The sequence below is a fragment of the Petromyzon marinus genome, unplaced genomic scaffold (genome assembly GCF_048934315.1).
Source record: "Petromyzon marinus isolate PM22_M1 ecotype Great Lakes invasive population unplaced genomic scaffold, UKy_Petmar_22M1.pri1.0 PM_Scaffold_149, whole genome shotgun sequence".
Taxonomy (NCBI): domain Eukaryota; kingdom Metazoa; phylum Chordata; class Hyperoartia; order Petromyzontiformes; family Petromyzontidae; genus Petromyzon; species Petromyzon marinus.
The window spans coordinates 9,047-152,899 of record NW_027423112.1 but is presented as its reverse complement, the minus strand read 5'-3'; the positions used below and the strand labels follow the sequence as shown (position 1 = coordinate 152,899).

General features: G+C 49.6%; 7 protein-coding genes and 1 long non-coding RNA gene across 14 annotated transcripts in view; 7 read left to right on the top strand and 1 right to left on the bottom strand.

The window, feature by feature from the left end:
• Positions 1 to 9,490, top strand: part of LOC116953266 (ADAMTS-like protein 2) — a 96,897-nt gene extending 87,407 nt beyond the window's left edge. Inside the window, exon 19 of the mRNA XM_076063550.1 lies at positions 1 to 9,490. This exon is cut by the window's left edge and continues 903 nt beyond it. The gene's annotated coding sequence lies outside the window, so the exon portion shown is untranslated.
• Positions 9,491 to 14,394: 4,904 nt separating this feature from the next.
• Positions 14,395 to 35,869, top strand: LOC142922722 (dual adapter for phosphotyrosine and 3-phosphotyrosine and 3-phosphoinositide-like). Its single transcript, XM_076063552.1, has 9 exons — positions 14,395 to 15,492; positions 21,330 to 21,449; positions 22,418 to 22,551; positions 23,783 to 23,907; positions 24,601 to 24,648; positions 26,090 to 26,152; positions 27,194 to 27,279; positions 27,935 to 28,022; positions 31,749 to 35,869. The coding sequence occupies exons 1-9, from the start codon at positions 15,461 to 15,463 to the stop codon at positions 31,797 to 31,799; spliced, it is 747 nt and encodes a 248-aa protein (XP_075919667.1). The 5' UTR covers positions 14,395 to 15,460; the 3' UTR covers positions 31,800 to 35,869.
• A 3,140-nt stretch (positions 35,870 to 39,009) lies between these two features.
• On the top strand, positions 39,010 to 69,443 carry LOC142922720 (chloride intracellular channel protein 5-like). 2 transcript variants are annotated; one of them, XM_076063549.1, is made up of 6 exons: positions 39,010 to 39,452; positions 49,020 to 49,129; positions 50,374 to 50,499; positions 64,765 to 64,871; positions 66,489 to 66,676; positions 67,393 to 69,443. In XM_076063549.1, the coding sequence occupies exons 1-6, from the start codon at positions 39,411 to 39,413 to the stop codon at positions 67,552 to 67,554; spliced, it is 735 nt and encodes a 244-aa protein (XP_075919664.1). In that variant the 5' UTR covers positions 39,010 to 39,410; the 3' UTR covers positions 67,555 to 69,443. The 2 variants fall into 2 exon arrangements, with proteins under 2 accessions (XP_075919664.1, XP_075919663.1); XM_076063548.1 differs by lacking the exon at positions 39,010 to 39,452 and adding an exon at positions 47,063 to 47,208.
• On the bottom strand, positions 50,962 to 57,925 carry LOC142922721 (uncharacterized). The gene is made up of 3 exons (XR_012940258.1): positions 55,178 to 57,925; positions 53,056 to 53,184; positions 50,962 to 51,187 (listed from the first exon to the last, which is right to left on the bottom strand). It is a non-coding gene; the product is annotated as an uncharacterized LOC142922721 (long non-coding RNA).
• A 3,561-nt stretch (positions 69,444 to 73,004) lies between the features above and the next one.
• On the top strand, positions 73,005 to 83,900 carry LOC116953162 (diablo IAP-binding mitochondrial protein). 2 transcript variants are annotated; one of them, XM_032973075.2, is made up of 6 exons: positions 73,005 to 73,144; positions 75,605 to 75,728; positions 77,914 to 78,045; positions 79,111 to 79,221; positions 80,139 to 80,235; positions 82,373 to 83,900. In XM_032973075.2, exons 1-6 carry the CDS (start codon positions 73,089 to 73,091, stop codon positions 82,624 to 82,626), a joined length of 774 nt encoding a protein of 257 aa, XP_032828966.1. In that variant the 5' UTR covers positions 73,005 to 73,088; the 3' UTR covers positions 82,627 to 83,900. The 2 variants fall into 2 exon arrangements, with proteins under 2 accessions (XP_032828966.1, XP_032828968.1); XM_032973077.2 differs by lacking the exon at positions 77,914 to 78,045.
• Positions 83,901 to 86,642: 2,742 nt separating this feature from the next.
• LOC142905330 (N(4)-(beta-N-acetylglucosaminyl)-L-asparaginase-like) lies at positions 86,643 to 101,913 on the top strand. The gene is made up of 9 exons (XM_076063551.1): positions 86,643 to 86,843; positions 90,927 to 91,080; positions 92,693 to 92,805; positions 94,533 to 94,645; positions 95,979 to 96,084; positions 97,137 to 97,212; positions 97,922 to 98,029; positions 98,962 to 99,095; positions 99,745 to 101,913. Exons 1-9 carry the CDS (start codon positions 86,696 to 86,698, stop codon positions 99,843 to 99,845), a joined length of 1,053 nt encoding a protein of 350 aa, XP_075919666.1. The 5' UTR covers positions 86,643 to 86,695; the 3' UTR covers positions 99,846 to 101,913.
• Positions 101,914 to 102,066: 153 nt separating this feature from the next.
• Positions 102,067 to 118,951, top strand: LOC116953160 (E3 ubiquitin-protein ligase NRDP1). Of its 5 annotated transcripts, none has more exons than XM_032973071.2 (6): positions 102,067 to 102,918; positions 106,418 to 106,536; positions 110,627 to 110,898; positions 112,682 to 112,817; positions 113,832 to 113,935; positions 114,797 to 118,951. In XM_032973071.2, exons 2-6 carry the CDS (start codon positions 106,447 to 106,449, stop codon positions 115,146 to 115,148), a joined length of 954 nt encoding a protein of 317 aa, XP_032828962.1. In that variant the 5' UTR covers positions 102,067 to 102,918; positions 106,418 to 106,446; the 3' UTR covers positions 115,149 to 118,951. The 5 variants fall into 5 exon arrangements, with proteins under 5 accessions (XP_032828962.1, XP_032828960.1, XP_032828961.1 ...); XM_032973069.2 differs by having other exon boundaries at positions 102,067 to 103,003; XM_032973070.2 differs by having other exon boundaries at positions 102,067 to 103,256.
• A 3,878-nt stretch (positions 118,952 to 122,829) lies between these two features.
• On the top strand, positions 122,830 to 133,891 carry LOC116953096 (eukaryotic translation elongation factor 1 epsilon-1). The gene is made up of 4 exons (XM_032972940.2): positions 122,830 to 122,978; positions 126,274 to 126,468; positions 128,645 to 128,740; positions 131,197 to 133,891. Exons 1-4 carry the CDS (start codon positions 122,892 to 122,894, stop codon positions 131,326 to 131,328), a joined length of 510 nt encoding a protein of 169 aa, XP_032828831.1. The 5' UTR covers positions 122,830 to 122,891; the 3' UTR covers positions 131,329 to 133,891.
• The last annotated feature ends 9,962 nt before the right edge of the window (positions 133,892 to 143,853 follow it).

Here is a 143,853-nt window from a genome sequence, read left to right as displayed (position 1 = left end):
ATTGATACAACATTGAACCCCATAGGTGAATGAGTACATTGGTGGTGCTAATATAATTGTGGTCTTTCGACTTGAGTGGTGAATTCCACATTACTCTAGCAAGGGCCGGTATTTCAGAGGTAACAAACCACTCGTGGCTAACCAACGATAGTACAAATACCGCGCATTTACCACTTGCACGAATAGCCACAGAGCGGTTGTGGTGAGCACAACACCTCAGCGACCGGCATTCGATTCCCGGCCACGGCTAACATCAGTGGCGAGCAATTTTAAAACTGGTCCTGGGTCAACCCCTTCAAACAACGCGCATTGACCAGCGTGGGGAAGTATGGTCAAACAACTCCCATGGCCGTTACAGGCATGGGGGTGAGGCCTGCATCCGGCAGTGGATCGACTAAGGGCCGGACATTATATTGATTGTTTTGTACAGATAATTACACACACACACGCGGTGATGATGGTGATGGCTCCAGTTTCTGCCCTGCAACAGAGAAGGTGGATCTTAATGGGCATTCTCTTGGATAAATATTATTATAGCACGTTGACATATATTCTGCTAAACACATCATTTAAAAACCATCGTTTGATATTCTACATATGAACGTGATTTATTTACGTCAAAATTAGTCGTTGGCCATGCTATACGTACATTTGAAAAATGTAAACTGGTTGATGTGAGAATTACGCATAGCCTCACACAGACCTGAGTTTGTGATTTCATTGCGTTCTCAAGAGTAGCGAATTGATGTCTCAGCCCACTCACCAGTCACATAGAGACTCATAGACAAGCATAGAGACTCATAGACTCGCATAGAGACTCATAGCCTCACATAGAGATCCATAGACTCACATAGAGACCCATAGACTCACGTAGAGACCCATAGCCTCACATAGAGACACATAGCCTCACATAGAGACCCATAGGCTCACATAGAGACCCATTGATTCAAATAGAGACCCATAAACTCGAATACAGACCCATAGACTTACATGGAGACCCATAGCCTAACATAGACCTGACTTTGCGATTAAACCGAGTTCTCGAGCGTAGCGAGTTGATGCGAAGGGATTTGCAGCGTGTGGAAAGGTCGCGGCTGGTGCTTTTAGAACGCTGTCACGTGAAGACAAGAGTCACCTCGTGAAACGTGTTCACGGGATTCTCGGGGCAGAACTGTGTCACGGTGAAACCGTTATCTTTTTCCGGTGGCGTTTTCACGAAATCACGAGGCCCCAACGACGCCGTTGCTCGTCACATTGCTCGGCCAACGCCATCAAATTTTAGCGTGATGTCTGGGCTCGAATGACAACTGATGGGCGGTGCTTGTCTCCCGCCCAAGGCTCCTGTGTCCGTGGGTGACCATTCCACATTTCTACGAGGCTACGATTAGGACAGCCGCTGCCAGCTTCTCCACAAAGTGATGCGCGGGTTTTTATCGACCCGTTTGAAAAATATTGACATCGGTCGTCCTATGCAAAGGGTCGATTTCTGCCGCGGGAATGAGGACTTTCCACCACGGGGTTAAGGCTGATCATTGGATACGAACGTTGTTCCTCATCTGAGCAAGGAACTTTGGCTTTTGAATTCTGAAACCTACACTAACATTTTAGGATGAATATTTGGAGGGGAGAAAGCGACGAGGTGATAAAGACACGTTGCAAAATTGTGACTTCCCGCTGCCGTTGAAAAGGGTTCAGGGCATTGTATTGCTTCAAATTTGTGTTTCTGTCAGAGTTGCATAATCGACACTTGCTAACTTTTTCAGTGAATAACAAAAAAATTGGGAAAGTTTTTTTTTTACAAAAATACACAAGTGGATTTGAGGAGACATTTCGACATTGGACAACTTTTGATATCGAGGCGTCTCCGTGCCGCGTGCACCAAAGAGATCGGCGCCTTTTGAGTTTGCGGGCGAGATGCCGGGAGAAGGCAGTGGAAAAACCAGGACCTGTCAGCCTGCGATCTGCATGGCCGAACAAGAGTCGTGAAAATAATGTGGTAGTCCCATGTCCATACCTGTCAACCCCTTATCAGTGCCCTACCTTATTACAGACCAACTCAGAGCTTATTGGTCACCCCGTACCCTTATAAATCTCGACGTTCATCCTGCAAAGTCCCATCACCAGCGAGAAACACAAATAGACGATATTATTTTTGCCCGTATTGAGACGGCTGCACGCCGTATGGACCGAGAAACTCAATCTCCCTGCACAAGAATACGGGTGGGTAAACCGTGATGGCTTGACAGGTATGCATGGTTTATTTTGTCGCACCAAGCTGTCTATATCGGATGCATGTGCATGTCAAATCACGAAGGAAGGCGCTGCTGTGATTTCACAGACGCAGTCTGCAGCAGTTTCACAATTGGGTGGGTGTCGGGGCAAGGCAATGCTCCTGCTGCTGCTCCGTGTAAATTCTTTTCAGAATTCGGCGAATTTGGACAATGACGCCGGTGCGCCGGTGGCCTCCGATTTGCGTTGTTGAACGACGCCACGGAGCCTTCAGCGTGCCCCGTGAAGCAGGAAGCGGCGTGACGGGAAGGTGTTCACGTCGCTGGGGCCGTGACACCCTAAACAAAACACGAGTATAGAATTATTTTCCGATTTAAAGCTTTCGTAACTGCAAGGATTCATCTTCTTTGGTTCTTTCGGTAAAGTCACGTAGAATGAGAATAAAAAAATAAATTGATAAAATAAAATAACACAATAATATTCTCACGACGTTTCGGCCACAACACAAGCGGCCTTCATCAGGTGAAGTGACGAGACTGTCTGGTAGGACAGCGCTGGAGTGAAAAAGCCACGCTCAGATCACGACCTTTAAGCCTGAGTCTCGTCCCTTCACCTGATGAAGGCCGCTTGTGTTGTGGCCGAAACGTCGTGAGAATATTATCGTGTTATTTTATTTTATCAATTTATTATTTTATTCTCATTCTACGTGACTTTACCGAAAGAACTATAGAATTATTTTCCTTTCTGTGCACATCGACGGAAGAACGAAAAAAAAGTTCCCTTTTTTTTTCTCCCTCTCTCCCTCTCTCCCTCTCGCTGAAGCCCTTGGGAAGTTGGAAGGTATCGTCCGGAGCAAGCATCGTCGTGCTCGTTTATGCTCGACAGCAGGTGCTGTGAAACTGAATAATGATGCACTGTAGGCAGATGTGTGCTGCATTGGTCGACCCTACGGGAGTGCCCACAATTCCAGGTGCAATAACCGAAGCCCCCCCTCCCCGCTTATCCACTGCTCTCAGATAATGGTTTACATTGGGGGGGGTTAAACAGCGGCGCCATTCGTGCAAAGTGCCAGATCAGAGTGTTTTGTCGCGCCGAGGGCTGCGCCAGGAATCCACAGGCGAGCGGCAAACAATTGCCCGAGCTCTGCCGTCCTACATTGGGATATTTGGCCAGCCTCCATTCACGAGCGTTTTGAAAGATGCCTCGGTTTCCGTGACCAGTGGGTGAGCATGCCAATATCGATGGCAGTGCTGGGTCCACGTGGCATGACCACAGGCTCAGAGTCCTCTAACGTCCCTGTGGTTTCAGAAAGTGCCCCCCCCCCCCCAGCAGCTCACGGGAAAAAATCGTAAATGTTGTCACCGATTCAAAATGGTCCAGTTTCATACTCAGCTCATGGGTGGGGCTACCGGAGTAGTGGGAGGGGCTACCTGACTCGTGGGAGGGGCTACCTGGGTAGTGGGAGGGGGCTACCAAAGTAGTGGGAGTGGTTACCGAAGTCGTGGGAGGGGCGACCTGGGTAGTGGGAGCGGCTATCGGCGGAGTCGGAGGGGCTACCCGGGTCGTATAAAGAGCTACCCGAGTAGAGGGCGGAGCTTCACGAGTAGAGGGCGGAGCTTCACGAGTAGTGGGTGGGGTTAGCATCGTGGTTGTGGGGGCATCATAGGCGAGGGAGTGAGTGGGGGTGAACGTGAGAGAGACCATTCGCCCTGTGGGAGGAGATGGTGCTTGAGTGGCCAGAAATATTGTAACTTTAGATCGCTACCCAGCAGAATTGTGCCTCCATCAATCAGTACATCACTGGAGCACAGTAGGCAAGGAGGAGAGAGCATGGGTCACGTGTGGCTCTGCCCCGCTAAAACAACGGTCGTGAAAATGTCAAGGGATACACAAACAGGATTTCCTTCACCAAGTAAAATTACGTATCCGTCCATCAGCCTTACGGGGCCTCCCGAACCGATATTTCTCAGCAGAATTTGCTTGCGCGGGCATTCAACGAGCTCATGCCATGCTGACTGATGAGAATAAGAAAGTCGATCCAGTCGAGGGTTTAGGCTGCTTCAACAAAACGTGGGTAGAAGAGAAATGCCCCATGGAGACTGAAATGTGCCTTGATTCATTGAGGTGGTGACACAGACCTTTGCGTAAGTACTTTGCATGAGAAATCGCTCGGAATCCACCACACCGACACGTAACTAAATGCTGTAACGCCCCCCCCCCTCCCCAGCCTTGTAACAAACTTTTCTTTGTAAATGAAAAAAAGGTGACTTGCACGCACTCCTCCACACTGCGGTGCCAATATTCTCAATTGAATCAAATATTTGTAAGATGGGAGGGGGGTAGGTGGGTTTTGGGGGGACAAAAGGGTACAAACAAAACTCCCAGGCCTCGCACAAGAGAGGGCCTCGCGAGAGCCCCAGGTGTGGTTGCGTCGTGAATTAATCAATGAGAGGGCCTTGGATGGGCACTGCACAGGCGTTGCTTGACCTCTGCTGTGCTGAACGCCTGGCTTCTGTGAATTGTGGGATTCCTTAGGATAGATCAATTTAAGTTAATGGCAGAATAGTGAATTTCAATGTATATTACATTATGAGCCATTAACAGTGTTGTAAGTTGTAACAAATATATAAATATATTTACGTGTTTGTTTTCCTTTCGTGCGTTCTTTTACCACAACGCAGTCAACGTAGGGCGTGCAATTAATTCAATGCAACAATGGTGACGGTTCAAAAGAAATGTGTTCATCTTATATCTCTCGGTGACGTTCGTCCAATTGCATTAATGAATCCGATGCCACGTGTTATAGCTGGGGAAAATATCTCACTGCTATGCGCATTGGTGCAGCGTGGAAGCTAATAACGCAGCAGCAATTTCAACGCGGTTACCCCCGTCGAGAACCACAACTCGACAGCAGCCGTGAACTATTGCACACACAATATTGGTGCTATAAGTGGCAACAATACATGGCAACGTATTGCTCCATACAAACTTGATTTTAATATACAACTTGAATCTGATATCTTGAAATTCAACACTTTGCTTATAAGGGACAACCCAAAACATGTATGTGTTTCTGTGACGGGGAAAAGCTAATGACGTTCGATATCACGGTATCCTGCTTGTGGTTTGAATGGAGGACGATCTGCGACGGTTTCGAGACAGAGCCGTTTACAAAGTGTTCAGGCGGGTTCCAGATCGCTTGTGAAATCGTGCAACGTAAATCATCGCCTCTGCAGCTGCTTTGTCCACATCTTGAGCGAGTAGTTGCGCAAAAACAGGGTGTGGCTGGGCGTGGCTAATGTGTCTGGCCAGGACCCTTGGGAACATCGCCTTTACCCTCTCCTGGTGACCTTCATCCCCCCCCCCCACTCCACCCATCGGGATTATAAGAGCCAATCATAGTTAGCAAATGTGCCCCACGGTGATGAAAAGCGCCGCTGCAAATCGCTTGATAGATCGATGCTTGAAAGGAGTCTCTACTGTGAGCAGCACCAGCTTGTGCAACTGCGTGCAACCGGTTGCGGGGGCATCCACATGCAAGCGAATCGGTTGCCTGCGCCTTATTTGCGCAGCTGATTTTTTTTGCTCAGTTGCGGACCCGGCTTTCACAGAGATCCACATTGCACTACCCACCGTGACGTTTTGTTCCATCGCTCAAGACGTTCTACTTGAAGGTGCATGAAAAGCAGAGACGCTTTGAACGTTTTTGGATTTCGTTAAGCACCAACTTTGTAAATGTGTTCAAAACACTGCGGTGTCGTTGTTTTGGTGGTGCCTCCGATATTTCCCACGGTAAAATATTGTTTTTTTTTACCGCGGTGATATCACGAACTAAAATGTTGCGATACCCACAAATCCAGCGATTGCATTCCTCAACAGTAAATTTGTTCTCACCGACAACACTTGGTTCGGCCAGGTGACCTAGGCACGTCTCTGCAACACATTGTGTCATTGTATTTGGGTTGTCCTTTTAACTAATCGATGCGCCGGCATGCATTGGGGTTGTGGGCAACTGCATTCTTCAATACAAACCGTGTCCTCGTTTCAATAAATTGCCTCGCGTCCGCAACTGGTGCAGTTTAAACAAGCGGCTTGCGGCAAGCGAGCAACCGGTATAAATGTCGCTGACAATTTGCCGTATGGCTTTGACAGGCCTGCAATGGTTGTGACTTACGGTCCAATCGGAATTCAAGCCATAGCATGAATGCTTGGGTGAACACGCAAATATTTAATTTCACGTTCACCGATTCAAACACATTTCCCGATTTATAGGTTAGATTTGTTAACTGCTGGTGCTGACGATGTTTTTTTTTTCTGTCGATGGAACTGTCTTGACAAATGTACAGACCAATCAGATTTTTTTTCACACACAGTGGAAACATGCTTACAAGCTGTAAACTTGAACTAGAAACTGCATACTTTTAAGAACTGTGTCACGTGTGAATTTTTAAAATGTGTTGAAGCTATGCGAGCCCACTCTGGGTTGCCGGATGGAAATGTCATGCACAAAACAAGATTTCTGTTTTTCCGAACACCTCTTTTTTCCACTGCACAACCGATCCGTGCCGGGGCGGTGCCGAGCCAGTGCCGAGCCAGCCCGGTGCGGCTTCAGGGGGAGCGCCCCGGTTGTTTTTCCACCGCAGAACCCGAGCTGCGCGGCTGACATCGCAAGTTCGTTGAGCCTGACGTCGGCATCAGCACGTTCATGTGTACCGACTCTGGTGCAGCGTAAAGATGAAAATGATTATAACCCCAAGGCCGTGGACCTGTCTGGCCGACAGCCTCATTCCGGTGTCTTGTGAGGCGAGAGTTTCACACCGTGAGGGTTCCACGCCCGCTCGGCTCGGCTGTGCCAGTGGAAGAAGGGGGTCATTTCGCATTTCTGCGCCGTTTTAAAAAAAAAAAGTGCCATCAGCAGTGCAATACAATCCATCGCAACCGGTTTAAACAGAAAGCTAAACGGGTTGGCACTTGAACGATGCCTGGATCACAAAACTGGGCCGAAATGTAGCCTGTACCCATGTCGTTTGAAAACCCTGATTCTGACTGTTGACGAAAATTCCCAAAGCGAAGGCTCCAGCATCCTGTGCAGTTCGATCTGAATGTTGGCATCTATTCGCGTGCAAAACAAACAAAAAACCACATCGCTACAAAGTCAACATATCAGAGGCGGCGGACACAACTTGGCAACGGAGGTAGGCGCAGCCACGCGTCGTCCCCAGCGTGGCCTTGCGGGTTGGGCCGCTTCAGCTCGTCACGTGAGCCACGTGCTGAGCACTGCTCAGCACGTGACTCAGCCCACCAGGTTACACTTGGAGGATGTGTCATGAGGTTTTTATTTTTATTTGTTACGCTTCCCGATGGATAATGTTTGTGCAATGTGGATACCATGTTTGTGTAGAGTATACCATTTTTTTTTATTACAAAATGTTACGGGGAAAAAAATATTTGTGCTGTATCAAGAGATTTAGATGAAAAATATTAAAATATACCAACTCGGTTGCCTATGCTAACAATCATATGTAAGGTTTATGACAGTATTTGCTGATGTCATAGCATCTGTTCCAATGTAGTTTTAAATCAAAAGGAAATGTCTTATATTCACCAAGGGCTGTTTATTGTAGCCAAGAACACAGCAACACGTGCAGAGTAAAGTCCGGAGTGAGCCCCGATTTGCTGCATCAGATTCCCTATAACCTCATCCTCAGCCTTCTTGAACCTTCCTAACTGATCCTGTCCCCTGAGCCAATTATACCCTGCATCTGCAAACGGGTTAAACTAAACTATAAACTATTGTTATTTGACCAGTTAAGACCCACTGAGCTGTGTAGCTCTTTGTCAGAAGCGACCTGACCACGAATAACAGCGAAATTAAGTGGCTTATCATGCAGAAATGTATAGCGGCCAAATGCTCTAAATGCGTGACGTTGATTTTAAATGTGGTAGGAAAAACCGGAAGACCCAGATACAAATCCTCGCGAGAGAGTGGGAGACACGCAAACTCCAAATATACAGCAGCAGCAGCAGGCGTCTAGCGTCAGGGTCGACATTGAACGCACGACCTCCTGCTCGCCAGGCGAGGTAGTCAACATCTCGCCACTATGGCTCTCTCAACAAATAAAATGTAACAGGGGCTGAATAGTGATCAAGGAAGCTTGAGTGGAGGTGCATGCTGGGAATTATACCGAGACAGGAAGAGGAACGATACATGGATTCGATAGCACACACACGCGCGTATTCGAGACATCAAATTGGCTGTTGAGAATTGTACATTGACGAGGGCAGGACACATCGCTCAGAAGGAACGATGGACAGTGGTCAACACAATGATGGAATGGCAGCCAAAGGAGGGAGAACACATGTGCCACTGCTGTATGGATTGTCGCATTGCGTGACCGTGAAAGATAGTGACGAGTTTGGGGAGGCCTTAACCCAGCAACGGATTCATCAGAACTGATTATAAAGGGTTATTGATAATCCGGATATGGTGGCACACGACAGAACCAGGTCTCCAGAGGCAAAGGGGTGGTGGATCACATAGAGATTTGTGAAGCTCACTTTTCTACCAGGTAACCATAAGACAAAAAGTGGGGTTCATGAACCTATTTGAGTTGATCTTTTGAGTGTGGCTAGCCCGAGTGCGTGGATATCACTCTGCACGAAGCGGAAGGCAGGATCTCAGTAATCTCCCTCGTCGCCACTTCAAGTCACGCGAGCCCTTTTTTTCGGACCCGTGTGCATAACCTTCAGCAGTGCACATTTAACCCGAATGATGCTTGGAAAGCCGGATGGAGTTCACAGGAAGTCGCAAACACAACTCGTGGCAGACCCGACGATGCAGAAGATCCCTGGCTTCGATTTTCCATTAAGCTCATGGGCCACAACCCTCAACCGCATTCACTACACAAACCATGGCAGCGGCATCAGATGCAGATACTCGACGACGACGATGGTGGTGGTGGTGATGGTGGTGGTGATGGTGGTGTTGATGGTGGTGATGGTGGTGCACAAAATATGAAACTCTCCGGCTGGGTGTGCGGATACATTGGTCACCCAGAACAGACAATGGAACGTATAACACCGACTCAATGCCCGATTCACAAATAGAAAGGAGTCATCCTCACAGCGATACTCCGCTACTTCCCGACATAATTATCTGACTGAACCTCCTCAATGTAAAATTGTCTACCGGCTGAGTTGCTCTTAAAATTAGCTCTTAGTTCTGTGTGGTTTTACTTGGGAAATAAACTTATGATTATAATCATTGTTGCTCTCAAGCAAGTCGATGATGAAAGCAGAGATCTATGATTCGCACTGAGACCCATAGACTCACGCTGAGATCCATACATTCACACTGAGACCCATAGACTTGCACAGAAATATATAGATTCAGATACAGAGCCACAGAGACCCATAGACCCAGAGATCACAGCGATACACTCCGCTATTCCTGACACAATTCTCTGGCTTCAACCACCTGGATGTAACATTATAGTTGCTGCTCAACATCAACATCGGCTCTATGAAGAGAGCAAACACTTCCTATAAAGGAAAAACCGTGCCAATTGTCCCAACCCAAATGTCTCTACCGCTAAGGAGTATTTAGAGTGATTTATCCTTCGATGTTTTATATGTTGTGAGTAAGATTTATCTGGTATTAGGGGCTGGGGGTGGGGGGGATGCACTTACTCGTTTAAAGTCATGCGTCATTTCAAAAGACGCGGCTTCCCTACCAGTGCGAGCTCGCGGGTAACGCGATGGAACTCGCTGGCTCACCTGCTCCCTTTGGAGTATCGTGCAAAACAACTGCACCCCCGTCCAAAAAAAAAATCGAATTCCTACAAACTCGAGAAAGTTTCTCAGGCTTACATTCATCTTGCTTTCATTTGGACACGAACCGCTTTGGGATGTTTTTTTGTTGCCACGTTCCTATTTCAAGGAGCGTCTTGTGTGTAGCGACCACGCACACTATGTCAGGTTCCAACATCGTTCCAATTGGACTTTTCCATCTCGCTCGACTCTGCCCAAGCAACTTCTGCTCAGCCCGACAGAGGAGGCTGCCACGGGCGTCTTGTGTGGGCTCCGTTTGGACACTGAATGTCTAAACCGAGTCCGAATTTGCTTGTGTTGAACCAATACAAACAGTCTTGATTTGAAGCTTTCGTGACTGCAGGAATCCATACTCTCTGGTTCTTTCGTTAAAGTCACGTAGATAGAAAAAATAATAAAAAGAAAACACGACGTTTCGGTCGCAACACAAGGGTCCGTCTTCAGGTCTGAAAATGATCTGCTGTTGTGGCTTTATATAGGCACGGGAGGGGGGAGGAGTTTTGTCGAGTCGTGGCTGTAGGAGTTCACGGGAGCTCGAATTAGTAATCGGACAACAAGACACACGGGTGGATGAGTGAAAATCACAGCAGTTAAAATTTGGCGCGGTTTATCACATCCTTCCAATGATTACTCAATCTGAATCCATCTTCTCGATTAAAGTTGTGTCTGTGTTTGTATATCTGGATGGCTTCATGAACAAATCTCTAATGGTGGCCCGGGGGTTTGCAGAGCAGCTTGGTCTCGGAGAAAGCAATGTCACGTGTTGTCAATGTCACGTGTGCCCACAGGGTTGAAACAATGATCCGCCACCGCCAAGGAGTTGGTTCTGCCGTGTTTCAAATCCGCTTTGTGTTCGCGAACCTGGTCTGAGACACGTCGCTTCGTTTCACCAATGTAACTGCTGCCACAGACACAACTCAGCTTAAAGACACCAGGACATTGCATGTCCGGAATCGCATCCTTCACCGATGGGATCAAATCACGGATTTTGTGTACTTTACTGAACCGAAAATCTTGTTCAAGATTTTGGCAATCCATTTGGTAACCCTGCTATGTATGGTACGGTAATGGTTTTTATTGGGTCCTCAGATGGTTCTCTACCCATGGTTGGGGATGCAGCTTTGCGGATTGTTCAGTCAGAATATCCATTCCTCCTGAGAGCCTGACATACGTGTTCAAGCTCACTGGCTAGGTGGTGCTGGTCGGAGATGCAACGGGCCCTATGGTTTAGTGTTTTGATGAGGGAATTATTTTAGGCTGGATGGTGGTGGGAGTCAGGGTTTAGATAGGAATCCGTGTGGGTGGCTTTCCTATAGACAGTGTCCCAACGAGCCATCAGGTCTCTTCTCGATCAAAACATCCAGGAATGGTAGCTTGCCATCATTTTCCACATCCATGGTGAATTTTATAGATGGGTGTATGGAATTGATGTGGTTGAGAAATTGGTATAGTGCCATCCGGCCATGTGGCCAGATGACGAACGTGTCATCTACATATCTCTTCCACAAGGAAGGATGTCGGGTGGATGTCTGGATGGCGTCTGTCTCAAATTTCTCCATGAAAATGTTCGCTACCACTGGTGATAGGGGAGAGCTCATTGGGGTACCTTCATTCTGTTTGTAGAAAGTACCATTCCAGGTGAAGTAAGTGTTGGTAAGTGTTGGTAAGGCAGTGCCTTAGGCAGTGCCTTACCAACGAAGGTACATCAGGATCCAATCCCTGTTGGACTAGGTCTTCAATGATTGCAAAAATATCAGGTACGGGTACCTTGGTGAAGTGGGAGACGACATCGAAACTGATAAGCAAATCCTCCGGGGATAGTGATATGTCCTTGATTAGTGAAACCAAGTGGGCCAAATTAAGTACAGCCGAGGCGGTCTTGCCCGTGAAGGGAAGCAGAGTCTCAGACAGAAATCGTGCGAGTCTGTAAGTGGGTGAGTTCATGGTGGATAGGATAGGACGGAGTGGAGTGTCCTCTTTATGGATTTTTGGAAGGCCGTAAAATCTGGGTGGTCTAGCAGCTGAAGGTTTTAGAGAGAGCTGTTTGGTGCGTTCGATTAGGGAAGTCGAATTGGTGAATGTAGGCCAGAAGATAGAGTGGATTAATTATAAGAGTTGCAGATTGCACTTGACTGATTAAAAGTACATTCAAAAACGTTTTCTGATGGCCAGTTTTAAAATTGGCATGTGACTCTTTGACTATAATTTGAATGGTTAATTAATAGAACCGCTTGGGGTGGAGACTTGTACAATATGTGAAAGATGATAAAAGGCCATCACAACAGAATAATAATAGTGCAGAGACATTTGAGGTCAGATGCCAACGGTGCAGCTGCTGGCGGGATCTGGCTGAAGGAAAAGCCAGCGATGGTGGTGGTGGCATCGCAGTGGCTGGGATTCATCAATGCGATGTAGCAGAGCGGCAAATGGGGCTGGCGAGCAGCGTACAACGGCAGACACGAGACTGGAACTCTCCTGGACATGTACCACAAACGAGAATCGCTCGCAGTTCATCGATTTCGATAGTCGGGGAGGGGGGGGGGGTTCTTTGATAACTGTCGCAAGTTAACAGGCAAACACACAACTTGAGCGGACGTTATTTGTACGCGTTTACTTTGCGTGAGAGGCAGGGGAAAGATTTAACAAACGCAACAAAAATCCCATTGCGGTTGTCACGGCTTGTGGTTGAATTTCCACTCGTCTGCCGCTTCCCTTTTTGAGCGGCACGTGTCTCGTGAAGCGAGGCGCGCATTGGTGTCAGTCGTCAGCTACCGTGCCCTTTCAAACATGGGAAGCTCAACATTGCCCTGACGTGTGAATGTTTTTGGCTTCCGCAATACATTTCAACACTATAAGCCGCTTCGCTTCGCTTCTGAAAACGAGCTACACAGCTCAGTTGGGTGAAGTAAGAAAACAAAGCGAGTTTCTTTTCAACTTGTTTCGCACCGCATGTAGCCAACCGCGCTAATCGGATGTGTGAATGTGGGCGCATACGGCGTGCGGGGAGCGGTGGTGTAGCAATGAGCGCTACGCTGCGCTAAGAACGCCGTGCACTGAGTTCGATTCCCGCTCACGGCCAACACCAGTGACGATTATCTGAACCGGTCCTGGGCCTCTCTTAGGTCGACTCAGCCTCAAATGAGTACCTGGTGCGGCGTGTCATCATCGCCACTGGGGAGACAAAGGCGGCCGGGCGTGGTGTTGGCCACCCACCCCCTCGTGTGCCGTTCTGGTCTTCATAGGTGCCGCTCACTAACAGCACTTGCCCCGACAGTCTGTTAAGGCTACACGGGGGATCTTTGTCTTTGCATCGGGTTTGGGAAGCTGCGTTACAAACATGCAAAGATAAAGTTCCCCCGTATAGCCTTGACTTTCTGGAGCGTCTTATAATCGAGAAAATACGATTTAATACACTTATTATAATTACCAACCACAGGCCGTGGACAGTCACGTTGGAGTACAGGAGGCAGGAAGACCAACAAACTCCACTCAAAACATTGGGAATGAACACCGCGGCCTGAAAAACAAAACACGAATATGCGACTGTTATTGTCAAATGTGTTGAGGTTTGTGTCATTACTTGTGCACCACTACCCACGCACGAGCACACATCGGCCGGACATCTGTTTACAAAGAGGAACTTTCATCGCTTATGGGGTTCCTCGCCATATCAATAAATATTCTGATTCTGACACCACCAGTTTGTTGGGACGTTGCAATGCAGAACAACGCCTGGGTACAAATGCGTGGGGATGCTGGCAGGGCCCGTTGCAACGCGAATGTGTGTACTGCATGTTGAGCTTCTTTCGCACCGTACGTAGCCAACCACTGTCCTTCCTCTTGCCTGCCATAAGTGTCTCACACAGCACACGGACACGTGTACAGCGAGCACTCGGCCTGATGTGCATAATGCACAAAAATGCCACCGACAGCTCCTGAAAAACTGCTGCTACCGCATTGCATTATTCCCATGCCTTAGAATCGCCACCAAACACGGTCTGGAGCTGCTAACGTGACCCACTCAGTGACAGGCAGCAGTGCGGCAGAGATAGGCAACGGTGAATCGGCTTCATCCTAAACACGGCTCACCCGTAAATATTGCGTCCCCCTCTCTCTCTAGACAATGCCCTGCCCATTGCCCTGCCCTCTCTAGACAATGCCCTGCCCATTGCCCTGCCCTCTCTAGACAATGCCCTGCCCATTGCCCTGCCCTCTCTAGACAGTGCCCTGCCCATTGCCCTGCCCTCTCTAGACAATGCCCTGCCCATTGCCCTGCCCTCTATAGACAATGCCCTGCCCACTACCCTGCCCTCTCCGCCATGAGGGAGGCAGGCTGAGGGCGTGCTGGGCGCAGTTCTGATCACGTGGACAAAACAAGGAAGCGACTCGAAACCGCGGTGTCAGAGTCGAGTCCACACACGCGCAGAGTACTCACAGAGAGCAGTACTCGCAGAGAGGAGTACTCACAGAGGGCAGTACTCACAGAGAGCAGTACTCACAGAGAGGAGTACTCGCAGAGAGGAGTACTCACAGAGGGCAGTACTCACAGAGAGCAGTACTCGCAGAGAGGAGTACTCACAGAGGGCAGTACTCACAGAGAGCAGTACTCACAGAGAGGAGCACTCACAGAGAGGAGTACTCACAGAGAGGAGTACTCACAGAGGGCAGTACTCGCAGAGAGCAGTACCCACAGAGAGGAGTACTCACAGAGAGGAGTACTCACAGAGAGCAGTACTCACAGAGGGCAGTACTCACTGAGGGCAGTACTCACAGAGAGGAGTACTCACAGAGAGCAGTACTCACAGAGAGAAGTACTCACAGAGGGCAGTACTCACATAGAGGATTACTCACAGAGAGGAGTACTCACAGAGAGCAGTACTCACAGAGAGGAGTACTCACATAGAGGAGTACTCACAGAGAGCAGTACTCACAGAGGGCAGTACTCACAGAGAGGAGTACTCACATAGAGCAGTACTCACAGAGGGCAGTACTCACAGAGAGGAGCACTCACAGAGAGGAGCACTCACAGAGAGGAGCACTCACAGAGAGCAGTACTCACAGAGAGCAGTACTCACAGAGAGGAGTACTCACAGAGGGCAGTACTCACAGAGAGGAGTACTCACAGAGAGGAGCACTCACAGAGAGGAGTACTCACAGAGAGGAGTACTCACAGAGGGCAGTACTCACAGAGAGGAGTACTCACATAGAAGAGTACTCACAGAGAGGAGTACTCACAGAGAGGAGTACTCACAGAGAGGAGTACTCACAGAGTCCACATTGAGCCGTGGGGCCGTAGGGAGCTCGCTCAGAGAAGGCAGTCAGTCAGTCGGGCGTGGTGGTCGTGGTGGTGGTTCATGGTTTGATCCCGGGGCTGTTAGCCCTGGTTCGGCTGGTTCCCGTCATGGAGGACGAATCTGGACTCCAGGAGATCTCGTGAGTTCACGACACACACACACGTGTTCATTTGTCACTACAGTCACACACACGTGTTCATCTGTCACTACAGTCACACACGTGTTCATCTGGCACTACAGTCACACACGTGTTCATCTGTCACTACAGTCACACACGCACGTGTTCATCTGTCACTACAGTCACACACACACGTGTTCATCTGGCACTACAGTCACACACGTGTTCATCTGTCACTACAGTCACACACACACGTGTTCATCTGTCACTACAGTCACACACACACGTGTTCATCTGTCACTACAGTCACACACACGTGTTCATCTGTCACTACAGTCACACACACGTGTTCATCTGTCACTACAGTCACACACACGTGTTCATCTGTCTCTACAGTCACACACACGTGTTCATCTGTCACTACAGTCACACACACACGTGTTCATCTGTCACTACAGTCACACACGTGTTCATCTGTCACTACAGTCACACACACACACGTGTTCATCTGTCACTACAGTCACACACGTGTTCATCTGTCACTACAGTCACACACACGTGTTCATCTGTCACTACAGTCACACACACACGTGTTCATCTGTCACTACAGTCACACACACGTGTTCATCTGTCACTACAGTCACACACACACGTGTTCATCTGTCACTACAACCACACACACACGTGTTCATCTGTCACTACAACCACACACACAAACGTGTTCATCTGTCATTACAGTCACACACACACGTGTTCATCTGTCACTACAGTCACACACACACGTGTTCATCTGTCACTACAGTCACACACACGTGTTCATCTGTCACTACAGTCACACACACACGTGTTCATCTGTCACTACAGTCACACACACGTGTTCATCTGTCACTACAGTCACACACACGTGTTCATCTGTCACTACAGTCACACACGTGTTCATCTGTCACTACAGTCACACACGTGTTCATCTGTCACTACAGTCACACACACACGTGTTCATCTGTCACTACAGTCACACACACACGTGTTCATCTGTCACTACAGTCACACACACACGTGTTCATCTGTCACTACAGTCACACACGTGTTCATCTGTCACTACAGTCACACACACACACGTGTTCATCTGTCACTACAGTCACACACGTGTTCATCTGTCACTACAGTCACACACACGTGTTCATCTGTCACTACAGTCACACACACACGTGTTCATCTGTCACTACAGTCACACACACACGTGTTCATCTGTCACTACAGTCACACACACACACGTGTTCATCTGTCACTACAACCACACACACACACGTGTTCATCTGTCACTACAACCACACACACAAACGTGTTCATCTGTCATTACAGTCACACACACACGTGTTCATCTGTCACTACAGTCACACACACACACGTGTTCATCTGTCACTACAGTCACACACACGTGTTCATCTGTCACTACAGTCACACACACGTGTTCATCTGTCACTACAGTCACACACACACGTGTTCATCTGTCACTACAACCACACACGTGTTCATCTGTCACTACAGTCACACACACACGTGTTCACCTGTCTCTACAGTCACACACGTCACGTGTTCACCTGTCACTATAGTCACACACGTCACGTGTTCACCTGTCACTATAGTCACACACGTCACGTGTTCACCTGTCACTACAACCACACGTCACGTGTTCACCAGTCTCTACAGTCACACACACACGTGTTCATCTGTCTCTACAGTCACACACGTCACGTGTTCACCTGTCACTATAGTCACACACGTCACGTGTTCACCTGTCACTACAACCACACGTCACGTGTTCACCAGTCTCTACAGTCACACACACACGTGTTCATCTGTCACTACAGTCACACACACGTCACGTGTTCACCTGTCTCTATAGTCACACACGTCACGTGTTCACCTGTCACTACAACCACACGTCACGTGTTCACCAGTCACTACAGTCACACACACGTCACGTGTTCACCAGTCTCTACAGTCACACACGTCACGTGTTCACCAGTCTCTACAGTCACACACACGTCACGTGTTCACCTGTCACTACAGTCACACACGTCACGTGTCCATCTGTCACTACAGTCACACACGTCACGTGTTCACCTGTGGACCTGTATTTGACAACCGCTCTGTTGAACGTGAACGCTGTCGGCCTTGACGAGGCGGGAGCGGGCCAAGCGGATCGGCGCGTGAGTTGTTGGGGCCGGTGGGTTGTTGGGACTGGGTGGGTTGTTGGGGCCGGGTGGGTTGTTGGGGCCGGTGGGTTGTTGGGACCGGGTGGGTTGTTGGGGCCGGGGGGGGGTTGTTGGGGCCGGGTGAGGTGTTGGGGCCGGGTGGGTTGTTGGGGCCGGGTGGGTTGTTGGGGCCGGGTGGGTTGTTGGGGCCGAGGGGGGGGTTGTTGGGGCCGGGCGAGGTGTTGGGGCCGGGTGGGTTGTTGGGGCCGGGTGGGTTGTTGGGGCCGAGTGGGTTGTTGGGGCCGGGTGGGTTGTTGGGGCCGGGTGGGTTGTTGGGACCGGGTGGGTTGTTGGGGCCGGGGGGGGGTTGTTGGGGCCGGGTGAGGTGTTGGGGCCGGGTGGGTTGTTGGGGCCGGGTGGGTTGTTGGGGCCGGGTGGGTGACCATCGTGTTGGTAAAACACCGTGGGGTTGTCCCTGAGGGACCCCTCCCCGCTATGGTTTGTGAGGGGTTCGCTGTATCAACAAAATGGTCCATAATCGAGGTTGTTGGGTTAGATCGTGTAAATATATAAATGTGTCGTTGAACCCCCCACCACCCGACACAGCCAGCTTGTAAGGGTTGTCACGTAAACAGAACGCGCCAATTCGTCACTAGTACAGCACACCGTTTGTGTGTTGGAGAGCCAAGCCACAACATTTACAATCTGAATACGACGTTTCGCCAGAATTTAGCGACACATTTACGCGATCTCACCCGCAAAACCTCTACGATGGATGTTATAAGCAGCTTGGCTGAGCTATCATTTGTGGCCAGGTTGCTTATAGCTCAGTGGGTCTTACCTGGCAACAATTACACAAGCGTTTGGTGGGACAACGTTCTATCCCTCACAGAGGGGACAGATGATTTTAGTCCACACTTTGCTGTCCTGCCGCCTTCCCCTGGGCGAGCCGTTCATTCGCGAGCGGTAATGACAGTCGGACAGAGGCGGGTTTTTATTTTTAGTTTGGGAAATTTTGGGGAAGTCGAGAGACGCCGTTGATGTGAGTGGGCAGTCAACGTTGTGAGGGCAGGAAGCCTCCGCTGGAGACTTCTCCCTGTCAGAGGAGGCGGCGGTAGGCGGTTGATGGCAGTTCCTTCCTACCAGATCGTCACGGTAGCTAGGAGATGTTAACTACCTCGCCTGGTGTGCAGGAGGTCGTGGGTTCGATCTTGACTCTGACGCCTGCTGTGTATTTGGAGTTTTGCGGTGTCTCTCCGGGTCCCCCGGTTTTCCCTCCATATTTAGAATCATCATCACGCGTTTAGAAGTATGTGGCTGTTATAAATGTCCACGTGATAAGCCACTTCGTTGAGCTATCATTTGTGATGGCCAGGGCCCTTCTGAAAAATAGCTACATAACTCGGTGGACCTTGCAGGTGACATAAAGACAAATACTTTCCTCTTCTTTGGTTCTTTCGGTAAAGTCACGTAGAATGAGAATAAAATAATAAATTGATAAAATAAAATAACACAATAATATTCTCACGACGTTTTGGCCACAACACAAGCGGCCTTCATCAGGTGAAGGGACGAGACTGTCTGGTAGGACAGCGCTGGAGTGAAAGAGCCACGTTCAGATCACGACCTTTAAGCTGTGTGAGAGGAACAAAGCGCCTTGACAAAGGAATTAGCATATAATTTAGCATTGAAATGGCTGAATGATTAGCTTGTGACTGGTCACAGAAATAGCTATGTTAAAAGTTAAAGCATACACATCCGCAGAGGCACCCCTTGTTATTTCTATTTCTGTGACCAGTCACAAGCTAATCATTCAGCCATTTCAATGCTAAATTATATGCTAATTCCTTTGTCAAGGCGCTTTGTTCCTCTCACACAGCTTAAAGGCCGTGATCTGAACGTGGCTCTTTCACTCCAGCGCTGTCCTACCAGACAGTCTCGTCCCTTCACCTGATGAAGGCCGCTTGTGTCGTGGCCGAAACGTCGTGAGAATATTATTGTGTTGTTTTATTTTATCAATTTATTATTTTATTCTCATTCTACGTGACTTTACCGAAAGAACCAAAGAAGATGAATCATTGCAGTCACGAAAGCTTTAAATCGAAAAATACTTGCCTGGTGAAATAAAGACAAATACTTGCCTAGTGAAATAAATACAAATACTTTCCTGGTGAAATGAAGACAAATACTTGCCTGGTGAAATAAAGACAAATACTTGCCTGGTGAAATAAAGATAAATACTTGCCTGGTGAAATAAAGACAAATACAGAAATAGATAATCTTTGTTTTTTTCGGTAGAGTCACATAGGTAAAAAAATCTAATAAGATAAATGAAAACAACTAAATAAAATCACGACGTTTCGGGCGCAACACAAGCGTCCTTCTTCAGGCGGGACAGCGTAGCGAGAACACAACATCAGGTGATGAAGGAAGCCTCCGAAACGTCGTGATTTTTTTTTACCCACGTGACTTCACCTAAAGAACCAAAGTATAAATCCTCGCAGTCACGAAAGCTTCAAGTCTGGAATATAGAAGTAGAATTTGAAAGTGTTACTTGACTCTTAGTCAGGACAAGGCTCTGCAGTCCTGCATTGCAGCCGACCCTGCGCTCAGTCTCGCGGGCGGGTTTCACGATTGTTATCGGCCCTGTTTTACGAACACGATTTCTGGCTGGCATTTCCTCATTTGTGAGAGTGTCACATTTTAGCAAGCAGTTTGTAACACGAGTGTGCGTCCATCAATTTCGCACGGAGTGTTATTACCTATTGCTTGTTGAAATTTCGCCATAGCGATGTGTAAATTCCAGTCTCCAACTCTTATTACCCACTCAATCTCGAGCCTCTTTATTTACATGCCATGAAGAAGGGTCAGTGCAGGAAACGTCGCCCAAAATACCATTTCTTTCCTTTAAAGGCCTAAGTTTTAAGGACGAATGGGTCAAGTTGTTTGTGCTTGTGAGAGATGGCAATGCCTTCCGGAGACCTTAATCCATCAGTGGATAGATCGTGGCTGCTGCTGCTGCTGCTGCTGAAAATAACAACAATGATAATCATGGCAATGTCTACCGCGCCGTAACATGGCAAGCCGTGACAACGCCGCTGAACAAACGCGCAGCGACATGAAATGCGAGTCCACTGCCCTGAGAATGAGAAGCAGTCACTTGTGGCTGCTGACGAGCTGAGTGGCTTTGGGCGCGTTTTGAACGCTGACAGAGACTCGGCGGCTCTGGCGAGCGGTGGCAAGGACAGTTCCAGGCGGATGAACCTGTCACAGGGCAGCTGACTGAACTTCGTTCTGCTCTTCAGAACGATGACGATGTGCCGTGTGATGTCCAAGTGCTGTGTGCGTGTGTGTTTCGCCGTGTGTATCGCGCTGCACGAGGAACACGGCGACCTGAGTTCGATTCCCACTCGCGTCCAACACCAGTGACGATTATCTGAACCGGTCCTGGGCCTCCCCTAGGTCGACTTGGTCATAAAAGCAGTACCTGGTGCTGTGAGTAAAACAGCAGCTTTGGGCAGACAAAAGCGGGCGTGGTGCAAGCCACCTACCCCTTGTTTTCCATACCGGCTTCCATAGGTGCTCGCCAACAGCGCTTGCCCCAACAGTCTGTTAAAACGCTTTGTGGGTGGCGTTTTGTGCGTGCGGTGTGCGGCGCAGCTGGTACCACGGGGAGCTGAGCAGGCACCAAGCGGAAGCTCTGCTCATGTACAACGGGGCGCTGGGCAGCTACCTCCTGCGCAAGAGCCGCGAGTCGGGGCAGCTCGCCGTGTCCGTCAAGTGAGTAGTGACGACCACTCGCGCTCCGTGCCAGCCAGCCCGAGTGAGTCTCACACTCTGTGCCAGCCAGCCCGAGTGAGTCTCACACTCTGTGCCAGCCAGCCCGAGTGAGTCTCACACTCTGTGCCAGCCAGCCAGAGTGAGTCTCACACTCTGTGCCAGCCAGCCCGAGTGAGTCTCACACTCTGTGCCAGCCAGCCCGAGTGAGTCTCACACTCTGTGCCAGCCAGCCCGAGTGAGTCTCACACTCTGTGCCAGCCAGCCCGAGTGAGTCTCACGCTCTGTGCCAGCCAGCCCGAGTGAGTCTCACACTCTGTGCCAGCCAGCCCGAGTGAGTCTCACACTCTGTGCCAGCCAGCCCGAGTGAGTCTCACACTCTGTGCCAGCCAGCCCGAGTGTGTCTCACACTCTGTGCCTGCCAGCCCGAGTGAGTCTCACACTCTGTGCCAGCCAGCCCGAGTGAGTCTCACACTCTGTGCAGCCAGCCCGAGTGAGTCTCACACTCTGTGCCAGCCAGCCCGAGTGAGTCTCACACTCTGTGTCAGCCAGCCCGAGTGAGTCTCACACTCTGTGCCAGCCAGCCCGAGTGAGTCTCACACCCTGTGCCAGCCAGCCCGAGTGAGTCTCGCGCTCCGTGCGAGCGATCCCGAGTGAGTCTCACACTCCGTGCCAGCCAGCCCGAGTGAGTCTCACACTCTGTGCCAGCCAGCCCGAGTGAGTCTCACGCTCCGTGCGAGCGATCCCGAGTGAGTCTCACACTCTGTGCCAGCCAGCCCGAGTGAGTCTCACACTCTGTGTCAGCCAGCCCGAGTGAGTCTCACACTCTGTGCCAGCCAGCCCGAGTGAGTCTCACGCTCCGTGCGAGCGATCCCGAGTGAGTCTCACACTCTGTGCCAGCCAGCCCGAGTGAGTCTCACACTCTGTGCCAGCCAACCCGAGTGAGTCTCGCGCTCCGTGCGAGCGAGCAGGTGCCAGGACTCCGTGAAGCACTTCCTGGTGAAGTGCAGCGAGGGGAAGATCAAATTCGGCTTCAGCGAGTTCCAGTCCCTGCCGGAGCTCCTGGCGCACTTCTCCCAGAAGCCGCTCGTGGGCAGCGAGACCGGTGGGTGATGGCGATGGTGTCCGTGGTGGCGCCGTCGCTTCGTGCCGCCGACCCACCACCATCACCGCTACCGCGCGGCGTTCGGCTTGGGCTGTTGGCCGTGCGGCTGATTCATCGCCGAGCCGTTCACTCGTGCAGGGGCTCGATCGCTCGCTCGCTCCTCTTCTCCGCCACGACGCCAGCTGTTTTGTTTTGATAGTTTAACGCGTCGTAACGCTTTCGCGACCAATATTATTGGCGATAAAGGTTTTCTGTTGGGTTTAGATCGCTTAAATATGAACGCGTCGTTATCCCCACCACAGCCCAACACAGCCAATTAATAAGGTTTGTCACGTCAACAAAACCTGACAATTAGTTAGTATTCTTAGCTCTTTCGGTAAAGTCACGTTGAAGGGAAACAATAAAATAATAAAATATATATGAAACAATAAAAATTCTCACGACGTTTCGACCATAACACAAACGGTCATCATCAGGTGTGGAAACCAACTTGACTTTACCGAAAGAGCTAAGAATATGAATTACTGCAGTCACGAAAGCTTTAAATCAAAATTAGTTAGTACTTCAGCACACCGGAGTGTTGGAGAGTAAACCCCCAACATTTACAATTGGAGTACTGTGAAGTTCTCCTGGTGATTACAACCAGCTTCATCAGGCAATTTGCCAGAATTGTGTGAAGAAGTCTTCCTGCATCTCAAAACCTCCCCACACGCTGGCCAGCGCGTCAGAGAATCGCTCACAAGGAGTGCTCAACTGAGATGCGCGTGGCTGTGTCTCCATTATACATTTTTATCTCGCGGATTTCTCCATGATAAATAGAGACGCTGATTCTGTGTCACGCGCCCTTCCAAATGAACCGACACTGCAAGTTGCCGGCGATGAGACGACTCGTCGCAGGCCGTGCTTGTGGCGTCGTGGTGAGACGTCGACTCGAACGGCCGTGCCAAATTTTGACTGCTTGAGTACCACCGGCGCGTGGCGGCGGACAGCAATTCACGGCTTTGGATGTGGACGTTTCGCTTGCAGCTAGAGCCGGCATCGTCAGGCGGTTAGTCAGACGTCTCAAAATGCCCCTCCGGTTTGTTGGCCTTTAAGTAGGTTGTGTGATGGCGATGATTGTGAGTCCACACGAGAGCAGTAAGTGACATGAAGCGTTGCATAAATGTGGATTGTTATCATGACGACGATGAGTTTTGAGGTTGGCTGTGCGGGGGAACGGCCGTGCCGGCAGGGACACTGGTGTTGCTGCACCTGCCGTACCCACGCCAGGTGTCGGAGCCGCAGACGTACGAGTCGGTGCGCATCCACACGGCGCTGCACGGCGAGCCCGAGGTCCTGGAGCCGCACGCCGATTCGGTGAGCGTGTGACAGCCGGGAGGAGGGTTTGTTTATCTGTTAAGACAAAGGTCCTCCGTGTGGCCTGAGACGGACCCTTAAGGCTGTACCGGCCAACGTGTGGGTGGCCAGCACCACGCCCGGCTGCCTTTGTCACCACGGTGCTAATGTTGTTTACACACCGCATCAGGTACTCATTTCAGGCTGAGTCGACGTAGGGGAGGCCCATGACCGGTTCAGTTAATCGTCACTGGTGTTGCCCGTGAGCAGCAATCGAACCTCGGTCACTGGGTTGATAGCGCAGCTCACTAACCGCTACACGACCGTACGATGAGCCATAATTTGGCTCCTTGAGCCTCGTACGTATGCATGTTGAGTTTCTTTTGCGCCGTACGTAGCCAACCGTGCTAATTGGAGGAGCCTCATATGTTAATAGTGAAATCCTAAAATTCCCAAGGCACTGTTAAGCTGGCCCTTATCACCTCTGGTATTATCACAAAAGCATATTAAGTTAGCGTCCATCTGGCTGTCTAAGCCCCGGGCATTAATATATATGAAAAAAGTCTGTCTCTCCTGGTCTTTTAAATTAATATTTTTTTTGTTGGGTGAGTTTATTTGTTTGTTTTATTCAGAGTGTCGGCCTGGATAATTCTAGATTTAAAGCTTGGATAATGTTTGGTTTACGATGTCCTCACATCACCCCCCCCCTCGCAGTTGGCAACGAAGGAAGGCTTCCTTACCAAGCAAGGCTTCATCATCAAGGTAATGCCGCAAGGCCCCGCTGGATGGCCTTGTAATTATAGGAGCCATCATTATTATAGCAAACAAAACAAAAACTCATCACGTGCGGCAATAACACCGTGTGGCTTTAAAATTATAAATATGTAAGAGACGACGGTTCGAGCAATGGTCCTTCATAGGACGTTAACCCCATGCCGATGACGTACGTGTACATGCACGTGTATGCGATGACGTACGTGTGCATGTGCGTGTATGTGATGACGTACGTGTGCATGTGCGTGTACGTGATGACGTACGTGTACATGTGCGTGTACGTGATGACGTACATGTGCGTGTACGTGATGACGTACGTGTCCATGTGCGTGTACATGATGACGTACGTGTACATGTGTGTGTACATGATGACGTACGTGTCCATGTGCGTGTACGTGATGACGTACGTGTACATGTGCGTGTACGTGATGACGTACGTGTCCATGTGCGTGTACGCGATGACGTACGTGTACATGTCTGTGTACGTGATGACGTACGTGTACATGTCTGTGTACTTGATGACGTACGTGTCCATGTGCGCATACATGATGACATACGTGTACATGTGTGTGTACGTGTGCGTCAAAGTTAAAATAATGTTATAAACGTTATCGGTACCGAGGCTCCCACAAGGCCGTGCGGGAGGGCGTGCGGCACAATTTGGCGCCAGCTATCGTACAGTGCGGTCGTGTTGCTACAGTTATCTGCGGTGAGCGCACAACGTCTTTAAAAACAACGTCGTTACTAAGCCTCTCTAAATACAATCTCGCACACTCTCTCACACTCACTCACACACAGACTGTATAGGGGGAGAATGTACAATCGAACCCAGGACCTTCTTGCTGTGAGGCTCACCGGCATTTCCTCCGCGCTGCCACCCCTACTGCCCACGGTGTGGCTCCAGTTTTGTCGGCTAGCCGTCAGCCTCTTTGGCTACGCCATCGAACAAAGGCGGTGGTCACCGCATCATCGCGCGCTTTCAGATGCGCTTCTGCGGCCGTCTGGAAAGCTCTTGCCACCGATATTAGGAAGTCACTGGAGCTGTACACTTTAATGTCATCTAAATTGAAAGATCTTTTCTTTAGAGCCGCTTTTTGTGTTTAGTTTTGTTGTCCTTCCCCCGCACCTCTGATTATCGCAGTTGGCTACGTACGGTGTGAAAGAAGCTCAGCATACGTACATGGTCTTCTTACAGTGCACGTAGCCCATCGCGGAGCGAGTGACTAGCCCATTACGAAGAGAACTAGGAGAAATATCCCATCTCAAATTTAATAATAATACCAATGAATAGGTCAGTAACCACCAGAGCGGGTATTGTGATGGCATCGCCCGGTGAGATGATACGGCCTGCGTTTATTTTTGGCGAAAGATGCAACGTTTCCGTAGTGAGTCATTTGCTTTGTTTCTGCTTTTTGTGCACGAGCTGCAGAACTGGAAGCTGCGATGGTTCACGGTGTTCAGGCACGAGATGAAGTACTACAGGGAGCCCAAGGTGAGGCGGTACAAGCCGCCAAAGCCAGTCCCTTCACCGAGCTTTTGCGCTGTCACTCTCTCTTCACTCCCTTTCCTGGCTTTGCTCCATTCCCCTCTCTCTTCCTCCCTGTATCTCCCCGTCTGTCTCTCTCCCCCTCTCTCAATCGCTCCCACCCTTCCCCCTTCCACTCTCTCTCTTCCTTCCCCGTCCCTCTGGACCTCGGGCACATTTGCTGTGCCGCGTTTATCCCGGCAAGCCAGGGTACGGGCACTTCCCACGAGCAGGCGAGGTAGTTAGCATCTCATAGCTACCACGGTGTCCCTCTCTGACCACACGGCCACAGTCGGGTCTGAGTGGGAAACTGCAGGGCCCGGGGGAATCTATGAACAGGACTCCGCCCGTTCAATCTTCACGGGATAGAGTGTTGCCCCCTCGCACGTGTGCGTGTTCTCTGGGTACTCCGGTTTCCTCCCACACGTAGACACACGAGTTGACCAAGAGCACCTCAACGTACAGAGGACCGCAGAGCTTGGGCAATTGTTTTCCCTGGTGTCACGGTTGGCTGCCTTCCTGCCTGTCTGTGGTTACTCGCGCCTCTTGAGTAATTCTCTGCCTGTGTTCAAGAGTGAGCGAATACTGCCCAGCGTACAAGCTAAAATAATGTATTATTTATACTTGGGAAGCCGTGCAGGGCTGAGCCTGGGTAGTGGTTGGATGGGCAGCCACCATGCGTCACCGGTTGTCATAGGCAACTGTGGAGCTTACATTGTGGGCAGAAGAGGGGCCAGTGTAGCAAAATCCATTGTTGTACCGTACTATGACATTATTGAACACTAATATCTTGAGAAACACGTTACGTGTTTAGTTTGTTACACCGTTCGTCCGATTAGCACGGTTGGCTACGCACGGTGCGAAAGAAGTTGAACGACCTGAATTGACCAGCGTGGTGAAGTATGGTCACATGACCCCCCGCCACACACCCACACAGTTTTGTTGGAGGCCCTCTGGGGTCCGCCGCGCGTGTGGGCTGTGTGACGCGTTTCCCTCGCGCCCTCGCAGGACGCTGAAGCGATCAAGACGCTGGATCTCACGAAGTGCAGCGCAGTGCAGTACGACTACACGCAGGACAGGACCAACGTGTTCTGGTGGGTACCGGTGAGCGCCTGCCGGTGAGCACGTGCCGGTGAGCACGTGCCGGTGAGCACGTACCGGTGAGCGCGTGCCGGTGAGCACGTACCGGTGAGCGCCTGCCGGTGAGCACGTGCCGGTGAGCACGTGCCGGTGAGCACGTGCCGGTGAGCGCGCACGACGCGCCACATTCTCGGCGACTCGAGTTCGGTCCTCACTCACGAGCAACATCGGTGGAGAATATCTGAACCGGTCCCGGGCCTCCTTTAAGTCAACTCAGCCTTAAGCGAGTACCTGGTGCGATGTGTAAACATCCCCGCTCAGGAGGCAAAGGCGGCCGGCCGTGGTTGTTGGCCACATCCCACCACCTCGTGTGCCGTGCCGGACTTGACGCCTCGCCGCCGTGCCGGAGAGCCCGGGGGGGGAGTGCCGTCAGAGGGGAACGTCGTTGAGCTGACGTTTGTGGCGGGGTCGTTTCTGAGAAAGAGCGACATGGCTCAGTGAGGCTTACGTGGCCAACTAAACATTGTTTACTTTAGTTCCATCCCAGGGCGAAGGAGGGGGCGAACTTTGAACTTTGCATTCGTTGAGTGGGGGGGGGGGAGTTGGGGGGGGGGGAAGGGGGGGGACCGACGGTGTCCTCGTGTAACCGTGGCGTCGTCCCCGTCCCAGCCTCGTGTTTCCCGAGAGGACCTACTTCATGTACGCCGACTCGCCACGGGAGACGGACGAGTGGGTGAGGCTGCTGCGCTGGAAGCTGGTGAGGCGCGGACGCGCTCGCTCGCTCGCCGCTTACCGCTCACCACTCGCTCACCGCTTACCGCTCACCGCTCGCTCGCTCGCCACTCGCTCGCCGCTCACCACTCACCACTCGCTCACTCGCTCGCCGCTTACCGCTCACCACTCACTCGCCGCTCACCACTCGCTCGCTCGCTCACCGCTTGCCGCTCACTGCTCGCCGCTCACCACTCGCTCACTCGCTCACCGCTTACCGCTCACCACTCACTCGCCGCTTACCACTCACCACTCACCGCTCACCACTCGCTCGCTCGCTCGCCACCTTACCGCTCACCACTCGCTCGCTCGCCACTCGCTCGCCGCTCGCCGCTCACCACTCACCACTCACCACTCACTCGCCGCTTACCGCTCACCGCTCGCTCGCTCGCTCGCCGCTCACCACTCGCTCGCCGCTTACCGCTCGCCGCTCACCACTCGCTCACTCGCTCACCGCTTACCGCTCACCACTCACCACTCGCTCACTCGCTCACCGCTTACCGCTCACCACTCACCGCTCACCACTCGCTTACCGCTCACCACTCACCGCTCACCACTTGCGCGCGTCGCTCGTTCCGTGCCCCAGCGTCAGCCTGCTCAGTCGGGACAGATGGAGACTGATCGTGTGTATGTATGTTGAACTTAATCATCAGAATATTAATAGTGGACGAATCTGATGAGCTTTAGAGTTATTTTTCACAGATGTCCAGTCGGGGCACGGGGTCAGAAGGTGACAACAAACGATACAACAACAACAACAACACGACGGGAGTGCAAAGTGTAGGAAAGAGAAACGACTCACTTAAAAATACACAAATAAAACTTAACACATTTTTTATCAACCAGGTGAGGCCCACTGAGGAGCTATTAACTTATTTTTCCGAAGTGACAAGACACACAAATGATAGCTGAACAAAGTGGCTTATCAAGTGGAAATGTAATTTTCTTGCAGTGGTTTTCACACCTGATGATGATTGCTGTGGTTTTCACACCTGATGATGACCGTTTGTGTTATGGTTGAAACGTCGTGAGAATTTGTATTGTTTTATATATTTTATTATTTGATTGTTTCCCTTCAATGTGACTTTACCGAAAGAGCTAAGAATATGCATTTCTCTCTTTAGTTATTTTCAAACCATCTTTCCCACTTCTTCTTAACGTGGTTAACTATGTTCCGCCTTGCCATGCGTAGCGTCCTGATAACAATTGTTTAAGGGCGCTTTCTAAATGTGTATGATTATTAATGTAAATGCATGTTTATAAATGAAAGAATAGCCGCTGAGGCTCAGCCGGCCAGCAGAGGGCCAGGGAGGGGGTTGGCTGAGGACTGGGGGAGGGGGAATTGGCGAGAAAGAACAGAGACAGGGGAGAGTGTGAGAGAGGCAAAGTGACTACGTACGTATGTCGAACTTCTTTCGCACCGTGCGTAGCCAACCGTGCTAATCGTAGGAACGGTGTAACGAACTAAACACGTAATGTGTTTCATATTCTTGGTTCTTTCGGTAAAGTCACGTAGAAGGGAAATAATAAAATAATAATATATATATAAAACAATAAAATTCTCACGACGTTTCGACTGCAACACAAGCAATCATCATCAGGTGTGAAAACCACAGCAATCATCATCAGGTGTGAAAACCACAGCAAGAAAATGTTGTGTATTTTATTGTTTCCCTGCAGTCAAGAAAGCTTTAAATCAAAACGTAACGTGTTTCTCAAGATATTAGTGTTCAATAATGTCATAGTACGGTACAACAATGGGTTTAGCTACACTGGCCCCTCTGCTGCCCACAATGTAAGCTCCACAGTTGCCTATGACAAACGGTGATGCATGGCGGCTGCCCATCCAACCACTACCCAGGCCCAACCCTGCACGGCTTCCCAATTATAACTAATACACAGGTGCGGGGGAAGGACAACAAACTAAACACAAAAAAAACACTTCTAAAGAAATGAGTTTTCAGCCTTGATGATTTCAGAGTGCATCGCTCCGGCGGCCTCCTAAAATCGGAATGAGGAGCGTTCCAGACGGCCGCGATTCCGGCCACACACGTGCACTCAGCCACTCGCCGGAGCTCCCGTGGCGAGCAGCGCTCTCGTTACGCTCCCGGCCGCGTCCACGTCACGGGATCGTGCGGCAGCAGTAACATTAATAATAATAGTAGTAGCAGTCGTAGTGGCGCTCCCGTCGGAGTGCCCCAGCGGAGCTTCGAAGGCTCTCGGTGTCCCCGCGAAGGGAGCGGCCGCGCTCACAGCGTGGGACGTGCAGCCGGCTGCCGCGCCGTCTCCGGACGTGGCAGCTGCGCTGGTGCTCCGAGGCGTTTCTCCCTTTCATAGAACTTGGCGGATTTTCCGTAATAGCTCGGAGAGAGAAAAAAAAATCGGACAAAAGGGGACGTGGTTCCCCGCACCGCCGATTCGCACGGTTGGTTACGTAGTTCAACATACACATGCAGGGTGCTTCAAAAAACAATGTTAACACTTATATGGGGCTATCGTTTTTTATGGAAAATGAACTGATAAAATACACTGTAACGTGATGACAAATGTGACGTGAATAGCTTAAAAAAGTCAAAGAGTCTCCACTCGTTCGCCATCGTTGTCAACACGTGCCTGGAATCTTCACCAGGTGATCTCCAGAGCACAGGAGACACGTTTCTCATGGTACTGTGGCAAATTCTCCAAAGTCTTAACATTTTTTTGAAGCACGGCCCTGTATCATCAATGAAAACATTACCTAAGGTACGATTTAATCTACCAGTTGTGCACCTTGTGGCCATAAAATGGCCTTGTGCTAGAGAACACGGACCGTGGAGAATGCAAACGTGATGAGAACCTGACATTCACATTCAGCAAGTGGAGGTTGAAAGCTAAAGGTGCAGCCCTGCAATGTCTTGCTTGCACCGCTCCTGGCGGAAGGAATCCCACGAGAGGGAGCTCTAGAAGGCCCCTTTGGACGTGTTTTGGCCTACTCTTCCATGCTGACCATCCTTCTGATCGACTGCGGTGAACCCATTCATAAACTAAACATTCATAAACGGAACATTTTATTTGACCAGGTAAGGCCCACTGAGCTATGTAGCTCAGAAGCGAGCTTGGCCATCACCAATGACAGCTCGTGGAAGTGGTGGCTTATCACGTGGACATTTGTTGTGGCCAAATAAATGCGTAGCGAAAAACCGGAGGACCCGGAGAAAAATCAACGTGACCACGGGGAGAGACACCGCAAACTCCACAATATACAGCAGCGCAGGTGTCAGGGTCGGGATCGAACCCACGACCTCCTGTATACCGGGCGAGGTAGTTAACATCTCCTGCATACCGTGATGATGATGAGAGAGAGAGACACCCAATCTCTACAATATACAGCAGCAGGCGTCAGGGTCGGGATCGAACCCACGACTTCCTGTATACCGAGCGAGGTAGTTAACATCTCCTAGCCACCACGGTGCCTTAATACTCCTGGGTGGACAGAGGCAGCGGTGGTTGTTGAGGAGGTGGGGATTCCAGAAACCCGCCCCATTGTTTCCACTTCCGCACCGGGGCGATGGCATCGATCCGGTGACAATCTCCGGATTGCAGGTCCAGTGCGCTCAACACTTCACGCGGCCGACGGGGACTTCTCATCATCGGCGAGGAAACGATGACTCGCCCCTTTTGCTCGGAATGCTTCATGGCGTCTCGCTCCTGTGCGTATTTTTTTTTGTTGCAGAGCCACATCAACCAGGATGGATGCAAGACGAGATTCCTGCTGGCGAGCTAGCGCAGGGTGCGACGGCGCGCATCGTTCGCGGGGCGTGAGCCACCCGCACGCACGCACGCACGCACGCGTACACATCTATGCGTCTGTACGTGCGTAGAAACGACAATACGCGAAAGTGTGCTCACTGGATGATGAGAGCACACTTAAAAAACGAGAACGTGTGTGCATATTCTTTGGGACTTTCGGTAAAGTCACGTAGATAGGTTCAAAGAAAATAACAAAAACTACGACGCTTGGGTCGCTACACAAGCACTGCTCCTTGAATGGCATCGATAATTAATCTCACTTTGCTTTTGTATTTACAACCTTTGTGAGTCCACCGTTGGATAAAGGCTTCGGCGTGCCATGTCGGTCACGTGTTGAACTTTCGCACACCGCGCATAGCCACCTGTACGGGTCACGAGGGTTGTTTGACCGTACTTCTGCATTCCACTCAGTACGGATTGGTGAACAAGGGCAAGGTGTTATACTAAATTATACTTTTTTTTTACCAGGTAAGGCCCACTGACCTATATCGCTCTGTTTCAGAAGCGACCTGGCCACAAACGATGGCTCAGTGAAGCGGCTTGTCACGTTTGAAATGCATTGCCGCCGCATACTCTAAACGCGTGATGTTGATTCTCAATGTGGAGGGAGAAACCAGAGGACCCGGAGGAAATGTCACGTGGCCACGGGCAGAGAGAGACGTGCAGACTCCACAGATACAGCGGCAGGCGTCAGGGTCGGGATCGAACCCACGACCAAGGAGTGTTCCAGTTATCACTTCCTGCCGACGGGAAATTCACTCGGGTCGCTGGGCTCAAGAGTGGATTGTTGTAGTAATAATAACAATAATACGGCAAACATAATGACGGTAGCGTAAGTCAGCATTGCATTGCCAGGGGGTGCCGTTCATTTGTCCGTGCATGCCTTGCCCGTGTTTATATGTACGTGTGTACGTTGAACTTCTTTCGCACGGTACGTAGCCACCCATGCTAATCGAAGGTGCGGGGGAGGGACAACAAACTAAACACAAAAAGCAGTTCCTAAATAAAAGCGTTTTCAATCTAGATTACTTCAAAGTGCATGGTCGCTCCAGTGGCTTCCTAATATTGGAAGGAAGAGCGTTCCAGACGACCAAAGAAGCGCGTCTGAAAATGCGCGATGGAGTGACCGTCAAATATTCTGTCAGTCCGTCTGTGAACACTTTTTAACGACAAATACAAACTCCTAAACCCGGTCGTTATTAAGCTCGCCACACGGTGTGACACAGGGGGCTCACCGGTGGTTGTGGCTGTGGATCGGATCACCACCGGTGTCCGGGGCTCTTGGCGCGAATGCGCCAGCCACCGTGTCAACGCTCGACCGCACGGGAGCGTTATCCGCCGGTATTCCAAGACGAGCTCTACTCTTGTGCGCGTGAGCTTCTTCCGCGCCGTACGTAGCCGACCACGCCAGCCCCAGGCGGGTGCGCTTGGCCACCATTCTGACCGCGACCGCGGCTGTCAAAACCACGCCGGGGAAGTCCGTCCGTCGCGGCGATTTGCAACGGCGCTCGGCTCGTTTACTGCCGGCAGTGGCTCGGAGAGTCCGCGACGCGTCTCCTGCGGAGCGCTCTGCTGCAACTGCTGGCCCACGGGCCCGCAGCTCGAGCACGGTTGGCCACGTGCGGTGCCAAACAAGCTCCGACGCTCGTGCGTTGCCGATCGCCCTGCCGCACGGCGGTAGAAAGGAAGAGGCGTTCGCTGGGTTTTAATTTTAAGGTTTGAGGCCTGCGCACAGGGGCACTTTGTAGAGCGGTTGTGTATTCTTGGTTCTTTCGGTAAAGTCACGCAGAAGGGAAACAGTAAAATAATAAAAATATAAAACAATTTGAATATGAATCCCTGCAGTCACGAAAGCTTGAAATCAAAAGAGCGGTTGTATGTTCACCACGTACAGTGAATGCTGCCCGCAACTCGTCCCGCCCAATGGAATGACAAGGACGTTGTAAAATTCGCTTCTGTGTAATGCTGACCGTTTGTCGAGTTGGATTTCCTTTGCACAGTTTTCGTATTATTACATCCCTTGACTTCCTGCCCTTTATTCTGACTTCCTGGACCTTTCGCTTGAAGACGCTTGGCGCAGTTTCAAGCGAAATCGTCATCGTATTTCACCGCTTCTCATTCTGCTTCTGAGAATTGTTCCTCACCTTTTACCGGCAACTGAGCCGAAAACAATAATAATAATAATTTGTGAGCTCTTTTGACAATGTTTTATTTGGTTGGCTGCGTCGGCAGGTGGTGGAGGGTGTTTACGACACAAATCGTTAAATTGCCGAACCCAAAACAATTATTATTACGAACTGTTTGGTCTCACTCAAATTATCTCATTAACCCCCAATTCCTGCCTTCCTTTGTTCTACATCAAACAGATGACCAGGGCCCACTGAGGTTGCGAGATTCAAGGGAGACCCAGGTTTACTCGCCAAATTCAGCAATGAAGGTTACATTTCGAGTATTACAGAGATCGTCAAAAAAAACACATTTAATGTGCGCATTCACAGCCCGTTTGTGAGGGTTCTCCCCCCCCCACCCACCTCACACCTGGAGGGGATGAGACTGAGGATTGGAAGATAGATGATGTCACACGTCAGAGATTATAATTAGTTGCGAGGGAGAAGAGTGAAGGATGTGGAGGATGAGAGGGTGTGGTGAGGGCACCGCTGTCCCAAGCTGACCGCGCTGCGTTTCCGCTACCTTGAATGAAAAAAAAAGCCCAATCATTTATTTGCTCGAGTGGTTTAGAGCCCTAATCCAGTGCTGGAAATTCCACATTTGTATGGCGGGGACAAGTTTAGCCTCATGAAGGCAACGACTAGGATTTGAACTCTGGGCCTTTGAGCCACTGTGTGGACATAGAGTGGGGGGTTGGGGGGGGTATGGACTAGTGGTCTACTGGACATCTGTGAAAACGAGCTTTAAAGCTCATCATCAATAAATGTTCTGATTCTGATAAGGCTGAGAGATGTTGTACACCCAGCGCACGACGACAGTTGACTTCCTCAGAAAGGTGCCGTTCATTTCATCTGCCTCGGAACGATGATGGGCCGAGTTGGACCCGCGAGCGGGATTTGACCTCGTGACCTTTGCGACCACGGCCGCTCGCTCTGTCGCCATGGTGCGGACGGCGCGCGGCGCGGGTGACGTTAAAAAGTGCACGGTTCGATATTTATGCGTTTTATCTTTAAGAGATCGCGTTCAGTTTTGCGGTGTGCGTTTGAATTGCAGTGTTCAGAATGTGAGATTTTTTTTAATAAGCTATACCCATTGCGCATGTTTTTAGTTTTGCCGCCATGGGAAAAAAAATCTCCCGCGCTACTCCAATTAAATAAGCTGTAAGCCCCGGGCGTTCTACACATTTGAAGAAAGTGAGTCGTGTACAATATAAGAATGTGATGCTCAGCTGTATGTACGTTGAACGTCTCTCGCAGCGTGTGCAGCCGTATCGCACCAGTCGGAGGTGCCGGGGCAAGGAAACACAACCATTGTATGCGACGCGGTGAGAAAATTAGTGCGTGTCGGAGGAGAGGTCACGTGACCCTCGGTGTCCACCAAGGTGCCTCCGGTGAGAGTTGTCCCGCTGAGCCACGGCGTGCCGTGGACGCTTCGTTCCTGCATAACAACAAAGTACCATCTTGACGGACTGAAGCTTTTCGTTTGAAAGATATTTATTGGCAAACTGCCTCGGGTGCAGTATTTTTTTTTTAAGGCCGCGTTTTGTGTACGGCGACGCCAGTTTTTTTTATCGCGGTGGCTCTAAGTAATTGGGTTGCAGTTAAAGTGGAAGGCTCGGAGTCGCGAGTGATTTTATGGCGGAAGAAATCACTTTTGACTTTTTGATAAGGAAATAGCTCAACATCCCAATGCAGGACCGACCTGCAAAAAGAGTTCTGAGACTCGTTGGGGCTTTCCGGAATAAATTGCATTATTGTTTCGATTGAAAGCTTTCGTGACTGCAATGATTCATCTTCTTTGGTTCTTTCGGTAAAGTCACGTAGAATGAGAATAAAATAATAAATTGATAAAATAAAATAACACAATAATATTCTCACGACGTTTCGGCCACAACACAAGCAGCCTTCATCAGGTGAAGGGACGAGACTGTCTGGTAGGACAGCGCTGGAGTGAAAGAGCCACGTTCAGATCACGACCTTTAAGCTGTGTGAGAGGAAACAAAGCGCCTTGACAAAGGAATTAGCATATAATTTAGCATTGAAATGGCTGAGTGATTAGCTTGTGACTGGTCACAGAAATAGCTATGTTAAAAGTTGTCAAGGGGTGCCTCTGCGGATGTGTATGCTTTAACTTTTAACAAAGCTATTTCTGTGACCAGTCACAAGCTAATCACTCAGCCATTTCAATGCTAAATTATATGCTAATTCCTTTGCCAAGGCACTTTGTTTCCTCTCACACAGCTTAAAGGTCGTGATCTGAACGTGGCTCTTTCACTCCAGCGCTGTCCTACCAGACAGTCTCGTCCCTTCACCTGATGAAGGCCGCTTGTGTTGTGGCCGAAACGTCGTGAGAATATTATTGTGTTATTTTATTTTATCAATTTATTATTTTATTCTCATTCTACGTGACTTTACCGAAAGAACCAAAGAAGATGCATTATTGTTATTTAAAGCTTTCGTGACTGCAGTGATTCATATTCTTGGTTCTTTCGGTAAAGTCACGTTGAAGGGAAACAATAAAATAATAAAAAATATATAAAAAATAAAATTCTCACGACGTTTCGACTGCAACACAAGCAGTCATCATCACACACCTGATGATGACTGCTTGTGTTGCAGTCGAAACGTCGTGAGAATTTTATTGTTATATATATTATTATTTTATTGTTTCCCTTCAACGTGACTTTACCGAAAGAACCAATAATATGCATTATTATTGTTATTTAAAGCTATTGTTAATTAAACCTTTTGTGTTATTTCGTGTTGAATTGAGCAGTGAGGCAGTGGTCATCTTGTGTTTAACAGTGCTGAGCTGGTGGTGGAAATTCCACGTTCCTATGGTGGGACGAGTCTTTCGGTAGGAAGACCACTATTGACTTCCCCACAAAGTGGTGTCCAATGTATCGACCCCTCTGGGATGATGATGATGATGGTATTTGTACAGTGTTCTGTAAAAATTGCAGCAAAGCTGAACTCGTGCAGACGATAGCATTGCCGGCTGTGTGTTACCTACATGCTGAACATTTGTTAAACAATTGCTAAATAATAAAATGTGTTCATTTAATGCATGTAAGTTGAACTTTTTTCGCACCGTACGTAGCCAATTGCGCGAATCGGAGGTTCTGGGGGAAAGGAGAACAAACTAAACACAACAACAAGAAGCAGTTCTGACTGACACCCAGCACTCAACAATCATTTCGTATCGTACGAAGCAATCAGCTAAATATTTAAATTACAATTTAACAACGCATCATCGTGCAGCAGATTGTGGCAGGCCGAGGTTCACCGGCTGTGAGAGACGAAATGTTGTCGTTGAGTTTTTTTGGTTTGTGTAAAAAAAAAACCGCGAGAGGACTCAGGAAGCACGGCAATGACCCTTGACAACCAAGGTCACGGGTTCACCACGGCCCGTACAGCGGGGGACATTCGCAATGCGAACGCCGGTGACACCTCTTCAACTGGACCCCTGCCCCGAGCGGTGCACGAATCACGCTCCAAGTGTCAGTACCGCGGGTGACACCTCGTGAGGCCAGGATGAGTCTCGTTATTTCCCAGAGTCACCTGGGGCATGTGGCTGCCTGTTGGGATGAGTCCCAATCGGAGCGGCCCTCCTCCTCTTGTGATTGACGTCAGGGAGTGGGTGGGGGGGAGTCTCAGACGTCCACTGCGAGTGAAGCGGACAGGGCGTCGTGTGATCGTGGTTGTCAACACCGCTCGTGTTAACCAGGGCGGCCGCTGGAATTCAAACCGTGGACTTTATGCAACGAGCGGCGAACGCGCGGCCGCTACGATTCAGAGGGGGTGCCACTTTCCCCCGATGAGACATCGTCAGTGTGAGGACCGCCACACCATGTGAAACCATTGGGGGTTTTACAGCAGCACGACGGCGATTATGATGATGATGATGGGGAGGTGTCCTCACTCGCTGTGTATCGTCGGGGGCCGCGCTAAAGGCCCCCTGGGGCCGCGAGGGGGCCCACGGGCCTTGCCGTGAAGGACGCTGCGCTCGAGAGACGTCCACTTAGGCCGCACAGCGGAGCCCCTCGTTGCGGCCTCCTTTGTCTCACCAGTGTGAGGCCAGTGAACGCCGACGGGCGAACACAGCAGAGGAACGCCAGCGACCCAGGGGACGCCAGAAGGCCGGCAGATGGCAGTGCAGCGACGAGGATTGCGGAAGCCGAGTCCCCGAAATGTTTCTGGGGGTGCTGCGTCTTCGCAAGCGTGGCGGGGTTCTCCGTGCGCCCTGCCGTCACACCACAACAGACTCCCACAGGGAGGCGCTGGCCACAACATCCCCAACAATGGAGGACCCTCTTCAAAGGTTGCGTCTTGAGACTCGGGAGTGGCGTTGCTGGGTAAATCACTGGCTCTGCGATGAGGGTGGGTGGATCGTTATGAGATTCTGAGACGCACGACTTTTTTTTGTGTTCAGTTTGTTGTGCTTCCCTCCGCAGCACCGGTTGGATACGTACGGTGCGAAAGAAGTTCAACATACACGCACATGCAGCAGCGAGGTGTCCCCAGGAGGCAGTACAGCAAGTATGTCCGGACTCGTCCCAGTGTTATCCCCTCTTACGCACACACGGGCGCGCGCGCTGTGCACCCGCCAATGGAATTGGCCGGACATCCCTACGCGCCACGTGCTCTCGACTTGCTTCCACTTCTTCAGCGAACTGAATTCCCAGCACGTGGCGCGAAACGTCGGACAACATGCCGAACGACCACGCGACAACGCAGAAACACCATATCGAAGTGCTGTGCAATCCTGAGCCTCAGTCTTAACGTAAATATTTTTTTAAAATAAAATCCAGGTTTTTCTCAAACCATGAATGAGGCAGGTTGATCATGGCGGGGTGGGGGGGGTGGTGAAGTTTGACCATACTTCACCACGTTGGTCAGTACGGGTTGGTGAATAAGGAGGAGGGGGGCAGACCCAGTCACAAACATGTCACTCGACGTTAGCCGTGGCCAAGAATCTAACTGGGGCGTCGCGGGTTCGTCGCACAGCCGCGCCACCACTCGGCACCGTGCGAGACACTTGGACGAAGCCCGCGAAGGGGCTACGGGATGCTGGAGGTGTGCACGGGGAGACATCTCGGCTCACCTCGCAGGCGGCATTCGCAGCAGCGGCAGCAGTGGACGCATCGGGAGAAGCAGCAGAATCAACATCAGTAGGAGTGGCAGCAGCAGGAGAAGGAGCCGCAGCGGTAGGAGGAGCAGAAGCGAGAACGGCACCAACAACAAAAAGAGGAAGTAAGCCCCTGGAGGAGGGGCAGTGTGAGGAGACGCAGCGGCAGAAGCAGCAGCAGGGAGACGGGAATAACGGAGTCATCAGCAGCAGCAGGGAGACGGGAATAACGGAGTCATCAGCAGCAGCAGCAGCAGCAGGAAGAGAAGCAGGAGCAGCAGCAGCGGAGATGTCTCGGGAGCGAGCCCCTGTGATCGAGCTCTTCGTGAAGGTGAGACGACAAGTCGTGGATGATGATGATGATGAGACGTCGTGGACGATGAGACGTGTGGATGATGAGACGTGTGGATGATGATGAGACAAGTCGTGGATGATGATGAGACGTGTAGATGATGAGACGTCGTGGATGATGAGACGTGTGGATAATGATGATGAGACAAGTCGTGGATGATGATGAGACAAGTCGAGACACGTGCGTCCGCGAAGTCTGCAGGGAACCCCCGGCTGGGATGGGGGTGGGTTGGTCCCCATACGGGCTAATAATCTGGGGTCCGCAGGGTCCCAGGGGGTCCGCAGGATCCCAGGGGGCGCGCGATGAAACGGCAGCCACACCGCGTAGGTCCACCATGCCCACACACTCCGTGCCCCCACACACTGTGGTTGTCAATGTGTGGGACGTGAACCTGTCATGTTGGAGTGTGGGGATGCCACGTGTAGTTGTGGAGTCCACGTGCAGAGGCGTGGTTCGTGTGGTGGTGGAGTCCACGTGCAGCGGTGAGGTTCGTGTGGTGGTGAACTCCACGTGCAGCGGTGAGGTTCGTGTGGTGGTGAACTCCACGTGCAGCGGTGAGGTTCGTGTGGTGGTGAAGTCCACGTGCAGCGGTGAGGTTCGTGTGGTGGAGGAGTCCACGTGCAGCGGTGTGGTTCGTGTGGTGGTGAAGTCCACGTGCAGCGGTGTGGTTCGTGTGGTCGTGGAGTCCACGTGCAGCGGTGTGGTTCGTGTGGTGGTGGTGGAGTCCACGTGCACCGGTGAGGTTCGTGTGGTGGAGTCCATGTGCAGCGGCGTGGTTCGTGTGGTGGTGAAGTCCACGTGCAGCGGTGTGGTTCGTGTGGTGGTGATGTCCACGTGCAGCGGTGTGGTTCGTGTGGTGAAGTCCACGTGCAGCGGTGAGGTTCGTGTGGTGAAGTCCACGTGCAGCGGTGAGGTTCGTGTGGTGGTGGTGGAGTCCACGTGCAGCGGTGTGGTTCGTGTGGTGAAGTCCACGTGCAGCGGTGAGGTTCGTGTGGTGAAGTCCACGTGCAGCGGTGAGGTTCGTGTGGTGGTGGTGGAGTCCACGTGCAGCGGTGGGAGCGGGGTGGTTCGCGCATTCGCGTCCCTAGTTCGAATCCTGGCTCGGGACCCCATCCGTTGTGTGACTAGCGGCACAGTTCAATAGACTGTATGTCGACGTGTGTTGGGTCTCGTCTACGTCTGCTCGGCCTAAAACGACTACGCGGGTGATGCGGTGCGTGAACATCAGCACTGGGGAGACAAAGGCGGCCGGGAGTGGCGCTAGGCCACACAACACCCAGGTCGTGTGCCCTTCCGACCTTAATATGTGCTCGCTAACAGCACAAGCCCCAACCATGTGGTCTACGATGGTTGTAGTGTATCGTGGTCACATAGGTGTGTACAACACCATCAGTGACGGTTATCCGAACCGGTCCTGGGCCTCCCCTAGGTCGGCTCAGCCTCAAATGAGTACCTGGTGCAATCTGTAAACATCGCCACTGGGGAGACAAAGGCGGCCGGGCGTGGTGTTGGCCACCCACCCCCTCGTGTGCCGTGCCGGCCTTCATAGATGCTGCTCACGAACAGCACTTGCCCCAACAGTCTGTTAAGGCTACACGGGGGATCTTTGTCCCTTATTACATTATGTTTTAGAAAGTCCGTATATATATTAATGCATGCTATTGATTTTCCAAACGCTTTCAACTCGTTTAAACATCGTGTCGCCGATTAGGCATATAAATACTTGTGCATTCTGGTGAAATTGTAACCTAAGGGAGGGTCCGTTTCCTGGCTTCCTAACGCACTCTGAGATAAAATCAGCAGCAACTTCCTGCTGCAATAAGAGCAACAGTTGCACGAGCTGTAGCAGCAGCTGCTGCGATTGCAACAACAGCAGCCGTAGGACTAGCAGCAGCAGGAACAGTAGCGATTGTAGCAGCAATAGCAGCAACAAGTGTAGCGATTGTAGCAGCAATAGCAGCAGCAAGTGTAGCGATTGTAGCAGCAATAGCAGCAGCAAGTGTAGCGATTGTAGCAGCAATAGCAGCAGCAAGTGTAGCGATTGTAGCAGCAATAGCAGCAGCAAGTGTAGCGATTGTAGCAGCAATAGCAGCAGCAAGTGTAGCGATTGTAGCAGCAATAGCAGCAGCAAGTGTAGCGATTGTAGCAGCAATAGCAGCAGCAAGTGTAGCGATTGTAGCAGCAATAGCAGCAGCAAGTGTAGCGATTGTAGCAGCAATAGCAGCAGCAAGTGTAGCGATTGTAGCAGCAATAGCAACAGCAAGTGTAGCGATTGTAGCAGCAATAGCAGCAGCAAGTGTAGCGATTGTAGCAGCAATAGCAGCAGCAAGTGTAGCGATTGTAGCAGCAATAGCAGCAGCAAGTGTAGCGATTGTAGCAGCAATAGCAGCAGCAAGTGTAGCGATTGTAGCAGCAATAGCAGCAGCAAGTGTAGCGATTGTAGCAGCAATAGCAGCAGCAAGTGTAGCGATTGTAGCAGCAATAGCAGCAGCAAGTGTAGCGATTGTAGCAGCAATAGCAGCAGCAAGTGTAGCGATTGTAGCAGCAATAGCAGCAGCAAGTGTAGCGATTGTAGCAGCAATAGCAGCAGCAAGTGTAGCGATTGTAGCAGCAATAGCAGCAGCAAGTGTAGCGATTGTAGCAGCAATAGCAGCAGCAAGTGTAGCGATTGTAGCAGCAATAGCAGCAGCAAGTGTAGCGATTGTAGCAGCAATAGCAGCAGCAAGTGTAGCGATTGTAGCAGCAATAGCAGCAGCAAGTGTAGCGATTGTAGCAGCAATAGCAGCAGCAAGTGTAGCGATTGTAGCAGCAATAGCAGCAGCAAGTGTAGCGATTGTAGCAGCAATAGCAGCAGCAAGTGTAGCGATTGTAGCAGCAATAGCAGCAGCAAGTGTAGCGATTGTAGCAGCAATAGCAGCAGCAAGTGTAGCGATTGTAGCAGCAATAGCAGCAGCAAGTGTAGCGATTGTAGCAGCAATAGCAGCAGCAAGTGTAGCGATTGTAGCAGCAATAGCAGCAGCAAGTGTAGCGATTGTAGCAGCAATAGCAGCAGCAAGTGTAGCGATTGTAGCAGCAATAGCAGCAGCAAGTGTAGCGATTGTAGCAGCAATAGCAGCAGCAAGTGTAGCGATTGTAGCAGCAATAGCAGCAGCAAGTGTAGCGATTGTAGCAGCAATAGCAGCAGCAAGTGTAGCGATTGTAGCAGCAATAGCAGCAGCAAGTGTAGCGATTGTAGCAGCAATAGCAGCAGCAAGTGTAGCGATTGTAGTAGCAATAGCAGTGGCAATAGCAGCAGCAGCAAGTGTAGCGATTGTAGTAGCAATAGCAGCAGCAAGTGTAGCGATTGTAGCAGCAATAGCAGCAGCAAGTGTAGCGATTGTAGCAACAATAGCAGCAGCAAGTGTAGCGATTGTAGCAGCAATAGCAGCAGCAAGTGTAGCGATTGTAGTAGAAATAGCAGTGGCAATAGCAGCAGCAGCAAGTGTAGCGATTGTAGTAGCAATAGCAGTAGCAGCAATAGCAGCAGCAGCAAGTGTAGCGATTGTAGCAGCAATAGCAGTAGCAGCAATAGCAGCAGCAAGTGTAGCGATTGTAGTAGCAATAGCAGTGGCAATAGCAGCAGCAGCAAGTGTAGCGATTGTAGTAGCAATAGCAGTGGCAATAGCAGCAGCAGCAAGTGTAGCGATTGTAGTAGCAATAGCAGTAGCAGCAATAGCAGCAGCAAGTGTAGCGATTGTAGCAGCAATAGCAGTGGAAATAGCAGCAGCAGCAAGTGTAGCGATTGTAGTAGCAATAGCAGTAGCAGCAATAGCAGCAGCAGCAAGTGTAGCGATTGTAGCAGCAATAGCAACAGCAGTAGCAGCAATATCAGAGGCAATAGCAGCAGCAAGTGTAGCGATTGTAGTAGCAATAGCAGTGGCAATAGCAGCAGCAGCAAGTGTAGCGATTGTAGCAGCAATAGCAAAAGCAGCAGCAATAGTAGCAATAGCAGTAGCAGCAATAGCAGAGGCAATAGCAGCAGCAAGTGTAGCGATTGTAGCAGCAATAGCAGCAGCAAGTGTAGCGATTGTAGCAGCAATAGCAAAAGCAGCAGCAATAGTAGCAATAGCAGTAGCAGCAATAGCAGAGGCAATAGCAGCAGCAAGTGTAGCGATTGTAGCAGCAATAGCAGCAGCAAGTGTAGCGATTGTAGCAGCAATAGCAGCAGCAGCAAGTGTAGCGATTGTAGTAGCAATAGCAGTGGCAATAGCAGCAGCAGCAAGTGTAGCGATTGTAGTAACAATAGCAAAAGCAGCAGCAGCAAGTGTAGCGATTGTAGTAGCAATAGCAGTGGCAATAGCAGCAGCAGCAAGTGTAGCGATTGTAGCAGCAATAGCAGTGGCAATAGCAGCAGCAGCAAGTGTAGCGATTGTAGTAGCAATAGCAGTAGCAGCAATAGCAGCAGCAGCAAGTGTAGCGATTGTAGCAGCAATAGCAACAGCAGTAGCAGCAATATCAGAGGCAATAGCAGCAGCAAGTGTAGCGATTGTAGCAGCAATAGCAGTGGCAATAGCAGCAGCAGCAAGTGTAGCGATTGTAGCAGCAATAGCAAAAGCAGCAGCAATAGTAGCAATAGCAGTAGCAGCAATAGCAGAGGCATGAGTAGCAGCCATAGCAGCAGTAACAAGAGCAGCAAGAGCAACAGCAGCCACCCATAGCAGTCGCAGCAGCAGCAGGCAATGGTAAAACCAATAGCTCATATTCTTTGGGTCTTTCGGTAAAGTCACGTAGATAGGTTCAAAGAAAATAACAAAAACAATATCCACGTGGCTTTACCGAAAGACCCAAACAATATGAATTCCTGCAGTCACGACGAAAGCTTTCAGTCAAGATTTAGAATCAGTAGCATCAAGCGCAGCAGCAGCAGCAGTTTTAGCGGCATCAGCGACATCATCAGCGCACAGAGAAGCCGTGCCACGTTTTGAGTAAGCAGGCAGGCGGCGTCTGCCCCGCAAATCCACCTCTCGGCAGACTGAAATTCCCTTCAAGTAGTCCCGACAGAACGCCACATGGGCCGCGCGTGCCCTCGGGAGGAGTCGCCGCTTCCAGCAGCATTGTGTGAGCACAATCAAAGCCCGTCGTTCTGCTCCAAGCTTCAACCAACCAAGTCTCAAGACATTTTAAAAGCTTTAATTGCAACGAACTTTAGTTAGTCGCGTCCACCCGACTCTCTCGTCAGCAGCGACGGCGTTGGGGGTCACGGCAACGAGCCCAGAGGCTGCCCCGATGTGAAGGCGCCTTCGCTGTGGAGTCGCGTTGCTCGAAGGGACTCGCCGAAGATTTTAAACAAACGAACAGCGGCCACGTCTATCAAAGTGGTTTGCCCAGACGTGCGGACACAAATGATCGCTTTAGAAACCTATGTTGTGCATAAACAATCGGAATGTTTTTTTAGACTTGGGGAGGGGGAATCCGATGAGCTATGAAGCTCTTGTTTTACAGACGCGTCCAGCACGGGCACGGAGTCAGCAAAGTTACAACAGCAACAACAACGGCGACGATAGGAATGGAAATTGGAGACAATGGTAAGCAAGTCCTAAACATGAATTGTAGCTTCGTCATTTAATAAGTCCGATGTCGCAAGCTTAGGCAAGGCAGCAAAAACAACAGAGGTGTTTTATCCTGACAGCGCTCCATTCCGTTGATTAAATAAAGTGCAGTACACACGACGGCCAAGGGCAAAAAGCATTGCGTGTGCCAAGGGGTTTCTCCCGGGCTTCAGCAGGGTCCTGTACCACAATGGTTGGCCAAATTTTGTTTTAATGAGACTTTTGTGTGGTGTTGGTGTGAAAATAAAAAGAGCTTTACAGCTCATCGGATTCCCCCAGTACAAATAAATATTCCGACTGTGTGTGCGAGTAAGTCCCCGAGTCGCACACTGGAGGAGACGGCACGTGTACCCTCACAGGTGCGCCTCCACCCACTGCTGCATGCGGCCTCCCCAGGCACGTGTGGGTCCTGCGGGATATTTGGCCAAACTTCCACCACGCTCGGCCAGCGCAGATTTTTGTGAAGTGGGCAGAGGGCGGTGATAAAAAAAAAACTGGTTCGGAAGCTACTCGCCACCGATGTTCGCCGTGTTCACGGATGACCTCCTCGCCCTCACCGCCAAATGAATGAAACGCGACGAAAGGTCGCCGCGCTGGTAACACACACGAACCGCTCGCCACAATTGAACCACAACACCTCGCTGCTGATCTCGTCAAGGGGCATAAAGCATCATCACGCGAACTCCCCCGGTGGTCCTCCTCGCAGCGGCTGCGGCGGCTGCGCCATCGACCAAAGACGGCCACTGCATCGACCGCTTTCGGATGCGCTTGTGCGGCCGTCTGGAACGCTCTTCTGATATTAGGAAGCCACTGGAGCTAGGCACTTTTAATCTCGATTGAAATCCCATTTCTATGGAACTGATTTTTGTGTTCAGTTTGTTGTCCTTCCCCCACACCTCCGATTAACACGGCTTGCTACGTACGTTGAGAAAGAAGTTCTACATTCATACATACGTATAGGCTGCTGCGTGGGAGATGCGGCGGGGAGCACAGGGCAGTGCATAACATCCATTGTTGTACTGTACATCTATACTCGAGGGTCGACACCTGCCCAGTTTACATTCGGACCGATGCCAATCTGTGTTCGAGATCTGATACTGATATTGCCTTGTTGAACTTCATGACAACAGCGTACTGCACACTTTTTTCACGATAGACCCAGTGCTGACCGAGAGATGTGGTCTGGGTTTGGTCTGCAGCGGGAAAAGGTGGCAGCTCTAAAATTATATGCACCCCACGTTCACCAACCCACACTACTGGTGAGCGTGGTGAAGTATGGTCAAATACATGCCCCCCCTCCCGACCAAACAGCTCTACATGGAGCGTGGGTCGAGTCGTGTGGAACTGGTGAGCGTGCTCGAGTCGAAATCTTGAGCTCAAATCCCGGCCACGAGTCGACTCAGCTCCCCCACGGCTGAGAATTATTCATGAGAGCTCCACCGTGAGATGTTAATTGTGTTTAATCTACGGACAGACTCACCTCCACCATAGGAATGGGGAATTTCCACCACTGGCTCAGGGCTGTAAAGTGGGAGATGAGTCCCAACCCCCGCACTCACTTGCACAAGAAACTAATTTTACCTTTTGACCTTTGCCATGCGCGACTTTGTATTGAGGCACGTGCTGCGATTGCCACATGTCTTGGTTTCTCACCTGGTACAGTCTGGGAATTGGCATCCGTGTTCAGACGGCAGGAATTTATTTATACCATGATCTGGTACCGGTATTGTGCCGTAAAACAACACAGCACCTCTAATTAGCGCGTTTGGCTTTGTATGGTGCAAAAGAAGTTTAACACACATAGTAGTGCCGAAAGAGAAATATGTCTGTGTTTGGTCTATCGTGGAAAAGGTGGAAACCCTACTCACTCATTCACTCACTACCTCACCCACTCAATCACCGATTCATTGGTCGGGTTACTCAGTAACTCACATCCACTCGCTCGCTCACTTACCCACCCACTCACTCGGCATTTCACTCATCACTTGGGCGGCCACCTGGTCGGGAATTGGCACCTGTATTCAGGTGCCAGTAAATGATTTGTACCCGAGATCTGGTGTTGGACTTAATAATACTCTGCTGCACGGTCTTGATAAGACATGTCTGGGTTGGATCCGCAGTGGAAACCGTGGCACGTGCCCTGCCCAGTGAGTACGAGGGCGGAATGCGTTATGCGTGGGTGACTGTGGATCTGCTCGCGCTGGGGATTAAATGAAAACAAATGGCGTCATTGTCGTGTTTACTTTGGTAAAATCGCAGTGTTTGTCCAGACAGTGACTACCCCTCCATCGCAGCGGAATCTCGAACGTTCTAATTAAAAAAAAGGAATGCCAATCATTATGAGACTTTGTCATAAAACGGGGTTTGTCGCCGTTGGCTAACATAGAGGGGCTAACAACTACAAAAACAACCACAACAACTAAGTGGCAGTGATGTCACTTAGTGGCACTCGGTTAACATCTTGTCTGTCCTCGTACTCCACGACCTGAGCAGTGAGCGGAGTTGGTGGACGAGTTGCCGGGGCCCTAAGAGCAGCAGAGAGGCACAACATCGCCTCCAATTAGCACGGCTGGCTGCGTACGGTGCGAAAGAAGTTCAGCATACATACAGAGACTCCTCTACTTACCAACGTTCGACTTACGACCTTTCAGAGATACGAATCGTAAGTTCAACCGCCATGCAATAGATGGTGGTGGTGGCATCTACATCTGCAGGACACGAAGAACCAGTGAAATCTACATCTACAGGCGATTATTCAACTTTTAAAGGCATTTCCCGTGTTTAATGTACACGCCATACAACACGTCTGTAATCGACAGGAGTAAAGTTGGACTTACGAACAAATGATCCTCATGGTGGTAGCCCAGGGTACCAAATAATACAAAATGGCCGAGGCAATTAAATATTTTATTTCTGGGACACTTTTTTTCCCCAGGGGTGTACTTCACTCCGCGACTGGGGTACCAATCAATTCGAAATCGGTGCCACACTCCGCGATGTCGAACCGCAGCGAGGAAGACGATTGCGCCGAAACCCCGAACGCTCGTACGCACCATGGTAGTGCATCGTAGCGTACAGCTCGTCGAAGATGAGTCGATTGTTGCATCGCCGACCATCAACAGACTAACAGTGACTGCATCACGGACATTGTGCGAGAGTCGGGGTACTATGGTACCCCGGGGTACCGCCATAAGGTTCAAATCGACTTACGAACGGACCTCTGGAACCTAACTCATTCGTAAGTCGAGGAGTCCCTGTACGTACATCAGCAGGAGCTAGGAGGAGGCTACGTGAGAGTCGGAGGGGCTGCCCGCTCACCACGTGTCCCTGTTGAGCCTCCCAGAACTATCGTAGCTTTGTCCGGCGGCCGCTGCCACGGTGGTGTCACGGTGGTGTCACGGCGAGCGGCACGCTGCGCTTGCGAGGTCGCCGGTTCGACCTCCCGGTGCGGCAGTGGAAACAACGGCGCGAGTTTCTCGAGTGCTCGCCCTGTCTCTGTCCACCCATGGGTGCGGCACAGTTAGTCCATGGGGTCAAGTGGAGGTGCTCCCTTCTCTTGCGAGACATCTAGCCAGTGTGGAAGAGCAGGCCAAATACACCCTGGAGGGAACTCTCTGCGGCTCTCTCCAATGAAGACCCTTTCATTCGCAGTGGCGTCAGAAAGAAATTGCAGGGGCTGCGCCTTAATGTGGTCGGTGTAGTGGGATGCGACTCCGGGGTGGTGTGTGTATTCACAGGGGAGCGGATATTTGAACTGGTCATAGCCCTCCCTTAGGTCGACTCAGCCTCAAATGGCTACCTGGTGCAGTGTGTAAACATCAGCGCTGGGGAGACGGAGGCGGGCAGGTGTGGCGTGCGCCCTTCCAACCTTCTTAAGGTGCCGCTACTCGCCAAAGGCACTTGTCCCACCAGTCTGTTAAAAGCTATACGGGGGGTCTTTGTCTGTGTGCGTTCTCAGGCCGGCACCGACGGGGAACGCATCGGGAACTGCCCCTTCTCGCAGCGCCTCTTCATGCTGCTGTGCCTCAAGAAAGCCGAGTTCAAGATCGTCCTCGTCGATCCACGCAGGTACATTCATTCATTGCTCGTTCATTATTCATTCATTGTTAATTCAATGGGGGGCCGCAGTTGCGAGAAGTTACCTCCCTCGCCTGGTGCGCAGGAGGTCGTGGGTTCAATCCCGACCGTGACTTCTGCTGTGTATTTGGAGTTCGTGAGCTCTCTCTCTCTCCGTGGTCGCGTGGATTATTGTTCTCCGGCTTCCTCCGGTTAATTACCCTCCACATTTAGAAACATGCGATTGAGATTATTTGGCTGCTCCTGTAGATTCCCATATGGTGATAGAAGCCACTTCGATGAGCTATAAATGTGTGGCCAGCTGATAGCTCGGTGGGCTTCATCTGGTGAAACCATTTCAGTTGATCACTTTCATGATGTGCACAATTGAACTAAAAATGGGCATTGAGAGGCGCCAGAGAATTCGTCAAAGAGGGAGGTAGACGTCTGCAGACGCCCACAGGAGAACGTCGCTGATGCGCGACGCAGCGAGAGACGAGGGAGTGAATTGTGGATGAGCGGAGCTCCGACACGGAAGCCGCAGTAATACGACTCCATTACTGACCGCGGTGGTGCATTGTGGGCAATTATTTATTGAATTAGCAGATGGAAGCCTGTTTCATTTTGCAGACAAAATCTCACGGAGTTTTAGTTCATCGCTCTGTGGGCCTTCTGAACCATCGCAGTGCGGAATGTTCATTCGTTGAAAAAGTGTCCTAACATTCGCTGGACGGGTTCACGGTGTTCGGGGAGGGCTATTGCCCATGACGTCAGGCAACTGAGCAGGATCAGTGACCCAGGCCTGGCTCTGCTGATGAGACTCGGAACATCGAAACGGCTCCGGAGATTACTTGGATCAAAACGATGCCGCTGCGAAATGCACTCCCAGAAGGCCGCGTGGCTGATAGGACGCGTCACACGCGTGGCCAAAGGAGGCGGACGTCGCAGAGTTACCTCTGAGATCCCTTCAAATGACCTCCACTCCACACATTCGGGAGCAGCATCTTCCCACCCACCCTGCCACTGGAAGCAATGTTTTTTGCGTACAATTCAAGCGAGTTACTTTCATTCTCAGAGCTGCCACTCGCTTGCTTAAACGACCATGGGCCAATGAAATAAACCTTCAGGTGGCGAGACACATCCCCGTCTCACGTTGGTTCTAAGTCACTCAAGCGCACGCCAAAGTCTCCGCGCACGATGTCATCGCGCTGCGTTAACGTCGCTGCGTTGCACTGCCGCTGTCCGTGTTGTGCCAGGAAGCCGGCCAGTCTCGCAAAACTCGCTCCAGGCACCCAGCCCCCCTTTCTCACCTACAACGGGGGAGTCAAGACTGACACCATCAAGATCGAGGAGTTTCTCGAGGATGTGCTGTGTCCTCCAAGGTGAGAGGTCCCCATGCATACACAATTATCCATACATTGTCAACATCATCATCATCATCGTCATCCATACGTTATTATCCATTCATTGCCACCACCATCGTCATCACTGTGATCCATACAACACTATCCAATCATCACATCAATGTTACACTGCTGGTGGAGGCTTTCCCTGCTCTGTCCGCTGCTTCTCGCAAGAGGATGATACAAGGCGATGCTTTGATGATGCAAGGTGATGCTGAGTGTTGTCTATATACAAATATCTATGGGATGTTGCCGTGGCGTAGCGGTTGGCACAATGGACTTGCAATCCAGCGGGCGACGTTTCTATCCCTGGCCATGGCTAACATGTATGTAGAACTTGTTTGTATGTTGAACTTCTTTCTCACCGTACGTAGCCAAACGTGCTAACCAGAGGTGCAGGGAAGGACAAAAAAATAAACACAAAAAGGAGTTCTCAAGAAATGAGTTTTCAATCTAAATTTAAAAGTTCATAGCTCCAGTAGCTTCCTAATACAGTACTGGAAGCGCATCTGAAAGCGCCGGGCGATGCAGTGACCACCGCCTCTGTGCGATGGCAGCAGCCAAGAGCTGCTGCTGCTGCTGTAAGGATGACCCCTGGAGGAGTTCGTGATGATGGTTTGTGCTCCTTGACGAGATCAGCGAGGTGTCGTGGTTCATTTGTGGCGAGCTGTGTGGGGTGGTGGCGGGTTTAACGACACATTTATATATTTATGCAATCTAACCCAAAGAAAACCTGTATTATGGATGACATTGGTACCGAAAGCCAACATGTTAAACCAGTAGGTAATGAGTTCGTCTGACTGTCCACGGTTGTGGTTTTAATGCATTTTCATCGACAACCAGAGGAGGCTCACTTAACGGACTGGCTTGGCACTGCCGTTTATTACCCCACATTGATTTCCTCCCTCTAAGGGTGTATGTTCTTCGCCCGTGGCATGCGCTTGTTTTACGATATTAATAATTGATTGTTGGCAAAAGCCACGTGCTGTTGTTACTTCGTGGAGACCTTGGCCAAAGTTCAGCCGGTGGGCAAGGTTATGTTGTTTTAGCGGAATGGCACGTAACTAAACTATCAAACTATTTTTTATTTTACCAGGTAAGGCCCCACTGAGCTTACACAGCTCTTTTTGTAGAAGCGACCTGGCCACAAATTATAGCTCAACGAAGATGCTTATCACGTGGACATTCATGGCAGCCAAACAATCTAAGCACACGTTTCTAAATGTGGAGGGAAAACCCAGAAGACCCGGAGAGAGAGAGAGACATGCAAACTCCAAATATACAGCAGGTGCCAGGGTCGGGATGGAATCCACAACCTCCTGTACACCAGGCGAGGGAGTTAACATCTCCTAGCCACCGTGATGATGATGAGACAGAGAGACACACAAACTCCAAATATACAGCAGGTGCCAGGGTCGGGATGGAATCCACAACCTCCTGTACACCAGGCGAGGTAGTTAACATCTCTTAGCCACCGTGGCGCCGCATGGCAGGGGCGCAGCAGAGGCAGATCTCAGAACTTGACAAGGTGGGGGGGGGGGGGGGCAGGCGGCACCCAAGATTTTAAGATTCTTACGAAAGAAACTTTTGAGATATTTTCTCTTCTGTCAATAAATATTAATTTCAGGGGTCTCAAGGGAGGGGGGGGCGGGGCGGTGAAATTGCCCCGCTGGCGCCCCCTCCTCCCTCCCCCCATTCGATCTGCCACTGGGAGCAAGGCTGCACGCATGGTTACTATTATTAATACAAAACACTCACCGCGTTGGTGTTACAAGGAAAAACACAATCATAAGCGACGTTTCGGTGGCAATGGCCCTCTCTTCGTAGCACATAAACGTAAATATTATTTTACTTGATTCTGAATTATATCGCAGCCATGACCATTACACGTGAAGCGTTCACTTGCGTGTGCCACGGTCTATCCACAGCTGGATGAAAGACCTTCCCAAAGCAGTCTTAAGGAATGAGCTTTCAACCTCGACGATGATTTAAAAGTGCATAGCTTCCTGTGGCTTTCTCATATTGGAAGCAAGAGCGTTCCAGACGGCCGCATAAGCGCATCTGGAACCGCGGAACCGAGTTTGCAGACTGGGGCGGCACCGTGGGCATCCTGGGCTTGGATCTGGGCAGCCTCTCGCTAGTGAGACGGAATTCGCGCATTGACGCCCTCAGCCGGCGCTGACTGAGCAAACAAAAGCCCGAACACTCACGCAGCCGAACACTCACGCAGCCATGAGCGTTAAAAATACCGGGTCCATTTCCGTGCGGCAAACATCGAGACCGTAGCCTCACGTAGCCTCGTATCGCACGGTCGGCGACATACGGTGGCTACGTACGGTGCGAAAGAAGTTCAACATACATGTGATGCGACGCTGGCCTAATATGCACGCACGTTGAACTTCTTCCGCACCGTACGTAGCCTAATCCGTGAAGAGATAACCCGGGTAGGAAGGGACACTTTGGCCGTGTCATGATCGGAGAGCACAAGTAGAGAGAGGGAGGGAGGGAAGGAGATTCCGTGGGTGAACACCGCACCGGAGCAAGGGGCTCGCGGTTAAACCCCCGGTGGCTCAGCAGGCCCAGAGGCTGCGAGGATGCATCTGCTCCACCGCGGCCGGCTCCGATGGCAGGAAGTTCGTGTTGTCCCCCAGAGTCCGGGCCCCCCTACGGAACACCGGGAAGTGGGTAGTTTTTTACGCGGGTGGAACAACAATGGTTCAGGCACACGTGTTGCCCACACTCCACTCGCAGGGCCATCCGCGGACGTTTCGGGCAGAAACGACAGTCGAGGGACGTGTCCGGTGATAGAACGCATCCTAATGTCGCCCAACGATGCATCACGGTGACACTTCACCGTCCAAGAAACAGATAAATCTGTGTGTGTGTGTGGATGTGCTTACGCATCATTTTTATTCAATAAGGGTCAGGAGGGGTGGCGCTGCGGTTAGCACACTACACTATAAAATCCAGCCACCTGAGTTCGATTCCCAGGCGTGGATAACCATGGTGAGTGACATCTCAGCGGCGTGAGCCCCACGCCCCCCACTGCCCCAATCCTCACTGAGCAGCGTGGTCAAGTATGGTTCATACAACACAAACAACCGACGTGGCATAACAACAATGACGACGATGATGATGATGATGACGTCAAATTTCACCACGGCACCGCACGGCATTCGCTCGCTGACGAAGAGAAAGCGAGAGGACGACTCAGATGAGGCAGCGGCAGCAGCAGCCAAACGCTGCTAGGAGCTGGCGCCAATTTCCTTCCAAGCTCTGCGGTCCTCTATGTGAACGTTTTGGCGGTACGCCGGTGGTCCGCGGTAGAAATGTATTTTATTTTCCGCAATAATCAATTATTTTCTCGCGATTCGCAAGCCCGGTCAGAAAATATTGCGGGGTGTTTTTTTGGCGCCGTCCAAATCGGTTCTCGTGATGACGAATGTTTATACGAGCGGCTGACACGAAGCTTCACAATCTGTTGCCGTATAGCAGCACCCAGCCCGATGGCGATTGGCTGCTCCGTGCTCCAAAGGCAGATTTGACTCCTCGTGCCCTAGACTCGGTCGGGACGGTTCCTCCATTCGTTTCCGGAATAATTTCTGGACGGACGGTGGCATCAAAAGAGGACGACTCGTGGTGCCACCGTACGTTCGAATGGGAAAGCAGCTGCTGAATCGAAGGCAACTTCTGATGGAGCGTCTGCAGCTCACTGCAACAGCGACGTTGTTTTATGAGGACCGGTGTATCATGCTGTACTGGTGTACCACCAATGCGTCCATGTATTGAGGTTTTATCGGGCAATTAATGAGTGTTTACTCGTGGGAGGAAAGTGGAGCACCTGGAGAAAACCCCATTGCGGTGCGAGGGCGCAACGCTCTATCCCGCCAAATGGCAAGGGTGGAGTGAACATTTTCGGTACCGCCTTCTCCCGGCGAGTCAGGACACGGGCTCCTCCTCAACGCCCACGGGAAGGGAGTTTCACAGCCCATCTGTGTGCGATCCGCCAACCCTGGCTGGTGGTGGTGGTGGCGGCGGTGGTGGTGGCGGTGATGGTGATGGTGGTGGCGGTGGTGGTGGTAGCAGTGGTGGCGGTGGTGGTGGTGGTGGTGGTGGCGGTGGTGGTGGTGGCGGTGGTGGCGGTGGTGGCGGCGGTGGTGGCGGTGGTGGTGGCGGTGGTGGCGGTGGTGGTGGTGGCGGCGGTGGCGGCGGCGGTGGTGGTGGCGGTGGTGGTGGCGGTGGTGGCGGTGGTGGTGGCGGTGGTGGTGGTGGCGGTGGTGGTGGTGGCGGTGGTGGCGGTGGTGGCGATGGTGGTGGCGGCGGTGGTGGTGGTGGCGGTGGTGGTGGTGGTGGTGGCCGTGGTGGTGGCTACGCTAATGTCGCGGCCTGTAATCCCGGCTGCTGCGGAGGCAGCAGCGAGGGCTTGATGGATCGCGCACAGATGGGCCTCGAAACTGCCTGCCCGTCGCTGCATGTTGAGGAGGAGCCGTCACCCTGACACCCGAGGAATGGGGTACAGCGACGTGTGGACTAATTTCCGTCCATTCCATCTGCATGGGACAGAAGTGTTGCTGCCTCGCACCTTTGGGTTTTCTCTGGGTACCCTTGGTTTGCACGCACACGTTGTGAACACTCTCACTGGATGGAAACGTGGTACCTGTTGGACTCCGTTTGCACCGCACGTAGCCAACCGTGATAATCGGAGGCGCGGGGGAAAATCATCTCCACGCCGCCTATGTGTGCGGCGGATGACGCAACGGTGTGCGACGCAGTTGCGTACGTGGCGCTACTCGATTAGCGCAAACAACGTGGAACAATCCGCCGGGAAGACAGACGTACTCAGTGTGCGCAGGTTGCTGTGGCTCACGGCTCAGAAGCACGGCTAACAATGGGCGAGGTGCGGAGAGAGATGCACGGAGAGACGCGCGCCGTGAGTTGCATCGAGGGACAGGGCGAGGGAACACGCTCGGGTTCGTGGCATCATCGAAACAAATCAGAACAGCAAGTGGCCCCGGGGCACGACGTGCTGCTAGGGGTCCGGTTTATGGATGACCTAGAATAGTAATGGAGAGGTAGCCAAGGGGTGGCACGCGTCTGGGAGCATGTCGGGAGACGGAGCGGTCAAATCAGTTCTTGTGCAGGTACTAGATCGATCTTGGTGTCGCAGGACCGCGTGAGAAGGCGACGATTTGGGGGAGGCCTTCATCCAGCAGTGGATAGGTCATGTCTGGATGTTGAACTTCTTTTGCACCGTACGTAGCCAACCGTGCTAACCGGAGTTGCGGGACAACAAACTAAAGACAAAAAGGCGTTCTCAAGCTATGAGATTGTCAAGCTCTAGTGGCTTGCTAATATCGAAAGGAGGAGCGTTCCAAGCAGACAAGCAGCTCACAGGCTTGCCTGCGTGCGGGCGGTCAGAGGAATGGGTTAACCCCGCAGCAGCAGCAGCAGCAGTCGCTGCTGCGGCGGCGGCGGTCAGGAATTGCGTCTGTGCTTTAGCACTTCCCCTTTCGTGCAACGACAGTGGGACGTGGCGTGTTGGCGATGTCGCCCGTGGCTTCCCGGGATGCTGAGCGCTAGCGCGAATGAGGCTCGCGCGACAAATCTCGGTGGGCAAGTCGATGCGATGGGTTCCACGGTCTGGGACTCGCGGTCACAGCCGCACCTCAGCTTAAACTAATTTTTGTTTTACCAGGTAAGCCCCACTGAGCTCTATAGCTCATTTTCAGAAGTGGCCTGGCCACAAATGATAGCTCAACTAGGAGTGGCTTATCATCATCGCGTGGATGTTCACGGCAGCCAAATACTCTAAACGCGTGGTGACGTTGATTCTAAATGTGGAGGGGAAACACGTAGCACCCGGAGCGAGACACGCAAACTGCAAATATACAGCAGCAGGCGTCAGGGTCGGGATCGAACCCACGACCTCCTGCGAACCAGGCGAGGGAGTAAACATCTCCTATCCACCGTGGCGCGTTATGCCAGCCGCACAGAGACCCAGGAACTGCTGCTGCTGCTGCTCCGTTGTGTGATAATGCCTCTTTACAAATGTTTTATGGTCCTTGACGAGATCAGCAAGGTATTGTGGACCATTTGTGGCAAGTGCTTTGTGTGGCAATGAGTGCAATTGGAAGCCAATGCAGCTCGGCGAGCATTGAACGTACACGGGTCAGAACTATGCGGTACCGGTCACGACACGTGCCAGAGAATGTTGCACCACAGGGCTGGGCCGAGCTCAGATCTCGCTCGTAGCTGCGAATCGAACCGGGAGTCCGGCGGCGCATGCCAACAATGTGGCTATTAAAACAAAACACGCGCTGTAAAAATACAGCAATCACTCCCGTTGCTGCGACGGTCGGCTCGCCTTCCTGTCTGCGATGAAATATCTCACGTGAACTGAGTGCGGTGCCAGCCACTGCCGTTTCCCGACAGTGCTCCTCAGGCACGGACTCCCTCGCCCGCTGGCCCAGCAGCAGAGGGCCCCCCTCGCTTCGTTCGACCTCCCGTGAAGGAGAGCGGACGACACCTCAAACGAGTCGGCGCAGCACGGGGCGATGGCGCGGCCACCCGCTTCACGAGCCGAAGTCGAGAGATGTGACCTCCAAAGTGGTGCCGCGGTGGCTAGAAGATGTTAACTACCTCGCCTGGTGTACAGGAGGTCTGTGTCTCTCATCATCATCACGGTGGCTAGGAGATGTTAACTACCTCGCCTGGTGTACAGGAGGTCTGTGTCTCTCTCTCATCATCATCACGGTGGCTAGGAGATGTTAACTACCTCGCCTGGTGTACAGGAGGTCTGTGTCTCTCTCTCATCATCATCACGGTGGCTAGGAGATGTTAACTACCTCGCCTGGTACACAGGAGGTCTGTGTCTCTCTCTCATCATCATCACGGTGGCTAGGAGATGTTAACTACCTCGCCTGGTGAACAGGAGGTCTGTGTCTCTCTCTCATCATCATCACGGTGGCTAGGAGATGTTAACTACCTCGCCTGGTACACAGGAGGTCTGTGTCTCTCTCATCATCATCACGGTGGCTAGGAGATGTTAACTACCTCGCCTGGTGTACAGGAGGTCTGTGTCTCTCATCATCATCACGGTGGATAGGAGATGTTAACTACCTCGCCTGGTACACAGGAGGTCTGTGTCTCTCTCTCATCATCATCACGGTGGCTAGGATATGTTAACTACCTCGCCTGGTACACAGGAAGTCTGTCTCTCTCTCTCATCATCATCACGGTGACGAGGAGATGTTGACTACCTCGCCTGGTGTACAGGAGGTCTGTGTCTCTCTCTCATCATCATCACGGTGGCTAGATGTTAACTACCTCGCCTGGTGAACAGGAGGTCTGTGTCTCTCTCTCATCATCATCACGGTGGCTAGGAGATGTTAACTACCTCGCATGGTACACAGGAGGTCTGTGTCTCTCTCATCATCATCACGGTGGCTAGGAGATGTTAACTACCTCGCCTGGTGTACAGGAGGTCTGTGTCTCTCTCTCATCATCATCACGGTGGATAGGAGATGTTAACTACCTCGCCTGGTGTACAGGAGGTCTGTCTCTCTCATCATCATCACAGTGGCTAGGAGATGTTAACTACCTCGCTTGGTGTACAGGAGGTCGTGGGCTCGATCCCGACCCTGATGCCTGCTGTATATTTCAGAGTTTGCGTGTCAACGTCACGCCTTTAGAGTATTGACTGCTGTACATTTCCACGTGATAAGCCACTTCGTTGAGCTATCATTTGTGGCCAGGTCGCTTCTGAAAAAAAAGCTCAGTGGGCTTTGCTTTCTAAAATTGTTTTTATTTTAATGGAAGGGCCGTTCTATGTGAACTCGAGAGAGGCCCCCCTAAGACCATTTGGCCGCCTCTTATACGCAGGCCAGACGTCTTGGACGAGGTGGGAGCGCTCGCTCTTCACCCCACCACACGCGGACCTGCCACTGAACTAACAGTGGCGCATCCCACGTGCATCCATACTGCCGGGTGGACAGAGGCCACGTGGGGATTTGAGAATCTTGCAGCGCCGCCGTTTCGCCCCCCGCCGCGGCGGGAGATGGGGCCGGCGATCTCTCTCGGACCGCCGGTCCGGCGTGCCACTGACCGCTCGTGACACCGCTATTGTGGCAGCCTCCCGATTCCAATAGAGGCCACGACAAGCTTACTCTTCCCGCTTTGTGTAAATATTTACTATGCAGTCGTTTACCCTACCTTGTAGCGTGGCTGTAAATCCGGCGACTCGTATAACATCAGCCCCAACATCGTCAAGTTTCGGAGAGGATTCACACTGGGCCAGAACATGCCCAAATGATATCCTCAGAACGCCCGTGTGTCTTTTTTTTCTGCAGCCTAAGACTCCCCCCGTATAGCCTTAAGAGACTTTTGGGGCAAGTGCTGTTAAGCGAGCACGTGTGAAGGCCGGCATGGCACAGAAGGGGTGGGTGGACAGCAGCACGCCTTTGTCTCCCCAGTGGTGATGTTTATGCACCGCACCGGTTATTCATTTCAGGACCGTTCCTGATATCACCAATGTTGACTGTGAGTGGGTATCCAACTCAGGTCGCCGGGGTTCGTAGGGCTGTGCGCTAACCGCTGCACTGCTGCTCCCCGTAATAAATAAACACACACACGCGCGTACAACAACGAGAGGAAGTTCAAGTTTCCTTTCTAAAGTTTTGATTGTTTCGAGTTTTGATTCGTGGAAACATTTCCCAAAATCCCAGCTCACCCGCCGCGTGTCACGAATGGCCGACGTAAATGAGAACGTTCACCAGTCCGTGGGAATGGTGGTCACGTGAGAATGGTGGTCACGTGGGAATGGTGGTCACGTGGGAATGGTGGTCACGTGGGAATGGTGGTCCCGTGGGAATGGTGGTCCCGTGGGAATGGTGGTCACGTGGGAATGGTGGTCCCGTGCGAATGGTGGTCCCGTGGGAATGGTGGTCACGTGCGAATGGTGGTCTCGTGGGAATGGTGGTCACGTGGGATTGATGGTCACGTGGGATTGATGGTCACGTGGGATTGATGGTCACGTGAGAATGGTGGTCTCGTGGGAATGGTGGTCACGTGGGAATGGTGGTCTCGTGCGAATGGTGGTCCTGTGGGATTGATGGTCACGTGGGATTGATGGTCACGTGGGATTGATGGTCACGTGGGATTGGTGGTCACGTGAGAATGGTGGTCTCGTGGGAATGGTGGTCCCGTGGGAATGGTGGTCCCGTGCGAATGGTGGTCTCGTGCGAATGGTGGTCACGTGGGATTGACGGTCACGTGGGATTGATGGTCACGTGGGATTGGTGGTCACGTGGGATTGATGGTCACGTGAGAATGGTGGTCTCGTGGGAATGGTGGTCACGTGGGAATGGTGGTCTCGTGGGAATGGTGGTCCTGTGGGAATGGTGGTCCTGTGGGAATGGTGGTCACGTGGGATTGGTGGTCTCGTGGGAATGGTGGTCTCGTGGGAATGGTGGTCCTGTGGGAATGGTGGTCACGTGGGATTGGTGGTCTCGTGGGAATGGTGGTCCTGTGGGAATGGTGGTCCTGTGGGAATGGTGGTCTCGTGGGAATGGTGGTCACGTGGGATTGGTGGTCTCGTGGGAATGGTGGTCCTGTGGGAATGGTGGTCCTGTGGGAATGGTGGTCCCGTGGGAATGGTGGTCCTGTGGGAATGGTGGTCCTGTGGGAATGGTGGTCTCGTGGGAATGGTGGTCTCGTGGGAATGGTGGTCCTGTGGGAATGGTGGTCCCGTGGGAATGGTGGTCCCGTGGGAATGGTGGTCCTGTGGGAATGGTGGTCCTGTGGGAATGGTGGTCCTGTGGGAATGGTGGTCCTGTGGGAATGGTGGTCCTGTGGAATGGTGGTCTCGGGCGTTGCTGAAGCAAGCCGGGGAGAATGCGCAAGGCAAGGAAGCCGTCTCGCCGTATCTCCATGGCCACCCACGATGTCCGTGAGGAGATTCTCGGAACTCAGGAAGACAATTCCTGGACGAGTTCCATCTGTGTGGGAGGACCTGCGCTTGGTCGCGGGCAGGGGATCAGCGGTTGATGGTGAGGGAGCAGTGAGTGGTGAGGTGGTGTGAGGGAGGTGTGGGTGAGGGAGAGGTGAGGGAGGGCGGGAGGGAGAGGTGGGGTGAGGGGTGAGGTGATAGAGGGGTTCGGTGAGGTGGGGTGAGGGAGGGGTTTGATGAGAGTGAGGGGTAGGGTGAGGGAGGAAGAGGCGAGGGATGGGTGGGGTGAGGGAGAGATGGGGTGATGGGGTGAGGGAGAGATGGGGTGATGGAGGGAGGGAGAGAGGGGTGGGGTGAGGGAGGGGTTGGGTGAGGGTGGGTGAGGGAGGGGTGTGGTGAGGAAGGGAGGGGTAGGGTGAGGGAGAGGTGAGGGATAGGTGAGGGCGCAATTAGAGCGATTGCCCTGACACTTGGGACCCCCCTAGATTCATATCCATGGGACCCCCTCGTGGTCGATGACGTCTCGTGGTAGATGATGACCTCTCGTGGTAAATGATAACCTCTCGTGGTAGATGACCTCTCGTGGTAGATGATGACATCACGTGGTAGATGACCTCTCGTGGTAGATGATGACCTCTCGTGGTAGATGATGACCTCTCGTGGTAGATGACCTCTCGTGGTAGATGACATCACGTGGTAGATGATGGCCTCTCGTGGTAGATGACCGCTCGTGGTAGATGATGACCTCTCGTGGTAGATGACTTCTCGTGGTAGATGACCGCTTGTGGTAGATGACCGCTCGTGGTAGATGATGACCTCTCGTGGTAGATGACCGCTCGTGGTAGATGATGACCTCTCGTGGTAGATGATGACCTCTCGTGGTAGATGACCTCTCGTGGTAGATGATGACCTCTCGTGGTAAATGATAACCTCTCGTGGTAGATGACCGCTTGTGGTAGATGACCTCTCATGGTAGATGATGACCTTTCGTGGTAGATGACCTCTCGTGGTAGATGATGACCTCTCGTGGTAGATGACCTCTCGTGGTAGATGACATCACGTGGTAGATGATGGCCTCTCGTGGTAGATGACCGCTCGTGGTAGATGATGACCTCTCGTGGCAGATGATGACTTCTCGTGGTAGATGACCGCTTGTGGTAGATGATGACCTCTCGTGGTAGATGACCTCTAGTGATAGATGACCTCTCGTGGTAGATGATGACATCACGTGGTAGATGACCTCTCGTGGTAGATGATGACGTCTCGTGGTAGATGACCTCTCGTGGTAGATGACATCACGTGGTAGATGATGACCTCTCGTGGTAGATGACATCTCGTGGTAGATGATGACCTCTCGTGGTAGATGACCTCTCGTGGTAGATGATGACCTCTCGTTGAAGATGATGACCTCTTGTGGTAGATGACCTCTCGTGGTATATAACATCGCGTGGTAGATGATGACCTCTCGTGGTAGATGATGACCTCTCGTGGTAGATGACCTCTCGTGGTAGATGATGACCTCTCGTGGTAGATGACCTCTCGTGGTAGATGATGACCTCTCGTGGTAGATGACCTCTCGTGGTAGATGATGACCTCTCGTGGTAGATGACCGCTCGTGGTAGATGATGACCTCTCGGGTAGATGATGACCTCTCGGGTAGATGATCTCTCGTGGTAGATAACATCTCGTGATAGATGATGACCTCTCGTGGTAGATGATGACCTCTCGTGGTAGATGACCTCTCGTGGTAGATGATGACCTCTTGTGGTAGATGACCTCTCGTGGTAGATGACCTCTCGTGGTAGATGATGACCTCTCGTGGTAGATGACCTCTCGTGGTAGATGACCTCTCGTGGTAGATGACATCACGTGGTAGATGACCTCTCGTGCACCGCAAGGCGACTCGGCACCTGATCTGCCAATGGCCGCTCGTTGCCCGGCTTGGCCTGCGACGTTTGACAGGCCTGCTGCAGGCGTTATGGGCGGTGTTGCTCACGAGGCCCACAGGTAAATACAAACACACAGGCTGCGTTCAGCACATGTCTGCACGCCAGCTGTGTGTTTTCTACTGCAGCTAATGGCTCGTGAAGGAGTTGCATATTCCCCCCCATCCTCCCTAAATAAATGTTTTCATGGAGCAGTGAATAAGAGGAAACGTCGTAAACATCTGAATTGAGTGGGGTAGACATTTTAGTAGCGACATTTTGTATGTACGTGGCCATGACTAACATGTATGTATCGATGTTGAACTTCATGTATGTATGTTGAACTTCTTTCGCACCGTATGTAGCAAACTGTGATAATTATCAGAGGTGCGGATTAGTAGAGAGAGATAATTAGTCGGGAGAGATAATTGGAGGGAGTGATGATTACAATGCTCATAATATTCACTTTTTATGCACATTTTAACCAACGTTGAGTATATATGTTTTTATTATATTCTTAGTTTTTTCGGTAAAGTCACGTTGAAGAGAAACAACAAAATAACAAAATATATATAAAACAATAAAAAAATTCTCACGACGTTTCGACCATAACTCAAACGGTCATCATCAGGTGTGTCGGTTTGCATAAATTTATTTTGAAAACGGCATATTTATTTATATATATATAAATAACGTTTGCGTCACGCGCAACGATTGGCTGTTTGCCAGGACTAGTCCATCTATTTTTTGAAAAGAGGAGGGGGGAGACGAAATTTGTTTTTATGTATGCTGTCTGAAAGCCACTGTAAGCGTGAACAATCAATCAAGAACTGAAATGATTTATCAAATCTTTCCAATGATTGCTAAGATAGAATCCATCTTCTCGGTTGAAATTGTCTCTGTGTTTGTATATGTGGATAGCCTCATGAACGAATCTCTCATGGAAGCCAGATGGCTTACAAAGAACCTCTGTCTTGGAAAAGTCAATGGCATGTGAGCCTACTGAATTAGAACAATGATCTGCTACGGCCGAGGTGTTGGTCCTACCGTGTTTAAGGTCTGCTTTATGTTCACGAATGCGGTCCGAGATATGGCGTTTGGTTTCTCCAATGTAACTACTACCACAGAGGCAACTTAGTTTGTAGACACCAGGGTATTGTATGTCCGGAATCACATCTTTTACAGACGGAACCAGATGTGATTCCGGACATACAATACCCTGGTGTCTACAAACTAAGTTGCCTCTGTGGTAGTAGTTACATTGGAGAAACCAAACGCCATATCTCGGACCGCATTCGTGAACATAAAGCAGACCTTAAACACGGTAGGACCAACACCTCGGCCGTAGCAGATCATTGTTCTAATTCAGTAGGCTCACATGCCATTGACTTTTCCAAGACAGAGGTTCTTTGTAAGCCATCTGGCTTCCATGAGAGATTCGTTCATGAGGCTATCCACATATACAAACACAGAGACAATTTCAACCGAGAAGATGGATTCTATCTTAGCAATCATTGGAAAGATTTGATAAATCATTTCAGTTCTTGATTGATTGTTCACGCTTACAGTGGCTTTCAGACAGCATACATAAAAACATTTCGTCTCCCCCCTCCTCTTTTCAAAAAATAGATGGACTAGTCCTGGCAAACAGCCAATCGTTGCGCGTGACGCAAACGTTATTTATATATATATAAATAAATATGCCGTTTTCAAAATAAATTTATGCAAACCGACACACCTGATGATGACCGTTTGAGTTATGGTCGAAACGTCGTGAGAATTTTTTTATTGTTTTATATATATTTTGTTATTTTGTTGTTTCTCTTCAACGTGACTTTACCGAAAAAACTAAGAATATGAATTACTGCAGTCACGAAAGCTTTAAATCAAAATATATATGTTTTGTTTTAGGTTATGCAGGGAAACCAGAATAACCCAGAGAGGACGGATGTAAAACAGTGGGGGTGTGGGGGGTGTATTTATCCCGGTGAGCTATGAAGCTCTTTTTACACAGATGCCCAGTAGGGACAGGTTATGGCTGTGGTTATGGATGGATGTTGAACTTCTTTCGCACCGCACGTAGCTAACCGTGCTAATTGGAGGTTGGGGTTTGAGTTGTTGCTTGGTTTGGTTTGCTATCTGATTGGGTGGTTAGTTGGGTGGTTGGTTCAGTGATTGGGTGGTTGGCTGGGTGATGGCTGAGAAATCGATTGGTTTATTTGATCGGCTGAGTGATTGAGCGGGTTGGCTGGGTGGTTGGTTGGCTGAGTGATTGAGTGAATAGTTACATGATTTGGGTAGCTGACTGAGTGACTGAGTTGCTGGCTGTTTTGTGGGTTGTAGACTAATGTAAGTTTCGCTCGTGTGCTGTAGGTACCCCAAGCTGGCGGCCAACAACCCCGAGTCAAACACAGCTGGGAGCGATGTCTTTGCCAAGTTTTCTGCGTTCATCAAGAACACGAGCAGTGCCAACAATGACAGTGCGTGGAACTCTGTCCACGTGTCTCTGTGTCTCTCTGTCCCTGTGTCCACATGTATGTGTCTCCCTGTCCCTGTGTACACGTGTCTCTGTGTCTCTCTTTCCCTGTGTACACGTGTCTCTGTGTCTCCCTGTCCCTGTGTCCACGTGTCTGTGTCTCTCTGTCCCTGTGTCCACGTGTCTCTGTGTCTCCCTGTCCCTGTGTTCACGTGTCTGTGTCTCCCTGTCCCTGTGTCCACGTGTCTGTGTCTCTCTGTCCCTGTGTCCACGTGTCTCTGTGTCTCCCTGTCCCTGTGTCCACGTGTCTGTGTCTCCCTGTCCCTGTGTCCACGTGTCTGTGTCTCTCTGCCCCTGTGTCCACGTGTCTCTGTGTCTCCCTGTCCCTGTGTCCACGTGTCTGTGTCTCTCTGTCCCTGTGTCCACGTGTCTCTGTGTCTCCCTGTCCCTGTGTCCACGTGTCTGTGTCTCCCTGTCCCTGTGTCCACGTGTCTGTGTCTCTCTGTCCCTGTGTCCACGTGTCTCTGTGTCTCCCTGTCCCTGTGTCCACGTGTCTGTGTCTCCCTGTCCCTGTGTCCACGTGTCTGTGTCTCCCTGTCCCTGTGTCCACGTGTCTGTGTCTCCCTGTCCCTGTGTACACGTGTCTCTGTGTCTCCCTGTCCCTGTGTCCACGTGTCTGTGTCTCCCTGTCCCTGTGTACACGTGTCTCTGTGTGTCCCTGTGTCCACGTGTCTGTGTCTCCCTGTTCCTGTGTCCACGTGTCTCTGTGTCTCCCTGTCCCTGTATCCACGTGTCTGTGTCTCCCTGTCCCTGTGTACACGTGTCTCTGTGTCTCCCTGTCCCTGTGTCCACGTGTCTGTGTCTCTGTGTCTCCCTGTTACCGTGTCTCTGTTGCATAATGCACAATGGCTGTGTGCTTTGTGGACATTTACGTGATGTTTTTACTCATTGCTATCCCGCCTGCACTGTTATTCTTTTATGATGCTGGGGTTTTCTCATCATTTACAAACTTGAATAACCAAGGGGATATCAATGGAGTGTTTGGCATGGGGCATGGGTGGTGGTGGTGGTAAAACACTCAAGGGGAGGAATGTAACATTGAACATATACAGAGGTGGCCCACCAAATATATCACAACACCCAGCCCCCAACCCCATCAAATGTAACCCGGCGCTGTGTGTGTATGTACATGTGTGTGTGTGTACGTGTGTGTGTGTGCACGTGTGTGTGCACGTGTGTGCACGTGTGTGTGTTAAGGCTAGACGGGGGATCTTTGTGTGTGTGGAGAGCGGTGGTGCAGCGGTTAGCTCTACGCTGCGCGACGAACTTGGCCACCCGGGTTCAATTCCCGCTCACGGCCAAAACCAGTAACCAGTATCTGAACCGTCCCTGGGCCTCCCCTAGGTCGACTCAGCCTCAAAATGAGTGCCTGGTGCGGTGTGTAAACATCGGCACTGTGGAGAGACAAAGGCGGTCGGGCGTGGCGCTGGCCACCCACACCCCCTCGTGCGCCGTTGCCGGCCTTCATAGGTGCTGCCCGCTAACCGCACTTGCCCTCGCAGTCCGGTGGAGGCTATACGGGAGAAACCTTTGTCTTTTTTTTTCTTGTTTGGCTTTGCAGCGCTCGAGAAGGCGCTGCTGAAGGCGCTGGGCCGCCTGGACGACTTCCTCGTGACTCCGCTGCCGGACGAGGAGGCGGTGGAGGGCGAGGACGGAACGCCCCGCACGAGCTCCACCCGCAGCTTCCTGGACGGAGAGCGGCTCACACTCGCCGACTGTAACCTGCTGCCCAAGCTGCACACCATGCAGGTGGGGCGACACGGACACGCGGCTCGCTCGCACGCGGAAGGTCCCCTCCCCGGAGCCCTCAACAGATCGTACATCAGTCAATTTCTACCCCCTCTCTTACACTGACAAGACTAGTGGTTGGAGTGGGACTGTTTTTGCTGTTGTTTTACTGCCTTCTTCAAGCTCGGGAATTGATGTACGACTGCTATTTCAACTTAATGGGCACCATGGTGGCGTGATGTTATCGTCCTCGCCCGGTATGCAGGAGGTCGGGGGTTTGATCCCGGCCCTGACGACTGCTGTGTATCAGTACTTTCAATGTCCTCCCCGTGGTCGTGTGGATTATTTATCCACGTCCTCCGGTTTTTCCCCCCACACTTAGAAACGTGGACCTAGATTATTGAGATAATTTTGCTTCTATTAATGTCCACATGATAAGACACTTTGTTGAGCTATCATTTGTGGCCAGGTCACTTCTGAAAAAGAAGTCAATAGCTCAGCGAGCTTCACCTGATGCAATAAAAATAGTTGAGTTTTATTTGTATGCTTTTTGGTGATTTTTTTTAACCTTTCCTATACTTTCCACTCCCGTCGTGTTGTATTGTTTGTTCCTGTAACGTTCTGACCCCGTGCCCCTACTGGACATCTGTAAAAAAAAGAGCTTTATAGCTCATCAGATTCCTCCACTATATAAAAACTAAAAAAATATTATTCGTATTGTCTCCGTGCTCGTGCAGGTCGTTCTGAGGAAGTTCAAGGGAATGGAAATCCCCGCGCAGTTCACGGGGATTGCGCGGTACCTCAAGCACGCGTGCGCGCAGCCAGAGTTCACCGACACGTGCCCGGCCGACGGCGAAATCGAGGCGGCCTACACCTCCGTGGCCCGGCCCCTCGCATAGACGCGGCGCGGCACGGCGCCACACGGCACGGCACGGCGCCGCACGGCACAGCACGGCGCCACACGGCACGGCACGGCGCAGCACGGCACAGCACGGCGCCACACGGCACGGCACGGCGCCGCACGGCACGGCGCCACACGGCACGGCACGGCGCCACATGGCACGGCACGGCACGGCGCAGCACGGCGGGTGTAACGGCCACTCCCCCTCACTCCTAACGCGTTGCAGCATCAGCTCTGTCCCTGGTTTTCCACCGGTGACCATTCCAGACATGTCTCTCGCTCAGCACTAGGCCTATTCACATTTGTGCAGCGTACTGTAATAGCCATCAACGCGATGTACGTACGGATGTAGAACTTCTTTCGCGCCGTACGTAGCCAACCGCGCTAATCGGAGGTGCGGGGTAGGACAGTAACATATCGGCCACGAAGGCATTGTCGGACATTGAGTCGTCGCACGTTCCACGGCTCAACGTCAACCAACGTTGGGCCAACGTTTGCATCTGCCTGACTGCCATACTCGTTTCTTTGTAACTGCCATACTTGTCAATCTCCGTTTAAACTAAACTATAAACTAATTTGTATTTTACCAGGTAAGGCCCACTGAGCTGTATAGCTCATTTTCAGAAGTGACCTGGCCACAAATGATAGCTCAACTAGGAGTGGCTTAGCATGTGGAAATTTATAGCAGCCAAATACTCTAAAAGCGCGTCGATTCTAAATGTGGAGGGAAACACTGGAGGACCTGGAGAAAAATCCACGCGACCACGGGGAGAGACAGAGACACGCAAACTCCAAATATACAGCATGCATTAGGGTTGAGATCGAACCCACGACCTCCTGTACACCAGGCGAGGTAGTTAACATCTCCTAGCCACCGTGATGAGAGAAAGACATGCAAACTCCAAATATACAGCAGGCATCAGGGTTGAGATCGAACCCACGACCTCCTGTACACGAGGCGAGGTAGTTAACATCTCCTAGCCACCGTGATGATGAGAGAAAGACATGCAAACTCCAAATATACAGCAGGCATCAGGGTTGAGATCGAACCCACGACCTCCTGTACACCAGGCGAGGTAGTTAACATCTCGCGATGGTGACGCCCACTTGAGTGTCTTCACGGGAGCCTGCTACGTGGGGAGCACGCGCCCCAAAGTCAATTTAAAGTTTGTTTTCTCACGAGCAGAGAGTCACATGAGTGTCGTGGCAGTCGGATGCAACGCAGCCGAGGTGCGAGTCGACAAGTTAAGAGGCTGAAAAATAAGAAAATGTTTTACCCCTTTCTGGCAATTAAACAGAAGTTGTGTTAAGATGTTCAAAGGCCAAACATTGAGCAAGGACTCAAGTACTCACCACACACATCAACCAAACGCGGTACTTGTAGCGAACATGCAAACAAACATGCTCTGATGATAATAATAATATGTGGCATAGTCTTTGAAACCGTTTGGCCTACACTATAAACAGCAGCTTCTTCGTGGCCTTGTCTCACCGGTGTCAGAGCAGAGAACAACGCCAACATGTGAACGGATAAGAGCCGTGTGGTTTTTGTTTGCGCTCGTTACGATGTCCCTTCAATACACACATTTAATCCACGCTGGCACCTGCGCCAATAATCACAATTCCGATTGACAGAGCTGTCCGTTGTGTATGTTGAACTTCTTTCGCACCATACGTACGCCGACCGTGCTGAAGCTACATCGTTAGCGTGTTATGAAGGAGGGCCACGTTGCCCAGAAACGTTGCTTTGTTACACATTCTTCCTTTGAAGGCGACACACAGCGTTACTTGCTGATCCGCCCAGACTGGACATCTGTGAAAAAGAGCTTCACAGCTCATCGGATTCCTCCTCCCCAAGTCTAAATAAAACATTCCGATTCAGTGCCATTGTTGTTGTTGAAGAGCGTGTTGAGTTGTTGAAGAGCGTGTTGAGTTGTTTATTGTGAGCTGATGCTTGCGCACCGCTGCCACCGCAGCTTCTCCTTTCACATGGATTCAGAGCGGCAGGTTAAAGATGTAAGGATCTTTGCGAGGACATCTGTCTCCGCTCGGGATAGGCCCTCAACATGTCGCTGGCAAGGACGAACCGAGGGGTCCGATGGGTCGGCTCGTTTGGCCCTGAGGAGGACCTTTCTTGCCAGGCTTGTGGTTTCTGCATGGCGACGTTACGCTTGGTTTCCTTAGCGATGTCGTCCGTTACGAAATTCGTCGTTGAACTTTGTTTGCCGCAACCGTGTGGGGACGCGAGAAGGCTGACAGCACCCCACCCCATCGCAACAGCCGCAACAGCGTCACCAGCTGTCGTGTCGCAAGTGTAGTGTAACAGCGCCGGCTGGTGGACAGTAGCGGCAGCTGTGGTGGACAGAGAGCGCACACGCCGGTGAGGGCGCGCACGGGGTGTGGGCAGAGCGGAGGAACTGGGGCAAGGGTCACGGAGGACCCCGTCTGGAGGCCCCTGGAACTTGCTGGAGGGTTCGAGAAGGGAGGCGCGGTCAGGGCGGGGCCAGGCCGCGCTGGGAGCATAAAAGGAGCCGAGAGCGGGGGGCTCGAGGCTGCCGGTGCTGGGCGTGGACTCGTCTCGTCGTCGCTAAACGTCCCCGCTAGATATTGAGCTACGAAGCAGAGTCGTTAGCTATCTCAGTCAGCGCCGTCAGTGCTAGACATCCGGTGTTGTGTACAGGCTGGGCTGAGCTACTGTGGAGAGTGTGTGGACGAGACCGTGAATGGTGGTAAATAAAGAAGGTGCCTCCTACAAACCTTGTCTCCGAATCATTGACACTACACATTTATTGAACATTGTGGCAATCTTTTAAAAGGGGGCCCTTTTCTCACAGTTGGGGCGGGGGGGTTAGGTGGGAAAAGATTTTACGTTCGAGGCAAGTGGCTTACGGGTGGCAATGAGCAATATTGATTCGGGGGGTTATTTCTGATATCGTAAAAAAGGATTTTTTTTACAAAAGCCATTGTATATCCATGCTGATGCGCTGGGTGAGTGCAATGCTGCACGATATAGGCAACCACAGATGTTGGAAACTGAAAAGTCAAGTTGTACCATCTAACGTTATGGATATGCGCCTATGCCAAGGATTGTAACAGGCTGCTGACCGAGGCTTGGATCTCAATGTTGGTGTCTAAGCACATTTAGAAAATGTATTGCCATGTGTGTGAGTGTGTACGTATGTATACGTGTGTGTTGTGTTTGGGGACCGTTGGCGCAGTGGTTAGTGCGCTGCGCTACGGACCCGGCCACCCGAATTCGATTCCTGCTCACGATCAATAACAGTGACAGCGAATATTTTAATAGTCCTGGGTCTCCCGTAGGTCGACTCTGCCTTAAATGAGTACCTACTGCGGTGTGTAAACATCGGCGCTCAGGAGACAAAGGCGGCCGGGCGTGGTGCTGGCCACCCAACCCCATCGTGTGCCGTGCCGGCCTTCATAGGTGCTCGCTAACAGCACTTGCCCCAACAGTCTATAAGGCTATACGGGGGATCTTTGTCCTTGAACACGTATGTGTTTGTGGTGGTGCAGTGGTTCGTGCACTGTTCAACTGAGCAAATAAATTTTTGTCGTGTGATGTGTTTACCTTTGCTATAGTTTGCACTGCTATCGTGATATTCTGTTGTTGTAACGTTATGACCCCCTCCCCTACTGGACATCTGTGCAGAGTAGATTTATAAACGATGGGGCCACGCTTCGTTCTGTTTTTCTTAACTAAATTTTATTTTACCAGGTAAGGGGCCGTCCATAAATGACGTCAGGCACATGGGGGGCGGGGGGGTCAGATATTTGTGACGATGTGTGACGAGGGGGGGGGGGTTGAGAAATGTGACGTCACATCAAAACGCGCAACTTTAAATAAATATAGACAACACGATCTACTGAATTAAATAGACTTTTTAATAAAAGTTTTCTCCTACAACATCAGAGTGCGGTGCCACATTAAATACGCGCGAGTTTAAAGCGATTTTAAGCATTTTTTATATTTGGGGGGGGGGGGCAGAGCTTTGTGACGTCATATTTGAGGGGGGGTCTGCCTTTTTGTGACGCCGTCTGACGAAGGGGGGGGGGGGGTCAAGAATCGTCCAAAATCGCGTGACGTCATTTATGGACGACCCCGAAGGCCAACTGAGCTATGCAGCTTCTTCTTCAGAAGTGACCTGGCCACAGACGCGAGAAGCGGCTTATCACGTGGAAAGTGACAGCTGCCAAAGACTCTAAACGCGCGATCTTGGTTCTAAATGTGGAGGGATAAACGGATGACCCGGAGGAAAATCCACGCGACCACGGGCAGAGCGAGAGACACCGAAAAACTCCGAATACACAGCAGCAGGCGTTAGGATCGGGATCGAACCTATTACTTCCTGCACACCAGCGGCGCCCCATTACGCCTATGCCAGCCTCGGTAACCGGCCCTGCCTCATTACTCACACATCCTTTGCCACGCTTGGCCGAATCATATATACAACCTATCTTTAGGCGTTGAAAACATGTTAAACATATATATATTTTATTTTTTTACCATCACGAATATGCTTTGATAATACAATAAACCTGCCAGTCAGTCATAGGCAGAGGAAGAGAGGACAAGGCTTAAGCCTGGACAGGGGGACACAGTGGACATCACGGACAGGGGGGAGGAGCGAGATCTAAAGACTGCGGGCAGCAGAAGACAAGAAGGCGCACGACGGCGAGCTCCCCCTGAGCGAAAGTCTGGGAGCTTCCACAGAAAGCCTTGGTGGCTGTAGCAGGAGAGTGCGTGGAGGGGAGTGGAGTGAGATGAGAGGGGAGAGGTAGGAGAGTGGGTGGAGGGGAGTGGAGTGAGATGAGAGGTAGGAGAGTGAGTGGAGGGGAGTGAGATGAGAGATGAGAGGGAGAGTGGGTGGAGGGGAGTAGAGTGAGATGAGAGGGGAGAGGTAGGAGAGTGGGTGGAGGGGAGTGGAGTGAGATGAGAGGGGAGAGGTAGGAGAGTGGGTGGAGGGGAGTGGAGTGAGATGAGAGGTAGGAGAGTGCGTGGAGGGGAGTGGAGTGAGATGAGAGGGGAGAGGCAGGAGAGAGCGTGGAAGGGAGTGGGCAGGTACAGCACTTGTCGTAGTTATAAAAAAAAGAGAGAGCGAGAGAGTGAGCGAGAGAGAGCGAAATGGAGTAGGAAGAGAGGGGGGGCAGAGAGGGGGGCAGAGAGAGAGGAGGGGCAGAGAGGGGGTAGAGAGAGAGGGAAGGGGTAAGGAGAGCAGAAAAAATAACAAAAAATATTTTGTTGGGTCTTTCATTTAAAAGGGGGGGGGTTTACATAAAGCAAAAACATAAACAAAAACAAAAAAAAACCGAAATGATGAACGGAGCAAAGTGCCGACCACACCGAGCATGAGAGAGGCAGGGGAGTGCGTGGAGAGGCGTGGAGATGACGTCATCCTCTTCTCGGCGGGACTCGTGACGTCAGGCCGCGAGTTGCAAAAGGCGTGACGTCATGGTCGTTTGAACCGAGACGCGTCGCTGCGTCACGTTGTGCGCGACGCCGTCACTGTGCTCGGCATGGCCTCCACACGAGGCCGCGAGGTGGCGACCGCTGCTCTACGACTGCTCCGTTGGTTCGTGTGGGGAGGAGGAGGAGGGGATCACCTCATCATCACCTCGCCATCAGCAGCTACAACCTCGTCGTCATTACACACACACACGCCAGCACCGGTTACGCCTCGCCAACAATACCGCATGAACAACACAGAGGTCATCCTCAGCGGCGACAAAGCCTCTCGTACACCGTCAGGGAAAGTGCTGTTAGCGAGCACATATGAAGGCCGGCACGGGGCTGTGTGCGGCCAGCACCACGCCCGACCGCCTTTGTCTCCCCAGTGGCGATGTTTTCATCGCGCTGGGGGGTATTGATTTTGAGGCTTAGTCGACCTAGGGGAGGGCCTAGGATCGGTTGAGATAAGAGCGTCACATTGATGTTGGCCGTGGACGGGATTCGAACTCGGGTCGCCGGGTTCGCAGTGCAGTTCGCTGACCGCTAACTCTACCACCGATGGCCACATCGCCTCCTCATTGTACGCTCGCTCGCTACACTTCAGCAGCAGTAAACGACACCACAGAGGTCACCCGCGCCGTTATCGGCAGCAATGGTCACTCCACTCGCCACCGATGTTCGCCTCGCTAACTTAATACGTTATCCACACGTCAATTGTACATTTGCAAGTCCTCCGCGCGTTGAGCTGTACACACACTGTCTCATCGTCATCGTATACAAATATCGTTACTGTACGTTGAACTTTTTTCACACCATACGTAGCCAACCGTGCTCGTCGGAGGTTAACTTCATTCCACCCACGCCGTCAGCGCACATCGCAACAAGTAGTTACACCTCATCAAGTTACCTCATCAAGTTACACCTCGTCAAGTTACACCTCATCAAGTTACCTCATCAAGTTACACCTCGTCAAGTTACACCTCATCAAGTTACACATCAATTTACACCTCATCAACTTAAACCTCATCAAGTTACACCTCATCAACTTAAACCTCATCAACTTAAACCTCATCAAGTTACACCTCATCAAGTTACCTCATCAAGTTACACCTCAACAACCATTTCAGCTCGTCATCAGATTTATATAATCAACCACAATACATCGTAATCATAATCCATTACAAACCTTTGTAAACACCTCATCATCTTAGTTACATAAAAACAAACGCATCTGCTGCATAACATCACCACTACCTCACGATCAATGCGCATATTTACACTCGCATCAACTATACCTCATCAACAAATTACAACGAGGAAACTGCACCTCATCGTATACACAATCGTCAAGTTATCAGTCATCAACTACACGCGTGGTTAACAATACCTCGTTACTTACATCTCATTACAAACATTACCGCCTCTACAACGGAACCCGAACCACTGCACACCTAATCAACTACAACGATAGCTCATTTGCAACAACTCAACAACACTATCAACACCAACAACATTGATAAACACCAACAACATTGATCAACACCAACAACATTGATAAACACCAACAACACATCATCATAAACACCATCATTAACTAACCACAGACCTCATCAACCCGCACCTAATACACAAACGCCTGCTTTATACCTAAATATACAACATTAAAGACCTTATAATAATGCCAAACATCTTGCCAACAACACCACAAGGCCAGCCAAACACATCTCGTAACCATCACACGAGCCTGGTCAGCACCAAGCACCTCATTATCACCGCGCTCATGTTTTATTGTAAACCCACTTGTAATGTAAGACTGGCATTGAGCGGAACTGGATTTTGCTTTGAGCCACGTGAAGAAATGCAATTTATTATATATTTATATGTTATATATTATATATTTTGCTTTTGAAGGCCACATTGTTATTTACAAATGTATTATGTTTTTTGTTAATTGGCTTTTTTCACCACTGCCAATATAGACATGTATGTTGAACGTCATTCGCACCATACGTAGCCCACCGTGCTAATCGCTTTGTTGCGAAGTGTTTGAAGTAGGGGATACGACACTTTAAGCGTGTCTCCAATTATGTAATTAGCAATGATACTCGGATATCTTTGGTGGGCCTCGCATTAGTTGAAACTACATTTGGATCAGGCCTGTACTACCCATCATTAATTGCTGAGGACTAGATGAAAATAAAAGGTGATTGAGCACGTTAATATTAGAAAGTGTTGCCAGGTTGGAAATATTGTCCTGTAGTATGTATGTTGAACTCCTTTCGCACCGTGCGTAGCCACAACCGTGCGAATTTAAGGTGTATTGTAACGTTCTTACCCCGTACCCCTACTAGACATCGGTGAAAAAAAGAGCTTTATAGCTCATCTGATTCCTCCAGTGTAAATATTCTGATTCTGAATGTAGATGTATGCCATGACAAATATACTGTGCAGACCGTGTTGAAGTGGTCGGCCCCGATGTGGCTGTGCACCATATGAAGTGAAGTCACAGACCAGATGTGTCCCACGGGACGTGTTCTCCACCCCTGTCACCAAAGCGTGACTTCTGCTCTTTGCTCAAACGTAGGTCCGTGCTGCTGCCTCCCAAGCGCAGCTTCCACGTCTGGGCACGCAGGCTGCTGGGCCCTCACCTGCTGGGGACTGTCGGGGCCTTGGCAGGAGCCTCCCTCTGTGCTGTCCCAGTCCTCCCTGTATGACCCAACACACAGACACATACACACGCGAGCACCACAGTGTCTAAACTAAGCTAAAAGCTAAACTTTTATTTATTTTACCAGGTAAGGCCCACTGAGCGATAAAACTGTTTTTTCAGAAGCGACCCGGCCGCAATTGGTAGCGCAACGAAGTGGCTTATCATGCAGAAGTTTATTGCAGCCAATTACGATTTTAAATGTGGAGGGAAAAACCGCAGGACCCTGATAAAAATCCAAAAGACCACGAGGAGAACATGCAAACTCCAAATATATAGGAGTCAGGGTCGGGATTGAACCCACGACCTCCTGTATACCAGGCGAAGTAGTTATCAACTTGCCACCATGGCACGCAATGAGGTGACATGTTTGCCAGTGAGGTCACGATGGCTCTCTACGTGAATTTTCTTGGCATTTTTTGGTTTCCTTACACACGCAGTCCATTCCTTAAAATGGAATTGAACACACACCTCCAATACAGGGCCCTCGTGAAAGCCTTCAAGTTCATTGCAGCAATCCTTGATGACTGATCAGTGACATCGGTCAGTCAGCTATGAACTTTTCAGGTTCTGAGGACAATGGGATTCATCAGTTACGGCATTCCAATTATTTATTTCATTTAGTGCCATGTATTCATATAACAATTATTTGAAAAATCAGTACAGATAAATTAGATGTCCATTTTAAAAGAGTATCCTGTTCAGGTACAGGATAAAACCATATACTTCCTCTAAAGTTTGCATAATAAATGCATTTAGTCCATACTGAAAAATATTGCAATCGAAAATAATCTACACATGATGGACAATATCCCATTCATCAGTTGGAATCAGGAGGCTATTGTAAATAAAAATACATCGTGTATTGTTACAGAAGGTAATGACTGCTAAAGCGAAATATATATAAAAAACAAAAGGATTACTCATTTAATGTGATTTAAAAGTGGCATTTTTTATTTGACTAAGTTGATTAATTGCCCTCAATGAAACTCAGGGATTGCCTAGTCTGGTAGTAGGGTTGATATGAACTAACTAATAAGTCAATTTGATTACGTACCTGTGTATATTATCTGCTTCACAAATCATGCGTGCCACTGTACGTGTGGTGCATGTTCACACATGGTGTGTATGTGTGTGTCTCAGTGCAGGTAAGGTGATCTGCTGTTAACTTCGTAATTTCCTGACTGTTGTCAGCATGTTCGTACTCTATATACCTGTGGTAATTTATCAAGCTTCTATGTAAACATAAACATTGGGGAGACAAAGACAGCCAGACGTGGTGCTGCCCACCCCCTTGTGCGCCATATAGGCCTGAATAGGCGCTTGTTAACGGCACTTGGCACAACAGTCTTCAAGGTTACTCGAGGGATCTTTGTCTTTTAGCATGTGTATTAATGTTTGGCATGTAATAATTCACTCTCCTGATTAACCGGATGGTCATGAGTCAGTTTACTTCTCATTTGTTTGCATGGTCTTGTTTGTATTGTCTGCCTCTTCTACCTTTGTTATGTGTGCCTAATGCTAAATTATGGTTCTTATTTGCAAGATTTAACCTATATGTCATGAGCAAACAAATGTTTTGAGTGATTCCATGTCAACTCAATCGGAGTTACCCACCTCAAGATTTTACTTATATGTTACGTTGAGGCAGTGGCGTGGCCCAGTGGTTAACGTTCACCGCTTTTTGCAGAAATTCACAGTTCGAATCCGACAGGTGGCCCTGGTTAATATTGCAGATGTATTAACCGGAAGATACTACACGCCTTCTGCTTCACAGTGGATGAAAAGTGTAGGCTATTGTGTGCCATTGTCATTGTCAAATTTTTTAATGTTACCTGCAGAATACTTAATTGGATTGCATATTTAGTAACATGGGCCCCTATTGTGAAACTACTTCAGACTACGATTGTCTGTGAACACAATGCTTTCGTGAAAGCATTGCACCATAACAATGGTGCGAATACCAAATGTACTAAATTATTAAATGAAAAAAATGTATGAAACCAGGACAAATATGTAAGCACAGTAATTCATATTTACTGAGATACCCTTTTCTAGTAGGTCTGGGTCAAACACTTGAAATGCATCTCGTTTCAAAGTGATTTTTTGTCAATGGTATTCATAATGACAGCACCTACTGTAAATTGATTAATTGTTACCTGTGTCATGAATGCGTGGCAACACAGATCCCTGAGGCAAACTCTCTGAGTCAAGAGACACTGCTTAAAAGGGCCGCCTCCTTGGCCACAGATGGAGCCACTGCCTTTCTCTCTCAGGCCGCGCTGGCCCTCTTGGATTCCCTCGACAGATACACCAAGGCACGTTGGCGTCGTAGCACTTGCAACACAACCATTGGGCGGTGGTGATGTGGCCCAGCGGTGGCGCATTCGCCGCTTGATATAGAGGCGGCGTGCCACGGTGGCGAGATGTTAACTACCTCGCCTGGATTACAGGAGGTTTAAGGGTTCAGTTCTGACCCTTGACGCCTGTTGTATATTTGGAGTTTGCATGTTCTTCCCATGGTTACATGGATTTTTCTCCGGGTACTCCTGATTTTCCGCCCACATTAAGATTCAATATGCGTTTCGAGTAATTGGCCGCTGTAAATTTCCACATGATAAGCCACTTTGTTGAGCTATCAGTTGTGCCCAGGTCGCTTCTGAAAAATAACTACTGTATGTAGCTCAGTGGGCCTTGCCTGGTAAAATAACAAATAGTTTAGTTTTTGGTTTACGGTTCAAATATAGCACCGCACCGATAATTATTACTGTGGGTGTAGTAACCATAATATACTGCTTCACTCACCGTTAAAGATCCCCTGACGTCATTCACAAGAGTCGGCGTTGGGGTCCAAATTTGAAAATGATCCGCAAATTATTCAATTGAGACGGTACACAGCAATATTTGCCCCTTATTAGCAAACTCATGCCCCGTGTCACTCTTGCAAAGGACTGATCCCGGTCTCTCGGGTTCTGACCTTGTTAAACAAGTAAATGGGAAACATTCCAGCTTGTTTCCATTTTTCAAGTGATTCGAAGTCACATGCACAGCTTGCGTGGAGATGCCATGTATAGTTTCCTGTTAGAATGTCAAATAATGGTTGTTGAGCACAAAACCCACAACAACGAGCGGCTGGCAACAAAGAGCACTGACGAAGTGGTAAATAATAAGCGTGAGTGCATTTGCTTTCTTGAATTGAGCCAAGGACATGATTTTGGGAAGAGAGAATGGAAGGGAATTCTAAAGTGGAGCAGTGCGAGGACAGAAGCGCAAAGAGAAGTGTTGTGACCAGCAAGTGTGGTGGTTGTACGCAGCATGGATTAGAAGAAACGCATGTACTTGCGTGTGCTTATCTCTGTGTGTGTGTGTGTGCTGGCGAGCAGGCCTTACACACGATGGGATCGCTTTCGCAGCAGTACGTGGACCTGATGGCCCAGCTCAGCTCGAAGGACGAGGAGTCTGTCTGGAACCTTATTGTTGAAGCTCGCTCAGAGGTAATGATAATAACAACAATGCAATTCTTAACACACGCAATATTTCACAGACATAAATTACTCTGAGGCGTAGAGCCAGGCTCCCTGTCGCTCAGAAAGCCAGACGAGAGATGTGGAGCCTTAAAGTGTCTCTTAAAAGTTTATGTAGATTGAATGCTGTTGTGAATGTGCATCAGTGGGGATGATGATGGCCACGTTCCAGATGGCGGAGGCTGCCACAGAGAAGCGACGGCTGGCAGTGAAGGTCCTGGTCCTTGGTGTAGAGGAGGAGGAAGTTTTGAGTTGCGCTGCCGTGGAGAGTTCTCCCGTGAGCCGTAGTGCAGGGTGATGAGAGAGGAGAGATAAAGCGGACGACCAAAACCAGAGGTGTGGTGGCACTGGCAGGTGATCCATGGTGGAAGAAGGGCCATTTCCCAAAATATCACTTATTTTATATTTTTCATTATAAGGTCACAATGTGGTTGACGAATGTGTTGATGAATCAGGATCTTTATTTAGATGCAGGAGGAGGAATCTGATGAGCTGTGAAGCTGTTTTTCACAGATGTCCAGTAGAGGCGGGTTAGCAAGTTAAACAGCAAACATAAATACATGATTTGAGTGCAAAATAGAGATGGTAAGCAAGTCACTCGATCTAAATACAGACAATAAGTCTGATTTATCAAGCTTGGGAAAGGCAGCAAAATAAAACAGTCCCAGACCACAGCAAGATAACACAACACAGTAGTAATCCCTCAATACAACGGCACATTAACATTGAATTTTCGATACACAGTTAAGGATCAAAGTTACATATCACATTGGCAAATGTGACCTTATCCAGCAGTAATCTTTGGATATTTTTTCAAAGGAACATTTCACGACGTTACTTCACAATGCACCACTGCCGTCGTGAAATAATCTGTTGTGATGCCGCAGGTCATCCGGCGGCAGGATGAGTGTCAGAAGATGGAGGAGACGTGGACTGCGGCGCTGTACCTCTCGAAAGGGGCAGCCGAAGCTGCCTTCAAAGCAGGTGCCCTCTGCTGCCACCCGCCCTCTGCACACTCCCCCCAACAACAACTACCGCCATTCGCCACTAAGTGGCGGTGACGTCACCACGGCACTTGTGCCAGGCTATGTGGACGTGAAGGCCACGTGAAGCAGGAGGTCATGGGGGACACCCTGCAGGTGCCATGGGTTCACTGACTGAGGTGACGAAGTACTACGAAACTTTGTGGAAACAAATTCAACACTCTCCCCCACCACCTGCAGAGAAAATATGGGCTGTGGCGACTCAGATCTTGCATACGTCTCAAAAATTCCCCTGATAGCCAATTTTATGCAGGTGGCCAAATTGATGTGGTTTTCTTGTCTTCTTACCAAAGGGCCCTCTAGCCATCTGAGTCGACTTTGCGCTTATCTAAGATGGGTACCAAGCATCATTCTTGCCTTCCTTGTCTCTCCATATCTGACCCAATGCAGAATCAGAATATGTAATTATCAATGGAGAAATCCAATAAGCTATGAAGCTCTTTTTCACAGATGTCCAATACGGGTGGGTCAGAAAGTTACAAAAACAAACAATACAGACAACATCATTAGACCTCCTTTGCCAGTACCAAAATGTAATAATAGGGTTTTTTCCCCTTTTTTCTGGCAACAAAACTGAAACCTTTTTTTACAAGGATTCATGTCTGCATTAACCACAATACCTGAAGTCAAAATGCAAACAAAAAACATACTATGATATTATATGCATTGTCCTTGAAATTGATTGGTCCACACCAAGGGACAGCTTTCTTTTGCCATCATCTGGTTGAGCACCAATTGGGTCGAGGCTCAAAAGAAAGCCGTCCCTTGGTGTGGACCAATCAGTTTCAAGGACAATGCATATAATATCATAGTATGTTTTTTGTTTGCATTTTGACTGCAGGTATTGTGGTTAATGCAGACATGAATCCTTGTAAAAAAAACGGTTTCAGTTTTGTTGCCAGAAAAAAAATGGAAAAACCCCTATTATTACAATACAGACAACGGTCGGAGTGCAAAGTATAGGAAAAGAAGACAAATCACAAAAATGTAATATCTAAAATAGATAAAGTATATTGCATAAAACTTGATTTGAATCTTTTCGTGACTGCAGGAATTACTCTTTGGTTCTTTCGGTAAAGTCACGTAGAAAGAAAATGAATTAAATTATAGAATACGACGTTTCGATTGCAACACAAGCAATCGTCATCAGGTAGAAAACAAACCTAGCGAACTTAGAAATATAATGCAATACAACACAGAGAGTCGGCTAACATAACAGTCAATACACTACCTAGTTGATTACGTTCTTCCAAAGATTGCTACATTTTAGAGAGACAAAACACAAACACGGAGACAGACAGACACGCAAGCAGAGAGAGACAACACAGAGACACACAGTATCTATGTTTCGTCTCTCTCTTAAATTTAGCAATCTTTGGAAGAATGTAATCAACCAGGTAAGGTGCTGACTGTTGTGTTAGCCGACTCTGTGTTGTATTGCATTGTATTTCTAAGTTCACTAGGTTTGTTTTCTACCTGATGACGATTGCTTGTGTTGAAATCGAAACGTCGTATTCTATATTACATAAGTACACCAATTCCCCAGCTTAAGCAAGGCAGCAAAACAACATCAAAGACAGTCGTAAAAAATGCACATTAAAATGTTACTATCGATACATGGCACAGGATGAAAGTGACAAATCACACTTGCAAATGATTGTTGTATCCAGCACTAATCTTCTGCTTAAGGATGCATTTTGAAGGAAGATTTACGACGTTATAGAAGGAAACAATGTTGTTCCGAAAGGTTGGTGCTGCAACGGCAAAGGTTTTATGGCCTTTTCATTTTCTTGCTCTAGGGATAGTTAAAAGGCAATTAGATGGACGTCTTATGCTTTTTGAGTTTGACAATGGGGTTAATGGATTAGCCATGTATCGCGCAGATTTGCCAATCCAGTCTTATGATCCCTGAGATCCATCTCACCATACTAATTTGGCGCACAACATCAACTGCAGCTTGTTTTTTAATTTACCCTTTTAATATTCGAGCATATACTTGGTACTGATGATAACCCTATGAGACCCTAGTGCCGGTGGAAAACCTCAAACTCTACAATTGCTCGTGTGTTCTCTGCCAGGTGTGGAAATGGCGGCAAAAGTAGCACTCACTCACCTGCAACTGCTGCAGGAGCAGTTGGAGGAGGCTCATGCCCTGGCCAGGGCGGCTGAGACGAAGGTGGCCAAGGTGCAAGTGGGTGAGATCCAGCGCACGGCATTGCTGGCAAAGCAGAAGGAGGCCGGCAGCAAGGGTTCCTCCCCGCAGGTCAAATCCTCTCAGCCCGCGTACCTGCAGGAAGAGGAACTCCCAGAGCAGTACCTTCGTGAAGATTGAGCCAGAGGTCGCCCGGTGGCTTAGGGAAGCTAATGTCATGCACGTCAATATGTGTAGAGTCAGAGGTTCATATAGATTCTTTTTTTTCACAATTTAGGCGAATTATATGCAAATGACGGGGGGCGCGGTGGGGCAAGTGATCAGCGTGCTGCGCTGTGAATCCGAATAGCTTGAGTTTGTTTGCCGGCGATTGCTAACAGCCGTGGCGAGCGATATCTAAACCAGGCCCCGGACTCCCCTTCACCAACCTACACTGATAAGCTTGGTGAAAGATGGTCAAATAGGTGTGGGGAGGCCTCCATCCAGCAGTGGATTGATAAAGGGCTCTAAGTTGCATGCAAGCGACAGTCTAATGGAGGTAACACTGCTGTATTAATGAGACAGAATAAATTTGAATTATTACAAACAAGACCATAAAAATTAGATAAAAGAATTGGAATTTGCTGTTCTTTGCACCCCTGTATAATGACTGAGTGAAATGGCTGTTGGGGTGAGATGTTTACATGCCAAGCTGATGCCGTGTTGGAGCGCTGAGCTCAGCACTGCTGAGATCTTGAGTTCAAGCCCAGGAGACATAGCCCCGTGATTAACCATGATGCTCAAATTTAGCGAGTTGAGTTTCAACCAATGACTGAACATTCAAAAAATCCAAACTGTGAAATGTTCAATCTTGACTTAAAGCTTTCGTGACTGCAGGAATTCATATTCTTGGGTCTTTCGGTAAAGCCACGTACATAGATCAAATAATGAAAATAATATCCCGCGATATTTCTCACTTGATGACGATTGCATGTGTTGCGATCGAAACGTCGTGATATTATTTTATCTGTAAAATGTAATTATCTAAATTATGGCATATTCACCTGTGTACTCAGTCTGGCAAAGCATTGTTAATTTGTCAACAGGAAATTGCAGTGGCGCGAATTTGTTTATGGGCTTTACACGAAGATATTGCTGCCCCAGTTAAAGCACCTGCTAAGTGCTAAGCCTCCCCAGAGGGGACCCCCTTGTAATGTGAGACACGGGGTCCAAATTATCATCATGTTCCAAAAGTTTAACATTGCAGTTTGATAGTTTTGTGAAGGAGTGGTATGATGTTGCTCTACGCGTAGCATCCATTCCCCTCTCAGGTTTTGATACGCCGTTATTGTTTGACAAGTTACTAATGAAAATGTTACGAAATAATAATGAAAATGCCCGCAACTGTCGATTAGGATTTATTTTTCTTTGTTTATTCTGTTGGAGAAAAAAAACAATAAACGACGTTTTTCAGAGTTTTCTGTTTATATTTAGAACGTTCTGCTTTGCTGCGCTTATTTAAACTGAGTTGTCAATTTGTGAGAGACTCTTGATCTCATTCGGCTCTTAACTAGCTATGAGTGGATAATTTAAAGACATTGGTTTGATTGACATGCAACGGACACTGCAGGGCACATAAAGTGCTTTTCCGTCGTGTGCATGAACAAAGCAATTGAAGTGACTTCAAGAGTAATTCTGTGGGTCATCCTATTGCAAGGTGGTACACTGCTTTCTTTGAGAGTTCCGTATCAGAACTTGCTACATGACATGATGCTGAAAACAGTTGCAAACCAAAAGGGGAGAAAACTAATGCAAAAAGAGAGAAGACTGAACAAGGACCCACATCAAGACAAACTTGTAGGTTTTAAAGGTAAAAAACACAACCCACAAATACGTGGTTCTTACCTTGCAGGCGACCTGAGATACCTGTCCAAAGCTGTCATAACGAGTTGTAATACCCAGTGAATGCGAATACATAACTTTAAAGTGACTTTTGCATACCATAAGAGCGCTCTAGTAGCATCACTGCATTGGTATTAATAGATAGGATGGCAATGCTGCAGTGATGTAACCAGAGCCTGCTATAGGGAACGTGTGTGGCTGAAAGTCCCTTTTAAAGTGTGTTTTCTTCCCACTCGTGCTGAACAGCTTGGGGCCACAGCCTCGGTGTTTGTCTGTAAACTCCGAGTCAATGAAATCTCATGGGAAAAGTCCCAGCCGCTTAGGCAAATGTTATAGTCTACAAGCCTCGGTAAACCACAGCTGGATAATGAATGTGAACTGTTGTAAAATAGCATTATCACGGTGTTACGCATTCACTTTTGCGCTTAATAATTGACACGTTTCTTACGTTTTTTGGATTAAATAAAAATCTGAATATGCGTTGCCACCGTGATCTCAAGATGTAAGTAATAGATTCATCTTCGACATTCCACTCGATTTATTCTGAAAATCTGGCTGTGCCTGATGATGCTCCTTGTAATTACTGATGAAACTTCATACTCAGATTATAAATGTGGATTTCCTCCAACACACCGGTGTGCTGTACTAGTTATAAATTGTCGTATATGTGTGGCAAACCTTACTGATTGGCAGTGTCGGGTGCTGGCGGGTTTAACGACATGTACACGATCTAACCTAAAAAAAAACCTGTATTATGGATGATATTGGTCGTGAAAGCCTACATGTTAAACCGATTTATTCTCTTTGCAGAAACTGCATCAATGTTATGACAGGTGGATGACAGCTCCCACTAACAACGATCAACTTCGTTTTGACGGAGCCATCCAGCTATACCGTGTTATCAGCCAGAATGTGTTCCGCTCGCGGATAAACCCGTGGTGCCCAAACCGTGACTCAATCCACGTGTGGCTGCCAGTCAGTTCAAAGTGCAACTCGATAGAGAGGCAAATCATTTGTAACTTTGTGGTATACATTTTATCCGAAATAGAAAACTGCTTAAGTGGACAGAGCCCCGGTACGAGCACTTCCAGGGCGCTCCCACAGATTTTTTTTATCCTAAATATCTCGGCCAACCAGCGCAAGTGAACCGGGCGAGTGACCGCCACACGGTGTAACTTGCGGTTATCTGCGGCCATGTGAATATTTCACTTTTGTGGCGCGCAGGGTCATAAGGTTTGCCCACCCCTGATCTCTACTTTAGCCAGGACATGTGCCCACCTCCCCTGAAGGTGACAGATTTAGCCTGAGCACCGCAACACAGAAAAGCAATGTAACGGGTTTAAATGTCATTCATGTTCAGCGCACTTCAATGCCAACCAACATTTAGAGAGCGTGTCGACCATAGAGCTGTGGTCTTAAGTGCAAGTAATGTGGCCTGTTGCAGGATAACTAGATTATGGAGACATGTTCTGCAGAAATACCAGCAATAGAGAAGTGTCTAGTTCATCTGCCTCTGGTGATCAGGTAAATGTTTGCTCCGTTGAAAAATAATTATCAAAATTAAAATAAACGTAGAGTTTACATTCTGCCCCGAACACTAACATTTCCTCCACGCTTAAAAAGCCATACTTCTCATTTTCTGATCACCACTCTTAAACCTTCAGTCGCATTCCCTTGTTTTACAGCACCTTAAACCAAAATTAACTTGTCGCTTATTACATTGTGCGATGCTGCAGTCAGATCACGTGGGTGTCGGTGTTGCCCAGAGGGCAATGTCTCTGCTGTCGAAATAAACGATCGCTTAAAATGTTTGCAACAAGCAAGTGCTGTAATTGTTGAGATCTGTTGGATTTTGTATACATGTAATGGGAAGTCGTTGCTTTTGCATCTTGTGTATTTACATTGCGCTTCTACACAAATATCAGCACTCTCCGACTTTCCATCGGCAGCCTCCCAACACGTACAGAGATTCATCTGTTTCCGAACGAGTCCGGTTCATCACTAGTCAATCTCCACCGCTAGCCTGTCTCGCCAATAGTCAACATCACTAGTCATGTCCACCACTAGTCAACCTCACTCCAACCAGTCAATCTCACAAAGTCAACCATCACCAGTCAGGCTCCACGAGTTAGCCTCACTCCACCACTTGTTGACCTCACTGCACCACTGGTAGATATCAGCAATACTCAACCATCAGTCAATTTAGACTACGAGTCAACCTCACTCCACCCCTAGCAGTCAACCTACGAACCACGAGAGACAACCCCCGCCCCTCGACCCTCCCCGCCCCCTGCGGCCACCCCCACGCCTCCCGCTCCTCGTGACCCGCGGCTCGTGCGGGGACCATTCACCCCGAGTCTGCCCGGCCATGGCTGTCTACCTACGTTGCCGTCCGTCTTTGTCTCCTCCGCTGCTGCTACTGTTGCTGGCGAGTGGCTGTGTGGTTCTGTGCGCCCCGCCGCCACCGCTTCCCCTCGTCGTGAACACGTGGCCGTTCAGACAAACGGCACGGCGAGGTGAGGACACGGACAGGCAGAGATCAGTGGCGGCCGGCACGGAGGGGTTGTTGTGGCCAGCACCATGCCCCCGGCCACCTTTCTCTCCCCAGGAGCGGCTGAGATGTTCACACCCTCGCACGGGGTACTCATTTGAGGCTGAGTCTACCTAGGGGAGACCCCAGGACCGGTTCAGATGATCGTCACTGGTTGTGAGCGGGAGTGGGGCCGGGTTTTGTGTTTTAATTCGTGCGGCGGGCGCGAAACGCCACGCCCGAAGCCCCTCGCAGCTCCTCGCATTCGAGGCCGGCGGAGCCGAGGGCCCCAGCCAGGAGAAGTCGCCCTCTGCCCGGCAGGGGACTCAGGCGAGCAGGGGGGGATGGTGGTCGTGGCGTAAGGCCATGGAAGTGCATTGCACTGCGCAGCGTCGCGCACGGGGGGTGTTGGTACGTACATCTATGTTGCCGTGTTAGCTCTGCACCTCTGCTGCGTTAAGCGTAGAGTGTTAGTACCTCTGTGTGTCGACACGTACGTACGTTTAACTTATTTCGCACAGCACGTACCATGGCAGTGTGTTAGTGTAGCGCTAGTACCTTGTGTGTGTGTAGGCGCACAGCGTTAGTAGCCGTGTGTGTTAGTGGAGTGTTAGTACAGAGTGCTAGCACCAATGTGTGTATCAGCGTGTTTACTGTAAGTGTCCCCGCGTGTTAACGTGGAGCCTTAGTGTCGAGTTAGTACGCTGTTACTGACAAGTGTTATTACCTTGCAATTGTAGAGTATTAGCGCACGTTGTGTCTGGGTGTAGTGTTAGTACGTATGTGTGTCAGCGTGTAGTGTCAGTGCCCCCATCCCCCGTGGAGTGTTAGTACTGTAACCATGTGTGTTAGTGGAGTGTTAGTACTATAGCTATGTGTGTTAGTGTAGCGTGTTCGTACTATAGCTATGTGTGTTAGTGTAGCGTGTTCGTACTGTAACCATGTGTGTAAGTGTAGCGTGTTCGTACTATAGCTATGTGTGTTAGTGTAGCGTGTTCGTACTGTAACCATGTGTGCTAGTGTAGCGTGTTCGTACTGTAACCATGTGTGCTAGTGTAGCGTGTTCGTACTGTAACCATGTGTGTTAGTGTAGCGTGTTCGTACTGTAACCATGTGTGTTAGTGTAGCGTGTTCGTACTGTAGCCATGTGTGTTAGTGTAGCGTGTTCGTACTGTAACCATGTGTGCTAGTGTTGCGTGTTCGTACTGTAACCATGTGTGTTAGTGTAGCGTGTTCGTACTGTAACCATGTGTGTTAGTGTAGCGTGTTAGTACTGTAACCATGTGTGCTAGTGTTGCGTGTTCGTACTGTAACCATGTGTGTTAGTGTAGCGTGTTCGTACTGTAACCATGTGTGTTAGTGTAGCGTGTTCGTACTGTAACCATGTGTGTTAGTGTAGCGTGTTCGTACTGTAACCATGTGTACTAGTGTAGCATGTTCGTACTGTAGCCATGTGTGTTAGTGTAGCGTGTTCGTACTGTAACCATGTGTGCTAGTGTTGCGTGTTAGTACTGTAACCATGTGTGTTAGTGTAGCGTGTTCGTACTGTAACCATGTGTGTTAGTGTAGCGTGTTCGTACTGTAACCATGTGTGCTAGTGTTGCGTGTTCGTACTGTAACCATGTGTGTTAGTGTAGCGTGTTCGTACTGTAGCCATGTGTGCTAGTGTTGCGTGTTAGTACTGTAACCATGTGTGTTAGTGTTGCGTGTTCGTACTCTGCGTGTTAGTCTAGAGCGGTGTTCTTCACTCATTCTCAGAGGGGGTGCCACTTCCCCCAATAAGACATCACCAGTGTGGGGGCCGCCACATCATTTGAAACCATTGTTGGGTTTGACAGCAGCACGACGACGATGATGATGTTGGGTGGTGTTGTTGATGATGTTGGGTGGTGTTGATGATGTTGGGTGGTGTTGGGTGGTGTTGATGATGTTGATGATGTTGGGTGGTGTTGATGATGTTGGGTGGTGTTGGGTGGTGTTGATGATGTTGGGTGGTGTTGATGATGTTGGGTGGTGTTGATGATGTTGGGTGGTGTTGTTGATGATGTTGGGTGGTGTTGTTGATGATGTTGGGTGGTGTTGATGATGATGTTGGGTGGTGGTGTTGATGATGTTGGGTGGTGTTGTTGATGTTGATGATGTTGGGTGGTGTTGTTGATGTTGATGATGTTGGATGGTGTTGTTGATGATGATGTTGATGATGTTGGGTGGTGTTGTTGATGATGTTGGGTGGTGTTGGGTGGTGTTGTTGATGATGTTGATGATGATGTTGGGTGGTGTTGTTGATGTTGATGATGTTGGGTGGTGTTGTTGATGATGTTGATGATGTTGGGTGGTGTTGTTGATGATGTTGGGTGGTGTTGGGTGGTGTTGTTGATGATGTTGATGATGATGTTGGGTGGTGTTGTTGATGATGTTGGGTGGTGTTGATGATGTTGGGTGGTGTTCTCACTCGCTGGGTATCGTCAGGGGCCGCACTAACGACCACCAGGGGCAGCCAGTGGCACGCGGGCCTTGCAACGAAGAACGCTGCTCCAGAGTGTTAATACTCGTGTGCGTTAGTGCAGAGTGTTGGTGCCCCTTGAGTGTGCGTTAGTGCAGAGTGTTGGTGCCCCTTGAGTGTGCGTTAGTGCATATTGTTAGTGCAGAGTGTTAGTGCCCCTTGAGTGTGCGTTAGTGCAGAGTGTTGGTGCCCCTTGAGTGTGTGTTAGTGCAGAGTGTTAGTGCAGAGTGTTGGTGCCCCTTGAGTGTGTGTTAGTGCAGAGTGTTGGTGCCCCTTGAGTGTGTGTTAGTGCAGAGTGTTAGTGCAGAGTGTTGGTGCCCCCGTGTGTGTTAGTGCAGAGTGTTGGTGCCCCTTGAGTGTGCGTTAGTGCAGAGTGTTAGTGCAGAGTGTTGGTGCCCCTTGAGTGTGTGTTAGTGCAGAGTGTTGGTGCCCCTTGAGTGTGTGTTAGTGCAGAGTGTTGGTGCCCCTTGAGTGTGCGTTAGTGCAGAGTGTTGGTGCCCCTTGAGTGTGCGTTAGTGCAGAGTGTTGGTGCCCCTTGAGTGTGCGTTAGTGCAGAGTGTTGGTGCCCCTTGAGTGTGCGTTAGTGCAGAGTGTTAGTGCAGAGTGTTGGTGCCCCTTGAGTGTGTGTTAGTGCAGAGTGTTGGTGCCCCTTGAGTGTGTGTTAGTGCAGAGTGTTGGTGCCCCTTGAGTGTGCGTTAGTGCAGAGTGTTGGTGCCCCTTGAGTGTGCGTTAGTGCAGAGTGTTGGTGCCCCTTGAGTGTGCGTTAGTGCAGAGTGTTGGTGCCCCTTGAGTGTGCGTTAGTGCAGAGTGTTAGTGCAGAGTGTTGGTGCCCCTTGAGTGTGTGTTAGTGCAGAGTGTTGGTGCCCCTTGAGTGTGCGTTAGTGCAGAGTGTTAGTGCCCCTTGAGTGTGTGTTAGTGCAGAGTGTTGGTGCCCCTTGAGTGTGTGTTAGTGCAGAGTGTTAGTGCCCCTTGAGTGTGCGTTAGTGCAGAGTGTTGGTGCCCCTCGAGTGTGCGTTAGTGCAGAGTGTTAGTGCCCCTTGAGTGTGTGTTAGTGCAGAGTGTTGGTGCCCCCTTGAGTGTGCGTTAGTGCAGAGTGTTAGTGCCCCTTGAGTGTGCGTTAGTGCAGAGTGTTGGTGCCCCCTTGAGTGTGCGTTAGTGCAGAGTGTTAGTGCAGAGTGTTGGTGCCCCCTTGAGTGTGCGTTAGTGCAGAGTGTTGGTGCCCCCGTGTGTGTTAGTGCAGAGTGTTGGTGCCCCTTGAGTGTGCGTTAGTGCAGAGTGTTGGTGCCCCTTGAGTGTGCGTTAGTGCATATTGTTAGTGCAGAGTGTTAGTGCCCCTTGAGTGTGCGTTAGTGCAGAGTGTTGGTGCCCCTTGAGTGTGCGTTAGTGCAGAGTGTTAGTGCAGAGTGTTGGTGCCCCTTGAGTGTGCGTTAGTGCAGAGTGTTGGTGCCCCTTAAGTGTGCATTAGTGGAGAGTCTTGGTGCCGGCCTTCATAGGTGCTCGCTAACAGCACTTTCCCCAACAGTCTGTTAAGGCTACACGGGTGATCTTTGTGTGTGTGTGTGGCAGCGTGGAGTGAGCTCCAGGCAGGTGGATCTGCAGTGGACGCCGTGGAGGCCGGCTGCCAACAGTGCCAGCTGGACCGCTGCGACGGCTCCGTGGGATACGGTGGCAGCCCTGACGAGCGAGGGGAGACCACCCTGGACGCTATGATCATGAACGGGTGAGCTTGATAGGCAGAGGTGCCACGATGACGAGATGTTAACTACCTCGACTGGTATACAGGAGTTCGTGGGTTCGACTCCAAAACCCTTGATGCCTGCTGTATATTTGGAGTTTGCATGTCTCTCTCCCTGTGGTCACGTGGATTTTTCTCCGTGTTTTTCCCACCACATTTGGAATCAACATCACACGTTTAGAGTATTTGACTGCGATAATTGTCCATGTGATAAGCCACTTCGTTGAGCTATCATTTGTGGCCAGGTCGCTTCTGAAAAAGCTATACAGCTCAGTGGGCCTTACCTGGTAAAATAAAATATAGTTTAGTTTTTTTTTATAGATAGGCAGGAGGTCGTTCAGTAGGGATAGGTAACCCATTTCTTCAGGCACACCCGAATTGAGCCAGTGTGGGTCCCTCCTGCTATGGGTGATTTTCCACTGCATATTTACCTACCCAAGACAGAACCAAACTGTGAAGCTTTGGTCCCCACAAGACATCTCAATTTGGCCACGGGCGGCACAATGGTGCCACCGCATCATCTACGTGCGTCTTCACTTGTTCATTGCCCGTGACATCAGTCAGGTAGGTCTCTGTGAGGACACGGCCTCACCATGCCATCCACACGTGTCATTCACAACCGCTCGGCTTCTGCAGTGGAAACACAACCTGGCGCACCACCCCCCCCAGTCGCACCGAGATGGCTCAGTGCAGCCCCAGCGTAGCTTGGTTGTGCAGTGGAAAAGAGGGAGATAGGAAATGACTTTTTAAAATTATTATGTATGTCTGTATGTTGAACTTATTTCGTCCTGTACGTAGCCAGCCGTGCTAATCGGAGGTGCGGAGGAAGAACAACGTGGCTTAAATTTTGATTTAAAGCTTTCGTGACTGCAGGGATTCATCTTCTTGGTTCTTTCGGTAAAGTCACTTAGAATGGAAATAAAACAATAAAAATAAAACATAATAAAATATGTTTTATTGAACATAATAAAATATGTTTTATTTTTATTATTTTATTTCCATTCTACGTGACTTTACCGAAAGAACCAAGAAGAACAACGTGGCTTGTTTATCCAGGAGAGTCTCACTGAGCCTCGTGACTCTTTTTCAGGACGGTCCTGCCAAGCTTTTGCAGTCGGGGGTAATGATTGCTGTGCATAGCATAGTCCAATTGAGTGATTCGCAGGTAATTGTTCAAATTTGGTTAATTTGGACCATGACACCGGCAAACGGTGCCTACTTTTGTGAATAACGCCACAGGATCTGTAACGTTCACTGTATTTTGACAGTTTATACACCCACAGTATTAACCATAGTGGCCGGTCGGATTCGAACTGTGAACCTCTGCAACAAGCGGATTATAAGATGCTCTGGGAAGTTAAGACGTACCCCAAAACTCGTGCCCAGTGTCAAAAACCTCTTTTAAATCCCTTGGGGTTTGTGTTGTTGTTGTGAAGTCATTGATGACTGGAAGGAGAACCAACAACTAAACTGCAATCATGGGACGTCTGAATCCCAGATTCGAATCTAGGATCTCACCAATGCTGGCTGAGTGTCTGTCTGACAAGGTATTAGCCCCGAGCCAGTAGACTACCTAGAACTCTGTTGTGTTTTGCAGCGATACCTTCGATGTGGGTGCCGTTGCCGACCTGCGCCGAGTCAAGGATGCCATCGGCGTAGCCAGGGCCGTCATGGAGCACAGTGAGCACACCCTGCTGGTGGGGGAATCCGGTAATCATTTTTTCTTGCGAAACCTTAACTTCATTCTGGCAAAAAAGAAATGTTTTGTGAGGCTCAACCAGGACACATGATGAGCTGGCAGCACCCTCCACCCATCAGCCATGCTCGTTATTTACATAGCCATGCCCACTCAGTCACTTGCCCAGCTATCATTTGTGGCCAGGTTCGCTTCTGAAAAATAAGTTAATACCTCGGCGTGCTTTGCCTGGTAGGATGGGGATGGTTTAGTTTTATTTCTGTGTGTTTGGGTGATGTTTATATTTCTTGTACTTTGCACTACTATCATGTTATTGTCTTGTTTCTTGTCGTAATGTTCTTACCTGCCCCTCCTGGACATCTGTGAAAAAGAGCTTGAAAGTTCATCGGATTCCTCCTCCAGTATAAATAAATATTTTGATTCTGATTCAGTGCCTTCTGTTCTCTTTCTCACACTGGACCTGCCTACTTAACTAACTTTTTATTCTACCAGGTAAGTCCCACTGAGCTATAAGGGCTCTTTTTCAGAAGCGACCTCGCCACAAATGATAGCTCAACGAAGTGGCTTATGTGGAAATTTCTAGCAGCCAAATACTCTAAACGCGTGACGATGATTCCAAATTCTGGAGGAAAAACCGGGGATCCCTGACAAAGGTCTACTTGCTTGTAAGCCCCACCCACTACTCATGTAGCTCAGCCCTTTGCCCTGTATCATGAATGGAGCGTGAGTCCAGAATATTTTAGACCAGGAACAAAATCCCAATTATCACAAATGCTATGCGACAGTTCTTGTGGCAATTGTTCCAACCAAGCCGGTGTGTTTAGTAGCTATGGTTAGCTGCTGCAACATGCCTGCACATTACTTTGTTGCATTCCTCGTACACAAATGCAACTCCCTATCTTCTGCTGTGCAATACGGTTGCAGAGTACTGAACCATTTAAATCAGTCGCAGGGCTTGTCTGTGAGAGTTAAATGCGATCGAAGCTAAGAAGGCCTTGAGGTCCTGACTCCCACCCTCCTCTCTTGCCTGAATGCCAGCCCAAGGAGCCCAGCAGGGGCTCGAGGCAGGGAAGTGTACCTGCTTCATGGCGTGAATAAAAAAAAAATATCGAGGCATTTTAGAGAAACCATTAAGGAAATAATAAAACAAATATTGAAAAAACAAATTAGTTCAAGGCAGGCTGTTAGAGTTTTGTGATCATAATCTGGCTTTTAGTCACCCTCCTTTAGGTGTCCACACTTTTTTGTTATTAAATTATGATATGTATGTTCAATACATACAAATCCGTACAAAACATGTTCGGACAACGCGGCAAATTTGATGCTTCTGGATTACTTGATTTTTATTATTGAATATTGGCCAGGCGTCTTAGCGGTAAAATTAGCAGCTCATGATTGGAAGCTTTGCAAGTTCAAATCCTGGTTGGGAGGTTGGTTCATCCCTTCACGGTCGATAAGTGAGTGCCATTTGTTGGGGAAGTCAATAACGGCTGTCATTGGTAGACTTGCTCCCATCATAGGAATGGGGAATTTCAACCACTGGCTCAGGACTCTAAACAGGAGATGAGCACTGCCTCAACGCTTATTTGAGCAACAAATTACTTTGACCATTTTAGAATAAGTTTCAGCTAAATGCAGCTTAATGGCATTGCCAACTATTGGATGTAAAGTGATGATTTAAATTGTACAGAGGTGGTTGTGGCTCATGTGACTAAGGCATTGTGTTTGTTGTCTTTGTCAGCATCGAAGTTTGCTTTGGAAATGGGCTTTCCTGAAGAAGACCTCAGCACAAACTCATCCAGGGAACTCTACGAGAAGTGGAGGCGAAACTCATGCCAGCCAAACTATCGCAAGGTGCATTTTACTTTCATCATTGTAATGTAAACATGGCTAATGCAACCATTACATACACGCATTGCTATTACGTTGTGGAGACTAGAGGTGTGGGCCCAATGGAATCTGATCTGGTTATGAATCAATCCAAACCACGATGTCACGGATCCGATCCGGATTGCTTATGTCGTCATCAATTGGATTTCATTGCAGAATGATGTATTACTGGATTTTGTATGACGCACCACAATTAACCAATAAGATTGTACAGACCTGGTCACACACACACACAACCCTTCTATGTAGTACAAGACCCACCACGATCTCTTGGTTTAAAATAAAGTTGTAAGAAGAGCATACCGTGTAACCCTGCGGCCACTATACATTCCACTTGTTCTAAAATAAATGTAAAAAATTCATGTAATGATAATGTAACATTTATATAGCGAGACTATTTTCACTTGGAATGCTTTGCAATTCCCCTTTGTGAACTGTTTCATATTATGCCTGTGGAAGGAATCCGGAGTGTGTGGAGACAACCTATCACACCTACAAGGGCAATAGCAGCCTCCCCCCCCCCCCCACTGCTCCCCCTCCCTCCACCCTGGCACGCTCCGTGCTCCCAGGTGACCTGCGTCGGCCTCAAAAACCCAACGAGAGCGCTGGCGGTCACTCATGCGGTGTCGGGGCACGGCCACACTGTGGGAATTGGGGCTGTCCGACTCGCGACTGGCTCCCAGTGGTGATTGCCCAGATTACAGATGCACAGTATGGGGGGGGGGGGTTGTGTGGCCTGCCCACATGTAATATTGCATGAAATTCGCATGTGCGTGCACGTGCCCCATGACCTCAGGCAGTGCGTGAACTAATGCTCACGCGAATGGATGAATGAATGAATCGCCGCCAAGCCAGTGTGCGGTCAGACCTCTTCTCCCTCAAGACCCAGCCTTCTGTTTATAGTCACACTGCTGAATATTTGCTGCACTTGCCCTCTGCTGCCCACAGTGTGTTGTAGGCTACCGCACAGCTATGTTGTGGGCAGCAGAGGGGATTGCAGCGAAAGCCATTGTTGGATCGTACTTCTGTGCCTCCCACATTTCTCCTCTGTTGCCCCCCACAGTCTGGAACTCCCTTTCCCCAGCCATCGGTGCTGTTGAGTCCACGCCCTCTGTTCAAGTCCAGGCTCAATAACTTGCTTTTGGCCTCTGCCTATGACAGACTGCCTCTTTCTCTGTAACAACTGTGCCCACTGATTTTGTGCCCAGTCTCATGTAGACGCTATCCAAATCTTCATTGCATTGTACTGACTTTGATTTCGATTACTGCGTTTTTATAGACCGTGTTTCAATTGCAGAATGTAACACCGGACCCAGACAAGTCTTGCGGCCCCTACAAACCAATCGCCTCTTCTACGCAGACCTGGTCAAGTCCCATCGGCATTGACAATCACGACACGATTGGTAAGACAATGTTTGAATGGCAATGCGTGATGCAGACACGGCTGTGTCGCGTTGCGATATTTCAGTAGGCACTGTTAATTCCTCCTGGACAATCCTGCGATGGTGGGATGGCTCAAACGTTCTCTCCTCTGTTTTCCGAATTAAAATCTGAGCCACAATGCCCAGCGATGGAATAAACTGATGTCCAGAGCCGGGACAATTAGTCGGTTGAGTGTTGAGTCGGGAGAAAATTATAATCACACGCAATTCGATACACATATAACCTTAAGAATCAACACAAATTGATGAATCAGCGCATGTTCATCTGATAGCCGACCACTGCTCATCATACTCTCTTACAGGAGATACAGAAGCCGTACATCAAACATCTGTTGATGCCATCCAATGGATTACTAGACTTGACACAGTTATGTCGTGTCACTTGCTTTTCAAATGCCGTATGAAGTAGAGAGATAAACGATGATGTATCATCGCATCCCTAGTGAGCAGTGTAGACACCATAATATTTTCTTCATCAGCCAATATCTGTCCATTGCTGAATGAAGGCGTCTCCAAGATGTTGCCATCACTCCTATGGTACAAAAGCCCACCCAGCACCTGCACAAGAATTAAACTCGTCGCTCCCATCTCTGCGGTGAGATCCTCTTCGGCACTTCCCCCCTTTGGCTGCCACTCCATTGTGACGTCTGCGGCCCAAGCCTGCGAGATGTTAACTCCCTCGCCTAGTATACAGGTGGTCGTGGATTTGATTCCATCCCTGACACCTGTATATTTGGAGTTTGTTTGTCTCTCTCCCCTCGTGGTCGCGTGGATTTTTCTCCACAATTAGAAACATGCGTTTAGAGTATTTGGCTGCTATAAATTTCCACACGATGAAACACTTCGTTGCGCAATCAATTGTGGCCAGGTCGCTTTTAAATAAATAAAAAAGTTTTCAATATACTTTTCTTAACAGTCAATTATGCCTTTAATCTGCGTACGATTAAAGGCACTCTTCTCCCGCGTGCGGTGCTAACGAGGCGTGCCCGTGGCATGCCGTGTCATTTTCGAAGGCGTCGTGGTGATCGACTCGCAGGGACGAGTATCCGCAGGGACCTCCACCAACGGGGCAACTCACAAGATCCCTGGGTGAGTTTAGATGCTGTTGCTCTCTCCTCAATTGGTGATGATAATAATAATAAAAACGGAGCGATTTCCTGCTATGACAATTGAGGCAGTGCTCACCTCCCGTTTACAAGCCACGAGCTGGAGGTGGAAATTCCTCGTTCCTATGGCAGGTGTGAATTTACACAAAGGAAAAACACCTCGCCTCGTTACTTTCAAAGGGAAATGACGACTCGGAGGTGTGAGGAAACGCAGACGAGTGGCAAAGGCGGCCGGGCGGTGAACTTTTGCCGAATTCCCCCCCGCCCACCACCCTGTACGGTCCTTTAGATGTGAAGGTCATATCGGCCAAATGATGAGCATTTACTTGCGAGAGGATACCGACATGCAAGAGGGGAATGCTCTGTCGCATTCAGATCGAACGGATGTAGCCCACATTTTTGCTGCACTACCTTCTCCAGGCATGCCAGGGTACGTGTGGCACCTCGACGCGCTTGGTTAGGGAGTTTCACAACATTTGTGCGATCTACCAACCCTCGCCTCCACACTGCTGGATTACAGGCGTGCGTAGCCACCACCGCTCGGCTGTGGTACTTATTTTATAAGGATTTTCAACTCGGGACATTACGATTGTGAATTACTGTAGCACAAAAATGATTATAATACCAATGTACAGCCCTTTGTGCCTGCCCGGGTTATATCTTTGTTTGGTTTGCGTGCTCTCGTGTTCCAGCCGCGTTGGGGATTCTCCTGTACCTGGGGCCGGCGCCTACGCAGCAGGGAGCGTGGGAGGGGCATCGGCCACGGGCGACGGTGACGTCATGATGAGGTTCCTGCCAAGGTGCGTATGCTGCTACTGTCGCCAGACAAGGCTTGATTATTGCAACTCACCACAATACGGGACGTCTGGCAAAAAAAACATTACCAAGTTGCGGCGTGTACAGAATTCTCTGGCACGTGTCGTGACGGGTACCGCAAGATCCGACACCGTGTCTGTACAGTGCTCGCAGAGCTGCACCACTGGCTCTTCTGGTTCCCGAAGGAATACGGAATAAAGTCGCGCTCATTACTCACAAAGTGCTTGCCACAAACGAACCACAATAGCTCGCTGATCTCGTCAAGGAGCTCAGCGGTAGAACGAGCGGCTTGCAAATCGGAAGGGTTGCGCGTTCACATCCTGGTTGGGGGTTGACTCAGCCCATCATCTCTCCCCCCCCCCCCGGGAGTCGATAAAACAAGTACTACTTTGTGGATAAGTTAACAGTAGTTGTCCTATGGATAGACTCTCCCATGCAATGAGGAATTTCCACCACTGACTCAGGGCTGTAAATATGAGATGAGCACTGCCTCTGCTCATTAGAGCAGGAAATCAACGTTTATTATTGCCTATTAAAATCACATTTTTACAACAACCCGAACAACTGTGCCTGAAAAAGTCTTAACCTAGAGGCATTTCTGGGAAATACTCAGCAATTGTTACTCCCTTACAAACAAAAGCCACCCTGAATCCTAAGCGGTTTTTCAGAGGGTCCGCACTGGGGATGTTTGGCCAACACCAAAAACGTTGCCATGCTTTTGGCAATGGGAAGAACCCAGAGAGCTCGAAAGAAACCCCACGCAGAACAGGGGAAGGGCACACAAACTCCACACAGTAAGGCACCCGGGTCAGGAATCGAACCCAGGTACCTTGCTGTGAGGCACAGTTATTTCCATTGCGTGGCCTTGGCACCCATAACTGGAGTAACTCGAGATGATGTCCAATTGGTGTTTCAGTTATCAGGCAGTGGAGAGCATGAGGAGGGGCATGGATCCCACGCTTGCTTGCGAAGACGCCATCCGGAGGATTAAGAAGTTTTTCCCAAGCTTCTTTGGAGCCATTATCTGTGCCAACATCACTGGAGGCTTTGGTAAGTGTTGTGTGCTTTTTGTTGTTGTGCTGCCCGTGTTTATGGGGTGTGGTGGCACTAGTTATTGTGCCGAGCTACGAATCCGGCTACCTGGATTAAATCCCTGGCCAGGACCTCTCCCATATGCATTTAGCCTCATGCAAGGGATGCCCAGAGCCGCCTCTAGCGGAGGCTCTGCCGCCAGCAGTGGAGTAAGCAGAAGGCGCAAGCGGTTCAGCATAAATTTTATTTAGAGAGGTGTAGCGCCGTTATTTTTAAAGACATTTTGTGCTCACTGCATAGACCGTAGCGACACAACCGCACTCTATGATAGCTGGCACGAAACTGTGCCACACGCCCTCCCGCATGGCTTGTGGAAGCTTCAGTAGCGATAAAGTTATTTCATTTTTTCTTTGGGTTCCGTTTCGATAACATACGCGTACATCATTGGAATGGAAAAGAGTTTATATATAGAGGACCGCAGAGCTTGGAGGGGAATTTGGCACCAGCTCACCACGTGGCTGCTGCCTGCCCACTTGTCTGTGGTTCCTCCTCACACCACTGAGTCGTTCACTCCCTTCGAGAGTAAGAAACCGTTGTGTACGTTCCAAGTTGAAATTATGACACAATGTCCTGTGCTTTGATTCGCTGTTCTCTGTCCTGCTTGCAGGGGCAGCATGCAACCGGGCTCCCGGTCTTGACCAGTTCCACTACACGGTCTTCAACTCTGCCGTGGGCCAGGCTACAGACTATACCGCCAATTGTTTATAAACCTAGATTAAGCGTTTTACATGCTTTTAAAAGGCTTAGCAGAGGTGGTTGGGGGAACTGGGAGACTGATACCATGCTAATTCTAAAAGTTGGCCGATTCCAACTTTTAGAATAAAAATTTCAGTTTTATTATCGTGCGATGAACAAACAATTGTTACGATCTTTCCAGCTCATAAAAGATGTGTGCCCCTAGTGGAGTAGTTCTCAGCCTCCTGGTATGGCAGCGCCCCAATCAAGACCACTGATCCCCGTGCCACCCTTCTGATTGCCCAAAAGACATCAAAGGTTACCAAAGATGCGGTGTTAGAGATTATTTAATGTCGTGTATTCGTGTGGTTCGTTGCACAAAGTGGCGCTTGCATTCCTCGTACACATGACATTCTCCCTGCACAGTGTCCATGTCACAGCCTATCACCTTAAACCCTCTTTAAACTTCCATGGGGTGTCACCGATAAGTTGAGAACCGCTGCTCTCGTTTAAAGATGTCTATTGAAGGAGCTTCAGAAGTTGTTCTGTGATCTCATCGTATGGGCTATTCTTTCACGATGTGGTGCAATGCAATCTATGGTTCGAAATGGAAATGTGTCTCATGACATGATACTGATAGCACAATTTGTAATTGGGTAAAAAAACACCTTTTAGATTTTACAAAATGTTGACAATTAGTTTTTCATCTATAAATCGAGTTTAATTCTATCTCATGAATTTATTTTTCAAGGCAATGACTTGACGAACCTGAATCGATGGATGGCCATTTATGTCCATAGTTTGAGGTTTTCTGTGAATTCTCAGGGATCTATACATTCCAGAATCGTTGGTCAGTCTGTGACACAAGTAATCTTAAGCAGCAGGATCATGATTTTCAAACTTTTTTTTATTATTCAAAGATGTACATACATATAAGGATGTACATAAAGCAGACAACCACAACATTTCCAAGATAGACTGCTATGGGAAACGGCAATTGATAAAATACCTCGTAGCGTACACCTACTCATTTAGTGTAACTCGTAGGCTTTAACACTGACTCGCTTACAATTTTAATACTTTTGAGATAAAAGTATTCTAGCTAGGTGGTGCGTTGTGGGACCAAATCGAGTTTAAACCACTAAGGAATGACCATTGCATTAACATAGAAATGTCATCATCAGATTTGTCTGGAGTCGAGGAGGGAAATAATTGGCAATCAGCACGGATGTTGGGAAATTGGATCTTGGTTCTGACACTGCAGGTAGTTTCTGTTTCTTAAAGGTTAACTGGCGTTTAAATTAGGTTTCCCATGAAATTCATTCCTGGGACCGAATCTGTGTTAAGGCCCTCTGCCGCTCAACAGAGGCACACATTAAAATGTCACTTGCACAGGCGTTTAATGTGCACATTGTTTCACCTCACCGTTAAGTTAAAAGAGCAATTCTCTCGAGAATATTTAGCACTTAGATACGTGATGTTTCGCTGGATACTAAACCAACAATATTCGTCAGAATATTCAGGAAGTCAATAAAAATTCAGCAAGTCAGAAGAAAACATCGTGTCAAGATGAAATTGTCACACATTCTTCCGTTTGTTAAATTATTGTAAACATTGCATTTGTTTGGCTGTAAGGTGGTTGAGGGTCTTACAATACATTTGGCCTCACCCAAACATCAACTATGAATTGCTGCAAAACATAGACGTTAAAGTTTCTCGTAAATTACCAAATACCACTCCTTATGTTTATGTTGATATAAACTATTCCGGTGGGTTTTATGGTGGTGTTGATTGTTAATGAATGTTAAACATAAATTGTGATCTTAAAGTTCTATGAGCAGAGGCAATTATGCACGTGTTCTTTCTAATTGGGTAATATCCAGTGAGACTTTTTGCAAGGGATATCTGGGAAGAATACATCATAGGGAAATGACGGCGCAGGTTGTGTAAAAAAAACTGTACAAGAAACGAGTTTTTGTATGTACAGGTCCATGTGCTGAAAACCGAACCCAATATGAAGATACTGTCATTGTACACGTAAACTGTGCAAAAAGAAAACGTGCTGTAAATGATTATAATTTAAAATGAATTATACCTTTAACTGTTGTGGCTGCTTGTTTTATATAATGCTTTCCAACTCAGGTTGCCCAACACTTTGGAGGCACTAACCAGGGGAAACTATTACACAACTCCACGTGGGGTGGGGGGGGGGTTATACCCCGGGTTCATATCTGCGATTTTAACTCCACTTATCAACGGAGTAAAAAATACACCAAGTTACCCCGTGGGTTATAGGATCGGTTTGCTGTGGGGAGATATTTTGCGCAAAAACAATCGCAGATTACAGAATGCCGTTACGTAATAAGTTACGGTGAAAGTCACGGACAATTTGCAAGGAATATGGCTCGGCGAATGGCAATAACTTATGTCAATAATGTCAATAAATCATGGCAATAATTGATGGGGTAAGTCACGGACAATTGCATTGAATATGGCTCGGCGAATGATCGTGCACAGCAGTCCCATTGCGGACCGCCGCCGTGAACGACGCGTTTGCACACAAAGCCACACGTCGCCTTCCGTAAACAAAAATATATATATATATGCTGTACCAACGGTGAATATAATGGAAGAACTAGAATAACAAGAGTGATAGCATGGGAAATAAACTATGTTGGGAGAAGCCGTTCCGACCAGGTCCTCCGCCTCGTGAGGCGAGGTTACTGTGGGGAGCTGTCATTGGCGGGGTTCTAACCGATTCCAAATGTCACGATTAAAGTACAACTCCGATTCGCACGTCGATTCCCCCCCCCCCCCACTTCCAATCTACAATATGGAATCAATACCGGAATCGAAATAAAATCGGTTCGCACGCCACCCAAAGCACGATTCCATTCACGAAAAGCGAGCTCGGGAATCGATTCGAGCGTTCGTCGAATCGGTGCGTCACGAACCAGCGACGTGTAGGGTTTCACCGCGGACCCAATCAGCGCCGCGCGAGTCGCTGAGGCGGCGTCGGCCGAAGCCGTCGTCAGCGCCCCTCGCTGCCGCTCCGTCTCCCCGAGGACAGCAGAGCGGGAATGTCGATGTCGAGCGGAGGTCTTGGGTGAGCTGCAGGGACGTCCAGCCGCAGGCGACGAGAAACTCATCTCGCCGACGGGGGGAGGGGGGGCCCTCCTCCTCCTCCTCCTGTACGGTGGACGGATACGCTCAGCCGTAAACGCGTTGTTGTTGTTAAGTGGCGCGAGTGGAAACAATAAATAAATTGATGTTTACAGCGGCCGCACGCTGAAGAGTCACAGCGGTGGCTCGGCGTGGGCGCGGCACAAACACCGTGCTGCCTGGAGAGGGTTAATAGCCGGTGGGGGGGGGGGGCGGTCCGGGGGGGGGGGGCGTTAAAGCAGCAAATGACCGCGGACTCCGGGATCGCGTTTCTCCCTCTCGGTAAGCGGGAGGGATGGGGGGCGGGGGGGTCAGGGGGTGGGGGTCAGAGGGGTGGGGGGGGTCAGGGGGTTAGGGGGGGGTCAAGGGGTTGGGGGGGTCAGGTGAGGGGTGGGGGGGTCAGAGGGGTGGGGGGGTCAGAGGGGTGGGGGGGGGGTCAGAGGGGTGGGGGGGGTCAGGGGGTGGGGGAACCCGTGGGTGGGGGGGATCAGAGGGGTGGGGGGTCAGGAGGTGAGGGGGGTAATGGGGGGGTCAGAGGGGGGGGTCAGAAGGTGAGGGGGGTAATGGGGGGGTCAGAGGGGGGGGTCAGGAGGTGAGGGGGTAATGGGGGGGTCAGAGAGGGGGGGTCAGAGGGGGGGGTCAGGAGGTGAGGGGGGTAATGGGGGGGTCAGAGAGGGGGGTCAGAAGGTGAGGGGGGTAATGGGGTCAGAGGGGGGGGGTTAGGAGGTGGGGGAGGGGATTGGGGGGGGGTCGTTTAGGGGGGTCAGGGTTGAGGCCCCCTCTTGCTGCCATTCTCATCCATCGCCCCGTGTTGGTGTGACAGCCAATCAACACGATTGACATCGACTTTGCCATCACCATTAGTCGTACCGTCAACTTCATCATTGTCACCGTAAGCATCTTCATGTGGACCATCACCTGTGCCATCATAACACATCGGCACCATCAGCAGTAACGTCTCCTGTACCATTGTTGTCATCAGCATTGGCTGTACCATCAACATCATCGCCACCGTGATAGACGGCAACATCCCCTGCATCATCAACATCCATCATCACCATCATCAACAGAAACAATCTCCTGTACCAGCAAGAGATACATGTCCAATACCGTTGACATTTACAATATCAACATCATCAACGCCATTATCAGCTCCATGGTTAACATCAACACAAACATCATCATCATCACCACCATCACAGCAACAGTCCCACATAATCCTCGATAGCAACATTAACATCACCAACACATTCACATTTGATCAACAGCAACGTCTCCCAACACCTCTGTTTACACAGCACAACCTCACACCTGTAATGTTTATGTAACTTAGTTGGTAAATGTGCTCAGATCATAATCTGCCCAAGCGAATTTCTAATTTAATGTTGATTATTTGGGCGGTGTTTTCTATTTTTCACGTGATACTTAATTTTGCCCTTATTTATATTTGTTTTGCTTTCGTCATTTTGCTGACTCGGGTCACTATTCCAATTGTGTGTACTGTACGTTGAACTTCTTTCGCACCGTACACAGCCAACCGTGCTAATCGGAGGTGCGTGGGAAGGACATCTAACTTGACACACGGTAATAGAGAGAGGCTATCCTGGTCTCTCGAGGTCTCAGCTGGTGATACACAAACAATTAACACGACCCGTTTAGTCAACCTTAATTAACACCTCCACCAACACCATCAACGTCACGAACGGCATTATCAGCAATATCAGTTAGCATGAGCACCATCATGGGCAAACACCACCATCATCATCAACTACACCACCACCATCAACTACACCACCACCACCATCAACTACACCACCACCACCATCAACTACACCACCACCACCATCAACTACACCACCACCATCAACTACACCACCACCACCATCAACTACACCACCACCATCAACTACACCACCACCATCAACTACACCACCACCATCATCAACTACACCACCACCATCAACTACACCACCACCATCAACTACACCACCATCATCATCAACTACACCACCATCAACTACACCACCACCATCAACTACACCACCACCATCAACTACACCATCATCATCAACTACACCACCACCATCAACTACACCACCACCACCATCAACTACACCACCACCATCAACTACACCACCACCATCAACTACACCACCACCATTACCAGAACGGCCCCATCACTACCATCATGAACATCAGTACAGTACTAACACCACCATCATCATCAACACAATCACTTACCATCGGTACCACCACATCGGTTCCACCATCACCAGCACCTTTACGGCTGTGCTGTGCCATGATGTTATCGTTGCTTTACATCGTTTGAATTGGTGACAGGAATGTAACAATGAAATCAGAGTTGATAAATGTGTTACTGATTTACCCTATGATTGGTTAACCATGGTGACTCATTTATCGTCTACTTATTAATCTGTTTTCTCTCACTTCCATCACTGAAGTGGGTGAGGTGGAATGAGAGCAGAGAGGGTCTGTAACATCACCAATCTGAAGATCCCTGATGTGGAAGCTTCCCCATCTGGTGGCACAACAGTGACATCACAAGTGCACTCTACTTAACCATCGTTAATTTAACATTTATTTTTACCAGGTAATGCCCACTGAGCTATGTAGCTCTTTTTCAGAAGCCACAACTGAAAGCTCAACGAAGTGGCTTATCGTCACGTGGAAATGTTTATATTCTTTGGTGATATCGCATTGGCAGTAGTGCTCAAGCACAACATTCGTTATTGACAATTGTTTAATTTTTTTGGAACTTAAATAGCTTAACACATTTCTCCAGTCAACAAGATTCATCATTTAATGTGTTGATTAGGCCACGGAATGATTCTGGAAAAAAAAATCTGTAATTAAGACCCTCCACCAACTAACAACATCCACACAAATTGAAGAAACATTTTCTCAACAAAATATAGTAATTAGATGCGCAACGTTTCGCTTGAAACTGCGTCGAGCATAATCAGGACAAGAACCATGAAATCGGGAATAAAATCTAGGAAGTTGTAATAACCGTGTCACCTTACCGAGCATCTTAAATATGTGTAATGGTTGTTCCTGTGAAGCCAATCAGATTAACTAAATATTAAACACAATTTAATTCCTAATTTTACTTGTTTCTCTCCTTCAAAACGTTGATTCCTTAGATGCGTTTAAGTCTGGTCAGAAGACTCGCTGGTTTTCCTATGCATTCAAGCGACACCTCACTCCTTGCACTCTTGTCCCTTCGTACATTTTTTTTCTTCCATTCATGGTCTTGTTTTTACCATGACTGTAATTTTAGTTTGAAGCAAAGTTTTTGTGATGCATCTTGAGTCGCGGTGGCATTTTGACGCTTTGTAAGTTGAAATTGCATTTACCTGCCGATCAAACAAGTAATGTGTCTGTGTTGTCGCTGCGCGTGTGTGTGTTTTGTATGTCTGCAGCTGTGTCATTGCTAGGGCAGCTATGAGCCATGGGCTACGAGGTGACTCGGTTTGAAGGAGGAGTGGATGAGGAGCTCATCTGCCCCATCTGCAGTGGTGTTCTTGAAGAACCTCTGCAGGTAGGTAAATCGATTTGGAGGTGACCTTCGTAAACAGGTCAGCAAGGAATGTGGTGGCCAGGTAGCTCGCAGGTGGAGATCGCTGAGCTGGAACCGCTGAGATACCTGGGCTCCCATCAGTTCCTGTGATTAAACTGGTTTCTCAACTTTTGTGAGTTAGCGGTCTCAGTCCATTTACCAATAACTACTGTACCAAAAAAATGCATGCAATACATTGTATTGTATTTCTTTCTGCCCTTAATTGAGGTATTTCTAGCCCTGGAAATTAAAGACGGTTTTTTTTTACTGTCATGTGACGAACATCACTCAGTAGCAGAGCAGGCGAGAAATTGCTTCCTTCTACTAAGTGGATGAGAGACCACCTGAAAGGATGTCAGAAGTAGTTCTGTAGTGTCCACTTCTATTGGCTGTTCATTAACACAGCATTCCGAACGCATTCTCCGTCTCAATACATGATACTGATATCACAAACATTTGGGGGTAATGGCCGACATGTTTTGTGATAGGCGTGAGTAGGTGGTGAGAATGTGGCAACAGTAGAGGAGGTTGTGTAATTCGGTAGTTATTTGGCAGGAAGTTAGCAATCGACTCATCAATTAACCCTTTCTCGTTCCGATGTACATATGTGTACTTCATCAGTGTGTCTTCCGATTCTGTTCCACTGACGTGCGTGTACGTCATCGGAACGAAACTTTATCGGTACCGATCCTCCCACAAGGCCGTTCGGGAGGGTGTGCGGCAGAGTCTGGCGCCAGCTATCCTAGAGTGCGGTTGTGTCTTTACGGTTCTCTGCGGTGAGCACAATGTCTTTAAAAACAACGGCGCTACTTCGCCTCTAAATAATATTAACGCTGAGCCGCTTGCAATTTGCAGACATCTCGGAACGGGAAAGGGTTCAAATACCCATATTCTTTGGTTCTTTCAGTAAAGTCACATCGATAGAAAAAAAAAAGTGAATACCAATAAAAACCACGACGTTTCGATCGCAACACAAGCGGTTGTCATCAGGAAAAGGGGGGTTAGTCTCTAAAGGCAAACTGTTTATAAAGGTTTAGAGATGGGCGTAGCCCAAGTGTGTCAGCAGCATGGGCAGGGCAGCTTATGTTAATGTTGGAGAAAACAACTAAGCCGGCAGTGGGTCTCCACCAAAAGGGCCTCTTGGCAATCATTGCACCTCGCTCCACACACCCACACTGCTGACGGTGGAGGTTGACAAGAAAACACAAATCAAGTCATGACCCAAAGTTGTTGATATACTGATGCCTACCTGATTTCCACCACCATCATCCCAGAAGAATTCCCTCATCAAAACGCTATACCATAGAGCTCAATGTATCTCCGACCATGCACACCTGACCAGTGAACTCAAACACGTACACCAAGCTCTCAAGGCGAATGGATATTCTGACTACACAATCCGCAAAGCCATCAGTTTGTTTGGATCACATGATCCAAACAAACTTTGTGTAAGTTGCATAATCATTCACATTATTTGTTTTTAACCTTGTTCATTATAAATCTTTATTTTTACCCAGGAAATGCTCAATGAGGGTTAAGACTTTTTTTTCCAAGAGAGTCATGCTAAGTTTTAAGAACAGGAGACAATGTGGTTATGCGTTTCCACATCGAGTAATTTTGTGGCGGTTTAAAATATTTGGTCAACCTGGACTGTGAAGCCGACATACATGGCCATAGTATTTTTAGAATAACGCCTTGGGATCTCTGACGTCCAATGTGAAGCCGGTATGGTTGACCACAATATTAACCAGGGCGGCCGAGCGGCTTGAACCACCGATGAGTCACGTTTCTTACGTTTCTTCACTTAATTTTAGGGGTTGGAAAGGTGGGGCGGGAGAACGTGGGGAGCAGGGCAGAGGGGATGAAGGTCGGGTCGTTCTCTGGGCTCAATGTCGCCTTTTAATTTGACTTCAAAGCCACGTCTGAAACGTGTTTGAAAGCGAGAGGCGTTTGCTTCTTGGCTTGCATGTTCTTTGAAGGCAAGGTCTGCAATGTTCCAACCTCTGGCAGTGTGCTACTGCACCAGATGGCTTACAGTGCCTGCGTCTTGCTCTTTTAATACATTTTCCTATAGTCTCCCGATTGCAGTGCTACTATCTGCGTCGTGTCACGAGACACGCGCCCGTTCAAAACCCTTTTAGCAACCAGTGTCGGAGAACAGCCCAAGAAGATGCGTCAGCAGGGCTACGACTGAAGACTCCTCAATGGGCCTCGTTATTCCAACTCTGCGTTTGCTGCATGCCAATCGGACAGAAATCCTCCATAATAATGGTCGCGAAATGCCTACGTGTTAAACAGAAAACTCCCAATTGTCGGAGCTCAAAGAGACTGAATTAATGTCTAAAACCCAGTTTTGTGTGTTCACTTACAACCCCCCTTTCCAGTCCACTGCTGGATGAGGGCTTGTCCACACCATGTGGGGGTTTATTGGACCATACTTCACCACGCTGGCCAGTGTGGGTTTGTGAAGGCAGGGAGCAAAGATGTGGGAGTATGGTAACAGTACAACACTTAATGTTTCCTGCACGTCACTCTGCTGACAACAGTAGCCTATAACACCTGTTATGCATGGTTGTCACCAATCAAGCATTATCCAGGCTTAACCTTGTTTATCCTCCAGGGTGCAAATGATAAAATTGTCTCATTGAGTAGAGCCATAGAGCAACATCGTTCCCTACAGGAAAACTACTGCTGACTGTAATCATTTGTGAAACAATAGTGCCTTTGTGATAGCCTCACGCCTTAAGAATGGCGGAAATACCAGATGTACCGAGGATAATGATCTGGCGAGATGGCGCTCATTCCGTGCGATTTTATAATCGGATTGGTTAATAATCAGATGTTTGTTTCAATCGTGTCATTCGTGCAAATATCGTGAAATGCTGGAGAGTTTGCAATGAGCACAGATTTTGCATCGGGGCGAGGGAAGCCACAGACATGGGGCAAGGCAGCCAGAAGTGATGTCAGCTGTTGCCAGCGCTTTGTGGTCCTTTATTTGAATGTTTGGCCAACAGGTTTAATGGGTTTTTATGCATGTGGGAGTAAACCAGAATACAGGGAGAAAACCCAGGTATGCGAGGGGGATAACACACGATCCCTGTACGGGCGGAAATGAGTCCACTTGCTGTACTGCCATCACACCCTGGCAAGCCAGGAGGTGGCAACGTCAGCTCTCGCGGGTAGAGAGGGAGTTTCGTGAATTTGGGCGCCGCACATGGTGTGTAGTGATATCGCGCGAATCGCTACGAGCCCAGCAACCTAAGTTATTCCACTTGGAGCCAACATCTGTGACAAGTATATGAACCGGTCCTGGACCAACCATAGGTCAACTCAGCCTTAAATGAGTATCTGGTGCGGTATGTAAACGTCAGCACTAGGGCGTGGTGCTGGCCACCTATCCCCTCGAGCGGCACCACCGATTAGCATGGTTGGCTACGTACAGTGCGAAAGAAGTTTAACATACATACATAATACAGGTTTTTTGGGTTAGGTCGCGTAAATATATAAATGTGTCGTTAAAACCCGCCACCACCCGACACAGCCTATTAGTAAGGTTTGTCATGTAAACAGAGCATGCCAATTCGTTACTAGTATGATATTGGTCACGATAACCTAAGTGTTATACATACATACGTTGACAGCACTTGCCCCAACAGTCGGTTGTTAAGGCTATACCGAGGATCATTGTAGGATGGTGACATGGCCCAGTGATAGTGCGTTCGCTGCTTGTTGCAGAGGTTCGAATTCGGTCGGCCACTCTGGTTATAACTGCAGGCATATTTACCATGAAATATGCACCAACTACTTCACAGTGGACATTAAAGATCTCGTGATATGAATTGAAAAAGTAGGCCATGGTCCAAATTTGTCAAATCTTACAAATTACTTCCAAATTTCTCGATTGCGATTGGACATAGTAATATCACCCCTGCTGTGAAACAACTGCAAGCTATGTAAAAACATGGTTCCGTCGTGGCAGTCTTGCACTGTAAGAATTGCGCGGGTACCAAATGTTCTCAATGATAAATTGTTATTATTTGTCTTTTGTGTGTTGCGTGTGTGTTTTGCCCAGGCCCCGCAGTGCGAGCATGCGTTCTGCAGCGCCTGCATCCACCAGTGGCTCCTGCGGCAGCAGACGTGCCCCGTGGACCGCAGCGTGGTGACGCCGGCGCACCTGAAGCCCGTGCCGCGCATCATGCGCAACATGCTGTCCAAGCTGACGATCCGCTGCGAGAACGCGCCGTCGGGCTGCACCGCCATGCTGCGCCTAGACCTTCTGGCGTCACACCTCGCTGACTGCGAGCACAACCCCAAGCGGCCCGTGCCGTGCGAGCAGGGCTGCGGGTAAGCAGTCCGCAGCAGCAGGGGTGCGGGTAAGCAGTCCGCAGCAGCAGGGGTGCGGGTAAGCAGTCCGCAGCAGCAGGGGTGCAGGTAAGCAGTCCGCAGCAACAGGGGTGCGGGTAAGCAGTCCGCAGCAGCAGGGGTGCGGGTAAGCAGTCCGCTGCAACAGGGGTGCGGGTAAGCAGTCCGCAGCAGCAGGGGTGCGGGTAAGCAGTCCGCTGCAACAGGGGTGCGGGTAAGCAGTCCGCAGCAGCAGGGGTGCGGGTAAGCAGTCCGCTGCAACAGGGGTGCGGGTAAGCAGTCCGCAGCAGCAGGGGTGCGGGTAAGCAGTCCGCTGCAACAGGGGTGCGGGTAAGCAGTCCGCAGCAACAGGGGTGCGGGTAAGCAGTCCGCAGCAGCAGGGGTGCGGGTAAGCAGTCCGCTGCAACAGGGGTGCGGGTAAGCAGTCCGCAGCAGCAGGGGTGCGGGTAAGCAGTCCGCTGCAACAGGGGTGCGGGTAAGCAGTCCGCAGCAGCAGGGGTGCGGGTAAGCAGTCCGCTGCAACAGGGGTGCGGGTAAGCAGTCCGCAGCAGCAGGGGTGCGGGTAAGCAGTCCGCTGCAACAGGGGTGCGGGTAAGCAGTCCGCAGCAGCAGGGGTGCGGGTAAGCAGTCCGCAGCAACAGGGGTGCGGGTAAGCAGTCCGCAGCAGCAGGGGTGCGGGTAAGCAGTCCGCTGCAACAGGGGTGCGGGTAAGCAGTCCGCTGCAACAGGGGTGCGGGTAAGCAGTCCGCTGCAACAGGGGTGCGGGTAAGCAGTCCGCTGCAACAGGGGTACGGGTAAGCAGTCCGCTGCAGCAGGGGTGCGGGCAAGCAGTCCGCAGCAGCAGGGGTGCGGGTAAGCAGGCCGCTGCAAGAGCAGCAGCAGCAGCACCCTCGATGACCCTGCCGCTCACTCCGTAAGGATAATGGGTTCCCTCCGGGTTCTCCGATGTCCTCCCATAGCCGAATGCACGCGATTTTATTGGCATTGGGCAAACATCCTCATCCAGGACCCTCCTGAACAAGAGTCCTCTGACTCAGTGTGGCTTTCCTGGATAAAGAATTAAATATTATTTATATATCTGTGTGTTAAACGCTTGTACACACGGAATTTTAATTACAGGGTGCTTCAAAAACACTTATATGGGACTATCGTTTTTAATGGAAAAAGAACGGACAATACACTGTAACATAACAAATGTATGTTAATGGCTTCACAAAGTCAAAGGTGGTCTCCAGAGCCTGGAGGCACATTTCTTGTAATATTGTTGCAAATTCTCAGAAGTGTTAAAACAAATGTAAGCACCCTGTAGTTTAACTACTTGGACGCGAAGTACTCTTTAGTGAGAAATTATGACGAATGCCATGAACCCGGCAACCGTACATTACTCATCGATTTCCTACTCTCCATAGCAACAACTTATTACGTGACTTGACGTTCAAATGAATTATGAATCATTGGAAATTTGTAATTGTTTTCACTTATGCACAAATTCCAACAGTGCCTTAATTTTTGTATATAAATAAAATAGACTGCCGCTTAGTTCTTAGCATCGGAATCAAATGAATCGGTGCGGCACCTGTGAACGCGAGCCCCGTTGACACCAGCCTCGTGAACGCCAGTCCCATGAACGCGAGCCCCGTGAACACCAGCCCCGTGAATTCGACCTCACATGAACGCGACCACCGCGAACGACACCCCCGCGAACGCGACCCCCTTGCGCACAGCGTTGGCGTTCCCCCCTGACGTCCACGATTTGCGTCCTCAGGCTGATCGTCCCCAAGGACGAGATGAATGGCCACGTGTGCGTGCGAGACCTCCGGGCCCTCGTGCTCACTCAGCAGCACAAGCTGAGCGACCTGGAGAAGATGGCGGCGGAGCACCGGCACCAGCTTGCCGAGCAGGTGGGGGGCACGCACACAAAGACAAAGGTGCCCCCCGTCGCCCACCCGGGCTTTTGGGGCAAGTGCTGTTAGCGAGCGCCGATGAATGCCGACACGGTGCACGAGGGTGTGGGTGGCAAGCACTACGCCCGGCCACCTTTGTCTCCCCAGTGTTGTCACATGCCGCACTGGGTATACGTTTAAGGCTGAGTCGACATAGCGGAAGCCCAAGACCGGTTTCATACAATCGTTACCGATGGTGGCTGTGAGCGGAAATTGAACTCGGGCGGCTGGGTTCGTAGCGCAGTGTGCAAACCACTGCCCCACCATTGGCACGCTCAATTCACGCACTCATTGGCAGGCACTCGCTCGCACGCATTCAAGCACACAAGACACGTGAGCTAAGTCACGTCCACACACATACATGCACAGCCAGGCAGACACACACACACATGCAGGCAGCATGCACACACAGGCAGGTGGTCACGCACGCATTTAAACACGCATGCGCACGCAGACGTACGCACGTGTATAGGCGTTCACGCACGTACTCATACACATGCTCAGGCTAACACACACACAGACTGTTGGGGCAAGTCTTTGTTAATGAGCACCTATGAAGGTCGGCACAGCACACGAGGGAGTGGGTGGCCAGCACCACTTCCGACCGCGGTTGTCTCCTCAATGGTGATGTTTACACACCTCACCTGGTACTCATTTGAGGCTGAGTCGACCTAGGGGAGTCCCAGGACCGGTTCAGATAATCGTCGCTGATGTTGGCCGTGAGCGGGAATCGAACTCGGTTCACCGGGTTCATAGTGCAGCGTGCTAACCGCTACACCGCCGCTCCCCACACGGACAGACAGACAGGCACATGCCATCACTTTCGTGCAGGCAGGCAGTCGCTCCCATAGACACATTCTCACTCGCTGTACAGCTAAGCCACCTGGCTGGTTTGTGAGACTTACGAATTCTCTCAGTGTAACACTTTCACGTGTGTGATCTAGATGTGAGTTTGTGTGCCGTTCATTGCAGAAGCGGGAGATCCAGCTGCTTAAGGAGTACATGCGGGCCCTGAGGAACTCCACCGCAGTCCCACGCAGCATTGAGCAGCCCTCTGAGCAGAACGAAGTGTTGGGGTGAGAAATCGGTGATCCTGACTCGAACCATAGCCCTAGCATAACCCTAACCTGACTCTCACCATAGCCTGAACCTAACTCTAGGCCTATCCTAATTCTTACCCAACCGTAGCCCTAACCTATCTCTAAACGATAACCCCAGCCTACCTCTAGCTCTAGCCCTAACATAACCCTGAACCTAGCCCAAACACTAACCTAACCATAACTATAGCACAAGCCTAACCCTAACTTAACTCTAACCACAGTATATTAAATATAAATGTTTAATAGAGCTTACAATGTATGAATATTGTGCTGTATATTGCTGGCCGCTTGTCCCCTTGCTGCTGGGGGTCTTGTTCTCTGTTGGAGGGTGTCTATGCCGGCTGCCTGCCCAGTGTCTCCAGTCTTCCCGGCCGTCTGCGCTTACTGTTGGGTGTTTTGATGCCTCTGTTTGCTGAGTATCCGTCCGTGCTCGCCGCTGGGAATGTCCTCTTTTGCTGGGTGATTGCTCAAGCTGGAGGTCTTGTTCTCCATTACTGGGTGCTTCTCTTTGTTGCTGGGTGTTCTTTGGTCACTGCAGGTTATTGTCCCCTGTGTTGCTGGGCATCTGTGGTCACTGATCGGTGCTTGTGCCTTGAAAGGCTTCTGTGCCGTGTTGCCGAGTGGTGCCCCGTGTTGCTCGGCGTCTGCTCGCTGCTGGATGTCCTCTGTGTTTGCCGGATGCCCGCAACTCGCTGCCGTGTGTTTTGATCCCTCTATCGTTGGGCGTCTTGACTCACCGCCGTGTGTCCCGTTTCTCGCCCGCGCGCTTCCGCTGCCCTCCGTCCCGTCCCGTCCGTCCGTCCGGCCCGCCCGGGCCGCCCGCGGCTGCCGCCGTAGGTGGGTGAACGCGCTGCAGCCGGCGCGCGTCACTCGCTGGGGCGGCATGATCTCGACGCCGGACGCCGTGCTGCAGGCCGTCATCAAGCGCTCGCTGCTCGAGAGCGGCTGCCCGCTCGCCGTCGTCACGGGCCTCATCGAGAACTCCCACGAGCGCAAGTGGCCGCCGGGCCTGAGCACGCTGGAGACGCGGCAGATGAACCGCCGCTACTACGAGAACTACGTGACCAAGCGCGTGCCGGGCAAGCAGGCCGTGGTGGCGATGGCGTTGGAGAACCAGCACATGGGAGACGACATGATCGTGGAGCCGGGCCTCGTCATGATCTTCGCGCACGGGGTGGAAGACGTATAACGCGTGCGTGTGTCGGGCAGAAAGGGCCGGGCGCTTGCGCGCTCGCTTTCCGGCCGTTCAGCGGACATCTGCCACCGGGGGGCGTCCCCCTGATGCTTGGACGGATCCTAGAGGTACTTTTTTTTATATATACAGTTGCTGGGCACAGGCCCAAAGGCACCATAAGATCAAATGGCCAGCAACAAATTGTCACTATCAAAATTGTAATAGATGAGGGTTTACGGGTTTCTTGGATTGAGTTAGTGATTGTGAAAAGAGGCGATGGGAAGAAATTCTAAAGTGAAGCAGTGGGGGGGATGGGGGGAGCAGGAAGAGAGTTGCAGCGACCTGCAGTCTGGTGGTTGAACGCAGAGTGGATGAGAAGAAGTGGTCAGTCTGGAAGACCAGATTCCTCAACATGGCTGGAGGAATCAATGTCCGAATCACTGCAATGGAGGCACGGTATAAATACTGATGATTTATGAGGAAGGATTGAGCCGTTATCTCTGGAGTCTAACTTCAAATAATAATACAAAATATTTAGAGAAAAACAATTTCCCCACCATTTTCCAGTCGTGCCATCGGCGTTGTGAGGCGAGACAAACAGATTCCCTTCGGGGTTCTTCTGCCAGCGAAGGGGTCTCGCGTCACGTCGACTCGGAGAGCGGCCCCCTCCCCGAAGGTGACGTCGCAGAGCCCCGGCACAGGGCTAGGCTGTTCAACTCACCACACTTCAGGATCCAGTTTAATCACAAGCGGCTGCAACCTGGGATTGAACCCGGGTCCCCATTGCTGCCGGCTCAGTGCTCCAACACGGCTGTTATCCCTCTGAGCCACTTGGACACTTCCAGCCTCGAGAGACTTCTCAAGAATTTGTGGAGCCTCACAATGACTTACTTCTTGCAGCTCTGGGACGATGGTTTGAGGGTTTTTTTGTTTCCAGAAGCAACGTCAACGGTTTCAAGTAAAATGTCAAAAGAAAGGGAAAACCGATACCCAGCAAACTACACTACCGGCCGTCGCGAGGTCAGGGAGCGACCCTCGGCGTGACGCGTCTCACCTGGTGACATGAAGGTCACAAAAAACTCAACAAAATATTCTGAATGCTGAAATAAAGTTCTATTTTCACAGAAGCTGTGGTTTTAGTAAATGCAATGTGAAATATGATACATGACATGTGGTGGAGAGGGAGAAGGTTTGATTTCGATGAATACTTTGGGGAAATATATTTAAATTTGTTTAACGTTTCCTTATTTGTATCATTATTTCCCATGTGTCAGTGTCAAATAATTTGACTTCTGTAACCCACAGATTTCTGTCTTTGTCCTGTAACTTCCAACGCGAACGGATCTCTTGTTGCTTCAGATTATCGTGGCAAGTGCTGCGAGCGTAAGCGAAACACGTCGTGACTTGGTTTGGTTATTTAAGAACGCATCCGTGTAAAGTGATATATGTGCTTGAGTGGTGAGAGTGATGAAAATTTAAATGCAGAACACTTGAGAGCGTCAGGATAAAAGCCTCAATTTTACTCGAGAGTTTCCAAGTTTCGTCTCATGCTGGCGCCCACCAGCGTTGAGTTTTAACTTTGTTTTGTTCAACTGGGCGAGTACTCTTGAGTGGCAGCGTTGCCCTTGCATCTCAGCCTGATTGAACTGCACAACCCCAGCAGGGATGCACTTGTCAGAGTAGGGACAGGATTTCCGAGTGGAGATATATTCTACTTCGCTGCGTGTGAACATGAAAAATAATCTAAAATTAAAAACGAAATACTTTGGCATAACGTTAGATTGCGATAAGTGTGTATCATTTGCCCACGAAGCTTTCGAAATACTGGCCATTCTTTCCATCCTGTTTGAGTAGGAAATATAATCATCACCATCCAATAATCATCAGTCATGTTTGTTTCTGATTGACAGCGTCGTCGTGATCACCATTGCTTTAACAGGGTTGTCCTGATGATAGTTCCACAATTCTCGATCTTCCAAAAGTGTCTTTGATGTTACTCCAATTTACCCCTCCCTCCCAAAACGTCCCTGTCTTTTCATTCCACATTTCCCTCGACCTGCCCGCGTATCTCCCACCCCCATATGCCGATCCTGGTCACCTCTCTTCATTCTCGTGTCTGGACCACTTCAGTCTGAACTTTTTGCACCCACGTGATTTTAGTACAAACTCGCGCAACCTCCGGCGGCGTGGTTTTCATGTCCAAACACATCTCTCGTGCCGCTTATTGGGTGCATGGTGGCGCTTAAAGTAACACACCGAAGTCTGCTCAATAGGTCATTTAACAAAGTGGCTCACCTTTGCACTTAAGTAAACTGAACTATTAAGGAAATGTCAGTCACCTTATTGTTTTGCTATTGTGAGCAGTGTTCATGCAAACGGCGGTGAGAGTTGTATCGTTTGTGCTTGTGCACCACTGCCAACACGGTCCCTTCGCTCGGTGCTCAACTACATTGGCCGTTCGTAGAACACAACCAAACACTCAAGTTATATGTATTCTTAGGAAGGAGTCTGCTCAAAGGAGTGTTTGAAAGCAATGCTGCTGCGGGCAACAGTAGTACAAACTGTGAGCATGTGACGATACAAATCGGTTCTTACGCTCGCGAATATCTGCATCAAACACTGCCCTTGAGAATGTTTTCACGACGTCTGTAGCATGACATGGAAACGACACGACTGACTGGCACGTTCTTGCCACCCGCTATTTATTAATATATTTATTGTTGTCATCATCGTCGTCCTCATCCATTATTCACTTTACATCCCAGTGCAGAAACGGTACAAACGAGGCAGTTAAGAGAAAAACACAACAACAACGAGGAGGAGGTGTAAACAACGGAGCGACGTCAGCCGAAGCGGCACCGTCGAAGGGGGTAGTCGTGCTGCACGTGGTCGCAGCAGGCGGATTGTCGGTAGCCGGCAGGAGTCGCCGCTGGTTAGCGCACTCGTGTGCATCGCACGAGTTGCGAAAAACAAGGACGATTGAACACTTTAGACGTACATACACTCGTGGCTTGAGTACGACAATTCTCAACTCGGTGATCCACTTCCCTCCTCGTGCGGTCACTCGTCAACACAGAGATGTACAGAGCGCGCGCGCGCGTTTCATCAGCAGCCCGCATATACATTTCCACACGAACTCAATGTAGCGATAGTGTTTGTTGCATATTGAGGTGAGCAACTCGGGAGGTTGGGAATAAAGCTTGGCAAGAAAGTGCCGCGTAGAAGTCGGGAGAGAGGGAGGTGGTGGCGGGTGGGACGCGTGTTGCAGGGCGCAGGAGGAGGGGACACCCGGGGCGGACGTTAGCGCAGTGGCGAGCCCGAGGTGAGCGACAGAGCGAGGCGCAAGACCTCCAGCCCTGCGATGTCCGGGCGTGTTGATGCGACTCGAGGAGGAGTGGGTCCTTCGGAGGTCGGGTGGCGATCATTTGGCAACGGTTTGCAGTGCAGTGACTTGCAGCGGAGCAAAGCAATAGCGACGCCTTTATGGGTTGTGCAGTTCGATTGGGTGATGGAGAGAGTTGAACAACGCTGACCAACGCTAATAGGGAGATGATGCCGCGCATAATATCTCGTCGGAAGGTGCAATTGTAACCCAGCTGCACCTGCAACTATTAGAACTTGGGCTTTTCCCCTGATAGCCCTTACGGTTTTATGTGTTTTGTACGATATATGCACACGCGCACATATGTTACAAGGTAGAAGTGAAATATGAACTATTCTGTGGAGCTGAATGAATGATCGATGTCTGAGGAATGCCCCGTGTCCATACACATGTTCCGTGTCCATGAACTATGTCCAAATACAAGCGGTGATCAGAAGGCCTCTGTCCCGATATTGTTAGAAGGATTAGCATTTCGAAGCGGAAGAGTCAGTTTCAGCTTTTGCATTCGTTTGAAATAATCACTCTTGTTGTGTGTTCATCAAAAAACGAGACATCTGAGCTGAGAGCAGGCCTATGTTCACAATGAAGCCATGCTGCCACAGGAAGTCCATACTGACGATGGAATCCTTAGAATAATCTACCACATTTGTGTTCCATGGTTAAGCGGTGGTGTCCAGGATTTAAATACGGGAGGGAATCTTGAGATCCGTGTTTGGGCACCCTCCACCATTTACAATTTGTGAATGCCAATTAAATTCGTAATCTCCTGAAATTCCTCTGCATAATTTGATCATAAGGAATATTTCCGAGTCTGTCGGCCCTTTTATGTGTTTCACAAGCGTTAACAACCGACAGTTTTGTGGTAAACAATGTCTCTGGTTGCCCAGAATCTTGACCATCAACTAGAAGTGAACCAGAGTACGGGCATGGTCAGGTGCTGCAGGGAAATCCAGGACCTGTTTGTGACAGGTTTGTGGCAGTATATGATATAGTGGCTTTCCTTATCTTGAATGCAGAATCGAAGGCCAGAGATGTAACTGGAAACAATGGATTCGCCTCTTCTGACCTCTTCTGGCAAAGTGATAGCCTCTGGTGAGATGCAGTTAAAGCCATTCCGACTTTATAACTCACAGGCTTCACCACAGGCTGTGCGGGTTCTTCTCAAGCCGCCACCCAGCTGGATAAACAAAGCTGGGTGGGGATGATTCAAGCCTTGGAATATTGTAGGACCAAGTGCATTGCACGTCAAGGGAAAGGTGTAAACAACCGTTTCGTTAAGGTCACTTTGTTTTCCCTGTCAATCGGAATCAGAATATGTATTTATACTGGAGGAATCCGATGAGCTATAAAGCTCTTTAACACGTCCAGTCGGGGCGCGTCAGAACGTTACAACAACACACAGTACAAAAACACGATAGGAGTGCCAAGTATTGTAAAGGAAAACAAATCACTTAAACATATACAACTAAAACTAAGCTGTGTTTTATCTTGCCAGGTAAAGCCCACTGAGCTGTTAGCTTATTGTTCAAAAGCGGCCTGGCCACAAACGATAGCTCAACGATGTGGCTTATCATGTTGACATTTATATCATAAAAATAATCTAAACAATCTAGGTTCTCTATCACTCCTTGTATGCGTGACTGAAAAACAAATCGCTCCAAACAGCTGAACACTTGCTCCTGGTTCACAGACCGCTGCTGGTTCACAGATTCCGCTATCAGTAGGCAAGTTGTTCACAGTCAACAGTGGTAAAGGTAATAATCATCTCTCTACCCGTTGATGATTGCCATTTACGTACCAATGAGGCTATTTACGTCGCTTGTTCATTTCGCTCTACACTGACGTTGCTCATCATTTACGTTTGTTTACTGCGAGTTGGCTGGCAATTGTCAGAGGCTGCCTGCTGCTGGAGCAAAGTTGTAATGTAGAGAGATCCGATGCCGAAATGATTAAAGGTATCCTGAGAGTCATGCGGATTGTTCGACTATACTTCACCACCCCGGTCGGTGCGGGTTTGTGAAGGGAGCACTTCAGACGCCCCACCGTCTCGCGTCTCACCCAGTGCCTGGTTGGTTTGTGGGTGTGCCTGGTTGGTGCGTGGGTGTGCCTGGTTGGTGCGTGGGTGTGCCTGGTTGGTGCGTGGGTGTGCCTGGTTGGTGCGTGGGTGTGCCTGGTTGGTGCGTGGGTGTGCCTGGTTGGTGCGTGGGTGTGCCTGGTTGGTGCGTGGGTGTGCCTGGTTGGTGCGTGGGTGTGCCTGGTTGGTGCGTGGGTGTGCCTGGTTGGTGCGTGGGTGTGCCTGGTTGGTGCGTGGGTGTGCCTGGTTGGTGCGTGGGTGTGCCTGGTTGGTGCGTGGGTGTGCCTGGTTGGTTTGTGGGTGTGCCTGGTTGGTGCGTGGGTGTGCCTGGTTGGTGCGTGGGTGTGCCTGGTTGGTGCGTGGGTGTGCCTGGTTGGTGCGTGGGTGTGCCTGGTTGGTGCGTGGGTGTGCCTGGTTGGTGCGTGGGTGTGCCTGGTTGGTGCGTGGGTGTGCCTGGTTGGTTTGTGGGTGTGCCTGGTTGGTGCGTGGGTGTGCCTGGTTGGTGCGTGGGTGTGCCTGGTTGGTGCGTGGGTGTGCCTGGTTGGTGCGTGGGTGTGCCTGGTTGGTGCGTGGGTGTGCCTGGTTGGTGCGTGGGTGTGCCTGGTTGGTGCGTGGGTGTGCCTGGTTGGTGCGTGGGTGTTCCTGGTTGGGGTGTGGGTGTGCCTGGTTGGTGCGTGGGTGTGCTTGGTTGGTGTGTGGGTGTGCCTGGCCAGTGGTTGGTCCGCAAGTCTTCAAGACTCCTTCGCTACCAAGGCAAGTGCCCCACTTTAGAACGTGACCATTATCCCGCACCTCCGACCAGCACGATCGGCTACGTGCGGTGCGAAAGAACTTCAACATGTAGTAGATATGCATTTTTATTGTTTCCTAAGGTGCTCTGTAGAACGCCACATCTCAGTCTTAGCGCACGAGTTAAATCCCAGCTGCGAATGACCAAATCATCATTCCACGGGGTTTATTAATCAGGTTCCGCTTTGTGGGAAGTCCACACTCGTTCTCCTGTGTAGAGAACGGTACTCGATGGCTAGGAGATGTTAATTCCCTCGCCTGGTATGCAGGAGGTCGTGGGTTCGATCCCGACCCTGATGACGCCTGCTGCTGCTGTGTATTTGGAGTTTGCGGTGTCACTCCACGTGGTCGTGCGGATTTTTCTCCGCTCCTCCGGTTTTTCCCTCCACATTTAGAAACATGCATTTGGAGCATTTGGCTGCTATACATTTCCACGTGATAAGCCACTTCGTTGAGCTATTATTTGCTACGTAGCTCAGCCTTACCCGGTAAAATAAAAATAGTAGTGGTAGTAGGTAACTCAGAAGGTTGCGAGTTCAAATACTTTGATGTAATCATGTGAGGACAAGCAACCCACCTCGTGAAAGACCTCACGGAGAAGGTCCCTGGCTTCGATTTTACGCGAAACATTCGGGAAACCAAAGACCCGATCAGCACAAAACCGCGCAGAAATGCAAAAATGAACAACTCCCCGATGTGCTGCGACTGTGGTCACCGCTTCCACTGTGGTGATATCTGCACGTGTTTAACTTCCTCTTGTTCCACGTCTTCCTCCCCCGACATCCTCTGCTGAAGCTGCGTCCACAGCCCAAACTTGGGGCCCTCGTCGGCGACTCTCCTGCCGTGTCCAGCCACGTGTGGAGTCTGTCGCGTGGCGCACATGGGCAAGAGGACACTTGTTGTGCCCGTGAATTTGGGCTCTCGCGGGGTGTTATTATCAATTATTCATTTAGCGCTTTTTTATCAATCGTTATCAGTTATGCTCGATTTCTCATAACTTTATGGCAATCAGTATCGTTACTCGCTTATTTACTCGGATTTACGATGAATCTTATCGTAAACTGAACTTGCGATATTGCTGCCATGTCTTACGTCGTTATTTACTCTGACCCCAGAGGTCCAAACATAGCAATGAGGGGGGAGCTCCCGTTGTTGTCATGACAACCTCACCTCCATTTCGTCACGTCAACCTATCCCTACTCCCTATCGTGATGACAAACTAACCCCACCCCCTGTCGTCATGACAACCTAACCCCACCCCCCCAATCGTCATGACAACCTAACCTCACCCCCTGTCGGCATGACAATCTAACCTCGCCCCCCTGTTATCATGACACCCCCCCCAACGCCCCTGACGACCAAACCCCCCCCCCCCCCCATCGTCCAGACAACCTAATCCCCCCTGTCGTCATGGCAACCGAACCCCACCCTCTCCATCGTCATGACAACTTAATCCCGCCCCCCGTCGTCGTCACGGCAACCCGGCCCCGCCCCCCTCCCCCTCTAAAGGAAGATGGAGTCGCGCGTGGAGGAGCTCCGCTCTCTGCAGAGGCTCGTGGGCGGCCCCGCGGCGCCGCTGGAGCGGCAGGCCGAGCGAGGGGTGCGCGCGTGAGAGAGACGTCGCGTGAGAGAGACGTCGCGTGTGAGAGACGTCGTCGTCGCCGCCGCCGCCGCGAGAGACGTCGCGTGAGACAGGAGGCGCACGGGGGATAGGGAGAGAGAGAGAGAGAGGGGGGTGGAAGGGGTTGGGGAACCCGCAGCTGGAAGTCGCCGGCCCGTGGCGCGGGCGCTGTGGGTCCGTGGCGACACGTGGAGCTCGCTCGGGCCCTGTCACCACTACTCTCTCTCTCTCCTCTCTATACCTTCATGACGCTCGTTGCCTTCAACACGCAATAACGCATTTCAGGAAGCTGTGATAGGCGACGTTTTGTGCAGTAGCCCTCGTGGGAGATTTTTCTGCCAATGGCCCTTAATAGCCACTCTACGGCGCTGAATCAGGGCCATTGCCCGAAGCGTCGCCAGTGTTAAGGCCACACGCAGAGTATTGTTGACGCGCGCTGTTTGGTGAATTGTGGTGGTGCACCGCTGCCAAAAGATTTTCCCTCCACATTTAGAAACTGGGGTTTGGATTATTCAGAGTATTTGGCTGCGATGAATATCGAACATGATAAGCCACTTCGTTAAACTATCATTTGTGGCCAGGTCGCTTCTGATAAATAAGCTAATAGCTCAGTGGGCTTTACCTGGTAAAACTAGATGGTTTAAATTTTAATTTAAAGCTTTCGTGACTGCAGGGATTCATATTATTGGTTCTTTCGGTAAAGTCGCGTAGAAGGGAAACAATAAAAATATAAAACAATAAAATTCTCTGGACGTTTCGACTGCAACACAAGCAATCATCAGGTGTGAAAACCACAGCAAGAAAATATGAAAAAAGTGGCGTTTTTTTAACGTTAGCACCACGGAGAGCGATTTGGCAGTTATTCAGATGGACGAGTCCATCATGTTCGGAAAAAAGGAGGGGGGAGACGAAAATAATGGATGCGGTCTGAAAGCCACCGTAAGCGTGAACAATCAATTAAGACCCCAAATGGTTTATCAAATCCTTCCAATGATTGCTAAGCCAGAATCCATCTTCTCGGTTGAAATTGTCTCTGTGTTTGTATATGTGGATAGCCTCATGAACAAATCTCTCATGGTAGCCAGATGGCTTACAAAGAACCTCTGTCTTGGAGAAGTCAATGTAATGTGAGCCTACTGAATTATAACAATGATCTGCCACGGCCGAGATCCTACCGTGTTTTAGGTCTGCTTTGTGTTCACGAATGCGGTCCGAGACATGTCGTTTGGTTTCTCCAATGCTACGACCACAGAGGCAACTTAGTTTGTAGGCGCCAGGGTACTGTATGTCCGGAATCACATCTTTTTTAAAAATTATTTTATTGTTTCCCTTCTACGTGACTTTATCGAAAGAACCAAGAATATAAATAGTTTAACTTTTAATATTTGCTTACCTTTCCTATACTTTTCACTCCTATCGTGTTGTCTTTGTTGTAACTTTCTGACCCGCCCCAACTGAACATCTGTGAAATGGAGCTTTATATCTCACGGGATTCCTCCAGTTTAAATACATATTCTGATTCTAAAATAAGTAAGCCCTTTAGCATTGTGAACCACGAATATACATAAACGTGAATAATACATAACGCATACAGACAGCAGATTAGTCAAGTAAATATTAACCCAGGCGACACCGCTGTACAATAATATTGCACATGAACATACAGCCGAAGGAATACAGTGTCTACTTAATGGGCACTTCGCTTTGATATGATATGGTTCGGAAACTTGTACATTAACATAATACATGGAACAGAAACAACTGAAATCTCGTACGTTGAACTTCTTTCGCGCCGTACGTAGCCGACCGTGATAATCGGAGGTGCGGGGAATGGACAACAAACTCAACACAACAAGCAAGATGGATATGATTCCAGCCAAGTCGTGAGTGTAAAGAATCACGGGGAGTCAGCTTGGAATGACATTGAGTGAACGCGAAGATAAGAAAACATGCTGGGTCCAAAGACAATTCTAACGATTAGGCAAATGGCTTTTGGCAGGGCACATCGTGTTATACATCAGTCGGTCAGTAGCCGTTTCTTTATTGAAATGTCAGATTGAGACGGGTGATAAATGTGAGCGTTCGCGTGGACGACCTGGGTCGTGGCGACGTATGGCCAAGATTTATAACGGTGACAGCCAAGGGGTGGAATGCACAATCAGAATATTCATACTGGAGGAATCTGATGAGCTGCTATAAAGCTCTTCTTTCACGGATGTGCAGTCGATGCGTCATAAGGGCACGTCCGCCGAGGAGATGAAGCGATGAAAAGAAGCTCAGGTGCTAGGTGGATTATTACATCGCAGGATCGCGAGAGATGCGTTTATCCAGCAGTGGATGGATCACGGCGGATGACGATGATGAAAGCAGCCAGTAACAAAGGCAACCATAGATTAATTATTAACAGTCTGTTTGGGGCAAGTGCTGTTAGCAGCAGCACCACGCCAGACCCTCTTTGTCTCCCAAGTGGCGATGTTTATGCACCCCACTAGGTGCTCATTTAATGTTGAGTCGACCTAGGGGAGGCCCAGGACCAGTTAATATAGATTATTAAGACATAAACACATTCACACACTAACACGTCAACTTATATTAACACGGCAGAGCACAGCACCATAGATTAGTGCAGACAGCACACATGTACACATATGGTACACTGACAGCACATGCAACATAGCACCATCGTAAGCCATACATTAGCTAAACCAGCAATATAGTGAAACATAGATTAATACGTCATGCAATCATTACATCACATTGAACTACTGTAATGAATCCATTCTATTACATTCATGTAGTATTCACTGTTTAATGTAGTTTGCTATGGTCCATGTAGTATGCTATGGGTAATGGTGAATGACTTGTGTTATGCTGAATGTAGCATTACCTTTAGGACTGCAATTATTTTCTCATTAGGCTTGTAAGGATTAATTTATTGCTATGTAATTAATGTAGATTATTACGCTTATGGTATAACGCTTTGCGATTCACATATCATTGTTTTATAATGATACCATAAATAATGTATGCATGCACACAATTCCCTTTAGGACAGGAATAGTGGAGAAAGATGACTCGGAAGTCAGACCTAGAGAGCCGGCGGTTTGACGTGCTGAACTGGGACGAGAAGGATTGTCGAGTGGACATGGAGATGATGGCCCAGGACAGGAATGAGTGGAGAAAGAGCACCGTGGAAGGCAAACTCCCACGTGAGTGGTGAAATTACATGAAGCTCTGGTCTCACAATTGTGTATGCGTGCCACATGTGCTGCAGGTACCCGTGCTGCACGTGGGAGATGGCTCCAGCGTCGTGGGGCTTGTGAGCTCCGCGTGTCACGTGGTGCGTGCGTCGGGGCAGTTGCAGCTGCTGGGGCTGGATGCCGGGGACCGCGCCGTGGTGCAGCAGTGGGCAGAGTACGCGGTCGCCCTGGAGCAGGGAAACAAGGACTCCTTGAAGACTGCCCTCCGGGTCAGAAACATGCACCAGGGTTGCCACCTTGCCGCCTAGGATAACCACCTGTCTGGGGATGGGCGTCTGTGTTTCCGTGGCAGGAATTGATGGAGTGCCACGATGGCGAGATGTTAACTCCCTCGCCCGGTATACAGGTCGTAGGTTCGATCCCGACCCTGATGCCTGTATATTTGAAGTTTGCGTGTTCTCCCCGTGATCGCGTGGATTTTTCTCCGGGTCCTCCGGCTTTTCCCTCCACAATTCGAAACATGCATTTAAGAGTATTTGGCCTGCTATAAATTTCCACGTGATAAGCCACTTCGTTGAGCTGTCATTTGTGGCCAGGTCACTTCTGAAAAAGAACCGTAGAGCTGAGTGGGCCTTGGTTAAATAAACAAAAAAATTGGTTGTTTTTGCTGCATTGCAATTTCAGGTTTTGCTTTTTTTCATTTTGGTAACTCAGGTCACTCTTGCACATTAGACTCATGCTGATCGAGTTGTCACCTTGGTTAAGCAAAATAAACTTCAAACTTGAACTTAGGTAAATTAAACCCGAACATAGTTCTCAGCATCCTAACATGAAATTCAACACAATACCGGTACCAGATCTTTGTCAAAATCAATTCATACCAACCCAAACACAACTGCCAATTCCTGGAATGTACGTAATTAAATCTGGATGTGTGCAAGATCTCATTTGGTTCATCAAAACCACAAGTGTTGCCTGGTTTGGTTAATCTACCACCCACACACAATTTTTCCTGCTTTATCCACCACCCGCATGCTTGCTCTGGTCAAGTTAATTCACCAATCATATTGGTGGTTTGTCCTGGTATACTCACTTGCTCTTTCCAGGGGTGCATTCAATTGGCAGAGCGCTCCAGAGCGATTTATTGTTGAACAACCTGTTAGCAGCCCAGAGCGCATTGTATGTATGGTGAGCTTTTTTCACACCGTACGTAGCCAACTGCTAATTAATCGGAGGTATGGGGGAAGGACAACAAACTAAACACAAAAAGCAGTTAGAAAGAAATAGATTTTCAATATAGATGATTTAAAAGTGCATAGGTCCAGTGGCTTCCTAATATCGGCATGAAGAGCATTCCAGACGGCCACAAAATTGCATCTGAAAGCGCGCGATGATGCGGTGACCATCTTTGTTCGATGGCCACTCAAGAGCCGCTGCTGCGAGGATGACGACCGGAGTTCACGTGATGGGTTTGTTGAAATCCAGGCAATTGGAGGATTCGCTGCACCTTCCTGCAAACTCTTGGTTTCATATATGTGACGCGTGCGCTCATTAGCCCAGCCCGGTGTGAATCTCTCGGCCCTCTTCATGCACCGTTGGCCTCGTAGCGCCGTGGTAGAGCGCTCTGCCCGCTGAACGCACCCCTGCTGCTATGCCTACATGCGTGGACATAGCGCGGAGACTGCGTGAATGCTGTCATCTCGTTTTGTGCACCTGTTCTCCATCTTGTACATGCATGCCCTCGCCTTGTTTGCTCATCGCCTGCAGCGGCGTTCTTCATTGCAAGGCCCCGCAGGCCACTGGTGGCCCCTGGTGGCCTTTAGCGCGGCCCTTGATGTGCGGTCCCCGTCAATAAACAAATGGTGAAAACACTCCCCCCATCATCGTGCTGCTGTAAAACCCCCAATGGTTTCAAATGTGTGTTGGCCCTCACACTGGTGATGTCTTATCGGTGGAAAGTGGCCCCCCTCTTAAAATGAGTGAAAAACACTGGACTACCTTATTGGTCTTTGTTTACATCACGGTTTTACCAGACTGCAGTTCTTGTACCCATCGCAGCGTGCCATTCCAAGTTCAGTATTCAAATACACATTGTTACATGCTGCATGCACCTGATGATTGGTAAACACCTCCCATGTAAAGTAGAGAGTGCTATCTGATTTAGTGGAACATGCACACATATATTCGCACACACAGAATGTTCTTTGTCTTAACCTGAATCGGTGCTCTGTACACAATGATCATATGCTAATAAACAGACAAGAGTTTATCTTGCCACTTAAAAAAAGCCTACATTTTTTGTCTGCCGGTCCTTCGGTAACATTTACACAGACCAGTTTTGACTTTCACACGCTCATCAGCAGAGCCGAGCCTTTTTTTATCATCATACGCTGTCGGGATGATCTGTAATCGGTGTGCCACCTGCGCAACGTTGTGTCGTTTTAGGAGCTGAATGACTACCTCGCAGACCGGGTGTTCATAGTTGGCAACTATCTCACACTGGCTGACATCCTGCTCTACCACAGGCTGCACCCCGTGTTGGTGAGTTGGGGGTGGGAGTCGGCACGGAATAGATGGACATCGTTGCTCGGAATTGTGCGCGTGTGAATAATTTATACGTAATATTGCACATGGCAAAATCTTCGTTATTGCATTTCCCATTTCTTGAGTTTCGCCCCGCATCTGCCCTTTCCTCGTTTTAGGTCGCAAAAATTCGTTATCGGTACAACGTCAAATTTTCCCACTACAAGCGTTGCAATAAAACGTGCTGCACGCGTTGTTACGTATTCCTATCCCTACATGTTCCGCGTGTGTTTTCTCCTACCTCGGTTTGTGCCACGGTGTGCGTTGGCGTGTGCGGCGTTTTAAGTCCTCGTGGCGACGCTCGGCAATCCGCGTAGCTTCTCTCCCACTGTGTAGCTCGTGGCACCGCATCTCCGGTACTCCGGTACTCCACGTTGTTGCACTACAAACCCGGCGACCCTGTGTTCGATTCCTGGCCACGGCTCATAATTGTTAGCGAGCGATGTCTGAACTGGCTCTAGGACTCGTATCGATTGACTCGGCCTTCAATGAGTATCTGGTGCAGTGTGTATTAACACCGCGGAGATAAAGGCAGCCAGGTGTTGTTGTTTTGTGATTTGCTTATCTTTACAATACTTTTCACTCCTATTGTGTTTTTGTATTGTTTGTTGTTATAACTTCCTGACCCGCCCCGATTGGACATATGTGAAAAAGCGCTTTGTGGTTCATCAGATTCCTTCGTACGGTGTGAAAGAAGTTCAACATACGTACAGGATTCTGAGCTGGCCACGTGTTGCCTGGTTGTATCACCCCTGCGTCTCCCCCTCTCTCACCACCCTATGCCCATTACCTTCCTCTGCTTGCCGGTCTGTCACCAGCTCCATCCACGGTTATCCTTCACAGCAGCACGTCCCGCCAACCCCATGTGTCTGTGACTGTCGTGTCCATGAGGGTCCTCCTATTCTCTGGCCAGGTGTTTGCTCTGCATTTGCTACATTTTAATCATCGATCACTTTTGCTAAGGTTTGTTTTTCCAGTGATAAAGGACTCAAGATATTCATCAATCCATGTATATTTGCTCCAGTATAAATATTATAATTCTGAAAACCCGATGTGCACTGTTCCGGCCTTAGATATTCGCCTACGTAACAGTGTATGGTAGGCGATCTTAGTTTTGTAGATGGAGGGTGGTATGTATGCATGTGTTTGTGGAGGTGGGAGTAGTGTTTGTGTTTACAAACACATGGTTTGTGTATACAAGCAAGGCAGTGCTCTTCTATTTGCGTGTGTAAACAGAGATTGTTAGAATCTGTAGTGCATGTGCGTGTAAAGGTGGTCCATCGTGTTTGTGTTTTAATGAAGATGGTGTATATTATGTATGTGTTGGTGTGAATGGTGTGTGCCCATGTTTATGTGTATATTTAGAAGACGTGTGTGCGTGCATGTGTGTTTTGTGGCGAGTGGTGGCACAGTGGTTAGCACATTGCGTGACGAACCCATCGACCTGAGGTCGTTCATGGCCAACACCAGTGGCGAATATCTGAATTGATCCCGAGCCTCCCCGAGGTCGACTCGTTCTCCAATGAGTACCTGGTGCGATGTGTAAACATCTCCACCCGGGAGACAAAGGTGGCCAAGCCATGGTGCTGACCACCCACCCCCGAGTGTGCTGTGTCCTCATAGCTGCTCACTAACAGCACTTGCCTCAACAGTCTGTAAATTGCTTCACGGGAGGGATCTTTTGTTTATGTGAAGGTTTTTTTTGTGTACGTGTCTGTTTTCACACCGAGGGGAATAACGTGACAATGTTAGTGTCTGAGCTACCTGAATTTAAATCCTGGCCAAGACAAACAAGCTTAACGTACGAGAACCTGTCCTGGGTCTTCCCAGGCTCTCATGGTGGTGTTCAGACGTCCGCACGGTACCAGCCACCGCAGCCCCCTCATCTACCATCCTCGCCTCAAGAGGCTCTCGCTCGACAGCGCTCGCTGCAACACTTCCTTTGGATGTTTCTGTTGTTGTAGATGGAGGTGGTATGTGTTCAATTAATAATGCCAAACACAGCAGATGAGCCTCGTCCATAATCTACGAGGAACTTTGTGGACTCTTGTCTGTGAAATGGGGCTTTTATTAACACAAAAAATAAAAACAATTATTTCACCAGGTAAGGCCCACTGAGCTATAGAGCTCTTTTTCAGAAGTGACCTGGCTATAGCAAATGATTGCTCAACAAAGTGGGTTTCACGTGGAAATGTATAGCTGCCAAATACTCTAAAAGCAAGTTGATTCTAAGTGTGGAGGGAATAACCGGAGGACCCGGAGGAAAATCCACGTGACCACGGAGATAACATGAAAACCTTAAGCAGACAGGCGTCAGTGTTCGGATCGAGCCCACAACCTCATGTATGCCAGGTGAGGTAGTCAACATCTCGCCACCGTGCTGCCGGTGACGCTAATTGTGCTTTTAATTACAGGCAGCGCTCGGCGTGCAGGAGCGAGAGCAGCACGTGAACGTGTGCCGCTGGTTCGACAACGTCCAGCGATGGCCGCGAGTGAGGCAGCACCTCCCAATGCTGGTCATCCTCCGAAACAAGATTTACTCCTGAAAACTGCGACCGTGTGAGACCACGTCATCGGTTTTCCACGCGGAGAGAAGCCAGCCGGCGCGCTGTCGCGCATCAGCAACGCCGACGACACACGCTTCTCCCGTTGTGATCGCCGTAACGCGGCCTCCGCAGTCGAGTGAATTCCGTGGGTCTGAGAGTCGGTTGGCTTCGATCGATTGTGGGTTTGGGTACGGATTTTTACAAATGTGACGAAGCAAAGCTGTGTAAATGTTAATAATAATTCATAAACACCAACATTACAAGCAAACTATAAAAATTATGTTCACACACTCGGACAGAAAAAAAAATGGCAACTTGATGATAGTGTTTTTTTAAATTTTTGGACATTGATTGCTGGAGCGATAATTAATGGGTGGTGACTTGGCTGAGCGGTCGCACATCTGGTGCTTGTTGCATAGGCTCGTGGTTCGAACACCCCACGGCCACCCTGGTTAATACTGCAGGCGCATTGACTGAATGCACGCCGTCTGCTTCACGTTCGGGGAAAAAAGGTGTGCTGGCATCATGGTCCAAATTTGAAAAACTACTTAAAATTACTCAATTGGGAGAACACTGTCGTTTTTTTTAAAAGTTGGTGCTTAATTTCCAAATGTACTATACAGGTGAGCACCTCCTCATGCTGGCAACCTTGACTGCATCCCACGTGTGTTGTTAAAGAAGAGCTGCCTGTTCAACACTTGGGGCTTCTGTCAAATCTGCCAGTTGGACTTCAGCGGAGTGGAATGCATTTGTAAAGTGTATGCGGGGTAAATAAAGTCCATACCTGTCATCTCCTTATCAGTGCCCGACCATATTACACACCAACTCAGACCTTATTGGTCACTCCGTACCCCTTATAAATCTCAACGTTCATCCTACAAAGTCCCATCACAAGGTAGAAACACAAACACACACAGACAATTATTTTTGTTGTGCCCGTATTGAAACTGCTGTACGTCGTATGGACCTGAAAACTCAATTTCCCTGTACAAGAATACGGGGTAAACCGTGTGGGTTGACAGGTATGAAAGTCCAAACTGTGGGTGTATATTTGTCAACACCATTGTTTTTAAATTATGTGAGAACAGAAGGGAAATCGTGTAATGTATAAGAATTGAAGACCCGGCCACATTGATACTCTTTTGTAGCCAATTGGCGTGTTTTGGGGTCATTGAAAAATCTGTGAAAACAAAAGCGGTTTACAGCCACATTTATCAATCGTACTGTGTAATTGCCAAAATAACGTTTTGCTGCATGCATTATTTATAAAGCAGGCTTGCGTAAACATGTGTCTTCTCATAGCAGTCTCCTTTAGAATGTAGATCTTTTCAACTGGTTGCAGTTTACATTTGAATTAACTTTATTGCGTGTTCTTGTTGCCATAATAATACAAGTATGCCGTCACGTTAATAATGCCAGGTTAAAAATTGCCGAACAATGTCCCCGTCTTTTCCTGTGTTGGTATTTGACATGCGTCTGCTATATACATCGATTACTTTTTTCAAGAAGGGTTGCCGCGTATGGTGATGCTACCATGTAAGTGAAATCCACGTTAATCGTATAGCCCGTTTTGCTAAAACATCGTTTAATATTTGTGATTGTTTATATTTTATTTACCGATGAAATACAGATTACAAAAGCACAACACTGCAATTGAGGTGCAGAAGAAATAGCTGTTACCTATTAAATAATTACTTTGCTAAATGTTGAGCAGAGTAATTGGCAATTATATGACCTCGTTATTATCGTAGCTAATTTCGTTACTTCCTACGTAACTGACGGCCACGTAAGATTGTAAGATTTAAGCGATTAGAAGACTCGTGGCGGCGGGCCTCTGTTGAGCAAACTGCTGTTCGTGAATGTTGAAGCAAATCTTTATTTGTACTGGGAAGCATAGCGAAGCACCAACACGATAAATAAACTTGTAAAACACAATTACAAAATAATAGGACAATTATATGTACCCAAAGAGTGACCAACGCAGACGTCAGAAACAGGTTGCACATGGACGGAGGACTTGATGCTGCAGGCAGTGATGAGAAGGGGAAACGGGAATTATTCGGACACAGGATGGCCAACAGGAAAATGAAAAGTGGTGTTGTTCGGGAGAAATGGAAGGAACAGGAAAGAGAGGAAGACCTCCGAGAGAATGGCTTGACGGCAACGGAGATTGGTGTCAGAAAGATGTTGCACTACTTGAGCATTTAGGTACAAGACAGAGGAGTTTGAAAACATAACGAAATGTGCAGTGGACACCTTACGGGGCTATCTGCCCATGGATCGTGATGATAATGTGGCGATAAACAGTCGTCATTAAAATGAACATCTTATCTTGGGACGTTATATCGGCAGCCCTAATTAAAAGCCGTTGTTCGTGTGACCTGTTTCTCTTTGCGCATTTTCATCAATTGCATGTTGTGTGACTCCCGTGAAGGCACGGGACAATTATGTATGTTGATCCCTTCTGGATCTACAACAGCGGAGCCAGACGTAACAAAAGGGGACACGGCCCGGCCTGTTTGTTAACCGTGCATCCAATTAAAATCGATTGTGACGTGCAAGATACCCGCGTTGATTTGTGTGAGCAATAATATACCGGACTGTTTTCTATTTGTACATGGCTGTAATTTGTTCACGTAAGCTTTGCTTATGTGTGTCCATATTTTGTTAGGCCTGCCCTCCGCTTTCATTCGCCCATAGGTCTCCCAGAGTTTTTCGGAAAGGCTGAGGAAGCAAGGGAGGCCGATACCAAGAGACCGTGGACCTTGCAACTCCAGGAATGTTAGGGCCACATTGGGACCCACAGCAGAACAACATCCCTTGAGGCAGAATCCCCCTCGAGTGGAGGCCCTTCCACCAGCAGTGGCGTGAGAAATTGAACGGCTGCACCTTACCCATTCCTTTACCCATCGATGGATCATCTTTGAAGTCCCGCGAATCGTGTTGAATGCAGTGGCAACTTAAAAAAATGTCCCACTGTCTTTACAGACAACACGGTAGAATGCGATGGCTATGTACGCTTGGATTACTTTAATGGGGTTTTGAATGGCTGGGCTGGTCATGAAGAAAAACAACTCCGTTGTACAGCCAATGTGAGATGCGTTCCATTGGGTAAAGTTTGTGTCTTAATGATCAATATTGGCTTTGGCCTATCAGAAAGACCACTGCCTGAGCTCTCCATTGAATTGGGTAGCAGAAGAGTAGGCGTCTGGTTATTCGTTCAAATAGCACCAATTTGCAGAGGAACCGATCGCAATGCAGAGCGGAGCATTCGGGGGGAGGGGGAGCCTTATGATGTCGCGCCCACACCGAAGGGCAGGGAGGTCTTAGCGCATCCCATTTGCCAGTCACAAGCTGCTATTTTCGAAGGACAATTGCCCGAAACGTCGCCTATTCTATATATTTTAAGGTCACGGTATTGTTGACACGGAATGTGTTGCGTTGCATGTTTAGTTAATTGTGCTTATGCACATCTGCCAACGCAACAGCAGCATCACTAAGATCATGTGAGTATTGATGATAGTTGCGTTTCATCGCTTGTGTCTGAGGTCGATGAACAACATTCTGGTCGTGCACGACAGACGCGTGCACGACACGGTCTGCCACACGCATCTAAGACAATCTCGACTGACCGATGCAAGTTCTGGATGGGCGATGCATTGATTTACTGTAACTAAAGCGTGTCGTTTTTTTATGTTTGGTGTTGGCCGTGAACGGGAATTTAATTCGGGTGGCCAGGTTCGTAGCTCGTTGCGCTAACCGATACAATACCACTCCCTACTATACATAAAATACATTCACACCTACACGATAACGTACACACAGATGTGTGTGTGTGTATACAGGCGTGTTCTATCTGTGGAGAGAGTGGAGAGTTTCCCATACCTGGGTAGTGTGCTTATGACCGGCTCCGGTTTAACAGCAGAGGTCTCACTCCGAATCAGTCGAGCGGCAATATCTTTTCATCGGTTGCGTAACGCTGTGTGGAAGCTACCTGGTCTGTCGCTCCGCACGAAACTTCAGGTCTTCTCGGCCACGGTCATTCCATCCCTTTATGCTTGCGAAACGTGGACCCCCTAATGGAGCATCTTCGCCGGTTAGAAACATTTTAGCTGGCCTGCCTACGATCTGTCCTGGGTTTAACTAGGCTGGATTGTGCGAGGAGCTCACAAATCCTTGAAAGATTTGGGCAAAGTCCCATCGGTGAGCTCCTCCGGCAGGCAAGGCTGCGTTGGCTGGGTCATGTAGCCCGCATGCCCAGCCACCGCATGCCTAAACAGCTTTTGTTCGGCGGGATCGAGGGGGCTAAACGGGCGCGGCACGGGCTAGAGAAGAGATGGAGTGATGTGATACAGGAGGACGTGGAGCTGAGTGGACTTGCCGATGACTGGTACCAGCGGTGTCAAGATCGGCCTCTGTGGAGGAAGCTCGTGAAGGACGCTACTGGGCAGTTGGAGGCAGTCGCCCTCCAACAAAAACGGAGGGCGAAGGAGCGACGCTCACAACAACGAGCAGAGCGCCGGGTGGCTAAAGCACAGCAGGATGGCACAGTAGGGGGCATAGGTGGTGCATCAGCCAGTCATCTCGGTCATCTCAGTCGACCCGTGGCACCTGGGTCTGCCCCGTGACCTGCCAGCGGGCGTTCGACACTTCACGTGGCCTCAAGGTGCACATGGCCTGGCACAAGCGTCGTGGTGACGTCACCGCCACTTAGTGGCGAATGGCGGTTGTTGTGTAAATCAGCTTTGTACGCAGCACACGTGGGAGTGTTTGTCAGACCCACGTGGCCATGCCGTGCACAAGTCGGGAACCCGCAAGACCAGCCAGGTGAGTTCTCTCGACGCTGGTGCCCCGCAGGCGTGACCACAACACACGTGACCACAACACACGCAACGCAGATGTAGAGTAGCAGCACACCCGGTTAGACTCGGGGCTGTGGTGTATCCGGAGACGTGCGCAGGTGGAGGTGGTGACCTTAGCAGGTGGATGATGGAGGTGTGAGATTCTAAACGCACGCGGCGCGGAACGCCGTGGGATTCAAGGAGGAGACAGAGTCAGGGCCACAACAACAACAATCCTGGGGATGCAGCGCCTGGAGGAGCCCTGGGCCCTGGAATCCGCCTCCATCGTGGAGTCGACGCCTCCCTGGGGCCGAAGTCGGTCTTGGGTCCGCCCTGAGGGACGCCCAGCGGCGTGACGGCCCCGGGTGGACAGGGACACGAGTCGGGACCCTCTTGACGAGCACCACGAGAGATGTTTTCAGCAACGGTGTCAAAGAACAACTTATTTAAAACGCGGTTTTAATTGATGTTTTAATGACAACGCTTTGATTCACGTTCCACGTTGGATGTTAATGTCATCAGAGCAGTCACGTTTGGCTTCTGCAAGTTGCGCATCGCCTTCCACTAATGTCTCAAGGGGTCTTGAGACATTAGTGGAAGGCGCCTTACAAATAAATGTTAATTATTGTTTATTTCATAGTGTCAAAAGGCACTGCTACGGAGCCTGTAGACTGTAGAGGCTGCATTTTGCGAAGACGGAGCGCCCGCCAACAGCGTTAAATGTCCGAGACCGTGAGCGTCACGGCGACGTGGATGAGGGCGAGAGGAGCCACGATCTCTAAAAGCCTCCTCGGTGCGAGCGTGCGAAGAGACAAATCGAATATTGGGGCCCTCCACCTGACCGATTGCCGCACACTGAGCGGGATCGATACAATTCATCTTGATTAATCGATCCACAAGACCATATATAGCCAAAGCCACCCTCTCGCTTTCTTCCATATATGGGGCGGGAGGGAGGGGGGCTGCTGGAAATCTCGGATCGGTGATTTTATCGCATTGCTGCGCCACGCGTCCACCAGGATTCACGCGAGATGCATTGTTGATAGATTCAACAAGTCAAAGAGTCTCCCACTTGTTCGCCATCATTGTCAACACGTTGCCTGGAATCTTCTCCAGGAGCCCTCCAGAGCCCTGAGCCACATTTCCCGTGGCGTTGTTGCAAATTCTCAGAAATGTAAAAAAAAAACATTTTTTAAAGCGCCCTGTAAATCGTGACTCCTCTCGCCTAATCGCATCGTTCCGCTCACGGTCTCGAACATTTAACATCTCTTCTGGTCCAGGTTCTCCATCATCTCAGCGTTCCATCTCCGGCTGCCGGGAAGCTGCCACTTGAACACAGATGAACACCTTTACCGCTTTCTTTCACATATCGTGCAGTTGTGCAACATCCTCCAAGCCTTTCGCGGGGGGCTGATGGGGTCGTTCTTCCCTGCTACACCGCACACTTCGCCACTTTGTACAGCACAACCATCCCCGCTAGTCCACGTTTTATATTAACCACGCACACAAAAACCTCGTGTGGGACTTGAACCTGTGTTGCCAACTTCAAAAGCAGCAATGCGGCTATTAAATCACTATCGTTATTCAACATTGTTATTTCAGATTGTGATATATATCATATGATAATCGCGAGAGTTGACCTTGTTTTCATGATTCAATTGGCAAACACATTGTTCATGGATAAGTTGGAGTTGAACCTGGGAACTCCGTGACTCACAGCGCCACGTGCAAAAATGTAACTTTTAGCAAGCGCTCGAATCTGAGACTTGAACCCGAGAAGACTGCTTCATAGGCAGCCTTTGCTGTCCGCTACACCATGAAGGCCCAGTGGATGCTGGAACCGTTCTGGTTATTAAATCATTGTCATGTCAGTGTTGTATTATTTTATTAAATTATGTGAAACATGCCACTCCGAGCCTTTGGTCTGCATCCATTTTATAATAATAAGCGAGGTGGACACACACACACCCACCCACACACCAATGGCACACACACACCCACACACCAATGACACAAACACACACCAATGACACAGACACACCCACATCAATGGCACAGACACACACACTAATGACACAGACGTACCCACACACACCAATTACACAGAAACACCCACACACACCAATTACATAAACACACACACCAGTGGCACACACACACACACACCAATGACACACACACACACCAATGACACACACGCACACCAATGACACACACACACCAATGACACACACACACCAATGACACACACACACCAATGACACACACACACACCAATGACACACACACACACACCAATGACACACACACACCAATGACACACACACACCAATGACACACACACACACACCAATGACACACACACACACACACCAATAACACACACACACACACCAATGACACACACACCAATGACACACACACACCAATGACACACACACACCAATGACACACACACACACCAATGACACACACACCAATGACACACACACACACACACCAATGACACACACACACCAATGACACACACACACACCAATGACACACACACACACACCAATGACACACACACCAATGACACACACACACACACACACCAATGACACACACACACACACCAATGACACACACACACACACCAATGACACACACACACACCAATGACACACACACACAGACCAATGACACACACACACACACCAATGACACACACACACACCAATGACACACACACAGACACCAATGACACACATGACACACACACACACCAATGACACACACACACACCAATGACACTGACACACACACCAATGACACACACACACACACCAATGACACACACACACACACCAATGACACACACACACACCAATGACACACACACACACCAATGACACACACACACACCAATGACACACACACACACCAATGACACACACACACACCAATGACACACACACACACCAATGACACACACACACCAATGACACACACACACCAATGACACACACACCAATGACACACACACACCAATGACACACACACACACCAATGACACACACACACCAATGACACACACACACCAATGACACACACACACCAATGACACACACACACCAATGACACACACACACACCAATGACACACACACACCAATGACACACACACACACACCAATGACACACACACACACCAATGACACACACACACCAATGACACACACACACCAATGACACACACACACCAATGACACACACACACCAATGACACACACACACCAATGACACACACACCAATGACACACACACACACCAATGACACACACACACACACACCAATGACACACACACACACCAATGACACACACACACACCAATGACACACACACACACCAATGACACACACACACACACCAATGACACACACACACACCAATGACACACACACACACCAATGACACACACACACACCAATGACACACACACACACCAATGACACACACACACACCAATGACACACACACACCAATGACACACACACACACCAATGACACACACACACACCAATGACACACACACACACCAATGACACACACACACACCAATGACACACACACACACCAATGACACACACACACACACCAATGACACACACACACACCAATGACACACACACACACCAATGACACACACACACACCAATGACACACACACACACCAATGACACACACACACACCAATGACACACACACACACCAATGACACACACACACCAATGACACACACACACACCAATGACACACACACACACCAATGACACACACACACCAATGACACACACACACCAATGACACACACACACACACCAATGACACACACACACACCAATGACACACACACACACCAATGACACACACACACACCAATGACACACACACACCAATGACACACACACACCAATGACACACACACACCAATGACACACACACACACCAATGACACACACACACACCAATGACACACACACACACCAATGACACACACACACACCAATGACACACACACACACCAATGACACACACACACACCAATGACACACACACACACCAATGACACACACACACCAATGACACACACACACCAATGACACACACACACCAATGACACACACACACCAATGACACACACACACCAATGACACACACACACCAATGACACACACACACCAATGACACACACACACCAATGACACACACACACCAATGACACACACACACCAATGACACACACACACCAATGACACACACACACCAATGACACACACACACCAATGACACACACACACCAATGACACACACACACCAATGACACACACACACCAATGACACACACACACACCAATGACACTGACACACCAATGACACACACACACCAATGACACACACACCAATGACACACACACACCAATGACACACACACACCAATGACACACACACACCAATGACACACACACACACCAATGACACACACACACACCAATGACACACACACACACCAATGACACACACACACACCAATGACACACACACACACCAATGACACACACACACACCAATGACACACACACACACCAATGACACACACACACACCAATGACACACACACACACCAATGACACACACACACACCAATGACACACACACACACCAATGACACACACACACACCAATGACACACACACACACCAATGACACACACACACACCAATGACACACACACACACCAATGACACACACACACACCAATGACACACACACACCAATGACACACACACACACCAATGACACACACACACACCAATGACACACACACACACCAATGACACACACACACCAATGACACACACACACACCAATGACACACACACACCAATGACACACACACACACCAATGACACACACACACACCAATGACACACACACACACCAATGACACACACACACCAATGACACACACACACACCAATGACACACACACACACCAATGACACACACACACACCAATGACACACACACACACCAATGACACACACACACACCAATGACACACACACACACCAATGACACACACACACACCAATGACACACACACACACCAATGACACACACACACCAATGACACACACACACCAATGACACACACACCAATGACACACACACACCAATGACACACACACACACCAATGACACACACACACCAATGACACACACACACCAATGACACACACACACCAATGACACACACACACCAATGACACACACACACACCAATGACACACACACACCAATGACACACACACACACACCAATGACACACACACACACCAATGACACACACCAATGACACACACACACCAATGACACACACACACCAATGACACACACACACCAATGACACACACACACCAATGACACACACACACACCAATGACACACACACCAATGACACACACACACACCAATGACACACACACACACCCAATGACACACACACACACCAATGACACACACACACACCAATGACACACACACACACCAATGACACACACACACACCAATGACACACACACACACCAATGACACACACACACACCAATGACACACACACACACCAATGACACACACACACACCAATGACACACACACACACCAATGACACACACACACACCAATGACACACACACACACCAATGACACACACACACACCAATGACACACACACACACCAATGACACACACACACACCAATGACACACACACACACCAATGACACACACACACACCAATGACACACACACACACCAATGACACACACACACACCAATGACACACACACACACCAATGACACACACACACACCAATGACACACACACACACCAATGACACACACACACACCAATGACACACACACACACCAATGACACACACACACACCAATGACACACACACACACCAATGACACACACACACCAATGACACACACACACCAATGACACACACACACACCAATGACACACACACACACCAATGACACACACACACACCAATGACACACACACACACCAATGACACACACACACCAATGACACACACACACCAATGACACACACACACCAATGACACACACACACACCAATGACACACACACACACCAATGACACACACACACACACCAATGACACACACACACACCAATGACACACACACACACCAATGACACACACACACACCAATGACACACACACACACCAATGACACACACACACCAATGACACACACACACCAATGACACACACACACCAATGACACACACACACCAATGACACACACACACCAATGACACACACACACCAATGACACACACACACCAATGACACACACACACCAATGACACACACACACCAATGACACACACACACCAATGACACACACACACCAATGACACACACACACCAATGACACACACACACCAATGACACACACACACCAATGACACACACACACACCAATGACACTGACACACCAATGACACACACACACCAATGACACACACACACCAATGACACACACACACACCAATGACACACACACACACCAATGACACACACACACACCAATGACACACACACACACCAATGACACACACACACACCAATGACACACACACACACCAATGACACACACACACACCAATGACACACACACACACCAATGACACACACACACACCAATGACACACACACACACCAATGACACACACACACACCAATGACACACACACACACCAATGACACACACACACACCAATGACACACACACACACCAATGACACACACACACACCAATGACACACACACACACCAATGACACACACACACACCAATGACACACACACACACCAATGACACACACACACACCAATGACACACACACACACCAATGACACACACACACACCAATGACACACACACACACCAATGACACACACACACACCAATGACACACACACACACCAATGACACACACACACACCAATGACACACACACACACCAATGACACACACACACACCAATGACACACACACACACCAATGACACACACACACACCAATGACACACACACACACCAATGACACACACACACACCAATGACACACACACACACCAATGACACACACACACACCAATGACACACACACACACCAATGACACACACACACACCAATGACACACACACACACCAATGACACACACACACACCAATGACACACACACACACCAATGACACACACACACACCAATGACACACACACACACCAATGACACACACACACACCAATGACACACACACACACCAATGACACACACACACACCAATGACACACACACACACCAATGACACACACACACACCAATGACACACACACACACCAATGACACACACACACACCAATGACACACACACACACCAATGACACACACACACACCAATGACACACACACACCAATGACACACACACACCAATGACACACACACACCAATGACACACACACACCAATGACACACACACACACCAATGACACACACACACACCAATGACACACACACACACCAATGACACACA

Excerpts from the sequence above, each read along its gene's own strand:
- LOC142905330 (XM_076063551.1), top strand. The coding sequence starts at position 86,696 with ATGGCTGTCTACCTACGTTGCCGTCCGTCTTTGTCTCCTCCGCTGCTG. Across the intron at positions 91,081-92,692 it reads GACGCTATGATCATGAACGG|CGATACCTTCGATGTGGGTG; the intron begins GTGAGCTTGATA and ends TGTGTTTTGCAG. Across the intron at positions 97,213-97,921 it reads GCAACTCACAAGATCCCTGG|CCGCGTTGGGGATTCTCCTG; the intron begins GTGAGTTTAGAT and ends CTCGTGTTCCAG.
- LOC142922720 (XM_076063548.1), top strand. The coding sequence starts at position 47,161 with ATGTCTGGGTTGGATCCGCAGTGGAAACCGTGGCACGTGCCCTGCCCA. Across the intron at positions 47,209-49,019 it reads CGTGGCACGTGCCCTGCCCA|GCCGGCACCGACGGGGAACG; the intron begins GTGAGTACGAGG and ends GTGCGTTCTCAG. Across the intron at positions 49,130-50,373 it reads GTCCTCGTCGATCCACGCAG|GAAGCCGGCCAGTCTCGCAA; the intron begins GTACATTCATTC and ends GTGTTGTGCCAG.
- LOC116953160 (XM_032973071.2), top strand. The coding sequence starts at position 106,447 with ATGGGCTACGAGGTGACTCGGTTTGAAGGAGGAGTGGATGAGGAGCTC. Across the intron at positions 110,899-112,681 it reads CCGTGCGAGCAGGGCTGCGG|GCTGATCGTCCCCAAGGACG; the intron begins GTAAGCAGTCCG and ends TTGCGTCCTCAG. Across the intron at positions 113,936-114,796 it reads GAGCAGAACGAAGTGTTGGG|GTGGGTGAACGCGCTGCAGC; the intron begins GTGAGAAATCGG and ends CTGCCGCCGTAG.
- LOC116953096 (XM_032972940.2), top strand. The coding sequence starts at position 122,892 with ATGGAGTCGCGCGTGGAGGAGCTCCGCTCTCTGCAGAGGCTCGTGGGC. Across the intron at positions 126,469-128,644 it reads CCTTGAAGACTGCCCTCCGG|GAGCTGAATGACTACCTCGC; the intron begins GTCAGAAACATG and ends GTGTCGTTTTAG. Across the intron at positions 128,741-131,196 it reads ACAGGCTGCACCCCGTGTTG|GCAGCGCTCGGCGTGCAGGA; the intron begins GTGAGTTGGGGG and ends TTTTAATTACAG.
- LOC116953162 (XM_032973075.2), top strand. The coding sequence starts at position 73,089 with ATGGCCTCCACACGAGGCCGCGAGGTGGCGACCGCTGCTCTACGACTG. Across the intron at positions 79,222-80,138 it reads TTGTTGAAGCTCGCTCAGAG|GTCATCCGGCGGCAGGATGA; the intron begins GTAATGATAATA and ends GTGATGCCGCAG. Across the intron at positions 80,236-82,372 it reads CGAAGCTGCCTTCAAAGCAG|GTGTGGAAATGGCGGCAAAA; the intron begins GTGCCCTCTGCT and ends GTTCTCTGCCAG.
- LOC142922722 (XM_076063552.1), top strand. The coding sequence starts at position 15,461 with ATGGAGGACGAATCTGGACTCCAGGAGATCTC. Across the intron at positions 21,450-22,417 it reads CAGCTCGCCGTGTCCGTCAA|GTGCCAGGACTCCGTGAAGC; the intron begins GTGAGTAGTGAC and ends GCGAGCGAGCAG. Across the intron at positions 27,280-27,934 it reads GACAGGACCAACGTGTTCTG|CCTCGTGTTTCCCGAGAGGA; the intron begins GTGGGTACCGGT and ends TCCCCGTCCCAG.